At 40.9% G+C, this 117,948-nt stretch overlaps 3 protein-coding genes and 2 long non-coding RNA genes across 12 annotated transcripts; 3 read left to right on the forward strand and 2 right to left on the reverse strand.

The window, feature by feature from the left end:
- Positions 1–28,226: 28,226 nt before the first annotated feature.
- LOC117196984 (uncharacterized) lies at positions 28,227–61,299 on the reverse strand. Of its 2 annotated transcripts, none has more exons than XR_007471275.1 (3): positions 61,136–61,299; positions 50,796–51,040; positions 28,227–28,375 (listed from the first exon to the last, which is right to left on the reverse strand). It is a non-coding gene; the product is annotated as an uncharacterized LOC117196984 (long non-coding RNA). The 2 variants fall into 2 exon arrangements; XR_004477439.2 differs by lacking the exon at positions 28,227–28,375 and adding an exon at positions 40,828–41,482.
- Positions 30,619–47,059, forward strand: SRGN (serglycin). Its single transcript, XM_004280799.4, has 3 exons — positions 30,619–30,772; positions 39,596–39,743; positions 46,154–47,059. Exons 1-3 carry the CDS (start codon positions 30,697–30,699, stop codon positions 46,383–46,385), a joined length of 456 nt encoding a protein of 151 aa, XP_004280847.1. The 5' UTR covers positions 30,619–30,696; the 3' UTR covers positions 46,386–47,059.
- On the reverse strand, positions 32,632–38,935 carry LOC117196985 (uncharacterized). Its single transcript, XR_004477440.2, has 2 exons — positions 38,420–38,935; positions 32,632–33,272 (listed from the first exon to the last, which is right to left on the reverse strand). It is a non-coding gene; the product is annotated as an uncharacterized LOC117196985 (long non-coding RNA).
- Positions 61,300–61,427: 128 nt separating the features above from the next.
- On the forward strand, positions 61,428–87,258 carry VPS26A (VPS26 retromer complex component A). Of its 3 annotated transcripts, XM_033407602.2 has the most exons (10): positions 61,449–61,587; positions 63,744–64,237; positions 66,166–66,315; positions 72,950–73,025; positions 74,136–74,292; positions 74,930–75,094; positions 76,737–76,843; positions 80,286–80,354; positions 82,316–82,458; positions 85,477–87,258. In XM_033407602.2, the coding sequence occupies exons 3-10, from the start codon at positions 66,238–66,240 to the stop codon at positions 85,588–85,590; spliced, it is 909 nt and encodes a 302-aa protein (XP_033263493.1). In that variant the 5' UTR covers positions 61,449–61,587; positions 63,744–64,237; positions 66,166–66,237; the 3' UTR covers positions 85,591–87,258. The 3 variants fall into 3 exon arrangements, with proteins under 3 accessions (XP_004280845.1, XP_033263493.1, XP_004280844.2); XM_004280797.3 differs by lacking the exon at positions 63,744–64,237 and having other exon boundaries at positions 61,428–61,587; XM_004280796.4 differs by lacking the exons at positions 61,449–61,587; positions 63,744–64,237 and adding an exon at positions 61,595–61,938.
- Positions 87,259–91,362: 4,104 nt separating this feature from the next.
- SUPV3L1 (Suv3 like RNA helicase) lies at positions 91,363–115,627 on the forward strand. 5 transcript variants are annotated; one of them, XM_004280795.4, is made up of 15 exons: positions 91,366–91,711; positions 97,270–97,347; positions 97,738–97,845; positions 99,201–99,315; positions 100,467–100,635; positions 102,619–102,730; positions 104,771–104,848; positions 106,287–106,378; positions 107,569–107,749; positions 108,521–108,614; positions 109,355–109,574; positions 111,241–111,321; positions 111,678–111,854; positions 114,345–114,493; positions 115,151–115,627. In XM_004280795.4, exons 1-15 carry the CDS (start codon positions 91,438–91,440, stop codon positions 115,584–115,586), a joined length of 2,364 nt encoding a protein of 787 aa, XP_004280843.2. In that variant the 5' UTR covers positions 91,366–91,437; the 3' UTR covers positions 115,587–115,627. The 5 variants fall into 5 exon arrangements, with proteins under 5 accessions (XP_049553246.1, XP_049553245.1, XP_004280843.2 ...); XM_049697288.1 differs by lacking the exons at positions 114,345–114,493; positions 115,151–115,627 and having other exon boundaries at positions 91,365–91,711; positions 111,754–111,854; XM_049697287.1 differs by lacking the exons at positions 91,366–91,711; positions 97,270–97,347; positions 99,201–99,315; positions 100,467–100,635.
- Positions 115,628–117,948: the final 2,321 nt, after the last annotated feature.

The following is a 117,948-nucleotide window of genomic DNA, read 5'->3' on the forward strand; positions in this document are numbered from 1 at the left end:
TGCATTGTTGGTGGGAATGTAAATTGATACAGCCACTATGGAGAACAGTATGGAGGTTCCTTAAAAAACTAAAAATAGAACTACCATACGATCCAGCAATCCCACTACTGGGCATATACCCTGAGAAAACCATAATTCAAAAAGAGTCATGGGGCTTCCCTGGTGGCGCAAGTGGTTGAGAGTCCGCCTGCCGATGCAGGGGACACAGGTTCATGCCCCAGTCTGGGAAGATCCCACATGCCGCGGACCGGCTGCGCCGTGAGCCATGGACGCTGAACCTGCGCGTCTGGAGCCTGTGCTCCACAATGGGAGAGGCCACAACAGTGAGAGGCCCGCGTACCACAAAAAAAAAAAAAAAAAAAAAAAAAAAAAGAGTCATGTACCACAATGTTCATTGCAGCTCTATTTACAATAGCCAGGACATGGAAGCAACCTAAGTGTCCATCGACAGATGAATGGATAAAGAAGATGTGGCACATATATACAATGGAATATTACTCAGCCATAAAAAGAAACGAAATTGAGTTATTTGTAGTGAGGTGGATGGACCTAGAGACTGTCATACAGAGTGAAGTAAGTCAGAAAGAGAAAGACAAATACCGTATGCTAACACATATATAGAATCTAAAAAAAAAAAAAAAAAAGGTCATGATGAACCTAGAGGCAAGACAGGAATAAAGACACAGACCTACTAGACAATGCACCTGAGGATATGGGGAGGGGGAAGGGTAAGCTGGGACAAAGTGAGAGAGTGGCATGTACATATATATATACACTACCAAACGTAAAATAGATAGCTAGTGGGAAGCAGCCGCATAGCAGAGGGAGATCAGCTCGGTGCTTTGTGACCACCTAGAGGGGTGGGATAGGGAGGGTGGGAGGGAGGGAGATGGAAGAGGGAAGAGATATGGGAATATACGTATATGTATAACTGATTCACTTTGTTATAAAGCAGAAACTAACACACCATTGTAAAGAAATTATACTCCAATAAAGATGTTTTTAAAAAAAATGAACATATATATATGTACAACTGAGTCACTTTGCTGTACAGAAAAAATTAACACAACATTGTAAATCAACTATACTTCAATAAAACTTTTAAAAATTAAGAAAAAAGGGCTTCCCTGGTGGCACAGTGGTTGAGAGTCTGCCTGCCGATGCAGGGGACACGGGTTCGTGACCCGGTCTGGGAAGATCCCACATGCCACGGAGTGGCTAGGCCCATGAGCCATGGCCGCTGAGCCTGTGTGTCCGGCACCTGTGCTCCGCAACGGGAGAGGCCACAACAGTGAGAGGCCCGCATACTGCAAAAAAAAGGGCAGAACAGAGTACTTAGCGCATGGAAGGCACTGGTCTAGACTCTAGGGACACAGTGATGAATGTGACAGTCTTTGCCCCATGGAACCCACTTTCTAGTGATGGAGACAAACAATCAATACATCCATACAAGGACTTCCCTGGTGACACAGTGGTTAAGAATCCGCCTGCCAATGCAGGGGCCATGGGTTTGATCCCTGGTCCAGGAAGATCCCACATGTCGCAGAGCAACTAGGCCCGTGTGCCACAACTACTGAGCCTGTGCTCTAGAGCCCGCGAGCCACAACTACCTAAGCCCACGCGCCTAGAGCCCGTGCTCTGCAACAAGAGAAGCCACCACAATGAGAATCCCGCGCACCGCAACGAAGAGTAGCCCCCACTCGCCACAACTAGAGAAAGCCCGCGCGCAGCAATGAAGACACAAAGGAGCCAAAAAGAAATAAATTAATTTAAAAAAACACATCAGTACACAATATCATGTCAGGTTGTGGTAAGCAGGATAGAGGGATAGAGAATAACAGGGTGATAGAGGTGCTGGGCTATTTCTGATAGGATGGGATGGGCAGGGAAGACCACTCTGAGGCGACATTTGAGAGAAGAACTGAGGTGACAGTGAGTCACAGAAGTACCTAGGGGCAGAGATTCAGGGCAGAGAAGAGAGCAAGTGCAGATTCCCTGAAACAGGACTGTGTTTGATGAGTTCAAGGAACACAGGGCGAGCACAGGTGATGTGGGTTGCCCACGAAGGTGCCAGGGCCAGGATGGAGCAGTGAGAAGGCCTGGGCTGGGGGCAGGGCATCTGGACCCTCCGTCCAGAGCTGCTGGACTTGGTTGGGGCTGGCAGTGGGGAGGGGCCTTCCAAGTCCTCTGGCTCAAGTGTTTCACTTCCTCCAGCCCCACTTCCCCCATTGTTTGGCTGGGGTGGAGGTTGGTTATCCCTGGCTCTCACTGAATCAGTGCAATGCCATTGTCATATTGTTTTCTCCAGACAATAAAAACGGAATTGGGTCTTGTCTTTGCTACTTGCTCTTGAAGCTCAAGGTCCTAAAACCCTTTCTTCTATTTCTTCCTTGCTTCCCCCAGGGATTGGCCTGAGACTTTTCACTCTGTGTCTCCATGGTTTGAGGCTGGCTTCTGCTTTTCTCTGGAAGGAGGCAAGTAGCCCCCAGGCTCCTGAACAGGTGGGCTCTCCACCTGCCTCACTCCTCCACCTCCTTTGAATCTTCACTCAGATGCCATCTTCTCAGGTGAGCCCCTTGAATTATTAAGAAGTGTGCATCCCACTGCAAACTGCCTGCCCTCTTCGCTTTGTTCATTTCCCCTATAGCACACTGTGCAATTTCCCTGAGCGTGCTGTGTCACTTAGTGCCTCCCCGGACTCCCCACTCCCATCCTGCTAAACTGTAAACTCCATGAGGGCAAAGATGAGTACATTTTCTTCACTGATATAGACCAAGCACCTGGTAGAGTGCCTGGCACGTGGTAGGTATTAAAATATTTTGGATTGAAATGAATAAACAAGTGAATGTGCTGTGGAAAAGAATCTTAAATGGCTGAATTAGTAGAGCCCAGAATAATTACTGCCTTGTACATTCCCCTACAAGGGAAATGAGATGCAGAGAATAGGAAGGAATTCTTTAGGATACTTCCAGAGTGTGCCAGGCTTGGCGCCAGAAGCAGAGAGGCGGCGGGGAGTAGAGCTGAATGCAGAGCCTGCCCTCAGGGGTTCACATTCTAATTGGGGTGGGTAGGTCCCCTCCTTGCACAACTCCAGGGAGCACAATTTTCATAGAACACGATATAAGTGGTACCCCTGGCGTTCTTTCAAGATAGTTTCCTGGGGGTGAGGTAGGTGGGAGAGGCTGGGGATGGACCATGTTATAGGGCTCACAAGAAAGAGGGGACACAATTGTGCAGGATGTGACAGCTCAGAGGGAGGGCCCAGCCCAAGAGCATCACCAGTCCAAGGCCAGGAGGAGCACGGGTCAAGGATGGCCTCTATGGTGTTCTCTGTGCCCAGCATAAGGCCTAGCCAGGGCCAGCACCCAGTAGCTGAAGGCTTGATGAGTGGGCAGTGATGTCCAGGCTCCTGTCTTGCTCTTGTGCCTGGCCCCCTAACCCAGTGGGGCTCACTCCCCTTGATTCTGCATGTAGTAGAAACAATAACTTGATCTCTTGTCCTGTGTGGCCTTCCAGCAAAATCACACCATTCGTGGTCAGGGCTATCTGACCTGCCCTTGGGTTGGGCGCCCTGGCTCATCACCCCATGTCCCATCTCTTGGCAAAAGTGCCCCTTCACCCCCCTTGGCAGCCCTGGAGGAGGCCCGCCTGTTGATGCCGGGCTGAGGCTGTCCTTTCTGCTGCATCAGCCCACTGGGGAGGGGGCAACCCAGACAGCGAGGAAACGAGAAGAGCTTGGACTGGAAGAGAGCAATTGTTCCCTGAGCCTTGGCTAGTGCGTGTGGACCACTGGCTCCTTGCTGCCTTCTCACCACTCCTTCTTACACCTATTGTTAGTGTAATAATCAGCCAGAGGGAGGAAAGGGGAGACCCACTGAGTCATAGCCCTTCTTCAATTCAGCAGATGCAGGGCATCCAAGCCTGAGCCATAGTCCCTGCCCTCAGGAGCTCCGAGTCTGGCAAGGGAACCAGAGCAAAGAATTCAGAGTAGGAAGAGATTAAATCCTTATAAGGTTTGGAGGCAAAGGCTGGTATAGGTGTGTAGAACAAATCAGAAAAACTAAGTTAATTTTAAATGGTGCTGCAGGGCTGTTGGTGGGTTGCTCAGTGGGACCAAGGCTGTTTAGTGGAAATGAGAAGTAGAGGCGCAGGCAAGAGCTGGAAAGAGGAGTCTGGGCCCACTTCCTGGGCTGCTCAGCTCATGCTGAGAAGACACCATTTCCAGGCAGCCTGTGTGGCTGCGGCCTACTTTCCATTCAGATTACAGCGACCTCGAACGTTCCAGGTCACCATGGTTCGGTTCTTGTTAAAATCCTGAACATTTTCTCTGCTTGAGGAGGAAGGTCTTGGATAAGAAGGGGCTGGAGTGTTAGCTGCCCAGCTCACACAGTGTCCCTGGGGCCCATCCCCCGCCCCATGGACATGCACACTGTGGATGGCATGCACACTGTGGATGGCATGCACACTGTGGATGGCATGCACTCTGGTGACCAGTCGGTGAGAGGTGGCAGTTTCACCATGTGGGAACTTGACTTCTTGGCTCCACAGTCAAAAACAAGGCATTGTGAAACCACAAGAATAGTAGTTGTTGGTGGCAGGCAGTCTGGAGGGGGGTCAGAGAGCTCGGGGCAGATGTCTGAGCTGGGAGTGGGAGGTCCCTGAGATAAGAGCCTGCATAAAACCCTGTCAAATGGCATGGCCAGGAAATGGCCCCCATGGGGCCCAGAGTCAGAGAACAGGGCCCTCAGACATGACCTGCCTCCTCAGGGGATCAGGGAATTATTTTAGCCCCTGGTGAAAGTTACAGACACTTCTCTGCAGGAGAATGCATGTGCACCATGTAAATCTGCACAGCATTCAGAGGTTCTCAACCAAAGGGTGGAAACCCCATGTTTGCAAGAGAAAGACATAAAGCCAGAGGTGTGGAATGAATTCCCCACGACCCATTGCACGGCTGGTGGCAGAACCAGGACCCCAGGTCTGACGCCCTTTCCCCTCCCTACACTGTCTCCTTTGGAGGGGAACTGGGATGGATAGCAGGCCACACTTCTGGTTCCACACCACACCCAGGAGACTACTTGGTAGAAATACACACAGGATGTCACAGGCACCAAAGGTGGCAGAGGCCTCTAGTTCTCCCAGTTCTCACTCTCCTTCCGAATACTTGATTTCACTGCAAAACGCCAACAGGTTTTCTCCCTGAGGCATAACCTGGGGATGTTATAAAGAGTCTTCTAGCCTCTTCTGTAGTCAATACCTTCCTCTCAAGCATAGAAAGTTTTCAGAATTTTAACAAGAACCAAACAACGGTGACCCCACAGTGTCCTCTTTGCTGAAAACTGGGAGGAAAGTGGGCCAAAGCCTTCGCTCCAGGGCTGCCTGGAAGTGGTGTCTTCTCAGCATGAGCTGAGCAGTGCAGGACAGATTCCCCTCCCCACACACCCTCCTCGGCAATGGTGGAGGGGCTGCTGGTGACAAAAGGAACCTGTAGAGGACCGCCCACAATCTCTCAACTGCCTCTACCTACAAACAAGGACGAAAGGGTAGGGAATGTGCTTCTAGGGAGCTAATCCCTCCCAGAGTTGGGGCTGATCCCCAAAGGGCTCAAGAGTGATTCAGGCTACAGGTATCTGAGGCTGGGGTTCGAGAGGGCTATGCCCAGATGTCCTGGATTTTCTGAGTCAGTGTTCATTTCAGATTTGCTATTTCCTTTCAGCTGCTGTGTCCTGGTTATTGATTCAGAAAACACGTCATTATAAAGGGGCTAGGGCAAAGTCCTGGGATGTCTGCCATGGGCAGGGCTCAGTGGTGTCCATTGGAGTGCGTGGATTCGACAGTTCTGCCCCCAGCATTCACTCTCTGGGTCTGATTGCTTTCTGATTAATTTCAGTTCAGCGTGGACCAGTTCATTCCTCTTCTCTGTTTTCTCTCTTCCTTCTCTCTCTTTTCTTCTGTGTTGCCTAATTTTAGCCACGATCAAAGGGAAGTCACCTCCCTCTTCCTGCCTCCAACCATCAATTTTTTATTTTATGGTCAAATTTGACCAATTTGGGGCAAAATATAGACTGATTAGTGAAGAATCTATCTTACAGAATATTTGAAAAGGGGACTCTAGATAAGAATGATCTATAATTGGCATGTCCCTTGACTAGTCTGGAGTCTTAAGAGAGTTTATTCTCTTTAGCTTTTCTTAAATCATTAAGAACCCCCCCAATCCTGGATCTCATTTGCATAATTTATTTGCTCTCTCTCAGGAGTTTACCAAGGGAAAGTAGATTTCAGATCCACCCCTGCCAAAATGAGTGAGATTTCTCTGAGTTCTGAATTTTATTTGGGGACTCCTTCTGTACAAAATTCTCCTGGTTTGTAAGTGCCTTTGAATACAAAACCGACATGAAGGAGAAGCTGCCACGACCCCTTTTCAACACCCCAGGAAGCTCAGGTACCATGATGAGACTTGCAGAGATGATAAGCCTCCCCACATAGCTGCTGCTTCTCGGAATTGCCACAGAAAAAAATTGGAAAGTCACTTAAAAAAAAAAAAAAAAAATATATATATATATATATATATATACACACACACATACACATGACTTTTATTTTTGGATTCTTGCTCATTGCAATAGAAACATTCTGTGAGCACTTTTTTTTTTTTTTTTTTTTTGTGGTACGCGGGCCTCTCATTGTTGCGGCCCCTCCCGCTGCGGAGCACAGGCTCCGGACGCGCAGGCCCAGCGGCCATGGCTCACGGGCCCAGCCACTCCGCGGCACGTGGGATCTTCCCAGACCGGGGCACGAACCCCTGTCCCCTGCATCGGCAGGCGGACTCTCAACCACTGCGCCACGAGGCAAGCCCTGTGAGCACTTCTGATACAAATAAGCAGCTCATCCTTAATGAAGCCCACATGAAGAAAAGACACTTTTCAAAGGCAAACATATTATTCCTCGTGTGCTTCTGAAGATTAACTATGAAAAAAAAAGATTAAATATGGGACATGCACTGCTGGTGTGTGGTCCCCTTTGCAGGGCACCATCGAGTTGGAGGAATTTTTAATGTCCTCTGTCATAACTCTTAGGTAATGTGTTAAAGTCAATCCAGGAAACTTCCTGGGAACAGAGCACAGTTTAGGAGTTTTAGTATTTTTCGGACGGGTGGGCTTATGATGAGGCATGGCAGTTTGGGAATTACACAATTTCTGCTCACATGCATTTCTTAATAGTTCACTGAATACAGTTAAATGAATACTTTTTGTTCCTGTTGTTGCTTCATAAAAAGAGCAAAAGAAGCATCTATGAGGTTAGGAGAGGAAAAAAGCCCAAACAGCAAATTCTGTTCCACTCAACCCAACGTATGTGATAGTGATCAGAGGACATCTGTGAGAACTCATTTTCCTTTTGACCTTGTGTACTTCCTGTACTCCGCTACCTCAGCTGGGTGTGCTGCCCCTGCTAGGCTCCAGCTCCTCTGCAGTACTGCCATGATGAGATTGGTGGCAAGCATGGGCTATGGGTGTCTTCCTGGCACAAGTAAGGCACTTCTGCAGCTCACTACAGATCCACCATGGCTCTGAGAGGCCGCTGCCCCACCAGCATTTCACAGATGAGAATAGGAGGCTCGGCCACCTGCCCAGGGCAGGCGGCTCTTGGTGGAGGAGAAGAGCTTAGGACCCAGGTCTGTCTGGTTCCAGAGCTTGTGCTCCTGCAGCCCTACCACCCACTCAGTGACTCGGCCTCCATTTGTTTTTCTCACCAAAATTTTTTTAGCAGTACGGAAGTGAGAATGTCTGGCTTCAAGATGCCCACAATCTGGTTAAGGAGAAAAGATGGATAAAAAGCATTTCCTTCTCTGTACTATGAGGAACCTGGCCTTCAGGGATTCTAACTGGGGCACCAAACCAGATGAGCTGAACTGCAGGCCGCCCCTGGAACAGAGCACTGTGGGAATTCTACTTCATTCTGGCCAGAGCTGTGTGTACAGGGCAGTGGTAGGGAAATGCAGTGGGAAACAGAGCAAGTTGGAGGAACTAGAATTTGTACTCCTGAATGATGGGCAAAGTATACAGTATAATAGCAACCTCAACAGTATTTATTTAGTATTTAGTATTTATTTGAGCTTTACTAGGGCCAGGTTTTAAGTGCTTTATAGATTTTGATGCATTGAATCCACCTTACACCCCTCAGAGTAGGTACTATTACTCTGTCCATTTTCCATATGAGAAACGGAGGCATAGTGGGTAGGGAACTTGCTCAAGTCCCCCAGCTGGTATGTGGGGAGCAGGGATTTGAATCTGGGATGGCTGGCTCCAAGCCTAAGCTCTTCCTCACTACTCAAAGAACAGGCTAAGATAAGGCATACCCTCTCATAGACTTCACCATTACGCTTGCCCAAACTGTAATTACTTGCTGTTTTCCCCACTAGACTATATCTCTGAGAAAGCAAGGATGAGGTCTATCTTTCTCTGGGAGGTAATTTCAGTGCATAAGCTAGTGACTAGCACATAGAATGAGACTCAAAAGTTTTGAAGAATGGATGAAATGCTTTGGAAAGAGGATTCCTTTTCATGAGCAACCCTCACGCATCCCCTGGGTCCACCATTCAATGCTGGGGAGTACGAGCAAATCACCTCACTTCCTCCCCACCTCAGCTTCCTCATCAGCAAAGTGAGGATGATGACAAAGGTGAAACTTGAGAAGACAGTCTGGCAGTTCCTCAAGGAGCTCAACACATAGTTACCATATGACAGCAATTCTACTCCTGGTATATACCCAAGAGAATCGAAAATACAGTTTATGTCCACACGAAAATTTGTACATGAATATTCATAGCAGCATTACCATAATAGCCAAAAAGTAGGAACAACTCAAATGTCCAACATCAGATGAATGGATAAATGAGGTATATGCATCCATACAATGGAATATCATTCGGCTATTAAAGGGAAAGAGGTACTGATACATGTTACAACATGGGTAAACTTCAAAAAGTGATTCTAAGAAGCCAGTCACAGAAGGCCACATACTGTTTGATTCCACTTATATGAAAATGTCCAGAATAGACAAATCCACAGAGGCAGAAAGTAGATTAGTGGTTGACAGGGGCTGGGTGGAAGGAGGGATGGAGAGTGACTGCTAATCGGTGTAGGGTTTCTTTTTGGACTGATGCAAATGTTCTGGAATCAGATAGTGGTGATGATACTAAAAAACGACTGAATTTTAAAGGGTGAATATTATGGTATGTGAATTATATCTCAAAAAAATAATGGAAGTGAAAACAATATACTAAGCTCTGCATAAATTTAGGTGGGCTATTTTTTACGTTTAGTAGGAACTTGGAAGTCTGAGCATAACTCTCAAAATTTAAGTTTCTGTTTGTTTGTTTTTTTGTTTTTGCGTTTGATCTAATTCAGGTGTTGATATTAAATCGAAAGGCAAGAAGGAGACAGGAAAGATGCAGGTTTTAGACTGGGTTCCGCAGGCCTAATATGGGGGGGATGGTGAAAAGAACACTTGGGCTGGGGACCGGCCGGCTCTAGACTTGCTCAGCCTAACATTCCAGAACTCTCACTGCCCTTTGCCACCATCTCCTCTGCCACGCTTTTACAAGCCACCGTCATCTTGTGTCTGAGCTACTGCAGTTGCCTCTTAATTGCTTCAGTCACTCCAGAAATATTTACTGAACACCTACTAGTTTTGTTTTTTTGTTTGTTTTGTCCACACTGAGCGGCTTGTGGGATCTTAGGATCTTAGTTCCCTGACCAGGGATTGAACCTGGGCCCTTGGCAGTGAAAGTGGAGTCCTAACCACTGCACCACCAGGGAATTCCCCTGAACACCTACTAGTGTTGGCACTGTTCAGGTACTGGGGATCAGCAGTGAACAAAACATACAAAAATCCCTGCCCTAAAGCAGCTGACATTTCAGCAGAGACAGACAATAAACAAATATGCAAATTATTTGATGTGTTAGAAGATGGTAAGTACTCTGGAGATAAATAAAGCAAGGATGGAGATGGGGAGTGGTGGGCTGAGGAGTTACAACTTTAAATTTGGAGGTGGGGAAGGCCTCATTGAGAAGATACCATTTGAGCCAAGATTGACAAAGAGGGAGTGAGCCATGTGGCTTTCTGGGGGAAAAGCGCCTAGGCAGAGGGAACAGCCAGTGTGAAGGACTCAGGTAAGAGTAGTCTGGAGTGGTCCTGTTTCTAGAAAAGCAAGGAGGCCAGCAGTGTGGTTGGGGGAAGGGAAGGAAGCAATGAAGTCAAAGAGGTAAGGGGAAGGGGAGCCACTAGGGTCTGAAAGGCAACCATTCTTTCCTTTCTGCAAAACCTTCCAGTGGCTTCTAGCTCCTACTCTATAAGCATCTCAGACCCCAGCGCCCCCTCACTGCTTTGCCAAGTTCTTTCCCACCTCAAGATCTTTCCCTTGCTGTTCCCTCTGCCTGGAAAGCCCTTCCCCCCATCTTCTCCTGGCTGGCTTGTTCTTATCATTCAGGTCTAATCTCAAACATCGCTTTTTCTGTGGACCCCATGCAAAGTACCCCCTCCCCCTTTACCCCATTACTGGTTTTATTCTCTTCTTGCTTTCTGATGACCTAAAATGATCTTGCTTGCTTTACATGTGAGTGGTCTGGCTGCTCCTCCAAAAAGGACACACATGAGGTCAGGAACCTCCTCTGCCCCTGAACAGTACCTTGGTATCCCTGGAGACTCCCTCAATAATTATTTATTGAATGGGTGAGAGATTCAATGACTTCATCCTCCTGGGAATTTCGTTGATTAAAGGCGTGGCTTCTGGGTGTCATCATAGCCCCTAAGTTTTCCTAAGGGGCTTGTTACTGTCCTGTCCAGACAGCCTTTGTCCTAGGGGAAGACTGACTGTACCTTGGGCTGGGGCCATCATTCTTTCCTTCTGTCTCTCTTAAGAACAGTGCTTTGTGTCTTCCACCTTCTATTCATTCTCAAGTACTTCCAAAGTCACGCATGCTTTCCTCCTCCTAATCTTATTTTAGCTGGCCCAGTCTCTAAGAACTTGGGGGGCTTCTGAAATCACTGATCTCTGAGATTTGGTAGGGTCTCAGGGACCACCAAGCCAAGGGAGTCTAGAGAATTCATGTTACAGATGGGGAAACTGAGGCCTACAGTGGGGAAAGAATATGTCCAGGAGAATTGGTGGAAGAGCTCAGGTAGAAAACAACAGACTAGGAGGTCTAACTCTGTGGATTCATTAAACCCCCTAAAATTATGTAAATAATTTAATGGTTACAGTCATTTTTCTGAAAAGAGTGTTCATCGATTGTCTTAAGGGGTTGCTGTAGTGGCCTTAGGAGTTAAGAACACTTTGAAGAGCATGGACTCCTTCGAGAAAATTATAACTGGACTCCTTGGGCTGTCATGTTACCATTCCCCTAAGTATATAGCAGTGCCAGCTCAGAGTCGACGCTCCAGAACTATCTATTGAATTAGTGAATAAATGAGTGAATGGATAAGGAGTGAATAGATTAATGGATTGACAAGTGAAACCACCTTCTCCATTGCTCTTTTTACCAAGTCGCAAATGCAAGAAGTTAACCTGAGCCCCCAAAGGACTGAAGACCTAGGATCCCTGTCCCTCTAGGATGGTCTCCAGGCTGGCTGCATGTCTGTGCTTTCTGGGGTGGGCAGACCTTGAGAAGCAATCTCTGACCCTCCGTTGGACCGGAAGGTCAGCTGACCTGAAGATGGTCCTATTGTATGCAGAAGACTCAAGCTCTCCATGTCTGACTTTGCCGGGGATCTAGAAACACAACCTCTTGCTCAGCTCCAGCCCTTGGCGCTGCAGCTTGGGCAGGGACAAAGACAGAGACAGGAGCCAGAGAGAGGTGAGTGGCTCCAGGTCCAAACTTTCCTGCCTTTTCTGGGCATGGACTAGTGATTCTACTGGGAGTGGCTGGGTTTGAGACATTAAGGTTCATTAAAAGAAAATCACCATGCAGATCTTTGTGTTTTAGACCTCAGTCACATTGGCCAAGAAATACCTGGACCAAGGGTCTGAGATCAACTGAGAAGGGAAGAGTTGGACCCCCAGGCTGGAAAGGCTGAGAGGTGGAGAGTGCTTGGGGGGCTGGGGGCTGCTGACTTGGAGATTTTACTGTCGCTGCCCTGATTCTGAGGACAGCTTGGCAATGACTTTCATCGGGAGCTCTGAGACCTTCCTGCGGCTGCTGTTCTGAGACCAAGAGCAGCTATTGGGAAAAAGCACCAGTCTTGGAGTCTGGAGGCTTGGACCTGAGCTTAGCTATTAGAAGATGAAAAAGTCTGGTCTCTGGAGATAGATCTGGGTTTAAACTCTGGCTGTCTCTTTGCCTGGTGTATGACAGGCAAGTTGCTTCATTTTCTGAGCCTCAGTTTCCTCATCTATAAGAGGAGGACGCTGGTCCACTTTGATCCCCACCACCCTGTAAGCTCCTTCCCCAGTATGTGGGGACATGCTCAGGAAGAGGGAACTTCCCATGGTCCGTTGTATTGCTCTAAGGCAACCAGGTGCCCTCGACTGCTCCTGGATCAGGCAGGGCCCTTTCCCTTTGTTTAATGTTGAGGCTCCTGCCTTGCGAGGGGCCTAGGAAAGTGACAAGCTTACTTTGAGGAACCTCCCTTCCTCCTCGTTCCTCATTTTCTTCCCCTTTCCCAGTTGACCCCCACAGCATCATCATCATTATTATTTTTGGCCACGCTGCACGGCTTGCAGGATCTTAGTTCCCCCACCAGGGATCAAACCCGTGCCCCCTGCAGTGGAAGGGCCGTGTCCTAACCACTGGACCATCAGAGAATTCTCCCCACAGCACTATTTTGAGGACACTATTTACCAAATGTTTTTAGACATGGATGGTGAGGAGTTCTGTGCCCGTCACTCTTTTAATGGCTTCTCCAGGCTCCTTGGTGACCCCAGGGAACAAAGGTAACAATTCAGGGGTACAGGGTAAGCTGGTGGCACAGCAGGAAACAGCTCTACTTCTCATGCCTGGATTCTATAAATACAGCTGGGGATTGATGATTGAGCAAATTAGCGATTACCGGGCAGCCACAGCACTCCCTTCTCACGTACAATCCCGAGGCTGGGTGCAGGCCTAGAGTGAGGGGGGTTACAGTAGAGATGGAATGATACCAGAGGACGTTTCTCATACCCCACTTATTTCAGAGAAAGCTTTCTGGGTATTTTAAAGCTCCCAGATGATCACAATGTACGGCAAAGTGTGAGAACGAGGAGGCTAGAGTGAGGGAGCTAACGAACCCACCTGATTGACATAAACAACAGGGAAAATAGAAAGGCGGCGAATGGGGACAACAGTGGATCAAGGAGCCGAGGAACCTGGCCCTAATCCCGCTTCTCCTCTGGGATGCTGCAGCCTTGGCCGACGCACAGCCCCCCTCCCCGAGGGGCTCAGCTCCTGACTGGCATGAGGAGGGGCCTGGTCACAAACCTTGGTTAACATCAGAATCACTGGGGAGTTTATGAAAAAGAATACAGGCTCCTAGGGCCTAATTTAGGAGGTCTGAGCCTGGTTCTGGAATCGGGTTTATTTTTCCCCCCAAATTCCTTAGGTGATTCCAGTGTACAGCCAAGTTTGGGAACCACTGGCTTTAGCTAGCGTGCACCAGAATCACTGGAAGGTGTTTCTGAAATACCAATTGTTGGGTCCACCCCCAGAGTTTCTGATTCTGTAGATTTGGACTAGGGTCCCGGAATTCACATTTCTAACAGCTTCCCAGTTGATGCTGATTTTGCTGGTCTGAACCACACCTAGCCCACACCAGACAAGGAGAGTCAACCTTGGCTGGACACTAGAACCACCCTGGAGCTCTTACAACTCTCAATGCAGAGGCTGCACCAATTAAATCCATCTCTGGGTTGGTACCAGGCATCGGGATTTTCCTTCCAACATTGCATTATGAAAATATTCAAATATATGGTAAAATTGAAAGAATTCTACAGTGAACAGCCATATACTTAACACCTAGACTCCGCCATGGCCATCTGACTCTGCTTCCTTCATCACACAGCTACCCATCTACCCATTCCCCAAACACGAGGGTTTCTTAAAGCTCCAGTTACCCAATTTCAGCTGAGTTTGAGAACCAGGTGCTAGTTATTTCTGGGCTCTTCCTCTGTAAGTCTCTCTCTGGCTATGCTCTGCAGAATCTCTGCCAAGAAAATAGATATTTAGCACCTACCGAGTACAATTAGGGATCTCTTTTCCTTGAGCTGAGACTGCTGGGAGATTTCTTTTTCTGAAATGTTTTAAAGCCAGAGAAATCCAGGCCAAGGAACCTAGTGTACTTAGTGTGTGGCCCTCTATTGGCGGGGAGGGTCCTGCTGTTGTCCCATCACCAGGACCTCACTGGATCTGGATATGACTTGCCTTGGATCCCCTATCTAGTAAAGACTGGGAGGGGATGAAGCTTCCAGAGAGGGCTCCTTTGTCACTGATTCCAGGGTACTGACCAAGCTGTCACTGTGAGATCTATGCCTGCCCCCAAGCTCAAGGCTTTGTAGGGGCAAGTAAACTTTCACAATACGTGTAAGTGCTCTGCCAAATCCCCCAAGATTTCCCAAGTGCTGGAGATAGCCTTTGAGGCCAGCCCTGGAGGGGAAAACAGTTTCTGCTGTGCGGAAGAAGCTTCTAGAAGGGCAGTATCTGACCAGTAACCATTCCTCCTCCCACACCACTGGCCACACAGCTGATCCTGTGGGACCTCAGAGTCTAGAGGAAGAGGGCAAACCCACAAGCACATAAACTTGCCCCAGGCTGCCTGAGGCCTGGAGTTTCCAGCTGGGCTGTGTACCTTTGGGTTTTCTTCTATATCCATTTCTGGCAGCTGGGTTAGGGTGGGGGACCAGATCCTGGGGTTTTATGGGAGAGACAGTCTTGGTGGGGTAGAGTAAGTGAACGTGTGTTCTTTTTATTTCCAGAAGAACAGTGCAGGGATTCCCTGGAGGTCCTAGTGGTTAGGACTCCGCGCTTCCACTGCAGGGGGCCCGGTTTTGATCCCTGGTCGGGGAACTAAGATCCATCAAGCCGCACAGCGTGGCCAAAAAAATAAAAAAAAACCCAAAAAACCCAAAACAGTGGAAGAGTCAATTAACAAGGAAATCCAAGCCATGGTTCTTCTAGGGCTCCTTTCCTCCCCACTCTGTTTGGAGTGAGAAGTAGAGAGGAGACAGGTCCAGAGAGAGGCCAACCCATGCAGTAGCTCCGTCATGCTGGCCACAGGCCTGAACTCTCTCTCCCGTGGGTGGGCTAGAAGTCTGGAGTTTCCTGGCTGGTCAGTAGGGTTAGGGAATTCATTCTGAAATAAAGGTGGGTTTTCCCTCACTTGTCAATGAAATCAGAAGACTTGCTATTTAGAAATACAACTTTGGGGCTTCCCTGGTGGCGCAGTCGTTGGGAGTCCGCCTGCCGATGCAGGGGACGCGGGCTCGTGCCCCGGTGTGGGAGGATCCCACATGCCGCGGAGCGGCTGGGCCCGTGAACCATGGCCGCTGAGCCTGCGCGTCCGGAGCCTGTGCTCCGCAATGGGAGAGGCCGCAGCAGTGAGAGGCCCGCGTACCGCAAAAAAAAAAAAAAAAAAAGAAATACAACTTTGTGTGGAGGTAGTTTCAGCTTGGCTAGTGACTGAAACTTGGGAGCTGGGACTTCCTCAAACACTTGACTTCAGTCATTTTGAAAACGTAAAATTCTTTTGGGACCGTCAGACATGAGTCCCTTTTGCTGGGGCTTTTTAGCATGATTGCATTTTGCTGAAATGGTTTGTTGGTGTTCCTTGGGACTTTATGGGCCAATGAGCTCTGGGAGGACTGTGGCTGGTGGCCCCTGGGCCCCGATGCTCTCAGCACAGGACCTGGGTGGAAGAGGTGCTCCACAGGCAGTGCTGAGTCCATGAACACTGCACTGTTTTCCACAAATCCAAGAAGAAAAAAAAAGTGGAAGTCCAACAATAGGGGAATAGTTTGTAATTCTGGCACAGGAAGCAGGATAGAACAGTATGTAGCTTTTTGAAAGGGATAATTATGAAAACTAGGCAGGAATATATAAGAATATAAATGGTGGAAAAATATTATCTGGTAATTCTGTTGTGATTGCCTCTGCTCTAAAACATGATGTGTATGTTATGGTTAGGAACTGAAAGGAAAGACAAATGGAAATAGTTGTGCTAAGACAGTGAGATTATGCACAGTGACTATTCAAGGTTTTTCTTAAATTTTAACTGTTGCATCATTATTATACTATAAAAACCAAACCTCTGTGGGAGTGTTCTATGGTAGGCATAACCAGGACTTGGGAGGCCAAAGTCCTTTGCTTGTCCTGGCTAGATGGAACTCCTGCAGGAAGGGTCTGTGTTGTTCATGCCTCACCCTCATGGCCCCGCATCTCACACACAGTAGGTGCTTGATAAATACTTGCTGAACTAGTGGCTCAGTGGGCAGCTTATTCTGAAGGTTTGGGTCTTTTTTGAAGGTATCCAGAGGTATTTTTTTGGTTATGCCGGGTCTTAGTTGCAGCACGCAGGCTCCTTAGTTGCAACATGTGGGCTCCTTAGTTGGGGCAGGCGAGCTCCTTAGTTGCAGCATGCGAACTCTTAGTTGCAGCATGCATATGAGACCTAGTTCCCTGACCAGGGATCGAACCCGGGCCCACCTGCATTGGGAGCGTGGAGTCTTAACCACTGCACCACCGGGGAAGTCCCACCCAGAGGTATTTTGATTGGAGGAGAAAAAGACCTGGGGAAAGAATCACATCTGATCCATACACCACCAATCAAAGGAAGTTTAAGTACTGTAACCTCTTGTTTAGATTGCATGTAAGTTGGTTCTTTTCAGTTAAAATGGTTTAGTAAGCAAATAACCAACTAATTTAATTTTCTTAAACTTTAAGCTTTTTTGTGTATGAATAAAATCACAAAAAGGAGGGAAAAACCCCTTGTCCACATGGGAGCTCATTCTGGGTTCAGAGAACAGCAAGGTGAAAAAGGCCAGCCCTCAGGGAGGAGCGGCTGCCTGACCTCTCCTTTCCACCCAGAACTCGGAATTGAGAACTGCAGGTTGACCTCCCTCTTGCTCTGAGTGTGGGCCTCTGTGAAGTTGGGAGGTGGGCATTTGCTGCCATTTTCCCTTCCTGAGTCCTGGTGCATATAGGTCCACGACTCTGCCAGCCTCGTTGGGGCCGTCATGTCAGCACGTGGGGGAGGACTTGGCCTGGGGACAAGGAACTAGTAGGGTGTTTTTAATTTGGCTTGGCATTTGCTAACTGGTAAAGGTCCTGCCTCTGAATAATCCCTCACTAACCACCCTTGGCTGAAATACAACCACTAATTCATTCTTGAGGGTCGGGTTTTGAGGGCTTCTGCTCAGGCACAGGTCTGGAAATGGAGCCTCTCTGAGCCATTTCTCCAATGGAAAAAGTATGACTAGGTGGCTCAACAGTGGGGGAAATTAACCACTGAATCCAGTTGGCGGATATTAGGAGCTATTCATGATGTGACCCCAGCAAGGGAGGCCCAGAGAAATTCTATCTTTTCCAGAGAGTCTATCTGGACTACTAATTTTTTAAAAAATAAATTTATTTATTTATTTTTGGCTGCATTGGGTCTTCGGTGTTGCACATGGGCTTTCTCTAGTTGCGGCGAGCCGGGACAAGTGGGGCTACTCTCCGTTGTGGTAGGTGGGCTTCTCACTGTGATGGCTTCTCTTGTTGCAGAGCACGGGCTCTGGGTGGCACTCAGGCTTCCAACGTGTGGGCTTCAGTAGTTGTGGCACACAGGCTCAGTAGCTGTGGCTCGCAGGCTTTAGAGCACAGGCTCAGTTGTTGTGGCGCACGGGCTTAGTTGCTCCGTGGCATGTGGGATCTGCCCGGACCAGGGCTCGAACCCATGTCCCCTGCCTTGGCAGGCAGATTCTTAACCACTGCACCACCAGGGAAGTCCAATATTTTCTTTTTAAATATTTATTTATTTATTTATTTTGGCTGTGCCAGGTCTTAGTTGCGGCATGCTGGATCTTCATTGCGGCACGTGGGATCTTTAGTTGGGACATGCGAACTCTTAGTTGTGGCACGTGAACTCTTAGTTGCGGCATGCATGTGGGATCTAGTTCCCTCACCAGGGATCAAACCCGGGCCCCCTGCATTGGGAGTGTGGAGTCTTACCCACTGGACCACCAGGGAAGTTCCGTGGACTACTAATATTAATTAATATATCCAGCCAGTTGGTTACTCAACTAGCAAGACCCTCAAAGAATGGAACACAGCACAGTAAATGACTCACTTCTTACCCATTGTTTTCCAAGCAGTGTACTAAACCCTCTACACGTGACAATCTCAATCTTCCCAACAACCCTGTGAGGTGGTTAATATTACTACTCTATAGGAAAAAAAACCAAGGCTCAGAGATGTGATTTGCCCAGTATCATGCAGCTAAATATAGTAATGCTAATTAGCAGCTAACAACCATTGAGCACTTACTACTAGAGGGCTTCCTTCTTCAACTCACTTAATCCTCATAATGTCCTTGTGAAGGAGGTAGTAATCCCCCATTTTTAACAAGTGCAGAAGCTGGAGTTCAGGAAGGTTAAAGGCTCCCCAAGGCATTCAGCTAGCAGATGTCAGAGCAGGGATGTGAACACAGGCAGCTCGGCTCAGCCGTGCTCTGAACCCCCATGCTGTGTACAGTTAAGTGTTGGATTCAGCTGTGTCTGGTCCACAAAAATATCCTGAGAGCCTGCTCTGTGCCACGCACATATGGCTACCCATATCAGACCCAGTCCCTGCCCTCACCAGCTTCCATGCTGGTGTCATTGCACCCAGATGGTGTGAAGACAGGCCAGAGTGGGGAAAGGGTTGGGACAGCCAGGAGTAGGGCATCCAGAGGACACTGGGCCCAGGCAGAGGGGGGCCCTGCCTCCCGTCTCCCCCTGCTTGCAGAAGGCAATCAGGGGTGACCCTAGCCTCATCCTGTGTGGCTGCCCTGAGATAATAATTATCCTTTTTGGGGGACTGAAGCAAGAGGTTCAGGACCTGCTTATCTCCAGGACTTGGACCTCTGTGGGGTCTTGCCTCACACGTCCATCGTTAGTTTTTCCCTATCTCTGCTTCACGTACACACTGCAGAACAGGAGGTGCTGCAGATGGATCCTATCAGAGAAAGCTCCTTCTAATGAGATTTTGAGGCCAGGATTACGAGGCCTTAAACTGCAGTTTCTGAGAGGGAGAAATTGTGCTTGACTAGGTGATTCTGCCTTGGGAAGGTCTGGAGGGGTGTGACGTGATGTGATTTGTATTGTAACAAGCTGGCTCTGGCCACTGGGTGGTAACAGGATAGCGGGGCCTGTGTCTGGACTCTCTCTCCTCTAAGGTCAGCCCTCTGGGAACCCAACTCAGCCTGGGCTCTGGAAGCCTGCCCTGGATTGGAGGGGTCCCCTCCGTTCTACACCTCTGGACCTCAGCCCCAGCTGATCAAATTCTGTCCTCAGCTTCCTCACCAGAACAATCCTCAGTGGACTGTGACAGAATTAAATGCGTTGATATATGTAAAAAGTGCTGAGAGCAATGCCTGCTCATCTTTCACATGTGAGTGATGGTTACTGTAATTACACGTGGCCTGTGACTAGATATGGACAGAAGCCTCAGTCCATCCCAGCTCCCTCCCCTTTACCAGCCAGCCTTGAGCCTCAAGTCTCATCTGTGGGGTGGGGCTGGTCAGGCCAACCTGGCAGAGTTGTGTGAAGATCAGATCTCACACCCACACCCTGCCTGGCACGAGTAGGCCCCACCTCACACAAGATTTTAAAAAATGGGTTTAAGATTTCTCAGGAAGGTTTTGCTCCTGCTGTTTTTCCTTCCGGAGTTCCCAATTGTCCACCCCTCTCACTGCCACCAACCCCCAAGCTTCCCATCCTCTAGTTCCCAGACCTAGTGTGTCTCCTTGTAGCTTCTGTCTCCACTAAGATTCCCCGCTGTTCCCTATTCCAGTTCTCCACCTCTACCTTTAAGGACTACTACTTCACTCACCACACCCGTATGGTAAGAACGCCTGCTTACTGGGCACTGGCTGGGTGCCTGCCTGGCTTTGTTCTTTATTGCCAGGTGCCAGGTCTTCACATGAATTCAAATGTGCTTGTCTGATCCTTGGTGTTCCTTGGAGGTTGGTGCTATTATCACCCCATTTAAAACGTAGAAAAATTGAGGCACAAGTGACTTAACAACTTGCCTGGATCACAGCTAGGATGTGTCAGGTTTAAACCCAAGCAGTCTCAGTCTAAGCCCCAGCTCCCAACCACTCCATTTTCTTGCCACTGTATGACCCTAATGTTTAGAATCCAGAAGAACTGGGAAAAGGAGCATCATTTTTGTCCTGTGAATGTCAGAGTTTTATTTGTTTGCTTTTTTTTTTTTTTTTTGCGATACGCTGGCCTCTCACTGTTGTGGCCTCTCCCGTTGCGGAGCACAGGCGCCGGACACGCAGGCTCGGCGGCCATGGCTCACGGGCCCAGCCGCTCCGCGGCATGTGGGATCCTCCCGGACGGGGGCACGAACCCGTGTCTCCTGCATCGGCAGGCAGACTCTCAACCACTGCACCACCAGGGAAGCCCTGTTTGCTTTTTTTTTTTAATCAAAATTTCTTTCACTCCAGAGTTGGACGTCTCAAATTTCCCCTGGTTATATTCTGCTGGTGTTTCATCTCCTGAGGAGGAGGGTATTCTCTAAATCTCATTGAACACTCTTATACTCAGAAATTGGCATATTTTCTCTTGCTCTGTCACCTGTAGAGATGGAAAACTGCTGATCAGCATGTTCTTTCTCATGCTTGAAAATAGTCTTATGATGTCTCAAAATCTCTCTGAGCAAGAGGGACCTGGCCCCTTTTCCAATGGGCTGGTTTCCTGTCCCCGGCCCTGAGAAAAGTGTTCAGAGTTTACAGCCTCTCCTTCCACTGGTTACGTGCTGAGGGTCACACCTAGGGTGCACATGGGGTCCTCAGAATTTTGTTTTAGCTTACTTTGTTATTTCCATATTCCAGAACATTCAGACAGGAAATAAACGTGGAAAGAAGTAGTGGAAAGAAGTTATCCCTAAGACCTACTCTCCTGACATTTTTGTACAGATTAGAATTTACTTTGAACCCAAGGGCCTGCCTGTGTGCCGGGCACAGCCCTCACCCTGCGGTTCTTACCGTCTGAGCTGGTGAGCATCAGGAACGGTTTTGAACACTTTCCATTTCACCCAGTATTTGCTGAGCATCTGCTGTGACCAGGGGTTCTTGTGCACACTTGGGGTACATCAGCGAACAAAGATCCCTGTCCCCGTGGAGCTTACATTCTAGTGGAGAAGGCAATTAGTTGATAAATGCTATAGAAAAAAGAAAAGGAAGGGGGCTGGGGTGCAGGGTGTGGGTGAGGAGGCTGCAGTACTGTATTAGATGGGAATCAGGGCCTCCTAAGAAGGTCAGATATGAGTCAAGACTTGAAAAAGGGATTTATCCATGAGGGTATCTGGGAATCCAACATTTCAGGCAGTGGAAATAGCTAAAGCCTCAAAGAAAAAATCTAACACAAACATCAGGAAGGGCCCAACTGAAAGATAAGGAATCTGAGAAAAGGCCAAGGGGAGGGAGGAAGGAGGCCATGCATGCCTATGCTAATTGCACTGTGGCTGCCCCACTGGGTGGGATGATTTACCTGACCCAGGGGACCAGGCTCTGCCCAAACCTCTGGGCCAAGGGAAGTTAGCCTTGATCCAGGCTCTTTCACAACTAGGCCATGGCCTTGAGTAAATCGCATACTCCCTGGGCCTCAGTGGCCACATCTGTCAAAGAAGACAGGCAACATCTAGCGGCTCCCTGGTTTCCTGCTCACCAATCTCCTGAGTGCACTTTATAGTAATAATAGTAATAACAATAATAGTTACAATAATAATAAAGTTACAAGATGGCAGTTGCAGCATTTTTCCGGGGTGAATAAGAGAATTATTCTTATTTTTGAGACTTTTTAAAATCAAAAGCAAAACCATCTAACTTCTGTGGTTTCTGAGGAAAAGAAAGGCAAGAGTATGGCCTTTGGTCAGGAAAAAAAATGAGGTGAAAGAGGCAAAAGGCTTCCTCTCACCAGCATTTAACGGTCATCCCTTTGTGGGAAATGGGCTCTGAGGCCCTCTGGGCTGCTCCCTGAGAATATTTCCTTAGCTGAGCTTCAGAACATCCGCAAGCAGCCAACCGTCAGTTTGGGAAGGTTTGGAAAGTATTATGTAAGGTGAAAAAACGGTCTTTGACAAATTAAAAAAAGATAAAACCTGGCAAAGTTTCCTAGCCTTTAGGCTGCAAGGTCTAGAAATGCAAAATTGTGTTCTCACAATTTACTGAGTTGCTAAGAGGGGTTTGAGAACACCGTATTTCCAGACACTTGGTTTTACCCAAACTCCAGGATTCAGGGCCCAGTGTGTAGGGGCTTTCCCTACCCATGACAGACAGGAGTGTTTGGTTTTTTAGTGCTAGGACAGAGTCGGGGTGGAGCTGCTGGGGAAATAGCACTAACAAGGAAAATTCCCCCCAGAAAGTACAGCCGGAGAGCTTATATGAGGGGTCACATAACCGGTACAAGTCAGGGTCTGAAGTCTGATGGCCAAAAGTCAAATCCCGCCTGCATTTATACCTCTCTGTGTCTCAGTTTCATCATCTATATAATAGGTGTAAAAATGATGCCTACTGCACAGGGCAATTATGATGATCAAGTGAATTAACACGATGAAGTCTTTAGAATTATACATATGTCCTAAAGAAAAAGCCAACAGTGGGTGCTTTTTCTTTGGGTTACATAGGTTCTTCCTAACCAACGTCTGAGTGATTTTCATCGAGAACTCCTATTTAGGGACATTTTTGGTGCAAGCACACTGTAGGTCATGCAGCTCTCTCTCTCTCTTTTGTTTTTTTAAATTTTTTTACAGAAATATTTTATTTTTTTTATTGAATATAGTTGATTTACAATGTTGTGTTAATTACTGCTGTACATTAAAGTGATTCAGATATATATATATATATATATATATATGTATATATATATACACACACTCTATTTTAAAAATATTCTTTTCCGTTATGGTTTATCATAGTATATTGAATATAGGTTTCTGTGCCTCTCTTCTTTCTAACCAATATTTTTCTTAATCTTAAAAGGGCCTCCATTTTCAAGGCCAGCACTGTCTAATAGAAATATAATGCAAGCCACAAATGCAGGCCACCATATATGATTTCAAGTTTTCTGGTAGCCCCATTTAAAAAAGTGAATGAAACAGGTGAAATTAATTTTAATAATACATTTTAACCTAATATATCTAATATTATTTCAACATATAATATAGAAATTATTAATGAGATTTTATATTCTTTTTTCTTAACTATATCTTTGAAATCCAATGTATATTTTACAAATACAGCACATCTCAATTCAGACTAGTCACATTTCAAACACTTAATAGCCACATGTGGCTACCATGATGGACAGTACAGTTCTAAATGACAGGAGGATGGTTCTTGGCAGTGAGCTTGGATGGGCTAGTCATTCTGGGCCCTGACTCTCTTCCAGTCACCACTATGATAACCAGAAAGGCCTCTGGGAGGGGTGGTCTTCTGGTCATATGGAACAAGGAGGTTCTTGATGCAAGCCCTAAAAGCCCAACAGTGTGGTTTGAACTGAGATCTATTGAGCAAGCTCTTGCTTGCCCCTAACGGTCTTTTCCTCCCACCCCACTAACCCCATCTTCCACCTCCACCGGTCTTGAGGATTAAAATTTAAAATAAGTTTATTAATGGTTATCATCCTCTATTAAGATGCAAATGTTGGGATAATACCTTCATTGAGTATCACTTGAGACTAAAGTAGTTGAGATAGAGATGAGGATGGGAAGTAGAATGTCTTTTTGGGTTCTGTTTGGAAGCTCTGGCAAGTAGCATCATAGGAAAGCCAGCAATGATAGGAAAGCCTTGCAGAACTAATTCTGCAGGGTCTTGGCCTTTAATGAGCTCTTCCATCATGAGTCACTTAGCTCTAATGGGAACCTCATTAACCAAAGGCAGCAGCTATGAGAGTGAGAGCAGAAACCAGCATTCTGAGCACCTTGGGTTGATATTTTTCTAGGTGAATGAATCCGAATATAAAAACGACATCAGGAGTCCCTTAACATAGGAATTTTGCAAACTTGTTCTGCTCATCCATTCCTAGCAGCCCAGAAGAAGGAGAGACCACTCCTTCTCCCCATGGGGAAATGCTCTTTGATTCCATTCAAGGAGATTTCAGTTTTGTCTTTAAAGTAGGATGTGCCTTGGGAAAGGCTGGCTTGATTTCTCTCTTCATCTCTCCCTCTCCCCATTCTTTTGTTTTAGGGTGAATTTGCACATCTTTCCTCCAATCCATTATTATAAGTTTGTTTGAAGGTGGTCTCATTCTCCTATTTCCAAGTTCTTGGAAAGAGTGAAAGGGACCTCACTTCCACCCCCATTAGCCAGTAGTATTATTATCTCTGTGGATATTCTAAAGTCTGAAAAGAAACTCTATTCTTTTTTCATCTGTGATGAGATTGGACTATCTACGTAACCCACAAATGTCCTTTCCCTTCAGCTTTCCTGACTGCTACTTTTCCCCAACATATAGTATTCCCAGCTACGTTGTCTTGAGGAAAATTACTTTTATCAGGCAGTTCCTGAGTGCTGATCACTGACCCAACTTCTTTAGTCTCATTGTGTCCCAACGGAGGTTATCCAAATAATGCTCTCCATTAAAAGTTTTTTTTTAAGTTAACTTTTATCAAGAATCAAAATATTTTTATTGGCACTTCCCTGGTGGCGCAGTGGTTAAGAATCTGCCTGTCAATGCAGGGGACACAGGTTCGATCCCTTGTCTGGGAAGATCCCACTTGCCGCGGAGGAGCTAAGCCTGTGTGCCACAGCTACTGAGCCTGTACTCTAGACCCCGTGAGCCACAACTACTGAGCCTGCGTGCCTAGAGCCCGTGCTCTGCAACAAGAGAAGCCACTGCAATGAGAAGCCCGCACACTACAGTGAAGAGCAGCCTCCGCTTGCCGCAACTAGAGAAAGCCCGTGCACAGCAACGAAGACCCAATGCAGCCAAAGATAACTAACTAACTAACTAAATAATATATATTTTTATTGTTTTTTCCTTGATTACTAATATGATACATAATTGTATTCTACAAAATTTGGCATTGTCTTGAAATGATAAAGGAGAAACATTTGTCATCCTACTGTCTAGAAAGCACCACTGTTAACTTTTTGGAAAGCAACAGTTATTTGAGCTCATCATATTCTATACCAGTCAAAACTATATCCTTGGAATAATCTAGGTGTGAAGATAAGACTAGCACATACAACAAAATAGAAGTATTCAATACAGATTTCATTCATTTATCCATTCATTCATTGCCTTATGGGAATGTACAGAAACATGCTAACCTCATCTAGAAGTTTAGTCCATTTGGAGATGTCATCAAATAAAAGTCATCAAATGTAGAGTATATCATTGATGTCAGAAGAGCAACTGATTCCAGCAGTGGATTCTATCTCTTTGGATGGAGAGTAGGCAGTATCTTTTCATTCTTTAGTGGGGGTTAAAAGTTAAGATTCCCAAAAAAAAAAAAAAAAAGTTAAGATTCCCATGAGAAAAATGTTCACTACTTCAATGTAATAACTGTGACCAAATGGTGAAGCTTCTAAAAAGCATTTAACTAAGAGATTTTGTTCATTTTTCATGTTTGTTACCGAGGGCCACCTCCCACCCCACCCCACTCCCGACCCCAGCCAAAAAAAAAGGAACCTAGAGTCTGGCAAAAAATAAGAACCAACTAAAGTGTAGTAACTTAATTGGTAAATGTGGTCCGCCTCAGAAGATTGAAATCAATAGGCCGTTGAAGATCTGGTTGATGTTCTGTGGTTACAAATTAAGGGGCAAGAACTTCTCTCTTCCTTAGTAACCAATAACCTTAAATATAATTGTAGGTAAGTGAGTGGAATTTCGGTATGTGTGCGTTTTGGGGAGTAGGAGTGAAGTTGGTTGTGAAGCCTAGGAAATACCGAGTTTGGGAACTTGGATCGTTTGCTAGTCTGCAGAGGGAGCTCAGAGTCTTCGGGTGGTGAATTGATGGGTGGGTTATAGAATTGGCTGGAATCAACAACAAAGTTAGTTCTGGGGACCCTCATGGGGCCAGGTAGTGCCACAGGGTAAGGTGTAAAATAAAAGCTGTAAGAGGAGATGAACGGGATCCCAGTGTGCAAGCAAGAGGTATGTGCTACCTGAATTACCAAAGGCAGGACATGGCAGTGCTAATCTCTGGATGGAAGGTGGTAAGGGATTTGTACTTTCCTTTAAGTCCTCTTTTGCCATCCCTCAACTACCCACTTTTCCATAGTAAACATTTATTAATTTTTAATACAAAATATAATTTAATAAATATATGAAAAATAATTTAGAATAGTATTGATAGATAGAATCTTAGGAAATAGATAAGACTTCAGAAGTCAAATAAGGAAACTCCTTTCCTGATTTATTTTCAGATAATCTTATTCCCCCTAATCATGTGTCTGCTCCCATTCCCTCATGTCTGAAATGTTTCTTAAGAGATTTGTTTCCAGTATTTTTGATCCCTGTGAAAATATTCCCAAGAAAAGTAACACATCCCCCTGTTCCCAGTTATTTATATCAATAATATTCAGCAAGTTCCATTGCAACTTTTGGTTCTTCAAAGCCCTATAATTTTGGAATTGGAATGTCATATTCTACTAGACTGTAGTTAGTATTTGAGAAGTTCTTTTATGCCTCTTTTTAAAAATAGAATTTATTTTTTAGAGCAGTTTTACGTTCACAGCAAAGTTGAGCAGAAGGTACAGAGATTTCCTACATACCCACTGCCCCTTGTTTTTCTTCTTGTCAAATTGTAGATCCAAACTATGGGAGGAGGGGTGTCCTTCCCCTCCCCTATCTCCAGTCCAAGACTAAAACACTCAAGTTCCCAAACTTTTTTTTAATAAATTTATTTATTTTATTATTTTATTTAATTTATTTATTGTTTCTGCCTGCGTTGGGTCTTTGTTGCTGCGTGTGGGCTTTCTCTAGTTGCAGCAAGCAGGGGCTACTCTTCCTTGTGGTGCGCAGGCTCCTCATTGCGGTGCTTCTCTCGTTGCGGAGCACGGGCTCTAGGCGCACGGGCTTCAGTAGCTGTGGCACGTGGGCTCAGTAGTTGTGGCTCGCGGGCTTTAGAGCACAGGCTCAGTAGTTGTGGCCCATGGGCTTAGTTGCTCCGCGGCATGTGGGATCTTCCCAGACCAGGGCTCGAACCCGTGTCCCCTGCATTGGCAGGCGATTCTCAACCACTGCACCACCAGGGAAGCCCCAAGTTCCCAAACTTTTATGTACTTGGCAACACCTGGAGCAGCTTCTGGAGTAGGACTGTGGAAACCTTCAACAAGGGGCACCTGCTCCTGGGAAACTGGATTTGCGGCTACAGTGATGAGAAGGGTAGATCAAGGAAAAGAGCTGCTGGGGATGTCTGTGAGCCTGTGCCCTCTCCCAGGGCACTCATCCTATGGGTACCCATCCACTGATACTTGGTGAGAGGTCTAAGAACACAGTGGTAGCTGTTCTCATTGTACCAAAAGCATCAAGATACTTTTATGTCTTAGATACTGTCTTCCCATGCACTGAAGGGAGGGGTGGTAGGAATGAGAGTAGAACCGAAAGAATGGGAAACTCAAAGGATGACTGAGATCCAAGAATAAAGAAGTGGGTTTTTAAAGAAAAGAATTTTTTTTTTCCTGGACTTTCCTTAAAAGTCCTCTTTTAAGTCAGGAGATGTTTTCTTATTTATATGGACTCCAAATAAGATAAACATACCTTTTTAAAAGGTTGATTTTTTAAAGTGTCTTATTATGGAAATTCCAAAAAATATATTAAGGTAGGGAGGCTAGTATAATGAGCCCCCACTTTTCCCATTGTTCAGCTTCAGCAATCAGCAGCCCACTGCTATACCTCTCTCATAGCCCCCTCCTCAAACTGCATTATTCTGAAGCAAATTCCAGTCATTTTATCATTCTAAACAGGAATATTTCAGTACATACCTCTAAAGACCAAAAAGACTAAAAGGAAGACTTCTGATGATTACAAACCTTAATCTTGTTTCTTCCTCATTCTTCCTCTGTCACTGGACTTTGAACTACGAAACCTGAGTTCTAGACCTGGTTTTGCCACTCACCAGCTGTGGGACCAGCTGCAAGTCCTGTAACCTTTCTGGACTTCTTCTTTTCCCACCTGAGTGGGTGAGGTAGATGATTTCTAAGGTCTCTTCCAGTTCTAGAAATAAAAAAATCATTGGAAAATTCATTCTTTTAGCCTCCAGAGACATGATATAGATTTGGTACAGGATCTATTTCCTGTTTGTTTGGGGTTTTTTGTGCAATGCCCAGTTCAGAGTTAAGACCTTCTCAGTGAGCAGCCAAGAAAGCCTCAGAGGCTGCTGAGTGGCAGAATCTTTAACTGGGAGCTTTAAAAAAGAACTGAGCCTTGGAGCCATCCCTTGGAGTAGTTTTGTGCTGCCCTCAGTATCTCCTCTGACAACCTCAATTTGTCTTAAAAACTGTTCTGCTGACTAGTGATTCTGGGAAGGTTCAAGTGCTCCAAACAGATCCCCTGTTTCCAAAGGCCACCCTGAGACCAATAGCAGGTGAAAGGCAACGTTTACATTGCTTTGGGGCAGGGGGGTAGTTACACTTTTAGGCAACAAGGAACTGATTTCTGTCCTGTTCCAGGATGACCGTTAAGGCTTAAGGATACCCATTTTACAGGCAAATCAACCGAGTGTGAAGTAAAGTAGGTGCATTTAAGGTTGCCTGGTGAATGAAGGACTAAGTCTAGAATGGAATTTGTCTTTTAAAAATACTGAAAACTTGTTGTAGAGAGGCTGAGGTTTAGGGATACATCCTGCTCCTCCACAGTTTGAAGAGGACTAGGGAAATGAAGCTGGAGGAAGACTGTTTGGAAAAAGAAACTTGGTTGTCAGTGTAGCGGAAGCAGAGTAAATGCTTATGAATGTTGCAAATGTTTTTTAAAAAATCACCACGACCAGAGAATTAAAAAAATAAAGTACTCAAATGGGAAGAGCCTCCAAAATTACCATTTTAAAGCACAAACTCTAATCAGATCTGAGACGTTGCAGCAGCCTTGTTGAAGCTATTGACAGGGATTATTGTTTTGGTGCCAGGGTTTTAAATTGGGGGATAGGATTAAAAGGGACCAAAGATGAGGGTTGTTATTTCAAGCTGAAACCAATATTCCATGGTGGGGAACTCACTGGGTTTGTGAGTTTGGGAGTTGGTTACTGCACTTGGAGGAGTCCCCGGACACACGTCCAGCTGGTTCTGAGGAGGGTCAAAATGTGCATTCTTTGTAGCCTTTGTGGACTTGTACCACAGCTACTCAGCGATTAGATCCTGAGGCCCGTCCTTAGCAGGAAATGGTAAAGGAATCAGCAGGAAGGCTAGAACAAGGGAAGGGAAACTCCTCCCTCCTGTCAAAGGACAGGCCAGAGTGAGGATGAAAATGGAAAGTGGGCATTGTAGGGTTAGACGTGTTGAAATGGAGAGAGGTTGAATCTTGACTGGAAGTAAGGGAAAAGTACATGCCCCAAGGACAAGGGCGTGTGATAAACTGTGTTTATTATGTGACTTTAATAAGGAGCCTCTACCTCGTGTTCCTCGGGCCTCAGTCAGCACACAATCCCCAGGACATGGGGAAAATGCTGTTCCTTTACTTTGTTGTTTTGTATTTTCTGAGGTCCAGCAGCCCACTGACAGGACAACCTCCCCTTGTTTTTGATTTCCGGCTTATTCAAGGCCAGAAGACCAAAAGTCAAGTTGAAAAGTTTTACCAGGAGAAAAACATGAAAGTATTTCTTATGAAATCATAAGAAATACTCGGTGTGAAGGAGCAGAGGACTGCAAAATCATTTTTCTGTTTTACCCAGTTCTTTGTAACCGAAAATCCTCACTAGATTCTTGAGGCAGAGGGAAAGCTGGTGAGCCAGTGGGAGAAACTGAGTCCAATAAGAAGAAACTGCTCATTTGAAATCTGACAACACTTTCTTGTAGATTAAAACTCAGTTTTGAAGTTTCACTTCTTGAGCTTGGCTCAGTGAGTTATGCTACTCCTGATGAAAAAGAAAATTAAGAATATTTTATGTTGAAGGGCATCAGTGATGAAAAGGCAGCATGGCAGCATCTAGCTCCCTTATCTCATCAACTGTGCAGCGGGCTCTTAATGTTAGCAATCTCGTGTTTAGATTGTTACCTGAAGAAAGAAAAAACAAAGTGTCCTGAATGCTGATTCTACTCAGCAAGTGGCAAACAACAAAACTTTTGAAAAAGCAGACCTGGGGAGAGTCCACTGCAGTTTCATAATGGGTATGAATAGTTATTTTTCTGCCTTTTTTTTTTTTTTCTAAATCTTTCTGGGGTTTGAGGTGGATTTCTTTCTATTTGTTCAGGAAACTGTGACGTGTGTTCTGGGCAGGGTTTGAGGTTTTGGAACCTTTTCTAAAAGGGACAGAGAGCACCCTGCTACACTTCCCTGTCGTGAGGTTGGCGTGCAGACGGTGGAGCTGAAGCAAGTTGGTCATCATGCAGGTGCTCCTCCAGTGCAGTAGGCTTGCCCTGGCTCTCGCCTTCATCCTGATTTTGGGTTCTTCAGTTCAAGGTAAGACCCAGGAATCTTGTCCCCCTATAATCTTCCTTGTAAGTCCTGGGGTCCACACACATGTTTATATTTGCTTTAGGTATGGAATGTATTATACTGTGGGAAAGGAGGCCAAAAAAAGAAAAAAAAAAAAAGGATTTGGGGTAGCTGAACTCCTTGGTGTGAGATTGGTTAAGTTTGGTACCAAAAAAAGTTAAACTCTGAGGGAGGTGTGGCCTTATAAGTTCTTAAAATGATTGAAATGTACTATTTTATTGTCAGATGAAAATGGTTTATAAATTTTTCAACGCTTAAGAAAGGAATATAGAAAATGACCTACCCCTAAGTGTCTACATCAATCCCAAGTTTTAACATAATATGGTAGTGTCATAATTATTGTGACACTGGGAAATACTATTTTTAAAATCAGAGTAAATTTGCGTGTATTTTTTCTCCTTTTTAAAACTTGGTTCTTAGTGAAAATTCAATTATGTTTAGACATAGTTAATGAAAACCATCTCAGATTTTAAAGAGGGGCCAAAGAATTTTAGTAATTGTTTTGTTGCTCAGAGAAACATCACATTGGGAAATTTCTTATTAGGTCTATCATTTAGGGTTGTTTAGTCAGAATGAAACAACTTAAAACCTTTAATGACTAAGAAAATGAAAACAATCAGTTTGTAGGAAAAATACAATTTCTTCTCCTTTGGTAAATAAGCGATCATGTCTGAATAAGGCAGAAAGTCATGGCCTGATAAGTAGTTGGGAGAATTTATAGTAGAAAAACTAGAGTTCCTCCAAACGGTAAAGGAAATATTGAGTCATGGTGATTGCACATATCCTGGATTTGTTTCTTCGAAGTTACTTCTAGTTGTCTTGTTTTTACTTCTGGTGGAAATGAAATTGTACACATGATCTCAGATACATTCATTACATATTGGAAATTTATAAAATCACTTTCTTCTTGTTATGCAATTATTGAAGAAAAAACCAGCAAATACTGTTGCTGAAATTTTCCATTCGTCTATTTATTTTTTAAGGTATAAAACATTGTTGAATGTAAGGAACAGGCTTTACTTGGATCTTTTAGGGAAAACCTTCAGCTTGACGAAATAATTCCCTCATGTGCTCTGACAAGATCCAAGCACTCAGGTCCATGTTTGTAGCACAGACTTGAGTGACCTGTTGGTGCTGGGTCTACCCTGACCAGAGCTCTGTGAGTCTTTACATCTTCAAAATTTCCCAGAAATGTCACATTCCCCACTAAGGTTCTACAGGGAAAACTAAAATGAAAACAAAAGCATTCTTTATGTAATAGGTATTCTTCAGAATGTAGTGAAGAAACTATTATAACATTTTATAAAGTACTAGTATTTATGTCATCACCAGGTAGGTTTAGCTCTTTGTTGGGAAAGGAACCAAAAAAGAGAGAATGAATGGACTGAAAAACTAGGGAGTTTCCAAAGGAGAAGTGCAGTTGGTATTGGAATCAAGGGTTAGTGTTCACATCTGAATAAGAAGGGAAATAGATGTCCACCCACAGCTGCGTGTGTGAGTGACATCAGCTCAAGGCTGCAGAGAGGTCACTATTTCATCATACTTCTATGTGATGCCAGATATGATTCTGTAGCATTCTTTCCCCACTTAAAAAATTTTTTTTTCTTAACCCATTGATTTGACTGAACTGATCAACTGCACTAGGCTTTTGGCTTGTTTTTACTGAAACAAAACATCTTAGGTTATTGTATTAGTTTGCTAAGGCTGCCATAACAAAGTACCACAGACTGGGTGGCTTAAACAACAGGAATTTATTTCCTCACAGTTCTGGAGGCTAGAAGTTCAAGATCAAGGTGTCAGCAGGGTTAGTTTCATTCTGAAGCTTCTCTCCTCAGCGTGTAGATGGCCGTCTTGTCTCTGTCTTTACATGGTTCTTTGTGTGTGTCTATGTCCCCATCTCCTCTTCTTGTAAGGAAACCAGTCATACTGGATTAGGGCTCATCTGCATGACCTCATTATGTCTTAATTATCTCTTTCAAGGCTCTGTCTCCAAATACAGTCCCATTCTGAGGTACTGGGGGTTAGAACTTCAACACATTGAATTGGAGGGACACAATTCAGCCCATGTCAGTGACTATAAGTGAAGCTGAAGTAAAGACATGCTGTAAAAGTATGTCTACCAAGTGCAAAGAGATGGAAGTTTGGCAATGTGTGGGAGACCCTGGAGAGGACAGATGGCTAATCAATTTAATGTAGAGCTCCAGGGGATTATTGATGGGGCCTTACTCATCAACTGATGAGGTGACTCTTACTCTTTTATTGCCTCTCTTTTTAAAAGATGCCCATAAAGAGGGAAAATGGAAAATCCATGAGCAGGTGTGGCCAAGGGGGTCATTGCCAGACTATGTTTCCACTCTACACTGCCTCTGAGATCACGATAATGATATTGATTCCACCTATGTGCGCTGCTGTTTGATTGTAAAGTGATTCACATCCATTCTCGGGTAAAGGATCATCACATTCCCTAGGAGGAGGAATTAACACCAATTTATAGAGGGGAAAATTGGATCTTACATTCATCATTTCATTTGCTCTTTACATCAACCTCTTGCAAAAAATTTATGAGACTTGCCCAAGGCCCATTACAACTAATTAATGGCAGAGCTAGTCATCTGATTTGAAGTTCAGAGTTAACTTTCTACTGCAATTTAGCTGTATTCTAGGTGGATTAGAGATTTTCTTTATTTAAAACAACCTTGCTTTGACTCTAGCCCTTGCTACAAAAACCACTGAGTTGAGGGACAGAGAAGGAGAAATTGAAAGTAAACTTGGAACTTTTTATAGCTTGTCAAACCATGCAAGGGTGGGGGAACTTTATTCATCTTGTGGAATTCATTGGCCTGTAGGAAGCAGCTCCAGCTTAGATGGTGACTTCTGTTTGAATGCCACCAAACAATGAACGAGATGGTCTCCCTCCCCCCCTCCCCACAACATGGCAGTTTCCACTTAAATTTTTCTAGCACATTTGTAGCAAGTCTTCATTAAGAATAGGAAATTAGTAAATTGAGATGATGTTGGAGAAAAATTGATATTACAATACGATATTACTGGGGTAAGTTATTTGCTCTGGTAATGTTTACTTATAGAAAGTATTTGCTAAAGCAAGACTAGTGACTCTGTGTGTATGTGTGAAAGAAATAGGGGCAAAGACAGAGACAGAGAGAGACAAAGACAGACCGAGAAAGGGCGGGGGTAGGCAGTGAGGGAAGTGATTGTAAATAAAAAACATTCTTCTCCCTTGAATCCACCACAAAATTAACCAGGAGATCTGTAAGTGGGGCCTCTTAGGAAGATAATTTTTCTGTCCATGAGCATATTCCCTTTTATTTTTTAAATTACGGTAATCTTAAGATTTCTCTCAAGCAAGATAGAATCAAGATACTCCCACACATCGGGGGCTGGAACTGTTGAATTTTCACATTCTGCCAACACCCTTGAATAAATATGTCAGGAACTTGGTATCTGTAACCGTGTTCTTTATTTTAAAGCAGATTTAAAATCCCCAGTGTGTTGATCATTTTATAATATATAGCAATACAGGACCACTATGTTATGCACCTGAAACTAACATAGTATATTAGGTCAACTATACTTAAAAAAGAAAAACCACCTCGGGACTTCCCTGGTGGTCCAGCGGTTAAGAATCCGCCTTCCAATGCAGAGGAGGTGGGTTCAATCCCTGGTGGGGGAACTAAGATCCCACATGCCGTGGAGCAACTAAGCCCACACACTCTGGAGCCTGCCCACCACAACTAGAGAGAAGCCCGTGTGCTGCAATGAAAGATCCTGTGTGCCGCAGCTAAGTCCCGACACAGCCAAAAATAAAAAAATAAATATTAAGAAAACACCTAATATGATTTTATTTACATGAAACATCCAACTTGCTTAAAAATATAGAGATAAAAAGTAGATTGATTAGTGGTTACTTAGGGATGAGAAGCATGAGATACAGGAGCTGGCTAGCTAAAGGATAGGGGATTTCTCTGTGATGATAAAATTGTTCTAAATTTGTGGTGATAGTTGCACATACCTATGAATATGCTAAAAACCACTGAATTTTACATTTTAGAAGAGTGATTGTGTGCTATGTTACATACATACCAATAAAACTTTTTTTAATTAAAATAAAATCACCAGTCCCAAACTAGATAAACATTTCTGTGGGGGAGGTGGACTTCTATCTTTGATTTCTTTATCAATTTTGGAATAGCTTTACTGAGATAGATTTCATATACCATACAATTCACCCATTTAAAGTGTACATCGATGGTTTTTTAGTATATTCACAGATACGTGCAACCATCACCATAGTCTATTTTAGAACATTTTCGTCACCCCAAAAAAGAAACCCCTCTTTATAAATTTTAAAAGCTGAGATTCTAAACTCTAGAGGAAATTTGTATTTTAGAAGTTTTCTAATTTACCAGAGTTGTGTTTCTTACACCAGTGAAAAGATGAGATCTTTTACTGAGATGCTTCCTCATTAAACTATTAGTTTTACTTTTCTGTTTAACTTCCTATCTATGCAAGCACTTACTTGGTTTGATATTCAGCCATCCACGACAGTAGAGAAGAATGTCTAGACCTGCTCTGTCTGAAATGGTAGCCACGGGCTTCTTGTGGCTACTAAGCACTTGAAATGTGTGAAATGTGGCGAGTCCAAAATGAGGTATTGTGTAAGTGCAAAATACACACCAGATTTGAAATCTTAGGATGAAAAAAAGTGTAAAATATCCATTAATAACTTATATTGATTATGTTGTGACAATATTTGAATATATATAAGTAAAATATTTTCAAATTAATGTCACCTCTTTTTTACTTTTTAAAATATGGCTGTTGTAACATCCATACGTGTACGGATGGTTTCTCTTGTTTCTATTGGACCGCGCTGGTCTAGACGGCATGGGGTGTGAAGACATTGCCCTCTGCTGGAGCAGATGTTGAATTTTTACCTGACTCACAATGATGACGCTTCTAAGTAACAATTCAGTAGATGCCAAGCTTAAGCTTCTTCAGGAAAGAATCAGAGGAGAAGGAGCTAAAATGTATTAAATACCTACCCTGTGCAAAGGCTTGTGCTAGATGTTTCAGATACTTTTATCCTGTTTAAACAGGAACTCTTTGGGATTCTATTATGGGATAATGTGGTGGAACAGAAGTTTAAATTTGGTCTCTCTACAAGCTGTTCACTATCAGAGATAGGTCAATAGGTCATTCTCATTCTCCTCCTCAGCAGAGAAACTAGCATTTAAAGAACTCTGACGGGACTTTCCTGGTGGTCCACCGGTTAAGACTCCGTGCTCCCAATGCAGGGGGCCCGGGATCGATCCCTGGTTGGGGAACTAGATCTCCTATGCCTGTGTCAACTAAGAGTTCACATGCCGCAACTAAGAAGTCTGCATGCTGCAACAAAGATCCCGCATGGCACAATGAAGATCCTGCGTGCTGCAACCAAGACCCAGTGCAGCCAAAATAAACAAATAAATGTTAAAAAAGAAAAGAAAAGAAAAGGGAGAGATTAATTTAAATAAATAAAGAGCTCTGGGCTTCCCTGGTGGCGCAGTGGTTGAGAGTCCGCCTGCCGATGCAGGGGACGCGGGTTCGTGCCCCGGTCCGGGAAGATCCCACATGCCGCAGAGCAGCTGGGCCTGTGAGCCATGGCCGCTGAGCCTGCGCGTCCGGAGCCTGTGCTCCGCAATGGGAGAGGCCACAACAGTGAGAGGCCCGCGTACCGCAAAAAAAAAAAAAAAAAAAAAAAAAGAGCTCTGACCATGGTGCTAGGTACTATTCTACGAGCCTAATATTTATATCTCATTATTAGAGCTACTACTGTCCCCATTTTATGGATGAGGAAATTGAGGTACAGGGAGGTTAAGGTTACACAGCTAGTAAGGGGGAGACATTGTGATGTCAACTTGACATCACAAGTTGATGTCAAGCCTTACCTCCAGCCTCCAAGCAGTGACAAAGCTAACCCATTCTGGATGAGTAGCGTCCCGGACCAGAAACTGTAAGCTATATTCAGGAACTATGGGGAAGATTGTGATAGAATAGTAGTTCTAAAAGAAAGAATGAATGAAAGTAAGACAGACAGAAAGAAAGAAGGAAAACAATGGGAGAACATTTACTTTCTACATTAGAGTCTTTGTTTTGTTTATATTTTTAAAAGAATATTGTTTATTACAGCAATTTAGAAAACAAAGTGAGAAAAAAATCACCAGAGTCTACCACTATAGTTATTTCTGTGTATTTCCTCCCATTCCTCACCCCCCCCGATATCTATTTATGTAGTTGCATTAACAACTATTATGCATAGAGTGGTATTCTGCTTTTTAAAAAATATTTTATTTATTTATTTTTGGCTGTATCAGGTTTTAGTTGCAGCACACAGGATCTTTCGTGTGGCACACGGACTCCTCTCTAGTGGTAGCGCAAAGGCTCCAGCACATGCGGGCTCAGTAGTTGTGGCGCAAGGGCTCTCTAGTTATGGCTTGTGGGCTCATAGTTGCGGCACACGGGCTTAGTTGCCCTGCAGCTCATGGGATCTTAGTTCCCTGACCAGGGATAGAACTTGAGTCCCCTGCATTGGAAGTCCCCTGGACCACGAGGGAAGTCCCCTCTGCTTTTTTTAAACTCATTTTTGAACATAGATTTTCCTATGATGCTATATAGTCTTTTCCATAACTACTGCTTTTTTCCCATTTGTTTAATAGTCTCTCATATGAATGCCTCATAATTAATCTGAGTATTTTCTCTTGTTTTGATTATTTAGTTATTTCCTGTTTCCCTATTTTAAATAATACTAAGGTGAACAGCATCATGAATTCTTTATATATTTTCTCTCTTTCTCTCCATATATATGTATATAATGTATATCTTAATGATGTTATTAATAACTTAGCAATGCTGTATTTATAAAATTAATCAGAAATATTAGCTAGGACAAAGTTGAGTGTAAACAGACATAATAGAGTTTCATGAGGAAAGAGGACATTTTGCAAAAGTTCTGTGGTTCTGCAATCTTTTAAGAACAAAGTCCTTGGCCATCCCATTAAGATGTAAAGTGAATTTGACCTCAGTAGAGGCTTCACTTTTCAACCTCTGATAGTTGAGAATAGGACACAACTTGTGCATACTCTCCTAGAAATACAGATACCCAGAGGGAAAAAAAGCAAAACTCCAGAACTTATGGTCTTTGGGAGGGCTGGGTAATGAGATTAGGAGTAAATTTTTTTGTATGTTGGTTTGCTACATTTTTCAAAATTTTCTATAATGAACATACGTTCCTTTTCTAAGATAAATGTTATTAAAAATTGCAACAAAAGCAGTCTAGATGTAAGGAATATCTAAATAAACTCTCCATTTCTAGGAGAGAGTACTATAAAAGGTAGAGAGCCCTCTAGAACCTGATTTAAAGTCAGGAAACCATTGACAAGTTGCTGTATGTATCCATTTACATAAAATTCTAGAAAATGCAAACTAATTTATAATGACAGTAAGTAGATTGATGGTTGAGGGGGGCTGGGGGGAGTCAGGAGGAGGGAGGGAGAAGGGCAGGATCACAAAGGGGCACAAGGAAACTCTGGGGGATGTTGAATATGTTCATACCCTTGATTGTGGTGATGGTTCCATTGTGTATCCATTTGTCGAAACAAATTGTGCACTTTAAATATGCACAGCTTATTGAATGTCAAGTCCAGCTTAAGAAAGCTGTCAAAAAATAAAAATAATTTTGAATAGATAATACATACATATGGCTCAAAAATCTAATGATTCAAAAGGATATGCAGTGAAAAGTCAATCCTCTTCCTTCCACTGTCTTCCAGCCACCAATTCCCTCCACAAAGATGATCAGTTTGCTGTGTATCTTTTCAGAGATGTTCTGTGCATATAGTGTGAAAAAACACAAACACACACAAATGGTAACAAACAATTCATAGTGTTCTTTACTTTTTTTAACTTAATAATATACCTTGGAGGGAATTCCCTGGCGGTCCAGTAGTTAGGACTCCAGGCTTTCACTGCCGAGGGATTTTTGAAATCTCTGACTAGATGTGAGGGCAAAGAAAGAGGCCAAGTTTTTAACCTACTTTTCATTCCCAAGAATACCCAAGAATTTCTTTTCAATACCCAAGAATGGCCCTAAAGAACTAGGGCTCTGTAGTATCTCGGGTACCAATTGGTACATGCCTTAACCTTTCTGAGCATGATTCGACTCATCTCTACCAGAACAGGCAGGATTCAGGGTCAGATACAGGTTTGAATCCTGGGTCCTTTACTTAGTACCTGTGCAGCCTCAGTTTTCCTTTGTATAAACTGGAAATAATAGTACAAAGATAATGATAGTTAATATTTTCAAGTGTTTACTGTGTACCTGGCACTATGTTAAGATCTTTACATGCATTTTCTCATTTAATTTTTGTGACCAGCTTATGAAAAAGAGACACTCTTAGTACCTCAGTTTTCTGGTGGGGGCTTGGGGAAGTTAAGGTTTCACAGCTCACCAGTAGCAGAGCTGAGACTTCACTCCAGGCAGCTAATTGCCAAAGCCTGTTCTAACCTTAAACTCTAGGCTACTTTAGAGGGGTGTTGTGAGAAGGACAAATGGTGTGCATAAAGGGCTAGCAAATAGTCGGTGCTCCTGTGATATTAATGATCATAAAACCTGTCCACACCTTACCTACCAAATTTAGAATCTATTTAATTAAAAATTTCTTAGGGACAGAGTGATTAGAAGCTGTGTAAGAGACATTTATTGACCACGTGGGTTCCATGTTTGGGCAGGTTCTCCTGTGCGGAAAGCCAGATACCAGTGGGTACGCTGCAATCCTGACAGCAATTCTGCAAACTGCATTGATGAAAAGGGACCAGAGTTCGATCTACTTCCAGGTGAATACAACAGAATCCTACCTCCAAGGACTGACCCTTTTTCGTAAGTGGACTTTCTTGATTTTACTTTCACTATCCGCTGCTGAGATCTTGGCATGGAGGTGGGAGGGTTGCCAAGAGTGTTTTTCTTCAGGCTCTTGCTTCCATGGTTAGGTTCCATGGTTAGGTTTTCACTGCACAGTACAGGGTAAAACTGTACTGTCTTTACTGGTATATGAGATGCACAAGAATACATGATTCACCTACCTTTTTAAGAATTTTATTTATTTTTTAAAATTTATTTATTTTTGGCTGAGTTGGGTCTTTGTTGCTGCACACGGGCTTTCTCTAGTTGCTGAGAGCAGGGGCTACTCTTCGTTGCGGTGCACGGGCTTCTCATTGTGGTGGTTACTTTTGTTGCGGAGCATGGGCTCTAGGCATGCGGGCTGAGTAGTTGTGGAGCGCGGGCTTCGCTGCTCTGCGGCATGTGGGATCTTTCCAGACCAGAGATAGAACCTGTGTCTCCTGCACTGGCAGGCAGATTCTTAACCACTGCGCCACCAGGGAGGTCCCTATTCACCTACACTTTTGCAAGGTCTTTTTCTTGTGGCAGAAACAAAAATTGAATACTTTTCACCAATAGGTATTGAAAATGATTGAACATTATTTTATTAATGTAAATAGAGCATGTTGTATATTTATATTAAAATCCAATAGGAGTCTATCACCTGAATGGATAAACAAAATGTGGTACATCCCTTAAGTAGAATATTATTTGGTCATAAGAAAGAAGGAGTTATTGATAAATGCTACAACATGGATGAATCCTGAAAACATTATGCAAAGTGAAGGAAACCAGACACAAAAAGCCACATATTGTATGATTCCATTTATGTGAAATGTCCAGAATAGGCAAATCCATAGAGACAGAAATAGAGTAGTGGTTGCCAGGGGCTGTGAGGGAGGGAGGAATAAAGAGTGACTGCTATTAGGTACAAGATTTTTGAGGGGTGACAAAAATGTTCCATTTAGATAGTAGTGATAAAAAAAAAAGAAGAAATTAGGGAAAGGAAGAATAAGTGACCACGACTCATAAAAAAGAAAGTCAAAACTCTTCTTTTTTTTAAATTAAATTAAATTAATTTACGTTTTATACAGCAGGTTCTTATTATCTATTTTATACATATTAGTGTATAAATGTCAACTGCAATCTCCCAATTCATCCCCCACCCCACTTCCTCCCTTGGTGTCCATACATCCAAAACTCTTCTTGATCAAATAAAACCTGCCTTATACTTGCAAAAAAGATCCAATAGGAATTCATAAGTAACAAAAATTGAATTGTATTAAAACCCATTATTTCAATGAATATCAAAATTATATGTAGCAAAGATACATTATGAAAAGAATTATCATAAAAGTTTTAATCTTCAGGCTTAAATAGAAAATCACTCCCCTGAAAGCCACGTAAATCATCATGCCCAAGCCACGTAAGTCTGTCATCACTTTGGGGATCCTGGTAACCCCCTTCATCACTGAAATTATATCACCACCATCCTCAAAATGCAACTCTGCAACCCTGCGCTTTTAGGTCCACGGCATAAAGCTTGAACGTGATATTACAGCATCCTCCATTATTTTAAGTCACAGATTTCAACAGTGATTCATTTAAATCTAAGATATTAGAGGAACAACACAAGTCCTCCAAAACAAATATTTACACTATTTCTTCCCTCCTCAAATCTGTATGATCTTCCACACTCTTTGACATAAATTGTAGCAATATTTTTTTGGATCCGTGTCCTAAGGCAAAGGAAACAAAAGCAAAAATAAACAAATGGGACCTAATTAAACTTAAAAGCTTTTGCACAGCAAGGGAAACCATCGACAAACAAAAGGACAACCTACTGAATGGGAGAAAATATTTGCAAGTGATATGACTAATAAGGGGTTAATATCTAAAGTATATAAACAGCTCATACAACTCAACATCAAAAAAACAAACATCCCAATTAAAAACTGGGTAGAAGATCTGAATAGACATTTTTCCAAAGAACACATCCAGTTAGACAACAGGCACATGAAAAGATGCTCAACATCGCTAATCACCAGAGAAATGCAAATTAAAACCACAATGAATGTCACCTCCCACCTGTCAGAATGGCTGTCATCAAAAAGATCACAAATAATAAATTGCTGGCGAGGATGTAGAGAAAAGGGGACCCTTGTACCTTGTTAATGGGAATGTATATTGGTGCAACCACTGTACAAAACAGTGTGGAGGTTCCTCAGAAAACTAAAAATAGAGTTACCACATGATCCTGCAACTGTACTCCTGGGTATATATCCAAAGAAAATGAAAACACTAATTTGAAAAGATATATGTACCCCAATGTTCATAGCAGCATTATTTATAATAGCCAAGATATGGAAGCAATCTAAGTGTCCATCAGTAGATGAATGGATAAAGAAGATGTGATACACACACACACACACATTGGAATACTACTCAGCCATAAAAAAGAACGAAATTTTGCCATTTGCAGCAACATGGATGGACTTGGAGGGTATTATGCTTAGTGAAATAAGTCAGACAGAGAAAGACAAATACTGTATGATATCACTTATACGTGGAATCTAAAAAATAAAACAAACTTGTGAATATAACAAAAAAGAAACAGACACACAGATATAGAGAACAAACCAGTGGTTACCAGTGGGGAGAAGGAAGGGGGAGGGGCAAGCTAGGGGCAGGGGATTAAGAGGTACAAACTACTGTGAATAAAATAAATAATCGGGCTTTCCTGGTGGCTCAGTGGTTCAGAATCCGCCTGCCAATGCAGGGGACACGGGTTCAAGCCCTGGTCCGGGAAGATCCCACATGCTGCAGAGCAACTAAGCCCGTGTGCCACAACTACTGAGCCTGTGCACCTAGAGCCCGTGCTCTGCAACAAGAGAAGCCACCGCAATGAGAAGCCCGCGCACCGCAACGAAGAGTAGCCGCGGCTCGCGCCAACTACAGAAAGTCCGCGCACAGCAAGGAAGACCCATCGCAGCCAAAAATAAATAAATAAAAATAAATAAATAATCTACATGGATGTATTGTACAACACAGGGAATATAGCCAATATTTTATAATAACTATAAATGGAGTATAACCTTTAAAATTGTGAATCACTGTTGTACACCTGAAATGTATATAATATTGTAAATCAACTCTACCTCAACTAAAAATAATAAATAAAAAAAAATCTCTAGGATCTTCCCTTTCCTCAGCCAGCAACTTTCCTTCTTGCTCTGACACTCCTGTTAATATGGATGCACAGCCCCTGCTTCTGTGACGGTCTTGGACACTCTTGCTTTCAGATCCATTTCTTCTCCTTCCATCTCCCTGCTCTGCGTTGGGTGAGGGTGGTGAGGGCTGATCCCTATGGTCTGCATTTCTCAGGCTCCCAGATCTGTGGCTGAGTTTGGCCAGTGGGATGCCTGAAAGGGAGACTGGTCAGCATGGGCGGCAAGAAGAGACAAGGATGTTTCTTCTCATTCCTGCCTTGGGTGGCACCTCTGGCAGGGCTGTGTCTCATCCATGGCTTCAGCTTCCACCACATGCTCTTGGTCCCTGGGCTCAGGTAGTACCACCTCCTCCACTGTCCCTCTAGCCCAGGGAGGGAAATATTTTCTTGCTGTTCCTCATCTCTGGGTTTCCTTATTATTCCCTATTTGGCTTTGCTTCTCTTCCATCTCATGTGTTAGCAATTCCCTGTCTTAAATATTTAGGTAAGTTTCTTGACTGTACTATGACTGTGGCAGCTTCTAAGGCCACCCCTCCTTGTGCTGGGCATCCTATCCCCATGCACCTTCTCCAGGACTTTAATTCTGCAGTTAACCCTCTGAACCCAGCATCTTCTTCTCATCAGTATGCAGACATTCTCTAGTATCTCCTACATTTAGGTAAAATCCCCTCTTTGACTCTGCATCCTTTCCAGCTGTTGCCCCATTCTCTGCTCCTCTTCATAGTAACACTTCCTGATAGGGTTGCTGATGCTTACTATCTCCTCAACCCCTTCTGGTTCTACCTTCACCCAGAGAGCTTGGTAGAAGCACTTACTTTTTTTTTGTGGTACATGGGCCTCTCACTGCTGTGGCCTCTCCCGTTGTGGAGCACAGGTTCCGGACGCGCAGGCTCAGAGGCCATGGCTCACGGGCCCAGCTGCTCCGCGGCATGTGGGATCCTCCCGGACCGGGGCACGAAACCGTGTCCCCTGCATCGGCAGGCGGACTCTCAACCACTGCGCCACCAGGGAAGCCTACTTTTTTTTTTTTTTAATTTAAGTTCTTTTTTTTTTTAATTGAACCTGGGCCCTCGGCAGTGAAAGCGTGGAGTCCTAACCACTGGACTGCCAGGGAATTCCCAATTTAAGTTCTTTTTTATTTTCCTCCACACTGGTAAAAGTTCCAAGGGAGCTTAAAGTTTTTTAAACATTTTAACTATTCCTCTTTCCCACCCCCGACTTCTGAATTTACAAAGCAAAGGAGAGCAGGAGTCCCAATTTTTAATGGTTCCCCATCTCCTCATGTTATTTGACCCAAAAACTATATACAAGTTTGTAGCAGTCATAGTTATTGTACATGTTTAGGAGGGAGGGAGGCAAGAAGGGTTAGGGGGGTCTTCCCTAGTGGCGCAGTGGTTGAGAGTCCGTCTGCCGATGCAGGGGACATGGGTTCGTGCCCTGATCCGGGAAGATCCCACATGCCGTGGAGCGGCTGGGCCCGTGAGCCATGGCCGCTGAACCTGCGCGTCCGGAGCCTGTGTTCTGCAACGGGAGAGGCCACAACAGTGAGAGGCCCGCGTACCGCAAAAAAAAAAAAAAAAAAAAAAAGGGATAGGGAGAATGGTGATCCAAAAGAATAAAAACAGCAACCAAATAGGTCACAATTACTTCCTGTTGACACATCTGCTGGTTACTTCTCTATGTTTAGCTAACTTGACTTCTCTCTCTCTTTTTTTTCCTGCGCCACATGCCTTGTGGGATCTTAGTTCCGGGCTAAGGATTGAGCCTGCGCCCTCGGCACTGAAGTGCAGAGTCCTAACCACTGAACCGCCAGGGAATTCCCACTTGACTTGTCAGTTGTTTTCAAAAACAGTTGACCATCCTTCCTCTGAAATACTTTTTTCTCTGGGCTTCCATGGCCCCACCTTGTCTTGGGTTTCCTTCTACTTCCCTGGCTGTTCTTTCTCCTTTGATTAATATTTAATATGTTGGGGTGGCCCTAGCTCTGTCGTGGGCTGCTTTTGTATCTGCATGCCTTTTTTGGGTGACTTCATCCTGTTCCATGGCTTTAAATACTATATGTGTGTGTGTGTGTGTGTGTGTGTGTGTGTGTGTGAGAGAGAGAGAGAGAGAGAGAGAGAGAGAGAGAGAGAGGGAAAGGGAGAGGGAGAGGGAGAGGGAGAGGAAGAGGGAGAAACTACCAAATCTGTTTCCAGCTCTGATTCCTTTTCCTAACCAGCTGACCAACTATCCAGCAGGTCACCCTCTATTACATTATTCCACTTTGTTTCTCTGCATAACATTTAGCCCCACCTAATATTTTCCTGATTTGCTTATTCACTTTTTATTGTCTGTCTCCCCGCCAAAGTTATAAACCTCTGAGCAGGGACCTCATCTGTCAGTCCCCATTCTATCCCAGGCCCTCAGAACAGGGATCAGATATTCAATATTTATCGAATGTAGGCATGAAGGAAACTCTAATCTGTTGTATGGCCTGTGGTTTATTATTTTCATGTAGAAAATGACCCATAGGCTGTGAAACTCAACTTTTGTCTCTGATGCTTTGTTGCCTTATTCTGCCACTGATGGGTGGCATCATTGCTCTGGTCCTTTGGTGCTGAGTGGATTTCAAACTACCCCACTGAACCCAGTTGAATGAATGCACTTATTTGCGGGGAGGAGATTGAATGTTAACATGCTCGCAAATATAATGCTTGACTTGTTGCAAAGAATTTCTTAAGCGTGAGCTTTGTTGAAGCCCTGTGAAGTTATTAGAGATTTTGCAGAATTTTTAAAATAGGAAAAATATATATCTAGTCTAATTTACTTGTGTGTCCTTTCTTCAGTGGGAGAAAGTGTAAAAATGGGATCTTTTCTGTAAAAAATAAATGACCCGTTAAGTATATTCTAAATATAGGATTGTTATGTTAGTGATAAGAAAATTAGCATTTTTATATGCATCTGCAATGAGTAGATGTGAAGCTGATAAAGGCAACGAGTTAGATACAGTAAGTATTGTAAATATGTGGAAAGGTCTGACTTATTTTTTGTTTTAAAACATTAAATAACTGGGAAACTTTTAACTTAAAATTTGAGCAACGGAGTGGCTACATTTACTTTCATATCTTAAAAAATTTATTATGATTATCTTTTCATGTCTCAAACTTTAATGTTTCTTTTCCACTTTTCTGTCATGCTTCAGAATGATGAAATCCAGGAACTTGAATGATGTCTTCCCTCTTTCTGAGGACTTTTCAGGATCAGGCTCTGGAAGTGGCTCTGGAAGTGGCTTCCTACGTGAAATCGAACAGGAATACCAACCACTAGAAGAAAACGATGCTTTTTATTACAACTTTAGGTCTCTGGAGAGAAATTTGCCCTCAGACAACCAGGACTTGGGTCAGAATGGACCAGAAGAGGATTTTACTATATAAAAGAGAGGGTTTCCCAGCTTGACACCAGGCAATGTATTTGTGTACCATGGTTAAATGATTAATTTGAGGACAAAAAGCTTTATAGAAAATTTAAAACATCTGAAAAGGAAGTTTAAGTTTTATTATCTTTTTTTTCTCATGAATTCTTAAAGCCTCCTTTTTCTATCCTAATGTCCTGGAAAATACCTGCATTTGTTTTGTATTGTATTCAACAACATCACTATGAAGTTAACTAGACTCCACATATGTATAAAATTGCTTTAAAGAATAAATTATACTGTTCTTAAAACATTTAGTTTGAGAAACAAATTGACAGGCATTATTTCATATCTAAATCTTCAGGAAGCTGACTCTGATTATGAAATCTAGATATGCCTCTTTTTTTGTGAAAAAACACAGATGAAACATACAGTGAATTGGGTATTTGACATGTTTGGGTTTGACATGTTTTACAGTGTGAAGTTAACTGCTTTAATAGTACCACTGGAGGTGTTTGCAGAGCTAGTGGACAGCGTTTGCTTAGAAGTGTGATTGCTGTCACAATTAGAAACTTAACACCCAGATTAAAGCACAATTGTGCTCTCAATACCTCATACTGCTTTACTTTTTTTCCTGGATATCTACGTATTTTCAAACATTACTCTATTAAAGCAGAAGTATAATCAAAGGGTCAAGCTGTCTGGGCTCTCTTGTTCATGAAGTAATTATTTGTTCAAATGTTTCTAGATTCTCATCAACAAAATATCTGTAAAGTTATTTTACAGTGAGACCAAATTTTGTAACTGGAATCAAATCCTGTTAACTAGCAGATGAAGAAAACAATCATGCTACAGAGAGGGTTACTCTTGTCCAAACAATTCCTCTTCTTTAGGGCTATACTATACTCATCTCTGTTCCCCTTAATTCTGGAAAGCCTGTCAGCATCATTGTCATGGATCCTGTTCTGTACCATGTAGATCCCCTCTTCAGAACTGAGGACTTATTCAAATTAACCTCTGTGGAAGAGAGACACCTTGTTCAAGGGCACACCTCTTCCCATGGCAGCCTGCACCCAATGCCTGGTTGATGTGAGCATATGAGTGCCAGACCCCTCCCCTGAACTTGGAACAATTCAGCAGGGCAATCACAGATTCAGAGCTCCCTGAGGAGTCATCTGAGGCTTTGTTGGGACTGTTTTGCAGCTCAGTTTCTTCCTTTACTTAGTCTTGCTTCCTTCCATTCCCCCCTGAGAGAGCTCCCTTAGGAACTTTCTGCACACTAGTTTTCATCTCAGAGTTTGCTCTATGGGGAATCCAACCTGTGAAAGTTGGTGCCAGGATGGGTAGAAAGCAGATGCTAAAATGGGATTTTGGAGCTGGATCACCTACTGTCTGGCTGGCAATGAGGACCCCGTCACTGGCTGTAGATGCAGAACAACCACAAAAGAGCACTGCAATCGTTCAAACTTTCACTGATGATGAACTGGGATGGTGTACCAGTGGAAGGAAGTGCACCAGGGTGCAGTATATGAGGCATCTGAGAAATATGGGGAAGTAGTAATTATAGAGACAATGACACTGGATGGCTCTTGCTGGAGGCAATTAATGAAACACCAAGGATGATTAATTAAAGACTAAATGTGAAAACTAATGGACCTCCTCAGCAGCATATTAAGAAACTCTCTTCTGCAGTGGAAGGGCAGGAAAAGCTGAGGCTCAGGCCCAGGATATAATCAGAAGAATAGCAGAGTTCAAGAATGTTAAGTTGCCAAGTTAGCCAAGTCTGTTATACAACATCAGGGCCCTGACTGGGAAAATACTGGACCCTCAGAAATGAAGACCTCTGAGTAGAAATGTATCTGGGTTGATAGATTCAGAATTCAAATCCCCAGACTTCCTCAAACCCTCTGAATCTATAGAAGAGGCCCACTCCTTAAGAATTAATGCTTTCCTCTGGCTTGAAGATGATTAAGAAGCCTCTGACCTTTAAGACCACATGCACACTCCCTCTAGGTCTGCCTTGCCACCCCACCTAGCCACCAGATCCATAACTAAAGTTACAATATAAACCAACAGGAAAGTGTTGGGGCTGCTAAGGAGGAAAGGTGAAGGTTTCTGCAGAGCTTAGCTGACATGCACCTCAGAAGCCTAGAAAGTGTCTATGTGCCTTAACTCTAAGAGTGCTAGATCAAGGGATGGAGGAAAAACAAAGTTGGATAAGGAAGTGTTTATCAATATGGAAGTGTTAGGGGAACCACTGACCAAAACAACCTGCCCTGGCCAGGCATGAGAGTAACCACTTGCATGAGTTATCTTACAACAGGAGGTCCTGGTAAGGAAGGACCTTACCACTGACAAGCTACCACTGACTGGAAGAATTCGGGAAAGGCCAAAGGAGAGAGGTGACGCCAGTCCATATGTCCCAGTATCCTTCTTGCTGGAACCCATCTTGGCTGAGCAATGTGCGCACCACCATGAAGGACCCTGAGTCAGAATGATTGGCCAGAGACAACCTGGAAACTAACCCCATTACCCCTGAGACTATGGGCCGCGTGGCAGAGCAGTTCTCCTGGGTTCCCTTACCCAGCTGCTCTCTGCCTGGGTGCCCCTTCCCAATAAAGTCTCTTGCTTTGTCAGCACGTGTATCTCCTCAGACAATTCACTTCTGAGTGTTAGACAAGAGCCCACTCTCGGGACCTGGAAGGGGTTCCCATTCCTGCAACAGAAGTACTCTTCTGGGATAAAGGTTTTATCACCCTGGCAAGAACTCCGGGAGAAGGTGTTGACATGCTTCTAGAATGGCTCTTAGAAGCTTGGAAAAAGTGACAGCTCCTCTTAAGTAGAAATGCTAGAACTACCATGGCAGGCAGTGGAAAAGGGGTCAAAAAGTTTAAGGAAGTTAGCATGCTAGAATGGACAGTTTGTGTAAGCCCTAAAAACCTACCAAATGACTTTGTTCCGAAGGAAGGCCAAAGCAATGAAGAATATGCTGGTAAGAGGGGCAGCATCTCTGAGCTATCAGTGGTAGCTCTCCTCTAAAGGGCAGAGGTGATGGTAGAATGTTGTTACAGAATTGGGTTCACAAATAGCAATGGGAATGATGGGGTGGGGGAAATCCCAAAATAATAGAGGACAGGTGGAGGTGTTCAGCCATCAGACGCCAGGTGGTACAATTATCATAATGAGGAAGGTCAGAGTGGAATGCAGGGCAAAGTTATAGAGTGGCATCTTCAGAGGTAAGATAGTTGGTAACAGTTCTGCACCCAATTCCATTGTGTGTTGGAGGGGTGGGGTTGGCAGGGTAGAGGTGAGGAATTTCCCCACACCAACCAGAAAGTTTCTGACATCAGCTGGGTGTCCTACAATTCAATTCAATTCTGACACTATCTACCTGGAGCTAGCATCAGATTCTACAGGTTAAAGGCTCAGTGCCACAAGGCTTCCCTCCACTTCAGATGCCAATCGCAAACCTAGGTTGTTACCTGTGCTTCTGATCGACTGGCTGTACACTGGAGCTTCCAATGACCACCTCTTCAGGTTCAGTTAATTTGCTAGAGCAATTCTCAGAACTCAGAGAAACATTTCACTTACCTGATCACCAATTTATTATAAAAGGGTGTAAATCCAGCTAGATGAAGCGATACACAAGGTGAGGTCCTGAACAAAGGAGTCTCTGTCCTCTTGGAGTTTGGGGCCTGGCATGGTGGCACATGGAAGCTTCTGGTTCCCCAACCTAGAAGCTCTCTGAACCCTGTCCTTTGTGGGTTTTTTGAAGTCTTCATTACATAGGTATGATTGATTAAATCATTGGCCACTGGTAATTGAACTTAATCTCTAGCCCCTCTCCCATCTCCCTTGCCTGGAGGTCAGGGGTGGGACTGAAGGTTGCAACCCTTTAATCAAACAGTTGGCTCCAGTATCCTTACCTGAGCCAGTTTTCAGACCTGGAACCCACTGACTAAAAGAGAGGTTAGGTGCTCTGGAATAAGACCCTGTGACACCATGGCAAGTATATACAGCACTGATTCCTCTAATGTTTACCCAAAGGGACTGATGGCCATTAACTCAGGTACTATAACCTGGGGAAAGGAGAGTATTCAGACATCTCAAAGACAATCAGTTACAGGGTCTAATTAACTTTGATACATGGAGATCCAAAGCATCATCATGGCCTCCCTGTTAGTGGGGCATTAGGTGATCAGGTATTAAGTGGAATCTTGACCCAGCTCACAGTGGTCATTTTTCCAGTCCCTAAATGTGTAATTAGAATGGACATAATTGGTAGCACAACACCACATTGATTTCTTGACCTGTGTGATAGGAGCTATTGCAATGGGGAAGACCAGGTGGAGACTTCTAAAGCTACCCACCCCCATCTGTCAACAAATCAAAAACATTTCATCCTGGGGGGAATGTCAGAGATTAGTAGTACCTTTAAAAACCTGAAGAATGCAGGGATACTAGTCCCCAGTGTATCTCCATTTAATTGACCAGTCTGGATCTTGCAAAAACCAGATGGATTCTGGGGGGTGACAGTAGAGTATCACAAATTCAACGAAGTAGTAGTTGTACTTGCAGCAGCTATGCCAGATATAGTACTTTTGCTGGAGCAGAGTTACACAGCTTCAGGTATGTGGTAGGCAGGCATTAAGCTGGAAAATGCTTTCATTTCCATCCCTATCAAAAAGGAGAGAAAAAAATAAAAATAAAAATAAAAAAAAGGAGAATCAGAAACAGGTTATGTTCTCTTGGAATGGATAACAGTATATATTTAGTCTATTCTCAGGGCTATGTTAAATCTTCTGCCCTCTGCCATAATATAATCTGGAGACACTTGGACTAACTGGACATCTCACAGAATATCACAGTGGTCCACTGTATCGATGGATCATGAGCCTGCATCCAGACCCCCATGTCATGTGCCACTGATGAACTGACATCTCTCCCTCAGCTCAAAACTATGGCCATATGGTGGGGGTAGAGAGTGTTCTTTATGACTGACAAAGCAGGAATAAGATCAAGCTGGGTTCATAGGTGAATTGGCCTCTTATATAGGTTCAAGTCAAAAATGGATGGCAGGTGCACTGAAGTGCCAATTAGGGGTAGCCTTGAAAATAGCTGTGAGAGGAAATCCAATGAGCAGAGCTTCAGGTGGCGAACCTGGTCATTTACCCTGTGTAGAAAGAGAAGGAGCCCAAGGTTAGGATATACACAGTTCCATGGGTAGTGGTAAATGTTTTGGTAAGTTGATAAGGGGCCTAAAATAGAAAATATCGCAAGATTGGGGAGTAAGATGTCTGGGGTAAAGGCACATGAATGGACCAATGAGAGAAGATGCAAAGTGTGAAAATCTTTGGGTCAAACGCCAATGCCAATCAGAAAGCATCCAGTACAGAAGAGGCACTAACAACCAGGTAGATTAAATGACCGGCAGGTATTAGTCAGCCTCTGTCACGGGCTACCCTAATGAGAGCACAATGAACTAATGGAGGAGTAGCCATAATGGCAGAGAGGGAGACTATGCATGGGTTCCCACTGGCCAAGACTACTTTAGCTACTGATGTTGCCAAATGTCCCATATGCTAGCAACAGAGCTCACTGCTGTGCCACTGATATGGCACCATTCTTCAAGGAGACTTTGGTGGCAGGTTGACTATATTAGGCCCCTTCCATTCTGGATGGGCCAGAGATTTGTTCTAACAGGAATAGACATGTATTCTAGGTATGTATTTGTCTTTCCTACCCACGGGGCCTCCAGCAACATCAATATCTAAGGGCTTACAGAATATTTGATCCACCAACATAACTTCGTATATAACATTGCATCAGACCAAAGGACCCACTTTATAGCAAGGAGATTCAGCAGTGGCACGTGACGATGGGATCCACTGTTGACCCTAGATGCCACCAACATGATAGAATGATAGAAGGGTCTATCGAAGGCACAGCTGAGGTACAAGCTTGGATATGATATACCGAGGTTGGCACACCAACTGCCAGGATGCAGTATACATGCTAAATCAGTAAATTCTATATTGTACTGTGCCCTTAACACGTGGAGAATATATGGGTCCAGGTACCAATGAGTGGAAGTAGGCTAGGACACACTTAACATCAAGACTACTTGGGGAATTTGTGCTTCCTATCCCTACAATTGTGTTCTGCAGATTTAGATGTTATGGTACCCTTGGGGAAATGTTTCCACCAGGGGACACAGTAAGAATCCTATTGAACTTTAAGCTACGGTTCTCATCATTCAGGCACTTTAAGCCCTTTGTGCCAAGGGATGAACAGTCAATAAGAAATAATCATCTAGGTGGGGGAAATGGACCTGATCATCAGGAGGAGAGGGCTGTTGCTACACAATGGGGACAGGGAGGACTATCTTTGAAATCCAGGTGACCTACTGAGGCTTCTCTTAGTACTTCCTTACCCAGTTTTGATGGTAAATGGATAAAGTTAGCAGTTAGGCCCGAGAAGTGCATGGTAACCGGGGACTCAGATCCTCATGGTTGAAGATCTGGGTCAATCCTCCAACTAAGCCATCTAGACCAGTAGTGGTGTTAGCTACGGATGAGAGAAAACTACATTGATAACAAAGGAGGAATTTGATGAGTTTTGATTATATCTTGCTACCAGTTGCAGCAGAAGCAGCTGCAGTTCATTCCACTGACCCTAAGTTTTCCCTAAGAACTCTCCAGTGTCCTGAAAAAGCTGCTTCCAGAATGTATATGAAGCAAATGGATCTAAGAGGCACAATGGTGGACTGTTATGGATGCTGTGCTGTACTGTGTTGCCCAGATTCCCCCTTTAGAACTGGAGGACTTATTCCTCCAGCTACTGGGAAGGTTGGCTGATAGCTACAACTTAGATGAAGAAGCCACATCATCTAAGGTCATGCTCCTTTCCCAGGACAGCTCACAGCCAAAGACTCATGTATGTGGGGGTATAAAGGTTCAGACCTCATGCTCCACTTGGGACAACTCTGAAGGGACAACTGCTTCAGAACTCTCTATGGTGTCACACGAAGACACCATATTGTGATTCCATTGCAGCTCGGTTTATTCCTGTCTAATCCTGCTTCCTTCCAATCCTCCACAGGCATTGATCCGAAGGACACTCCCTGATAAATTTCCTCTATGGGTTTGTGTCTCATAGGACACAACTCATAGGAATTATCTTTATAGCATTTTACTTCTGGTGATAGTTGTTAAGTTATACCCTAATCTTTCCATTAATAAATCTATCTGTGATTATTTAACAGGAACTTTGCGAGTTTTTATGCCCAGTAGAACATTACTGTCATGAGACCTATCTTTTGGGTACCCAAAAATACATAGCAGAAAAACTAAGGCATGGTTTAGAAAAATATACATACTATCTTGCATTTTCTAGTTAAGTGATAAGTTTTACACATTTGAAGAAGGGGTAGATAGTCTAGGCTGATTTTTATCAAAAAATGACACTTTTTTTTACTAAGAAAGATCTTAAACTTGCCACAAAGAAAATGTAGAATATTTCTATTTTTAGAGAGGTAATTAGACTAATTTTAAAAAGTACGAGCTTTAGAATTTCAAAGTCCTGGCTTAAATACCAATTTCACTCTTTATTAGCTTTGTAACTTAAGGCAAGTTACTTAATTTTGCTAACACTGTCTATGGAGGGCAATGTTGTGAAGGGGTTAATTGTGTGGTCTCTGAAGCCAGATCACCTGGGTTCAAAGCTGTCACTTACTAACTAGGTAACATCAGATGAGTTAACTCATTTAACCTCTCTGTACCTCAGTTTCCTCCTCTTTAAAATGAAGATGACGATAGTGACTACCTTATAGGTTTGTTGAGATTAAATAAATTAATGTATGTAAAGTGCTTAGAACAATGTCATTGAGTGATGAATAAACTTACAAGCTGTTATCGTTATCTGTACTATAGGTTAACAATATTTGCCCATAGTGTTGTGGTAAAGATTAAATGAGGCAATACGTGTGATACGATTAGCTCAAAGCCCCTAAAAAATTGTAATCATGAACATGTGTTATAGCTACTTCATAAGATTGTTTTAAAGATTCCTGGCATGGCCAGGTACTGTGCTAGGCATTGAAGATACAAAGGGGAACAAAGACATACCAGACAGCCTTTGTGCTTGAGCTTAGAGCCTTAACAGGGATCAAGTGAGAGTGAATGTAATATGTTGGTCTTGCCTGGCACAAAGGAAGGTAGATAAATAGAAGTAAATATTCTTAGGCACATAGGGGAAATAGTATATAACCCATGTTCTTTCTCACTCTTACTCTTTTACCTTTTGGGTTCTATTTATCAATCAATCATTTGTCATAATTATAGAGTTTGAGGGAAGGGAAGGGGTTGGGCTTCTTTCAATTTGTACTTTTTGTACCTCTCTAACTCACAGTCACTTTTTCTCATATTATACAATCAACAAAAACCTACTAAGGACCAAGACACCAGGAATAAACAGTTAAGACTACTCACGATGTGGGGGGGGGGGAACAAATAAATAACTGTAATACATTACATTATAGATTTTTTTTCCAATTTACAATAGTTATAAACAAAATGCTAAGGCAGCAAAGAGAAAGGGATGATTGATTTTGCAGAAGTTTTTGTCTCCATTCCCTCAGCACATAGTCTGTTTTACCACTCAAATCACTGCTTAAAATATTAATACGATTGATCTTTCAGAATTCTGTTTGTCTTCTTAGGTTTATACTAAACCAGGGTTTCTCAGCCTTGTCATTATTGACATTTTGGACAGGATATTTCTTTGTTGTAAGGGGCTGTCCTGTGCATTGTAGGATGCTTAGCAGCATTTCTGATCTTAGTAGCACTCACCCAGACTTGACAATCAAAAGTGTCTCCAGACATTGCCAAATGCCCATTGCCCCTCTGAGAACCACTGCACTAAATCAATGATTATTTGTGGACTACAGTCTTATTAGTTATGTTCTCACCTTATAATGGAATAGTAATTATTTATCATTTATCATTGGTACATAGGAACTAGAGACTTTACTATCATGATCATTCAGCCACTTAATATGTGATTTGATATAAAGGAAATTACATCAGTGATTTATGCACAAATCTACATTTTTAGATGTTTATATGTTGATTACTGGATGTTTTGTTTCTTTATCTTCACAAGGACAACATGATATTAAAATGGGACTGTCAGAGAATAAGAAAGAGCTCTTGGAAATCAAAAATATAATAGCATCTAATGGTTATCTATTGCTGTGTGATAAATTACCTCAAAACTTAGTGGCTTAAAACAAGAATAAACATGTTTTATTTCAAATAGAGTTGCCATATGATCCAGCAATCCCATTCCTGGGCTTATATCCAGAAAAAACTATAATTCCAAAAGATACATGCACCCCTATGTTCATAGCAGCACTATTCACAATAGCCAAGACATGGAAATAACCTAAATGTCCATCGACAGAGGAATGGATAAAAAAGATGTGGTATATATATAAATGGAATATTACTCAGCCATTAAAAAAAGAATGAAATAATGCCATTTGCAGCAACATGGGTGGACCTAGAGATTATCATACTAAGTAAGTCAGACAGAGAAAGACAAATATCATATATCACTTATATATCAAATTTAAAATATGACACAAATGAACTTATCTATGAAACAGAAAGAGACTCACAGATATAGAGAACAGACTTGTGGTTGTCAAGGTGGGGGGTAGGGGAGGGATGGACTGGGAGTTTGGGATTAGCAGATGCAAATTATTATGTATAGAATGGATAAACAACAAGGTCCTACTGTATAGCACAGGGAACTATATTTAATATCCTGTAATAAACCATAATGGGAAAAAATATGAAAAGAATATACATATATGCATAACTAAATCACTTTGCTGTACAGCAGAAATGAACACAACTTGTAAACTAACTATACTGCAATAAAATAAATTTTAAAAAATAACATGTATTATTTCATAGTTTCTATGGGTCAGAAATTTGGAAGTGGATTACCTAGGTGGTTGCGGGGGGGGGGGGGGTCCCTCATAAGATTGCAGTTAGAATGTTAGCTGGGGCTGCAGTCATCTGAAGACTTGACTGGGGTGGGAGGGTCACCTTTCTAAGATGGCTCAAACACCTGGCTGGCAAGTTAGTGTTGGCTGTTTACAGGAGGCCTCAGCTCATTATGTGGGCCTCTCCATTGGATTACATGACATGGCTGCTGACTTCTCTCAGAGTAATTGATCCAGAAAAGAGCAAGTCAGAAGCAAGCTTATAAGTCATACATCATCACTTTCACCTTACTCTGTTGGTCATACAGACCAACCTTGATAGAATTTGAGAAGGGAATACACAGAGATATGGATCGTTGGAGAGCATCTTAGAAGCTGTTTACCATAACACAGTAATAAAAAAAGTTCTAAGAGCTGTAACATAAAATCAGGGAAAATCACCTAGAAAGGAGAACCAAAAGACAAGTAGATGGAAAATAGGAAAGAAAAAGTAAGAAAATGACAAAATCAATCAGGAAGCCCCAATATGACTAATAGAAGACTCAGGAAAAGAGGAGAGAAAAGAGAAGGGAGGACATTATCAAAGAAATTTAACAAGGTTGTAAGTTATAAAGTCAACATAGAAAGGCAATCTCTCTCTCTCTCTCTCTCTCTCTCTCTCACACACACACACACACACACACACTCAAGCATTGAACAATTGGAAAATGAAATTTTAAAATTCCATTTACAATATTATTAAAAATATAAATGCTTAGGAATAAATTTAACAAAAGATGTGTAAGCTTTCTACACTGAAAATTACAAAGCATTGCTGACAGAAATTTAAAAAGACCTTAATAAATAGAGAAATATACCATGTTCATGGATTGCAAAGCTCAGTATTGTTAAGATGTCAATTTTCCTCAAATAGAGCTCAATCAATTCCAATGAAGATCACAGCAGCTTAAAAAAAAGTGGATTAACAATTCAAAAATTTATATGGAAACACAAAAATCTTAGAACCAAAACATTCTTGAAAAAGAATTAATTTGGAGTAACTACACTTCCTTACTTTCAAGGCTTACTATAAATCTACAGTAATCATGACAATGTGGTTTGTATAAAGATAGACAAACAGATCAATGAGACAGAATTAAAAGTCCAGAAATAAATCCATAATTATATAGTCAATAGATTTTTGACAAAGGCACCAAAGCAATTTAATGGGGAAAGGAAATTATTTTCAACAAATGGTGCTGGAACCATGTGGACAAAAATAAGCCCTCAAATCTTACCTCACATTATTTGCAAAATTTAAATCAAGATGAATCACATGCCTAAATGTAAAAGCCAAAATTCTCAGGTCATCCAAAAACATTATTAAGAGAATAAATAGTGAAGCTACACACTGGGAAAAATATTTGCAATTAATATATGATACAGGACTTGTATCCAAAATATTAATAAACTCAATAATAAGACAAACATCCTAATGAAAAATGGAAAAGTATTTCCACTTTTTCCTGTTTATTGAAGTACAATTGACTTACAGTATTAGTTTCACGTAAAGAACATAGTGATTTCTTATTTTTATATATTTTATCTATACATTATAATGCTGACCTGAGCATCAGCAATAATAGAGATAAACTTTAAAACATGTATAAAGATGTTGTCCCACGTACACAAAAAAGCACATTTAACCATAGTGAAGGGCTAATCCACAGATCACTGTTTTCACAGCAATTTCTGCTTTATAAACTTTAGGATTTTTTTGTTTTCCTTCCTTCTACTTTCTTAGAGTTTAATTTGCTTTGTGTGTGGGGGGTAACAAAACACATAAAATATACCATTTTAACAATTTTTAAGTATACAGCTCAGCAGTGTTAACTATTTTCACAGTGCTGTAAAACAGACCTCCAGAACGTTTTCATCTTGCAATCTGAAACTCTGTTTCAGCAACTCCCCTTTCTTCTCCCCTCAAATCTCTAGTAACCGGCATCCTATTTTCTGTTTTATGAATTTGACTACTTTACATAACTCATATAAGTAGAATCATACAGTATTTGTCTTTTTGTGACTGGTTTATTTCTCTTTTTTTGGCTCCGCCATGAGGCATGCAGGATCTTTTTTCCCTGACCAGGTATCAAACTCGTGCCCCCTGGAGTGGAAGTGTGGAGTCCTAACCTCTGGGCCACCAAGGAAGTCCTGTGACTGGTTTATTTCACTTAGCATAATGTCCTCAAGTTTCATCTATGTTGTAGCATATGACAGGATTTTCCTCCTTTTAAAGATTAAAATTCATCTGTCCGTGAACATTTGTGTTGCTTCTATCTCTTGACTATTATGAATGAACAGGAACGTTCATATGTGCTGTGAACGTGAGTATGCAAATACCTCTTTGAGACCCTACTCTCAATTCTTTTGGATATTCACCCAGAACTGGGATTGCTATATCATGTGGTAGTCCCATTCTCACTTTTTTTTTTTTTTTTGCAGTACGCGGGCCTCTCACTGTTGTGGCCTCTCCTGTTGCGGAGCACAGGCTCCGGATGCACAGGCTCAGTGGCCGTGGCTCACAGGCCCAGCCGCTCCGCGGCATGTGGGATCTTCCCGGACCAGGGCACAAACCTGTGTCCCCTGCATCGGCAGGCGGACTCTCAACCACTGCGCCACCAGGGAAGCCCCCATTCTCACTTTTTTGAAGAACCTCCATACTGCTTTCCACAGGGGCTGTACCATTTTGCAATCTCATCAACGGTGCATAAGGGTTCTGATTTCTCCACATCTTCACCTACACTTGTTATTTTCTTTTTTCCAAATATTAACCATCCTAATGAGTGTGAGTCGACATCTTGTGGTTTTGACGTGCAGTTCTCTGATGATTAGTGATGCTGAGTATCTTTCCATATGCTTGTTGGACTGTTTAATTAGTTTGATTTTTTTGTTACTGAGTTGTAAGAGTTCTTTAGATATTCTGGGTATCTTATCACATATATGATTTGCAAATATTTTCTCCATTCCATAGGCTGCCTTTTCACTCTGCTGTGTCCTTTGATGCACAAAAGTTTTTTTTATTTTTTATTTTTGGCCGCACAGTGGGGCATGTGGGACTCTTAGTTCCCTGTGCCCCCTGCAATGGAAGTTTTTAAGTTTGATGTAGCCCCATTTGTCTATCTTTGCTTTTGTTGCCTGTGCTTTTGGTGTCATAAACAAGAAATCATTACCAAGACCAATGACCTGAAGATTTTCCCCTATGTTTTCTTCTAGGAGTTTTATAGTTTTAGGTCTGATGTTTAAGTCTTTAATGCATTTTGAGTTAATTTTTGTATATGGTATAAGATAATGGTCCAAATTCATTCTTTTGCACATAGATACCCAGTTTTCCCAAAACGATTTGTTGAAGAGGCTGTCCTTTCCCCATTGAGTCATCATTGCACCTTTGTCAAAGATCATTTGACCATATATGTGAGCGCTTTTTATTTTTTAAATAGACTTTATTTTTCAGAGCAGTTTTAGGTTCATAACAAGTACAGAATTCCCATGTATCCCCTGCTCCCCTCCACATGCTAAATATGCTTTTAACTTCTCGAGGCGAACAGATTGCAGATTTTAAACCTTTCTTCTTTTCAAATACATGCATTTAATGCTACAGATCTCCCTCTAAACACTGCTCACTGCATCCCATTAATTCTACTATGTTGTATTTTCATTATCCTTTAGTTCAAACTATATAAAAATTCCCACTGAAATATTCTTTGACATAGAGGTTTAGAATTATGTTGCTCACCTTCCAAACATTTGTGGATTTTCTGGCTTTTTGTTATTTCTAGTTCAATTCTAATGTGGTTAGAGACCAAACTCTAATTTCAAGCCTTTTAAATTTGAGACTCGCTTTAAGACCTTGCCTCACAAACTTGATGCTGTTTTGTTATGATGGGAAAACCGGTAGGTTCAGACTCTTTTTTTCTTCTTTGGTTATGTATAGTCTACTGCGGTGGCTCAACGCTAAGTTTTGAGATCTTAAAACAGTATTCCTAACACACCACTGTAAAGCAATTATACTCCAATAAAGGTGTTAAAAAAAAAGAAAAAAAAAAACAGTATTCCATTCAGGGGCCCGTCCTCTTAGGCTTACACCACAGTGATTAGGCTGCGGTTAAAGACAGAGTACTTTTTTTTTTTTTTTTTGCGGTACGCGGGCCTCTCACCGTTGTGGCCTCTCCCGTCGCGGAGCACAGGCTCCGCACGCGCAGGCTCAGCGGCCATGGCTCACGGGCCCAGCCGCTCTGTGGCATGTGGGATCTTCCCGGACCGAGGCACGAACCGTGTCCCCTGCATCGGCAGGCGGACTCTCAACCACTACGCCACCAGGGAAGCCCAAGACAGAGTATTTCTGAGCAGCATCATTGCGCTTTTCAGGAACGCCTTCCACCCCTCACGGAATGGCAGGGCGGTACAAGTGATTTCTCAGTCCTCCACAGCTAAGGGGTGGATAGTTCAGGAACTATCTGTGTACTTTACGAGGCAACGGATACAGTACCCTTTTTTTTTTTTGGTCTCCTCATAGGTGACAAAGCTTCTGAGTTCTCAAATCTCAGAAGCTGAGGGAAAGAAAGGAAGTTGGGTAGAGTTCGAGAATGGTGGCAGAATGCCTCATCCCCGAATTGAGAGAGCACGTCTCTTGCGAGGCCTAACGAATCAGGGCCTCGGGTACCAGCGGCCCTTCAACTCCTCGGCCTAGTAACCCACCCGCAGAGATGGCCTCCCGCACGAACCTTTTCTTTCCTCCTTTCTTCTTTCCCAGCTGCTCAAACTTCCACTAGAAGTGGAACTGGGTGTGGCAAAAAGCCCGTCAGCGAACCGCCGGTCAGCGAACCGCCCCTCACGTGACAGACAAGAGGGCGCGGAGGACCTGGGGAACTACGTCCGCCCTGGCCCCACCCACTTGACGCCACTCAGTGACCCCACCCCTCCGCCGTGGGGTGGAGCACGAGGCCCCGCCTCCAAACGGCCTCTCCTCGGAGCGCCAGGCTGACCAGTGGGGCGGGGCGAGAGGCCCGGAGGGGGCCAGTGCTGGGCGAAGGGGAGGAAGGGAAGGGAGGGGTCACGTGCGGCGAGCTGCCCGAAGTCACGTGACGAAGACGCTGGGCGGAGGGAGCCGGGGCTGGGAGTTCTCCTGAGGGAAGAGGAGTGAAGTGTGGGGCACGCGGCGGCGGCGATGACAATGGTGAGTGCGCGGCGGCCAGCGCGCTCGCTTGCAGCCCTCGCCCCGGAGCGCGCGGCGGGACGGCCAACGGCGGGCCAGATGTCGCGGGAGGGGCTGCGGGGAGCGGCTGGAGGGGGCAGGCGGGCAGGGCGGGGGGGCCGGGTTAGGCCTGTTTGGCCGCCGCGGGGTCGGAGACTATTGGGCTGCGCCGCCCTTTCCCGGTCTCGGCGATGCCCGAGCACCTGCGGGTGGCGGCGCGTTCTCCTGGCCATGTCGGAGCCTCTGCCCGAGTTCCTCGATCGGCTGTGGGGGCCCTGGCTGGGTACTCGGACCCCGCCTCTGCGGGGGCCCGCCTCCCCCTCCCCTTCCAAGGTAGCCAGCCCCTCTGCTCCTCCCGGGAAGCCTCGCTTCCTTTCAGGTGGGGTGACCCAAGAATCCCCCAGTTCCGGACTCGGGGGGACTTGGTCACTCTCTTCCAGTGTTGATCGGGAGCTTGATAAACTCCGTGATTTTTTTAGCCTGCATACGGTGATATTCTGCGATTTCCTGACCCCAGTTCAGCCTTGATGTTGACAGTTATAGAATGGGAGAGAAAAAGAGAAGGACGTTGGAGGGGAGGACGTTTTTAATGCAAAAGGCAGTAGTTTCTTGCGCGCTGTTTTAAGCGTTAGGTCTCGTTTCCCTCACCAAGCCATTCTGGAAACTTACCGCTTTGGGATGTTGAAATGACCTAGGGAGCAGAGGAGGGAGGGAAATCTGAGTACTCTCACCACAGTTAGTGGGAAGCACCAGCGTAGGCGCGATGGCGTTTAGCTTTGTGTGTGTTGGCGATCTTCTCTAGATTTGATCTCACTTGGCTCATTTTATGGTAGTATTCATTTACTCGGTTCACTTAGCAAGCTTATGTTGAGCGCCTACTGTGTGCTCTCCTTAATAGTACCTGCTTTCCCAAAGCTCACCCGGTTCCGTAAACTGCTTGAGACTTTTGGCTTATAGACCAAGCTAGGTTTATTTAAAAAAAAAAAAAAAGTTACTTTGAATAAATACATTTAAAGTCAGAAATCGAGTTGTTTTAATTTATAAAAGAGAGGACAGACATGTTCATTCTTAAACTTGGAACCTTTTCCTCTTTCTTTTAAACAAATAATTACAATACTTAGGTGCTCCCAGGGGCCCTGAGCAAGACTGAAACAGCCCTTGCTCTCTTGTAGCTTGCAATCCAGAGGGAGATAAACATTTATTTGTGTAATTATTTGTTTAACGTGGAAACAAATAATTACAGTTGTGATAAGAAGGAAGTATTGGGGGACCTTGCCTTGTCAGGGAGTTAAAGAAGGCTTCTTTAGTTGAATATAATTTGCAAAGAAAACTTAAAAGGCCCTCCTATCTTTTGCTTACATTTAAAATTATTACTTTTAATGAGCTTTTGAATTATGTTCAAGAGCAATTTTTATTTTCAAGTTACTCTTGAAACAAACACAATTGTAAAGCTTTATAACACTGAAATGGGCACAAGTGTAATAATATATGTATGAAAATTTGCTGTTTCATTGTTCGTGTATGCCCTAAGTGAATAAATTTTGAGAGCCTCTTTTCTGCCTCACCTTGAGTTGCATTTCTTTACAGCCACTGGATGTAGTGAAATTTCTTCAGTGAGGGCTAAAAAGTTTGTATTTTAACATATACACGTGTAATTTTGCTAGATGGTAATGCTCAGTGTTAGGTTTACAAATTACGTGAAAAATCTTAAATTAAGCTAAATTCAGTGATATGTAGTTTACGCTACGATTGGAAAACTGTGAGAACAATTGCTCTAATATTTAAGTAGTCATATATATTGCCCTCTAGTTATTTAAAGGCCACCTAAGAGTTTGAACCTGTATATTGTCTAGTATTGCTGCTGAAAATCCCCTATTTTGAATGCTCACTTGAAGATATCTTTTCTAAAAGAACTTGGTAGTCTTTCTCGTAAATGATTTCAAAACTGCCTTCTGTAATTTCAGCAGAAGTATATGTTAATATATCCTAACCCTCTTTACAGCTTTTATTCCTTTTCCTTCTTCTGGTCTTCACCATTCTGACCATTTTTTTCCTCTTTATATATCAGAAGTATTATAATTTGATTGTGAATAATTTTAAGAAGATTTTAATTTTGTGACTTTTTGTTTGAAATACAGAAGATGCACATCTTGAAATAAAAACTTCATTTATTTATTTGGCCACACCATGCGGCTTGTGGAATCTTAGACCAGAGATTGAACCCACGCCCTCAGCAGTGACAGCGCAGAGCCCTAACCACTGGACCGCCAGGGAAATCCCTTCCGTTTTTTTTTTTAGAAATAAAAACTCTAGAAGACTTTGGGTAGAGAATCTTTCTTTCAACTCCTTCTAGAAGGAAAACAAGACAAACTTTTTTCTCAGATATTTTTCTCTCTGTTATCTACATGCACAATTTTCTGGAGGCTTTTACCAAGACTAGTTCATTTTTGATGTGTCCTGGTGTAAAAAACTGGATGTTAACCCAGTGCTAAATTCTCATGGCCTCATTAACTTAACCGTGTTAAAGTGCTGTAGTTTATCATCAACCTTTTGTTTTTCTGCATATGCTACACTAGGCTTTTTTTATTCCTTCTGATCTCTCCCAATCTTAGTGTTTTGATTGTGTTGAAAAGTAAGTCCATTTTTAATTTTTAGTTATGAAATACTTCATGCATACAGAAAATAATAGAGGATAACACATAATTTTTACATATTTTTAATGCCTAAGACTTACATTTTTACATAGTGTCAAAATAAAACTTATTGTTTACAATTACTAATTGTTGTTAATTGTGAAGTTTTATGTGACTTTTAAGTCTGTTTTATACCATTTTAATTAGTGGCAATTTTGATTTTATTTTATTTTTGATTATTTGATCTTTTAATATCAACTTTCAAATCCCAGTTCAGCTGTATGTGTTAAGTATATGTATGTGGGGAAAGTTACCATAATATTTCCTTTCATTTGTAAAACAATTTTTATAGTTTTCACATCTCATTTTCCTGCAACCAGCTCTAAGAATATTAAGGGGGAATGAGAAAATTAAATTTTATTTTCCTGCCTCTATTTTATAACCCGAATTTTGGACTGTCATGTTCTACCCTTTCATAATTGCTCCTCCCACAGCAGGCTCCCCCCCCACCCAGCTTTGCTGGCTCAGTGCTTTGCACATACTTGATAAATAGTAACTGAATTTCAGCTGCTATACATTCTCATATTTGTAACTCTTACGAGAATGTATACCATTTTGAGCAAGTTTTGAATTTAAAACTTGGGGTATGAAAGCTAACTAGGAAGGGACAGTGCACATGCCCTATCATTGATGTTTTTTATTCTAAGTTCATAATAGTTTTCTAATTAAAATTGTTTGTCATTTATAATATTGCCAGGAAAGATTAAAACATCTTGCCAAAAGGAAAATTTGCTGGTTATGTCTTTGGAGTATGTCATAAGTACTAATCTGGCAATTCTTTGAGTTGATTTCATGAAATTATAATCCTTTTGTTAATAAAGGATTAATAAAAATAAAGAAGTGGGAATTCCCTGGCCGTCCAGTGGTTAGGACTCTGAGCGTTCACTGCTGAGGGCCTGAGTTCTATAACTAAGATCCCACAAGCTGCGTGGCACTGCCAAAAAACAAAGAAGCAAGCTCAGAATTTAGGAAAACACTATCTCCTTTGATCATAGTATCATCCTATGACCCACATAGCCTTAGCAGGATCATTAGCTTGTTTGCTGTCCTCCTGAGGACAGAACTGAGCCTTAATGCAAGTTCCTTGCTCTAGATTTTGCTACTGCACCAATACTAACTTCCTGCGGGAGGGCTGGTCTTACCAAACATGCCTAGTTTTAGCTCACTTCTTTTGGGTATTCACAAAATTTGCAGAAATTTAATTAGTCTCCTCCATTAGAGCCAGTTTTATTCCAAGGGCTTACACAGTGTAACACATGCTGTTCAGACCTATATAGCAGTAGATTTTACCATAACTAGTACATTGTAATAACTCATGAGTAATTGGGATTGTATGAGTTTAATTATAGCAGTATAATGAAAGAACCTCATAGATGTATTACTAAAGGTAACCTTTCAAATCCAGATGTTAGGATTAATTTTTTAGCCCCGCGGCATGCATGCAGAACTTCCCCAACCAGGGATTGAACCTGTATCCCCTGTAGTGGAAGCGGGGAGTCTTAACCACTGGACCACTGGGGTAGTCCTTTTAGATCTTTGGTATATGTTACTATTTGATTATTTATAGTGGTTACCTATGGAAATGATTGAAATTATAGCGTGTTTAAATTTGTTTTCTTTTTTGTCTTTTAATTTTATTGTGGTAGAAAACATATAACAAATATATCCTCAGCAAAATTTTAAGCATACAGTACAGCATTAACTGTATGCATATTGTATGAAATTTTAGTTTTGATGTAGTATTTGATATAAGTTGTTATTTCCTTGTGAATTCATAGATTAACTGTAGGTTATAGGTAATTAAATTTGAATTTACAAATGTAGTGACTGACAAAACGTAATTATGAACATTTTCCTTTTATTTCAGAGTTTTCTTGGAGGATTTTTTGGTCCCATTTGTGAGATCGATGTTGTCCTTAATGATGGGGAAACCAGGAAAATGGCAGAAATGAAAACTGAGGATGGCAAAGTAGAAAAACACTATCTTTTCTATGATGGAGAATCTGTTTCAGGGAAGGTAAATATTTTGTTTGGAGAATTACCTAGTTGTAGCGTATTAGAATTAGTCATGAGAATGGCTTGTGCTGTATCTAAATTTGAATGATTTTATTAGAGATGGAAAATTTTTTTCAGAAGGTCAGTTAAATCCTTGATTCAATAGAACATTTACAGGAAAGATTCTTAAACTGGAAGGGTTACAGGGGCAGAGTCTAAATTAAACTGTGTGGAAAATTTTGTATGTTTGTGACTATGTGCATCTGTTTAACTTCAGACACTTTCTACAGTGGGGCTGTGATCCCCTCAAAGTTTGTTTCTCCTTTAACATAAAGTTGAGTTGTGGAGATTGGGGATAATTCTCTAGTATACCTTTCTAAAAGTTTCTTTCTCATTCTTTATAGCTTATCTGTCTGTACTACTGTCATTGTGTCTGTTGATCTCATTTCTTGATACTCTGTAGAGGACTTAAGTACATTTGGAACGTGTCCATGCATGGCCAGATACATTTATGATACCTTCTGTGGTTTAACTTTTTCCTCCTTTTCCTTACCAAGTGATGTATAAGATTATTCTTATACCTTATGGAACATGATTAGTACTCATTAGTTTGTGATACTGAAGAATGGTAATATCCTAGATAAAATCAAGTCATAAAACATTTGAAATAATTTTTCAATTATTTTCAATATTTTTGAAATATTAAGAGTTTCTCTCCCCTGCTTGTTAAGGTGATACATACACATGGTAGATAGTTTGGGAAATAAAATAATTATCTATATTCCCATCATATGGAAATAATTCACTGTTAAAATTTGAATGTGTTTCCTCCTAGTCTCTCTGCATTAGTTAATGTATGTATAATATATTAAGCATAACTTTTCCCTATTATTGGATATTTAAATAGTTTCTACTGTATTTTTCAGACTGCTTGTAGTATATCACTGTATCTTTAGTAATACAGGCATGTTTTTAGTAATAAAACTTTAGTACATAAGTTTTTCTCCAAATTTCTGTAGGATAAGATTACTTCCTTAGAATGAATTCCTGGAAGTGAGTTGCTGGACCAAAAGACATGAATATTTGAAGGGTATCAATACATATTAACCTGGAGAATTTGCATCAAATCACATGTTCATTTAATGCCTTGTTTCACTCAGGGTAGTACTGAATATGGTCACTTTTAATCTTTGCTATTTCTATAGGCAAAAATGATATTCTTTGATAGCATTTCTTTGGTTACTAGATAGGTTGAACTTAGGTTTATTAGCTATTTTACTGCATCGTCTATTCTGGTCCTTTGCCAGTTTACTTACTGATGTCTTAGTGTTATATTTGAAATAAATTTTTTGCTTTTCTACTTTACTCTCCCTTTAAAATGATGGGGAGAAAGAGAAGAGGCCTGGAAGAGAGCAGACAAAATCATTAAAAGGATGGAACATGTCAAAAGAGTAAAGGAAATAGTGTTGGTTCTGTAAGAAACTGCCAAACTATTTTCCAAAGTAGCACTACCATTTTCAGCAATGAATGAGAGTTCCTGTTGTACCACATTCTAGCTAGCATTTGATGATGTCAGTGTTCTAGATTTTGCCCATTCTAATAGTTTTGTAGTGGTATCTCATTGTTTTAATTTGCAGTTCCCTAATAATATGATGTTGAACATCTTTTCATATGTTTATCTTCAAATATATATCTTTTTTGGTGAAGTGCTTGTTCAAATCTTTTGCCTAATTTTCATTCGGGTTGTTTGTTTTCTTCTTATTGAGTTTTAAGAGTCGGAAACAGCCCTTTTTGGAAAACAGCCCTTTCTCAGATGTGGCTTCTGCAAATATTTTCTCCCAGTTTATGGCTTGTCGTCTTAGCTTCTCATTTTCTCGCTACATGTGTAAATTTCCATTTCCCTGACATCTAATGAGGTTGAGTGACTGTTCATACATTTATTGGCTATTTGATGTCCTTTGTGAAATGCCTATTCAAGGCTTTGGGTTTTGGTAGGGAGTTTTTTGGGCTCATTTTTATACTCAGTTGACTTTTTTTCTTATTGATGTGTAGGATTTTTTTTTTTTGGTATGTTCTTGATATGTGCTTCTCAATATAGAGTCCTTTGCATATGTATTATAAATATCTTTCTGGCTGGATTTTTCACTATCTTAATGGTATCGTTGGATGAACAGGAGTTCTTAATTTTAATACTCTACAAATGTTAGTGCTTTTTGTAACCTGTTTAAGATATCTTTGCCTACCGTATGGGCATGAAGATGTTCTCCTGTTTTTCCTATAATTTAAAACAATTTTACATTTCACATTTAGATCTTCAGTTTTTTGGAATTGATTTTGTCTTTGTGATATAGGAGTCAAGGCTACTTGTTTGTTTGTTTGTTTTTTCCCCACATGGATATCTTATTAACCCAGGACATTTATTGAAAAAGCCATCCTTTCCCCCACTACACTGCAGCATCACCTTTGTCATCAGCCAGAGGTTGTATGAGTCTGTTTCAACATCTCTGTTCTGTTCCATTGGTTTATTTGTGACATATACTTTCATTTTTTATTTTTTTCATTTTTTTTAAAGATAGCTTTATTGAGTTGTAATTCACATACCATAAAATTCACCCTACTAAAGTGTACAGTTCAGAGGTTTTTACTATATTTGCAGAGTTGTGCAACTGTCACCACTATCTAATTCCATAATGTTTTTATCACCCCAGAAGAAACACCATACCATTAGCAGTAACTCCCTTGGTGCCATAAACTGAATGTTTGTGTCCTTATAAGATTCATGTGTTGAAACCTAATCCCCAGTGTGATATATTGGGGGGGTGGGGCTGGGGGGGGTTGGGAGATGATTAGGTCATGAGGGCAGAGCCCTCATGAATGGGATTAGTGTCCTCAGAGAAATCCCATGTGCACCTTCTGACATGTGAGGACATAGTGAAAAGACAGCCGTCTGTGAACCAGAAAGCAAGCCCTCCCCGGACACCAAATCTCCTGGCGCTTTGATCTTGAACTTCACAGCCTCCAGAAGTGTAAGCAATAAATTTATGTTGTTTTTAAGCCACCTAGTCTATGGTATTTTGTCATAGCAGCCCGAATGGACTAAGACACCTGGCATCCACTAATCTATAAATGTGCTTTCTTTCTCTGTGGATTTGCCTATTCTGGACATTTCATATAAATGGAATCATAAAATATGTGGCCTTTTGTGTTTGGCTGCTTTTACTCAGCGTGATGTCTTCAAGGTTTATTCCTTTTTAAAAAAATTTTGGTAAAAAATATATATAATAAAAAAAAAACAAACAAAACAAAACAAAAAAATATATATATATAAAATAAAATTTACCATATTAACCATTTTTATGTGTCTAATTCAGTGGCATTAATCACATTCACAGTGTTGTGTAATCATCACCATTATTTTTTTTTATAAATTTATTTTATTTATTTATTTTTGGCTGTATTGGGTCTTCGTTGCTGTGCTCGGGCTCTCTCTAGTTGTGGAGCAGGGCCTCCTTTTCGATGCAGTGCATGGCCTTCTCATTGCAGCGGCTTCTCTTGTGGCAGAGCAAGGGCTCTAGGGCGCATGGGCTTCAGTAGTTGTAGCACTTCAGTAGTTGTAGCACGTGGGCTCAGTAGTTGTGGCTCCCGGACTCTAGAGCGCAGGCTCAGTAGTTGTGGCACACGGGCTTAGTTGCTCCGCGGCACGTGGGATCTTCCTGGACCAGGGCTCATACCCGTGTCCCCTGCATTGGCAGGTGGATTCTCAACCACTGTGCCACCAGGGAAGCCCCCATCACCACTATTTTAAAAATTTGTTCATCACCCCAAACAGAAACTTTGTACCCATCAAGCAATAACTACTCTTTTCCCTTTTCTCCCAGTCCATGGATACCTCTAGCCTACTTTTTTTAAAAAAATAAGTTTATTTATTTATTTATTTTTGGCTGCGTTGGGTCTTCATTGCTGCTCACAGGCTTTCTGTAGTTGCGGCGAGGGGGGGCTACTCTCTGTTGCTGTGCGTGGGCTTCTCATTGTGGTGGCTTCTTTTTTTTTTTTTTTTGTGGTGGCTTCTCTTGTGGTGCACGGGCTCTAGGTGCATGGACTTCAGTAGTTGTGGCATGCAGGCTCAGTAGATGTGGCTCACGGGCTCTAGAGTGCAGGCTCAGTAGTTGTGGCACACGGGGTTGCTGCGTGCATGTGGGATCTTCCTGGACCAGGGCTCAAACTGGTGTCTCCTGCATTGGCAGGCGGATTCTTAACCACTGCTCCACCAGGGAAGTAAGTCCCTCTAGTCTACTTTTTTTCCTATAAATTTGCCTGTTCTAAAAAAAAAAAAAAAAAATCTAAATTTGCCTGTTCTGGGCCTGTTTTATTTCATATAAGTGGTCATATAAGATTTGTCTTTTTGTGTCTGCCTCATTTCATGTAGCATAATGTTTTCAAGGTTCATTCATGTTGCAGCATGTATCAAAACACCATTCTTTTCTATAGCGGAATAATATTTCAGTATATATCTGTGTAGTATATGGATGTACCACACTTCATCCATTCATCAGTTGAGGACATTTCAGTTGAGGATATTTGGGTTTCTATTTGTTGACTGTTATGAATATTGCTGTACATTTGTGTGTTAAGTTTTTGTGTGACTGTGTGTTTTCATTTCTCTGGTGTGTATACTTAGGAATGGAATTGCTGGGTCATACGTTAACTCTATGTTTAACTTTTAAGGGAACTGCCAGGCTTTTCCAATGCAGCTGCACCATTTTATATTCTCTTCAGCAATGTATGAGGGTTCCAGTTTCTTCACATTCTTGGCAATACTTATTATTGTCTGTATTTTTATTGCCATCTTAGTGGGTGAGAAGTGGTCATAATGGTTTTGATATGCATTTCCCCTAATGATGAATAATATTGAGCATCTTTTCATGTGCTTATTGCTGTTTGTATAACTCTTTTGGAGAAAAGTCTGTATATATCCTCTGACCATTTTTAATCGGGTTATTTGTCTTTTGATTGTTGAGTTGTAAGAGTTCTTTATATACTCTAGATACAAGTCTTTTGTCAGTTATGTTTTGCAAATATTTTCTCTATTTCTGTGAGTTGTCTTTTCACTTTCTTGGTGGTGTCTTGAAGTACTAAAATTTTCTATTTGATGATGTCCAGTTTATCTTTTTTAAAATTTCATTTCTCATGCTTTTGGTGTCATCTGAGAAACAGTTGCCTATCCAAGATAATGAAGATTTACACCTATGTTTTCTTCTAAGAGTTTTGTAACTGTAGCTCTTACATTTAGGTCTTTTATCCATTTTGAGTTAATATTTGTATATGGTGCAAGGTAGGGATCCAATTTCATTTTTTTGTATGTTGAGATTGAGTTGTTCCAGCATTATTTGTTGAAAAGAATATTCTTTCCCCATTGAATTGTCTTGGGACTCCTGAAGCATATACTTTTTAAAGTTAAATTTAATTGCCGTCTGTCAAAAAAAGCTACAGAGAAGGAAACAAAATTACCCATAAGCATACATTCCAGAAGTAACTCCTGTTAAGAGTTTTTTCTGTAGTTTAAAAAATATAATTGGCATTATACTTGTATACAGTTTGACCATGCTTCCTTCATGTGACATACCATGCACATCTTCCCACATCATTAAATATTCTTTGACCTTATTATTTTTATACTTTAATTATACTCCATCATATGATGTACTACAATTTGTTTAATTATTTACTTGTTTTTCTGTGATATTAATTTGGAAGGCAAGTAACTAACTCATCCTGGTCACAGATATATGGAAGATATAGAAGCATGAATATTTTAATTATGTAGTTTACAGACAGAAGTAACTGAACTTCGGTTTTTATTGGTCCTTAATTTCTGTTGTCTTTTGAAAACACTATTTGGAAGAAAAGCTTTTAAGAGTCATGCTACCCATATTTTTTATAGTAAAGAATAAATCCGGAAGTATGCTTTTTGGTATGTTAGCTAATCCTTAAATGTTTTGAGTTTTGTTTTTAATATGTACGTACTTTATAGATATTTTGTCAAATTAAAATGTTTAAAATTAAGGTTTCCATTTGGCACATATGAATTTAGGGATTTTAGATTATATATTTAATTTGAAAAGTACGTAAGATAATCATACTCAAAATTTAAATCTTTAGACATTCTGTTTTTAGGATGAGTAGCAGACTCAGGGCAATAAGCATTGCTTTTAAGATCAGGAATTATAACAATATATTGTTGGTTATAAAAGGCTGAAAGTGATCTTTAAGATCAGTTCTTGGAATTAGTAATAACCTTACATTAAAATGCTGTTGTAGAATTTTTTAACTATTTGACCTGAAAACATATTTGAATAGTTGAAAGTTTTCCCTTTTATTGAGTCTTTATAGTTCTCCAGCTGTAAAGAAGGATTCCTTACTAACAAAGAAGATGCTTTAAGTGTACGTATAAGTAAGAGGTTCATTACTGATTGTATATGAGTAGGTTTTACCTTCTCTGGCGCTATAAGGTCTAGGTAGGATCTAGGTATGTGGTGGTGTCTCAGACTTCAGAAATGAATACCTGAAATATTTATACATTGTATTCATCTGGAAGCAATCTGCTAGTAGGCCCGCAAAGGATTGTTAACATCTCTTACAATTTCATGTTTTGGCAGGTAAACATAGCCTTTAAGCAATCTGGAAAGAGGCTAGAGCACCAAGGAATTAGAATTGAATTTGTAGGTCAAATTGGTGAGTTTTAAAATAGTATTACTTTTTTTTTCTTTGATAACTGAGTTTGAAGAGAGTTTGATTTGGCACTTTGCTTTATGGAAAGAAGGAATTGATTTTGCGTAATAAAAGAGGATTTATTTTATAAACATTAAATCATGTTTCTTTTAATTGTATTAAATGATATTTGACTAATCCTGCCTTTATTTGTGATTAAACTTAATTACTAAAAGTGAAAGGATTTATGTAAGCTACCAGCCTTGAAAAATAATTCAAGTAAATTAGTTTACTCACTGAAATTTCCATCTGCCTACATTTTTCACCAGGTTTATTCACAATTAGCAGTGTCACCTTCATCCTTCTTTCTAATTACCCATGCCATTTGTCTTCCTAACTTAGTGTGTACCTGTAGCCAGACTCACTTGTCAATAGAAAATTCCATGTGAAAAGGAAAAGTGTAATTTCTTTTTGACTTAGATCAACTTGTGTATGTTTCCATTTGTGTATTTCAGAGACATTCTTGATTTAGTAGGAGTTAAACTGTATAAATCTTTTGGTACTGCAGATTCGGAAAAGAGAAAAGAAAATAGGTCCTAGCTTTCTAAGTTTTACTGTACATTTTTAAAGTATCAAAATTGGAATGGGTGGATATTTATTTACATGTTTATTTTGGATGAGATTATATTTAAGGGGCAAATTATAGTAATTAACTGATAGTTGATTTTAGTCTTTTGCGTATTATAGTTTTATCAAGGTAATATATTTGCCTAACTAAAGCAAAACAAGACAATACATTTTTTGCCTAGAAGGGAGGAAGTTCAAATAATTGCTGGTAATATGTCTGTTAAAACAGCTTCATACTGGGCAAACCCTAAATGCATTAAAGGAATGAATTCATTTTTTTATAATTGAAATTTTCATTTTGCTATGCTGCTTGAATTTTTTTATGCCTAAGGGGAGCATAATAGTGAGAAAGATAATGGAATTCAGATCATAGCTCTAGTATTTAAAGTGGAGACAAATCCAACTAATTCTTTTTGTAAAAATCATTTGCTTTGGAAGTAGAAGTTTGAGTTTTAATGAGATGGGTATTAAATATAATTGGTCTTTTTGCTTTTTAAAATTTCTTAGAACTTTTCAATGACAAGAGTAATACTCACGAATTTGTAAACCTAGTGAAAGAACTAGCCTTACCTGGAGAACTGACTCAGAGCAGAAGTTATGATTTTGAATTTATGCAAGTTGAAAAGCCATATGAATCTTACATCGGTGCCAATGTCCGTTTAAGGTATGAACGTGTATCAGAAACTGTAGACAGAATCAAAACCAGAAAGTAATGACTACTATTGAATGTCTTATTAGAACTTCTAATTATAATTTTGGACTGGAAGGCTTAAGATTTTTTAAATTCTGTCAAATTTTTTTTTTTTTTCTGGCTAATGCTCATCTGATGTAGTAAGAGCCTTCTGTAGTTTTAGAGAATCCTATTATGAGAAGTTTTAGTCATACACTTCCCTGTATGAATCGTTCTTAGGTACTTCATTTGTCCTGTAAATGGAATTACTCTCTAAATCCATTAGTTTCCCAATGAATCTCATTTAGTGTATGGTTAAGAAGTGATCTAGAAAAAAAGAAAAAACAAACAAAAAGCAGTGATCTAGAGAGATGTCCTCAAGTAGGCTTGATGATGGTGCTTCAAATTGATCTAAAAAGTATGTACACTATTCTTAAAATTGAACTTTGTATTTTTTCTATGGTGGGGGCATTTATTTAAAAATTAAAACTTCTTCATGAAGTAAATGGAGTAAATTGATCCCTAAGGAGTTCCAGCAAGGAGAAAGCAGAGTTGCAGTTAATGTTTGCTTATTTAAAACACTGAGATATATCACAGGAGATTTAACTTGTCCTCTCCATTAATTTTGTAGGTATTTCCTTAAAGTGACGATAGTAAGAAGACTGACAGACTTGGTAAAAGAATATGATCTTATTGTTCACCAGCTTGCTACCTATCCTGATGTCAACAATTCTATTAAGATGGAAGTGGGCATTGAAGATTGTCTACACATAGAATTTGAATATAATAAATCAAAGTAAGTACCTTTCACAAACAGATAACATAAATGTTCAGGGAAAATTAAGAAATAAACCTTTTATGTCTTTGTAAATTGGTCAAGGTAAGGATAGACTCAACATTAATCTGTTGTTAACAGACCAACAGAATCTCTGAGCTGAAAGAAACTTTAGGAATTTAGTTTTGTTTCTGACTCAGCGCAGATGTCTTTATTATTCTATTCCTGGTAATTGACCATTTTTTATAGAGGATCTCACCATCTCAGAAGGCATCTAATCCTATGTCTCAAAAAATTTATCTTCTTGTCTTGAGATCATTTTAGCTGGTCATCTCTTTAAAAATAAGCAAAAATGCTCTTTTTCTGACTACATGAGCAATACATTTTTATTATTAAAAAAATTGACAATGTAGAAAAGTCGAAGTAAAAATACCACATATTTTCACCATTACTACTTAACCACTATTAAATCCTCATGTATATCTTTCCATGGGTGGGGGTATATATGTTTATATATGTTGTGCATTTTCAGAAATGGGCTCTTATTTTATTTATTAATGCCTTTTAAAGCTTTATTATGGAAAATTTCAAACATATACCAAAGTATATATCTAACAATATTAATAATTTCTTAACCTCGTCACATATTTAGTCAGTGTTCACTTTTCCCTAATTTACTCATAAATGTTTTGTCGCCATATGGTTTGTTCAAATCAGTATCCAAACAAGACTTGCTCAAATCCAGTGGATCCAAACACACTACGTTTGTTTTTTTATTCTTAAATCTCTTTTAATTTATAGGTTTTCTCTTTTATTTATTTATTTTTCACTAAAGTTTATTGTTGAAGAAATGGATGTTCATTCTTTTGTCCCCTTCCTGTGCACTCTTCTATTACATCATTTTTATTACTTGTCATGTCTCAGTTTATATCACTGAAATTGTGATACACATGTGTTCAGGGTCTTAAATTATATTGTTGATAAAATTATTAGATAGTTTAGGACCTAAAACTTGTCACTGGAAGCCTCCTTTCAGACTAACATAATTGCATTAATCAACTCTTGGGATATTATTTTGAGATCAAACCTGGGAGAAGTTTAAAAAAAAAAACCCTCTGGGAATTACAGGAATTCCTAGGTTTGCTACCATATTATTTCAAGGTCCCTGGAAAAGTCTTTGATTAGTAGGTATTACAGCAACAAACTCAATTTATGGAGTCTCTCTTTGTGGCCAGGTGATTTGTTAGCTGCACTATTCTAGCACTTGGAGTAATACTGACACTAAACCCATGTGTAGAGTTTTTAATGTTCAAAACATCTTCATACACCAAATAAAAATTTTCAGGCATAAAAATCTTAATTTTCCATGCTTAAGTTCTTTGGAAACTAAGTTAACCTCTACGTAGGGACCAACAATTAATCAGGCTAATTCTTCCCTCTGAGGTGTATCGATGGTCAAGTAAACTTTGCTTCCTTATTTTTATAGTAAAATGATGAGTACTTTTTTCAAAAAAGAACATTAAACACATGAATGGTCAGAATGGTATTCTTAAATAGTAATTATCCTCCAGATATCTAATAAAGCCTTTCAGGACATATTTCACTCTTTTTGTTTGTTTTGTAAACTGATATTTAGTAAGTGACAAATACTCTTTCCCCAAAGGTATCATTTAAAGGATGTGATTGTTGGAAAAATTTACTTCTTATTAGTAAGAATAAAAATCCAACATATGGAGTTACAACTGATCAAAAAAGAGATCACGGGAATTGGTAAGTTGAAGAGTATTTGAACTGAAATTCATTTTAGTTGAAATTTTGAAATCTTAAAATATTGTTTAAACTTAAAATAAATATCCACCTTGGAGACTAACTTTGATACTTAATATTGCTGGCAGTGAGTTACTCATTTATGTTTTTAAAAAAATTAATTTTTGAATACATAATAAATTCACATGGTTCAAAAATAAAGTGTGAACGATTATACAGTAAAAAGTGTCCTGTTTATGTACTCCAGCTACTCATAGGTGATATGTTTGTAAGTTTTAAAATCCTTTAAGTATTTATCCATATACCTGCAAGTGCCTCTACATTACACCCTCCCCCTTTTTTTAGTTAAGTGGTTATATACAATACATACTTTAGAGTTCTTTACATATCAATGTGTGGAACACTTCCTCATCTTTCTTACAGTATTCCATTCAATGGGTGTACTAGCTATTGGTGGACATAACAGGTTGTTTCTAGTCTTTTGCTATTATAAACAATGCTTTAGTTAATAATATCATTTCACATATGTGTTGGTTTGTGTGCAAGATAAAATCTTAGAAGTGGAATTGCTGTTTCCAAGGGTATATTCATTTGTAATTTCAATTCATATCAGTTTCTCCTCTTTATGGACTGTACCAGTTTGCATTACTACCAGCAATGAATGTAGGAGGGTGCCTCTTTCTCCCTGTATTCTCATAAGCATGATGTTATAAAACTTTTAGCTGATCTCATGGGTAGGGGGAAAAGTTTAATTCATTTTTCTCATCTGAGTGAGGGTGAGCATCTTTTCATGTGTATAAAAGCCATTTGTATTTCTTTTCTGTAAACCACCTATCCATATCCTTTGCCCCATCTCTATTGGATTATTAGTCTTTTCCTTTTGATGTGTAGAAACTCTTTATATATTAGGAAAATCAATCCCTTTTTTTTCTGTTTTTTTTTCTTTTTTGGCTGCATTGGGTCTTCGCTGCTGCGTGCAGGCTTTCTCTAGTTGCCGCGAGCGGGGGATACTCTTCATTGTGGTGCACAGGCTTTTCATTGTGGTGGCTTCTCTTGTTGCGGAGCATGGGCTCTAGGCACATGGGCTTCAGTAGTTGCAGCATGTGGGCTCAGTAGTTGTGGCTCGCGGGCTCTAGGGCGCAGGCTCAGTAGTTGTGGTGCACGGGGTTAGTTGCTCCATGGCATGTGGGATCTTCCTGGACCAGGGATCGAACCCATGTCCTCTGCATTGACAGGCGGATTCTCAACCACTGCACCACCAGGGAAGTCCCCCTCTTTCTGTATTAAGAACAGCAAAATTTCCCCAGTTTGTCTTGCTTATGGTGGTTTTTGCCATCTAGAAGTTCTTGATGTTTATGTAAGTCAGATTTATCAGTTTTTACTCTTATGGATTCTGGGTTTTATACCACAGTTAGAAAGGCCTTTTTTACACTGAGGTTCTAAAAATTTTCTGTGCTTGATTCTACTAAAGTAATACACTATAGTTTAGGAATTTTAATTAATTTAAATTAAATTAATTAATTAAACTTTTAATTCATTTGGAATTTGTCCTGATGTAAGAGATCAGCTATGGATCCAACTTTACTTTTCTCCAGATAGCTGACCAGTTGCCCCCAAATCTTCTATTGGTTCATAACTGCTTTTTTTTTTTTTTTTTTTTTTTTTTGTGGTACACGGGCCTCTCACTGTTGTGGCCTCTCCCGTTGTGGAGCACAGGCTCCGGACGCGCAGGCTCAGCGGCCATGGCTCACGGGCCCAGCTGCTCCGCGGCATGTGGGATCTTCCCGGACTGGGTCACGAACCCGTGTCCCCTGCATCGGCAGGTGGACTCTCAACCACTGCACCACCAGGGAAGCCCCATAACTGCTTTTTAATTTTAATTATTATTATTTTTTTGGCCACGCCATGTGGCTTGTGGGATCTTAGTTCTCTGACCAGGGATCAAACCTGTGCCCCCTGCAGTGGAAGTGCGAAGTCCTAAGCACTGGACCATCAGGGAATTCCCTGATTTTAATTAATATTTAGATTTAGTTTGTTCCCTTTAACTTTGCTGGTTTTCTGCTAAAAAGAATTTTAGGCAACACTTTTTAAGAATTTATAATTGGTAGTCATGATTTTAAATATCTGTAATTTCTTAATCTCCATTTTTCACCTGCTAATAAAAGTTAAAGTGATTAGGGACTTCCCTGGTGGCACAGTGGTTAAGAATCCTCCTGCCAACGCTCAGATGTGGGTTAGAGCTCTGGTCCTGGAAGATTCCACATGCCTCAGAGCCACTAAGCCCGTGCGCCACGACTACTGAGCCTGCATGCCACAACTACTGAAGCCTGCGCGCCTAGAGCCCGCACTCCCCAACAAGAGAAGCCACAGCAATGAGAAGCTTGCGCACCTCAATGAAGAGTAGCCCCCACTCGCCGCAATTAGAGAAGGCCCGTGCACAGCAACGAAGACCCAAGGCAGCCAAAAATAAAATTAATTAATTAATTAAAAAAAAAGAAAAACTGTCTATGGTTTAGAGAATAAAAAGACAAGCCACAGACTGGGAAAAAAATATTTTAAAAAAGTTAAAGTGATTTAAAGATATTAAAACCAAACTTCAGGTTCCCATTTGTTGTTTAAAAAGAAATTGTTTATTTAAACATTTTTTTCTAGTTATAAAAATTATATTCAGTTCTGGGAAATTTTAAATAAAAAATAATTTGTACTCATAATCCAGAACAGACCTTAGCCTTTGCATATTGTATATTTTACAACATTGGGATCATTACTGTGTTTTAGTGTACCTTTTAAACTTATCTCATTGACTGTTTAAAAGAACTGTATGTATGTCAGGTATTCACTTTGATGTTTTGTCTTTGTTAAAGTTAACAAGAGAAAACATTTTGGGTGTTGCAGAGAAAACTAGCATGTCAGTGCACTGCTATGCATTGATAGTTTCTATTTTAGCAGATATTAGAAATGATAGAAGGAAGTCTGTGAAGATTATTTCTGAACTGTATACAGTTGACCCTTGAATAACATGAGGTTTGAACTGCATGGGTCTACTTATAGCAGATTTTTTTCAGTAGTAAATATTACACTACTACATGATCTGCAGTTGGTTGAATCCACAGATAGGGAGGACCCGTGGATAGGGAGGAGTGGAGGATACCGAGAACGGACTATAAATTATACACACGTTTTCCTGTGTGTACGGTCAAGCGCCCCAGCCCCTGCAGTTTTTCAAGAGTCTACTGAATTACCTTTGGGAGGAAGGGAGTACAATCTTCAGTTGGGTGGTAAGTAAGTGTAGATCAAGAAATAGAAAAGAATGATCAACATTTTCACAAAAGGGGAAAGTAAATTAGTACTAAAATAATGTAGTCAGAATATAGGAAGAAGGTATAAGTCTGGAGATCATATTCTAGCAGTATTTAAATTAATATCATTTACATTATTGCACTAGGACCCAGTACCACAACAGAAACAGAAACAATCGCTAAATATGAAATAATGGATGGTGCACCAGTAAAAGGTAATACACTTTTCATTTACTTTTAAGTTACAGGTAGTGCAGATAGCACTGTTCATGGCAGATTAGTTTGAAAGTATTTATTCAGTGTGAATATATCTGTGAATTCTTAAAATGATTCTTACAATGATTTTTAAGATTATCTTTGTATAAATGCTGAGAAGACTATAGTAGTACTTTCTAGTTTGAAATAAGGTTTAATTTTTTACTCAGTTTAAATTTAGAATTTAGAAGAGACATTTATGGATATCTCTTCCCTAGTTCTGAATTTATAATATTTTAATTACCTTTTGTTACAGTAGTTTCTCTCTGTAAATCTTTTTTACTCATGCTGAACATAAGGTGCAGTATAATTGAGTATTCATTGTGGGATTTTGGAGTTCTTATATAGCCCTCAAGAAAATAAGCAGTTCCCTTAGTAGATAATTTTCAGTGTCTAAGACAATGAAGCCAGTATTTATCATTTTAAATTTATGTCTTTGGGTTTTTCTTACTCTGTTAGTAATTACTTCAAAGAGTAGTTACCATTTACTGAGTACCAACTATAGATGAGGCATTGTATTCTCAGGCGCTGTCAAGTTCCCTACCACACTTTGAGTTAGGTAGTGGTAACCCTTATTTTATACATGAAACTGAGATGTAGAGGTAAAAAACTTGTTAAAGGTGATATACTGTAGGGGAGGCAGAACTTTCCTTCTACCCGTCTTAGATTTTCAGCTGGAATTCTTTAACAAAAAGATCAATAAGAGAAAAACAGTTGATTAATGCCTGCAGTACACATCACCCAGGAGAAACCTCAACAAAAAAGTAACTCAAAGCTGTGACTTAGAATTTCAGCCTATATAGCATCTTCAAAAGAACAATAAATTTGGAGAGAAATGACTGGGCAAAGGAAAGCAGTTTAGGCTTCCCAGGGTGGCAAACTACGGGCAGGTAAATATGTGGGAGAAAACCAATGGAGTAGGCTTGTTTGCAGATTCCTCTGGTGCCATCCCCGGCCTGAAAAAAGGCTGTCTTCAGTAAAAGGAGAATTTATATCCTGCCTTTAGGCAGAACAGGGGATTCTTTTCTGATTTTACTGCTGCTTAATTGCCTTCAGCTCAAAATAATCTGTATGTCAAAGAGGAATATTTTTCGGTGACATATTCTGGTTTCCTTCAATAGCTAGTCATTGCACAGTTGGAGTTTGAGTCCAGGGGTTTCTGACTCCAGGACTCTTGTGTGTGTACTCTTGTGTTATGCAACATAACTTTGTAAAATTCCAGCAGCCACAAATTTTTATGTAAAGTGATGGGTTGTACATCTTTAAGGAAATAGATATACATAAGAAAACTATTACATAAAAAGGATTCAAAGCAGAATATGCAAATAATTATTCTTAGAAAAAGAGAAGCCATGAGAATCTGAATAGCAATCTTTTTGCTATTGCTTCATTGCTAATGAAGGAATGTCATCATTCTGAACATGTTTGTTGCTTTGGGTGAATTAGTAATAAGTATTCAAGAATTTATACACATGATTAGAAATTATGGTACAGATGAAACAGATGGTTAAGTGACTTGGCTGGAGTTGGGATTCAAATCCAGGCATTTTGGCTCTAGAGCAGTGGTTCTCATCTAGGGGCAATTTTGGTCCCCCCTCCCCAGGGAACATTTGACAATGCCTGGAGACATTTTTGGTTATCATATTTGGGGACTGCTACTGGCATCTTGTGGGTAGAGGCCAGGAATGCTGCTGAACTTGATACAGTGCATAGGACCTTATCCATGACAAAGAATTATCGGGCCTAAAATGTCAATAGTGTCAAGGCTGAGAAACCCTTGTCTAAAGCTTTTGTTATGCTGCTGTCTTGTGAGGAACTGAAGCATTAATGTCTTCTCTATGATGCTTAGTTTTAGGTGTTATGTAACTATTGATATATTTAATCATCCTTTAGAATTAAATGGAAATTGCTTTTCTTTCAGGTGAATCAATTCCAATAAGACTGTTTTTAGCAGGCTATGACCCAACTCCAACAATGAGAGATGTGAACAAAAAATTTTCAGTAAGGTACTTTTTGAATCTAGTCCTTGTTGATGAGGAAGACAGGAGGTACTTCAAGCAGCAGGTATGGTGCCACCCAGATGTTATTTTGTTCTGTGGCAATTCCAAAAACACCTGGAAAGCAGCCACTTTTCTAAGCTTTACTGTACTGAGCAAGTGGGGGTTTCTAAGTAAGTGAAAACACTGACAGTATGTTATAGAAGTAAGCATGAATGGAACTATGTTGTAATCCATCTCTTCCCGGTCATTCTGCAGGACTCCAGAATGGGCTATAATTTGGCAGGGCTTTTGTTTTGTTTTGTTTTGTTTTTTTAAATTTAATTTTGTGGCATGCGGCATCTTAGTTCCCCTGCCAAGGATCGAACCCGCGGCCCCTGCAGTGGAAGTGACGAGTCTTAACCATTGGACCACCAGGGAGGTCCCTGGCAAGGCTTTTATTTTTCTCTTGAAACCTTTGTTTTTTATAAAAACAATACCTGCTATTTGTTTTAAAAAAAAAATCAGGCAATAAAAAACAATGAAGTAAAAGGTCAACAAAAATTCCACCACCATTGTGATTAGTTTTCTAGACAAATTTGTTTATGTGCTTTTAGATCATTATTATGCATATTGATCTTTTTTTGCAGATCTTTTTTTTTTTTTTTTTTTTTTTTTTTTTTGCGGTACGCGGGCCCCTCACTGTTGTGGCCTCTCCCGTTGCGGAGCACAGGCTCCGGACGCGCAGGCTCAGCGACCATGGCTCACAGGCCCAGCCGCTCCGCGGCACGTGGGATCTTCCCGGACCGGGGGCACGAACCCGTGTCCCCTGCATCGGCAGGCGGACTCTTCAACCACTGTGCCACCAGGGAAACCCTGCATATTGATCTTTAATTTGTTTTTTCAGTCAATAGTATCTTGAATAGCTTTCCTTTATCAACAAAGATTTCCTTTATCACTTTTAATGACTGCATCAACTTGATGGATTTGCGGGTTTCCATTTTTCCATAATTAAACAATCTTCTTATAAATGTTTTTGAGATGACCCAAATCTAATACTTTTTTTTTAAATCTATGGCTGCGTTGGGTCTTTGTTGCTGTGTGCGGACTTTCTCTAGTTGTGGCAAGCAGGGGCTACTCTTCATTGTGGTGCACGGGCTTCTCATTGCAGTGGCTTCTCTTCTTGCGGAGCACAGGCTTTAGGCGTGTGGACACCAGGCGTGTTGCGGCTCGTGGGCTCTAGAGCACAGGCTCAGTAGTTGTGGTTCACGGGCTTTAGTTGCTCCACGGCATGTGGTATCTTCCCGGACCAAGGATTAAACCCATGTCCCCTGCATTGGCAGGTGTATTCTTAACCACTGTGCCACCAGGGAAGTCCCTAATACTTTCCTTTTTTTTTGTTTTGTTTTTGCGGTACGCGGGACTCTCACGGTTGTGGCCTCTCCCGTTGCGGAGCACAGGCTCCGGACGCGCAGGCTCAGCGGCCATGGCTCACGGGCCCAGCTGCTCTGTGGCATGTGGGATCTTCCCGGACCGGGGCACGAACCCGCATCTCCTGCATCGGCAGGCGGACTCTCTACCACTGCGCCACCAGGGAAGCCCCCTAATACTTTTTTTTTTGCTCTGTACGCGGGCCTCTCACTGTGTGGCCTCTCCCGTTGTGGAGCACAGGCTCCGGACGCACAGGCTCAGCGGCCATGGCTCACGGGCCCAGCTGCTCTGTGGCATGTGGGATCTTCCCGGACCGGGGCACGAACCCGCGTCCCCTGCATCGGCAGGCGGACTCTCAACCACTGCGCCACCAGGGAAGCCCGCCCCTAATACTTTTTAAATATAAGATGTTTATCATAAAACTTGTTCTCATTTTAAAATCAATTAAAAGCCTTTGGTGAATTTTGAATAAAAGATAGTGATTAGAATGGTCTTTTGTATTCGGAATCAGATTAATATTTGAATGTCAGTTGAGTGTTCAAAACTAAATTAGAAATTATTCTGGAAAAAAAAAAGGAAATTATTCTGTGTTGAGTACTGTGATGAATACAAAAGCTACCTTTTTAAACATGGTTTGTCCTCAAGGCCCTCACATTGCGGATATGTGGAAAGAGAGAGTGTATAATTAACAGAAAACTTAAGTAATAGTTTGACAGTAATTGGGAAGAGAGAAAAGTTACTCTGCTAATGCTGCCATAATGCTGTATAATTAAACATAGGTGATTTATAATTTCAAATTAGATTATATGAAATTTACAATTTCCAAATCAATTACATATTGTGGCCCTATTGAGTAAGTATATGCTTCCCACGGGCATTCATTTGGATGTTTAAATTCTGCTATGTTGGTTAAAAAACAAACAGCCTGCCATGACTTTATGAAGCAAGTAATTTTAAGAATTTAGAAGAGAAGAGATCTCAGGATGTATTGGTTAGGGTAAGACTTAGATAGGCAGAGGAAGAGGGATTTGAAGAATATCAAGGGGAAGATGGAGGGAAAGTTTAATTTGAAGTGCGTTAGACGCAGAGAGTAACCCAGTTTGGCTGGTGGGGTACTGGGGTCTAGGTAGGGAAGAGAGTGATGTTGATAAATTGGATAAAGGTTATGGAGGGCTTGAATGCCGGGTTGGAGATTTATCCTGGAGGAACTGAGAACTATTGGAAGAGTCATCCAGGCAATGTTTTAGACTAATCTGGAAGTGATAGGAAGGATAGCTTAGAAAGGGGTATCAGGCAAGGGAGGGAGAGCCCATCTACCAGGAAGCTATTTTAGTATCTAAGGTTGAAGTGACAAGGGCTTGAATTTGGATAAGGGCAGTGGAACAACAAACAAAAGGTAGATTTTAGGAATTCTTTAAAGCAGTAATAGCTAGGACTTTGTGCCAGATTGGATTCATGGTGGTGGCATGCATGGGTGCTGGTGGGAGCAGAGTTGCCAGAAGGGGAGGCCCAAGATTAGAATTGGAAGAAGGTGAGTCAATAAGGAAAGAGGAGGGCTTTTGTAGGGAAGAAGTTAGTTTTGTTATGGTTAAAATTGAAGTGGCATTATTTCTATGGTGAAAATATAAGGAATAATATGAGGACATTAATTTGTTGTCTTGCGTTTGTCTTCTAGGAGATAATTTTGTGGAGAAAAGCTCCTGAAAAACTGAGGAAACAGAGAACAAACTTTCACCAGCGATTTGAATCGCCAGAATCGCAGGCATCTGCTGAGCAGCCTGAAATGTGAACTGAATAGGAGGAAAAAAAAGAAAAAAACTCCTATATCTGTTGAGATTGAAGTTCGGCAGGTTAAAGATGGTCGCAGTGTGTAGGGCGGGGAAAAGGCCAAAACCCCATTTATGATAGTCTTCCTTTATCTTACAGTGCTGAGTTTATTTTATGACATAACTAAATGTTCTTCATGTATATACATTTAAAAAGTGCTTTCTTTGAAACACTGGAACTTTCTTAAACTGCGGTGTTGTTGTTTTTTTAACCACACACTTTCATTTAATGATAAGCACTCAGCTGTACATCAGCATAAACATTAAAGATTTTCATGTGAGTAGGTTGGTATTTGTAATTTTGCTTTCTTTCTGCATAATGTTGATTACAAATTCTTTTATTCTCCTTTTTCATGCTAATGATTACCTCTTATTCTCTACACGCAAAAAATTAAACATTTTGTGTTCAAATAAAATTAGAAAAACCTGAGTGGCCCTTAATCCTGCAAAGATTTAAAACATGGCATCTCAATATTTTTGAAAACTACATTTTTGTTTTTCCATACGTGTTTGAGAAATGCATATGAGTGTTTCGCTGTAGGTGCCTCTGAGTCTACCATTTCATGGCTTCCTGAATTTTGTTCTCTTTGAAGTCTTCTGTGGTGTGAATATTAAATTTTTTTCCATAAGAGATTATGTGGCATGTCATTGCAGCTTTTTTTGGGGGGGGGGGTACCATATTAAGTAACCATTTTGCTACTACTATCAGATAGGTACCACGGTATGTTTTCTGCAATGTGGAGTTGACTCTGTGTTGGCATTTTAGTTTGTTAAAACTATATAATTTTTCCATAAATACTTTGAAAAAATTTTTTTTGATTTAAGGAATCTTTTTAGCACATATATGCAAATATAATTTTCTTACAAATATTCTCTTCCCTTTTCAGGGGAAAATTTGAGGATGGGGGACTCAGGAGAACTGGTGAAGTATGTAGTTACCCAAATCTCGACAATTTCATGTTTGTTAAATTGGAAAGTTGACTAGTTCAAACTCAAATTTAAACCAGTTCATCCACTCTGTTTAAATTTTTTTAATATTAAATTCAAGTATTGTTCAAAGCCTCTGAAAAAGAAGGTTGTAGTCATCTCTTTTTATGCTATGCATGGGGTCTGATCGCAAATACACTAAATGTGGGGTGTAGGAACTAAAATGAAGCCTGTTGTGTGAAACTACTTTCACTTACGGTTCATTGGTTTTTGTACCAATATTTTTTTATACACTTCAGTGCAAGTCTTGTCAGTTAACCTTACTTTATGGGTAAGCTAAGTAACCCAAATTACATTTCTTTAAGCCTGTTTTACTACTATGGCACTTTGAAAAATGGTCAGTAACCAACTTCTTAACTGGCAAAAGGTTCCAGGTACCATGTGCTGGAGCATCTATTTTAAATGTGGATATCTGTGAATGGTAATGTTTTCCTTCATGTAAGTGCCTGTTCAGAGTTTCAAAATTTTAAAATGCCAAATATTTTCATGGTCACTTGCATGTAGTAATCTGGAAAATATTCAAAGAAAAATTGAAAAACAATTGTATTTAACCAGCCTCAAATTGTGCAACCATGATGTATAATAAAGAATTTGAAACATACTGAGCTTGCTATGTGAATGATTAAAATATTTATATTCTCAAATCTCTTCTCATTGTCATATTTATCTTTGGGGGCAGGATTGCTCAGTAGTTTAGGAAGCTATAATTGTGATGATTAGAAGGTTTTAAAAATATTCAATTTCAAATATATACTGCTTTTAATTAGGTGGCTTAAAACACAGTCATAAATAGGACACTTATTCACTTGGAACTTTGTTGCATAACCGATTTAAAAAATAAAAATTTGAACTCAGTATTTGGTGAACTGTAAAAAGTTGGCCAGTTAATTAGAAATGAACTGAAAAAGAAATTTGTGTCTTTAATAAAGAGTACAGTATCTAATCCAGTGGTTCTCAACCCTGGCTGCACATTCAAATCACTTTAGGAGTTTTTAAAAATAATCATGCCAGGTCCTATCCAGGCCAATAAAATCAGAATTTCAGGGGCCCGGACAGCAGCATTTAAAAACTACCCCAGATTGGGGCTTCCCTGGTGGCGCAATAGTTAAGAATCTGCCTGCCAATGCAGGGGACACAGGTTCAAGCCCTGGTCTGGGAAGATCCCACGTGCTGCAGAGCAACTAAGCCCACGTGCCACAACTACTGAGCCCACGTGCCACAACTACTGAAGACAGAGTGCCTAGAGCCTGTGCTCCGCCACAAGAGAAGCCACTGAAATGAGAAGCCCCGCACCGCAACAAGGAGTGGCCCCTGCTCGCTGCAACTAGAGAAGGCCCATGCACAGCAACAAAGATCCAAAGCAGCCAAAAATAAATTATTTAAAAAATAAAAACTACCCAGGATTGAGAACCACTGTTCAAACCATTTAATTAGTTATTTCTCTCGCTGGTGAAGAGAGAAATAGCTAATTTCATTGTTTTGAATTGTTGGGGAGGAAAAACTTTACCCACTTTTGTGTTTGAGAGCCTACTAATTAAACTGACAGATTAGCGAAAGAAAAGACAGTTGTAGTCGAGTTAGAAGAAGTTCACAAAAGTGTGACTTAAAGGGGTGGTTAGAATTTGGGGCTTATATATCATCTTGCTAGGGGAAAGGGGGTGAAGTATGCTTATAAATGACTTAGAGGAAGTTGTGGGGAGAAAGCACTAATGGGAAAGCCAATGATTTTTAGGAAAGATAAAACGATCCTTAGGAAAATAGATGGTAGATATGATAGTTCTGTAACGAAAGTCTGTTTAGGTGTCGATTTCTCGCTGTCTCTGGTGATGAGTTAATCTTCCCTGGTTGCTCCCTGTGAGGGGATTTATGGCAATGGAGTTCTTTGGGGAGGCTCTGCTATTAGGCAGACAGGATTTCAGGAACTCCAGTGCCTTCTACTAAAAATTTTATGCCCCAGTGGCATATTCTGGACCCCTTCAATGTGGATCAAGTAGTTGGAATACTCAATTCTAATTACCATGTGAGTCAGTAAATTAAATTGTTCCTTTTATATTCAGCTGGATCTGTTGAACACATACACAGGCACTCTCCAGGGGGTTTATACTAGCCTGGATTGAAATGTAACACATTTTACAGTTTCAAATCAAAGATACAGTGAGGAAAATGTGCACTCTCAAATATGACAGATCCCTTTTTAGGCTTGGGATCTTCTATGAGCATAATTCTTATGTCACTCCCCTATTTAAAATCTTTCAGTGACTCGATTCCAGGAAAAGCTTAAATTCCCTATTACAAAACACCTTAAGCTCCAGCTATGCCAGACTCCTTGGAGAAGGCGTGCCCTTGTGCTGGCACTTCACTTAAGTTCTTGTAAGACTCTCCGGGCCACTCTTGTCTGATACCATCTCCACCTCTAAGTCAAAGACATGTCCCTTTGTTGTGCTTCCAAGTCATGCTGTGCACACCTCCAGGACTGTTTACCACACTTCTAGAAGACTTTTTAATTGTATGGACTTAATAAGCCTCTTGAGGGCTCAGCCTGTTTTGTTTTGGTATACTTTGTGCTTATCACATAATACATTCAATATCTGAATAAATGGATGAAGCTTATTTTCCTAGTGCTTATAAAATTAAAGGTGTCCTCCTTTAGAAAAAAAATGTGTCTAAATGTAATAAAATTACGGATAAGAACTGTTATGCAACTTAGTATTGGAATAAAGGAAATAGACTAGGCTCTCTAGGAGTCTTATCAGGCTGGGGAGAGAAAGCAAGACAGCAGAGCAGGACCATGTGGACACTATCTACAAGTTCTACAAATGCATTTGATAGTTGCTCCCTCCCTAGGTCTGGGGAAACTGGACCAGATAATCTCTAAGACCCCTTTCCTGCTCTATTACTCCATGATTCTAAGGGATAAACAATTTGTTATCCAGATCATGATAACCTTACATTAGAAAAATACTCTAGAAATGTCAAATTACAGAATCTGTAGGCAAGATGTGAGGGAGAGAAATCTACTAGAATGTGCTTTTGAGAAAACTTATAAACCAGGTTTTGTTAATAGCAAAGGCAAAGAACTTAGTTTATTCCCCACCGCCAAGGATATCTTTACTTCTCCCACTTCCTTTCCCTGTCCCCCATTTATTTCTCTATTTATGCATTCATTCAGCATTTTCCTGAGTATTTCCTTAGTGCTATTTTATTGCCCTACCCTGAAGGAACTATAACCCAGAGCAGTGGTTCTCAAAGTGTGGTTCCGCAGACCAGCGGGGTCAACATCACCTGGAAATATGTTATAAATTCGTACTTTTGGGCCCCACCCCAGACCCTATGAATCAGAAACTCCAGGATTAGGGCCCCAACAATTTTAACAAACTTGCCAGATGTTTCTGATGCACCCTGAAGTTTGAGTACTACTACTCTATAAACACAATTATGATACAGTTTTAGTGGTTTGATAGCAGTTGTACTAGGCACCCAATGTGTTCAGAGGTATGTAGGTGAGAAACGATGACATAACAACTGGCCTGTAGTTCTGGCATGAATAGTTCTTTGAACTCTCATTAGCCTAAGAATAATAAACATTTTCATTACTTAACGTTAACCGTTAGTATGACCAAAACCAGATCAAAAACTCTTTGAGGGCAAAGGGCCGTCTACTTGAATCCCTGATGTTTAAAAAGTATTCGGTGACGGGCTTCCCTGGTGGCGCGGTGGTAGAGAGTCCGCCTGCCGATGCAGGGGACATGGGTTCGTGCCCCGGTCCGGGATGCAGCGGAGCGGCTGGGCTCATGAACCATGGCCGCTGAGCCTGCGCATCCGGAGCCTGTGCTTCGCAGCGGGCGGGGCCACAACAGTGAGAAGCCCGCGTACAGCAAAAAAAAAAAAAAAAAAAAGTATTCGGTGAATCAAAGGCACAATAGCAAATTGTTACTGAAATCTTATTTGACATGCAATATTACAAATCATATGCCGTGCTCCTTCAAGTTGCAAGACCTTAATGTTTTAAGTATAATAAGAGATACGGAAAATCCAACGGCATATCTTGAATTTAAGATGTTGCAACCTCAAATGAAACAGTATCCAACTAATGCAAAAGAAATTAACCTTTGCCCCGAGTGCAGGGTACATATTTTTGCTACGCGGCTGTGACATACCAGCTGCTAGGATGATGTATACAAACTGCTCATATTAAAGTATAAGTACCTACACACGTCATACAAGGGGTGTACCTAAGAACTTGTGGAACAAAATTCCTTAACAACCGTCCTGAAGGGCAGATCAAGTTATGTTCTCTAACGCCTTCCATCAGGAAACGAAAGTTAATAATCTAAGGAACTTTTGGGAAATGCTCTTCAAAGCTTCGAGTCCGCAAGCCACGGTGGCGCCACAACCTAGAGAGTTGCGTCTCTCACCAGTCGCACCCACAAGGCTTGGCCGCACTGCCCACGTGCTTCCGAACACTTACCCGCAGGGCCAGCTTGCGTCATGTGACACACCTCGCAGGTCCCGCCTCTCATCTGTGACATCCCCAAAGGTGCCAGATTATTTTTTTAAAGAAAGCTGGCTCCAATCTCCAATAAAAAAGAGAGAGAGAACAAGGACTTGCAAGCACTTATCTTCTGTGATTTTCGCTTCTAAGCTTTTCCTCCCCTTTAAGAGCAATCTTCCGGCACTACTTTTTCCTTATTGATCGGGCGTCTTCCTGGGCAGCTCCGCTGTTCTGGGTCTTTGCGGGCTATAGGCACTGGCGCTGTGCGTCACTGCCCGCCGCCGTGTCCGCAGGCTGCTCCAGCCAGCCTCCTCTCGAGTCTGCGGTCTCAATGTCCTTCCCCCGGTGTGCCCTGTTGTGGGCTCGGCTTCCCCCGGGGCGCCAGCCTGGACCCCGGGCAGCCATCTGCTCTGCCCTTCGCGCCCAAACTGGGCCCTTTCCTGGGACTCTGGGGCGCGTTCCTGCCGTTGCCTGCGCCTCTTCCTCTGCCTCAGGAGGCTCCAAATCTCCGAACACGTCCTTGTTCGTGCCGCTGACTGTGAAACCGCAGGGCCGCAGCGCTGACGGCGATGTCGGGGCCGAGCTAACCCGCCCTCTGGACAAGAGTGAGTGCAGGAGCTGGCGAGGGCGGCGCGGGTGGTGTTGCAGGGCCCGCGAAGAAGCTTACCCCCGCCCCCCCCCGCCCTTCCCCTGGAGACCCGAGGTCCCCTCGAGCATTGTCATCGTGCCTGTCACTGTCTGCCTCCCTTACTGGCGTGTGAGCCCTTCAAGGCTTGGGACTGTGTCTTATTGATCCTTTGATGTGCTGCTCCAGAAGTGGCCTTCTCCCTTTCACTGTTGTCCTGTGAATGGTTTAAGCCCTCTTGTGATGGGACGATTCACCTTTTTCGAGTCGTTAGGTGGACGACTGATTTCTAGCGTACTCTTTCTCCTCCCCCGCTACCCAGAACTATTGCTCCGAGAAGGGACAAGGGAGTGGGGCATTGAAAAGCCAGAGGAAGATTTATTTCAGGAGTTTTTGTCATTGACTGGGTACCTAGGCAAACCAGACACTGTGTTAGGCTGTATGGTGGTTACCAAGAGGAACCAGACTCACATCCAGATCTCTTCCGCTCCAGAAACTTACAGTCTCGTGGGGAGGAAAGACATATGAATGGACAGCTGTAGTACAAGGTAGAACGTAAGGGTGTGCTCACCGAAAGTGGTAGGCTCCCTGGTCATCCGGGGCTCCAGAGGGAAAGGAATCGCTTAGCATCAGCAAGTGGTAAGATCTAATCCTATTGCTCCCTTGCAAAACATTGTTTAATGTTTTTCCATTGTTCCCAGTTTAAAAGGGTCCTCAATCCCTGCCTGATCTGGCGTGGGTACCTGTTGGAGAAGCGTTGTTGTGAGCCACTCTCCTTGTTTCAGTCAAACTGATGAAATGTGCACTTGTGCCCCAGGGCTTTTACACATGCTACTCCCTCTGCCTAGAATACACCTGTAATTCCATCTTCTTCTTTTTCTAAAAATAACAATGGCTAATACTCAGTGTTTGCTAGAGATAGGTACTGTTTTAAGCATGTGACCCATTTAATCTTTCCTGTAACTCTTATGAAGTAGACAGTCTTTACCCCTGACACTTACCTAGTCATGCAGTAGCACATACATATATATTATGTAAACATATATATTATATATATACTTTTTTCTGGTTGATTGTAACACATACATATATGTATATAAATTATATGTATATGTGTATTTTTTCTGGTTGATTGTAACACATTTAGCCCTGTGAACATGATTGACTACAAGTAGAAAGATGGTGCATATTTGTGATAGTCATTACAGCACTTAAGTGACTGGCCCGATTTACAGTTTACTTACCTTTTCTCCATTTCCCAAATGGTAAAATGAGAGTAATATTTTCTTTGCTTACATCTCTGGATTGTGAAAGTCATGATAAAGAGTTGGGCAAAGCACTTTGAAAAGTGTAAAGGGGTGAACAAATGTAAACTAGTATCACTTGTACTAAACATTTGCTATTTGAAAAATGGAATTACCCTGCAGTAGAATCTGTGATGTGTGGAAACTGGGAAAACTATCACCTGAGGAGCCCAAATAATCCATCCCAACTATATAGCATAGGTTGATGTGAGGATTTAACAAAATACTTATTTTTGGGGTATCGTATAAATAAAGGTTCTAAGCCTCTCTTTCTTTAGGCTGTTAATAGCTGGTGTAAAATTCCTTGGATGTATTTTTACTCATGATCAGCTGGTCTCACCAGATTAGTGTTTTGAAATCTTTGGGGCACTGTTATGAATTTTTAAGTGTTTGGAAGTTCTAACAATGAAGGGCAGCTACCTTTGATGGCAGAGTGGCCCTCCCCTTTCTTGGACAGCTGACTAAGCTGGAAGTTTTGGGTGGTCTCAAGTGGAGCAGTGAAGGAGGAAGGTAGCACCCAGGCACTGAGGTAAGCTAGGTGAGCCCTGGCTGACCATGGGTGATTGATGCACCCTCACATGATCTCTTTCTGATTTTTGATTGATAACTGGTATGTTTACAGGACGTGACAACAACAAATAATATTCATGGTGAATTTTATTAGCAGTTGTGACTCCTAGGGAAGGTATCAGATTAATTGAGACAGGTTGTGGTAGTTTCCTCATAGATGCTAGTAGTTCTAGATGGGTAGATGCAGATTGGAACTTGGATTCGTAGGGTTGAAGCCACTCAGCTCCATATTAGTAAAGTGAACTGGAGTCAGAGTTTTTGGGGAAGCTTGCTTGTCAAAACACCTGGATTGGTATGTTCTGGTGAATCACTCACGAAGTACAGAATTACGGTGTAATGCTAAGGGGATCAAGATTATGGAGACAGTTTCTGCATAGGGTATTAGGCAACACTTTTCTGCCCAGAGCACAGCTAGCTTCCTGGATGAGAATCATGCTGTTGGTTACAAGGGGAACCTTAAGAAAGAACAGAAGCCTAACGAAGTCATTGTAATTTGATGTAGGTGTATCAGGGATAGATACATTTGAGGGTGTAGGGAATAGTCATCTCTCACACCCATCACCTGAGAGAGATGCAGAAGGGTCAGAGGCATTTGGCCTAATGCAACTGTCTGCTGCAATAGGGACAGTTTCAGTAAATCTAGTACTATTTTTTATAATTCCCTTTGTGATGATACAAAAGGTTCATCATGAGTTCAACCACTACTAGAACAATATTTCAGTACTTCTTCATATTCAACAAGAGTGGTAATACTACTTGTAATATTAAAGGGGTGGAAACTAAATGCCACTACTAGGTGGTCTTTGGTACAGTCTCTTCAGGATTGATTCTCCCTTTCCTTTTTGGATCCTAGAGATGTTCTGATCTATTCTGATCACTTCTCCCCACCTGTGTTTCCACTGTAACTTTGGCATTTCCAATTCTGTTTTGAAGAGGTTGAGTTTTGTACCTTTCCACCTGCTTCTCCAACCCTCAAGTGATCATAGAGCTTTGATGTATTAAGTAATGGGCTTCTAGTTAAATTACTGATAAGTACAGTGGAACAAGCAAATTAAAACATTTTAACAAAATGGGTAAATCATAAGGTTTAAGCAGTCCCAACCATTAGTAGTAGCTACTTTGTTCTTCATCGAGATGTACGTGGAGTAAAGTGGATCATTTTTGTGTAAAGACTCATGTGAGGTACATTTACATTTTAGAAGAGAACCTGTTATTAAATCCCAAACTCCCATTGTAGGAAGCTGGAAGAAAGCTATTAATTGGTTAAAAGTTGTAGTACTGAGTCATTTCTACTGTGGCTGAAATCTAGAGAGTCTCCTTTAATCACCGTTAATTTAAATGAGAAGTAACTGTGATCCCCAAATCAGGTCATTCTGTTAAGAACAATGAGACAGGGACTTCCCTGGTGGCACAGTTGTTAAGAACCTGCCTGCCAGTGCAGGGGACACGGGTTCAAGCCCTGGTCCGGAAAGATCCCACATGCTGTGGAGCAGCTAAGCCTGTGTGCCACGACTACTGAGCCTGTGCTCTAGAGCCCGCGAGCTACAACTGCTGAGCCCGTGTGCCACAACTACTGAAGCTTGTGCACCTAGAGCCCATGCTCTGTAACAAGAGAAGCCACCACAATGAGAAGCCCACACACCGCAATGAAGAGTAGCCCTCGCTCACCACAACTAGAGAAAGCCCGCACACAACACTGAAGACCCAACGCAGCCATAAGTGAATGAATGAATGAATGAATGAATGATTTTTAAAAAGAACAATGAGACAGTTAAAGCTTAATTTTTATGAAAAACAAAACTATGTTTCCATATACTTCTGTAGTAGATTAAATTTTTTTCCGTGCTATTTCCATTGTGTTAATGTTTTTGCAGTTATCTTTTAAATTTTAGATAAAAGAAAGTATTGATACAGAGAAGCTTCACTTTTAGTATGTGGGTACTATTCATTTTTTAAAACAGCTGTACAGTATGATTTATATATCATAAAGTTTATCCATTTAAAGTGTGTAATTAAATGGTGTATTTGCAGGGTTGTGAAACTATCACCATAATCTAATTTTAGAACATTTTCATGACCCCAAAAGAAATCCCATACCCAGAAACAGTGACTCCCCATTCCCCTAGCCCCCACTCCCCTCTGCCCAGCCCGTGGCAACCACTAATCCACATTCCCTTTCTGTTTGGACCTTTCATATAAATAGTATACAATACGTGGGCCTTCCTGACTAGTTTCTTTCACTTAGCATGAGAAACCTCATATTTCTGAAGCATTTTAAATTGAGTGAAGTATCATAATTCTTGCATAACACTGGAGTGTTAGTTACAGAAAATGGATTAATTCTAATAAATGTGATGTCTTCAGTTTGTATTGAGTTTATAGGTCAGCAGAATTTCCCCAAGCAATTGCATGTGCCTTTTTTGTCGCTGATTTTTCCACTATTGTAAAGAAACTGTTGGACCCACTGGGTACAAAGTAACAGAAACCCAGAAATATCAGGATAGCTGCCTGTGATAGTAGATATATTTGTATGCATCTTACATTTAGTTGTGGGCAAACCTAATGGCTAAACCAGCGACTTTGAAATTCTCTCATTCTGCAAAACAAAGTTTTGATAGTGAGATGCTTTATTCAGGCTTAATTTCTTCAGTGAGTGTTGTGTGTGTGTTGTGGTTGGATGCAAGTGCAGTTGGTACTCTGGTGGGAGGCAAAAATACAGGCCACCTGGCCTTTCTGTGTTTCATGAGCAAAGACTGTATCAGTTTTGCCCTGCCTTCCCAGAAATGTAGAGGGTGTGGCTGGATTAGTAAAATGTTTATCTCTACAGAATAATGCAGTAGTGTTTTAACATGTGCAATGTTAATACAATCTCAGCTTGATTAAAGTATTTTCCCACGTACCGCAAAAAAAAAAAAAAAAAAAGTATTTTCACCTGTAAAATTAGGGACTCTTAGTGGCATGTTATTTCAGCAGGTATCTAATCCAGCCTCCACTATAGCACAGTAATTTCTCTGCTGTCACCCTTGAAATACAGTCATCTAAGCCTTGCTTGAGTACTTTTCAGTGACAACGAGCTGGCACTTTTGTGGGACAACCCCTTTTCCCTGTTCTCATTATTAGGAAATTCTTGTATAAATTACACTGAAATCTGTTTCCTTCACTTCCCACTGACTTTAGTTATGCCATCTAGAACAAAATATGTATAATCTGTTCTCCCTAAAATCATCTCCAAGCTAAAGATCATCCCTGGCTCCTTTAGTCATTCACACGAAAGCATAATGATCTGGCCCTCACAATATTGGTTATCTTTCTAGATACCTTTAGCTGCTCACTATTTGATGTTCAGAATGGTTGTAAGTAAACAAAACAGAACATGGTTATCTAAAAGTGGTCTGATGGAGGCTAGGGGTGATGCTAATCCTGTAGCACCTTGCTTAGTCTTCTGCAGTATTACAGGAATATTGCATTGTTTGACTTTATACTTTTTCTAGACACTATTAAACTATAAAGAGTTTGTGATCAACTAAAACCTTCAAGTTCTTGCAACACTCAGTAGACTGCTGCCTTGAGTGTTATGACTTCAGGTTTCTTTTGCTCTTTGGGTATTTCTCTATCTGGAAAACAAATGTTAAACATATGTTAAATTTTTATATCTTTCTTCCAGATGAAGTAAAGAAGATCTTAGATAAGTTTTACAAGAGAAAAGAAATTCAGAAACTGAGTGCTGATTATGGACTTGATGGTAAGGCTAATAAGATTTCCATTAGAGACATCTTATTACTGCTTAGATTACAGCTTTGTCATTGTTGTGTGGGACCTAGTGTGGCCTGGACATACGTATTAATACATAGTTGTAATCTAGAGAATGTCCCTGACTTTTGCTTCTCTGTAGGCAGGAGATCGGCAGGAGGCACCTGGGGAGCCAGACACACGGCAAGGGAGCTGTGTGTTCAGCTTTCCTTCATGTGCTACTAGAATATAAGTTTTAGCCCAGATCATAACAAACCAGCTGTACTACAAGAAAAGAAAAAGACACTTTGATGAGTTAGGTGTGACGTGTATATGTATTTTTTAAAACGAGAAATTAAATGAAAACTAAGTCCTACCTGTTTTGATTTTGTGTTTCCCACAGCTCGTCTCTTCCACCAGGCTTTCATAAGCTTTCGAAATTATATCATGCAGTCTCATTCCCTGGATGTGGACATTCACATTATTTTGAATGATATTTGCTTCAGTGCAGGCAAGTATTTAGAGACTTTTTAAAATCCTGTTGAGCATACTTTTTATTTCTTCCTATGTTTATTTCTCTAGTTAGGGTGTATTTGCTTTAGAATAAGCCCTGTTAATATCCTCTGTAAATAATTCAGTGCTTTCGTAGGAGGCCTTCTAGGTCCTTTTGCTTTTATAGTGGGTCCCTGAACTGGTTATTAAATCACCTGTATGTCTTAGGCTGGAGGAAGACTGGGGTCTTCATCTGTCATTATCTGCTCTTCACTATGTAGTAATATATAGGCTACAGTGAAATAAACTCTCACACAAGACAGAATTAATACATAACAGATTCCATCTGTTTCTGCCACTGGCTTGTTTCTCCCTCATATTAGGACAAAGCTCTTGCTATAAAAGATAAAAATGTAGGAACATCGGGCTTCCCTGGTGGCGCAGTGGCTGAGAGTCCGCCTGCCGATGCAGGGGACATGGGTTCGTGCCCCGGTCCGGGAAGATCCCACATGCCGCGGAGCGGCTGGGCCCGTAAGCCATGGCCACTGAGCCTGCGCGTCCGGAGCCTGTGCTCTGCAACGGGAGAGGCCACAACAGTGAGAGGCCTGCGTACCGCAAAAAAAAAAAAAAAAAATGTAGGAACATCATTATTTTGTTCCCATGGGCAGTTTGGCTTTGGTTATATTTTTAAGTATTTGACTATTAGACTTTTGCCCTGGGCCAGGCACTGAGGTAGAACCTGGACACAAAGCAGAATTGGACACAGCCCCACCCTCATCAGAGCCACTAAGGTGTGGAGACTTCTTGCTGAGGCGTCAGTTCACTTTCATGTTTTGTCTCTTAGTGGTCTCTGTAGTTTAAAAAATACTTGGCACCTGTATTTCTCTTCAGTAACCACAGGCCTTCTCGCTAATGTATATTCCCAGGTCCTTTGTTTTTTGTTGTTGTTTGTTTGTTTGTTTTGACCGTACCATGCCACTTGCGGATCCTAGTTCCCCAACCAGGGATCGAACCCGGGGCCCCCTTGCAATGAGGTGCCGAGTCCTAACCACTGGACTGCCAGGGAATTCCCCCAGGTTCTTTGTTTTTAACTTAACTTTCATCAATGCTGATCTTTACCTGTTTGCATAGAAGAAGTGGAACGTGGTTGTTGAAAGCCAATTTTCTGTTTTCCTGGAAAATAGAAGTGAAATGAGGAGGAAAATGTAAGACAAAGCAGGACCTCAGGAAAGGATAGAGTTCCTTGTTTTAGGGTTTTTCTTTTTATTCTGGCAATGCCCCCTTAATTTAGCTCACTAAGAGTAAAGTTCTCATTCAGTGCAGTTATGGATAGCATTTAGATTGCACATATTAATGCAGTGTTTTATTTTCCAGCTCACGTGGATGATTTATTTCCATTTTTCTTGAGACATGCAAAACAGATATTTCCTGTGTTGGAATGTAAGGATGATCTACGTAAAATCAGTGACCTAAGAATACCACCTAACTGGTTAGTTTCTTTATTTGTAGATTTGAAATTTTCAGTTTCTAATCTTGGAAAATTAGTGATCATTATGTACTTTTATTGTATGCTGGATGATAAATCATAAGTCATCTAGATTGTTTTGTTTTCTCTAGAAAAGTGGGCAGTTTTGGCAGGCAGTTAACTGGTGTCTCCCCTTGAATCCTAATCAAGTTTGGTTTAAGGTTTTATTAGGGCGGATCTAGAGTAGCCCTTTAGGGTGTCATCCTTACAATTCAGGTGTGGCCTTCCTGGTGTCTCAGCTGAATACGCTATTAATGAGCTCTCCCCACCACCACTGTGGCTGGAACTCCAGCATCTCCTAGCACTTTGCCACCTCTTTGAGACTTTCCACTCAAACTCTTAGCAAGCTGTCCTCTGTTAGGAGGACATGCTCAGCCCAGCCCTTGGCCAAGGACCCAAGGAACTCCCACACAGACTTCAAGACTCCCCCTCTATTGCACCCTTTTTTCTCTTTCACACTCTGGCTTTCAAATTCCAGCTGCTTCAGCAGCTTTGAACTTGATCTCTACTGCTCAGCTCAGTGGGACTTTTACCTTGCTTGGGTTCCACCTCCCTATGCCCTACCGGGGTACAGCAGGGCTCATCTCAGGTGTTCCTTTCTTTTGGGGCTTGTAGTCCTGCACTGCCTCCTGTCCATGTCCCCAGGCAGCTGCTGTATATATTTTGTCCAGTTTTGTACTTGTTTATGGTGAGAGGGCAAGTGCTCATGGCCAGAAGCAGAAGACTCAGTCATTTTTTTGTATATGCTGAAATTCAGACGCCTAGGAATATTTATTTATAGGGCATATGTAGAGCTGTGGAAATAATGTGGACAAATCTCTGGAGCTGTTAGCAGTTTAAACTTATTTTAGGTAACTCTTGGGGAAGGGGATTTATACAGTGGCAAGAATATCCAATAAATTAATTTGCATTTGGATTTTTCTGTCCTCTAGTTAGTAAATGCTATTCTTGGAAAGCAGTCATTTTAGTGTGGATGTGAAGCTCATCATTTAATTTTTCAAAGATGCTATCTTATGAATGTTAAGAGGATGTTTCCTTGGAATTTTTTTCATTTAATACCTTTGCCAGGATTTTGAGGTTAATGGAATTAAGCTGTTTACCTACTCATGTTTTAGGTACCCAGAAGCCAGAGTCTTACAGCGGAAGATAATATTCCATTCAGGTCCCACGAACAGTGGAAAGACTTATCATGCAATCCAGAAATACTTGTCAGCAAAATCTGGAGTATACTGTGGCCCTTTAAAATTACTGGCACATGAGATCTTCGAAAAGAGTAATGCTGCTGTTAGTATATTACCAAATATTCTCTCTTTTTCTTGTTAATTTGGGGGAGAGTAGAGTGAAGGGGGTAGGGGGGAGGGCGTATGTAGTAATTTACTGTTAACAAAAAGTGCCATCTTGCATTGCATCTAACAAGCCATCAGATGTAAGATGTACTGTTATTTTATGTAAAACTGAGAAGGAAGATGATGCTGCCGACTGAATTCTGACATGCCATCCATTGTTAAGAGGTATCCTGGTTTCAGAGATACTAAAATGTGAAAAAACGTGTGTATCAGAATGAGTGAAATACAATATTACAGAATATTTCACATATACAGAGGAATGCAGGGAATAACATTCAGATAACCTGAGTCCACTACCCAACTCCCATCAGATTCAAGAAATAAAATATTGTTGGGGAATTCCCTGGCGGTCCAGTGGTTAGGACTTGGTGCTTTCACTGCGGAGGGCCTGGGTTCAATCCCTGGTGGGGGAACTAAGATCCTGTAAGCCACGTGGCACAGCCAAAAAAAAGAAAAAGAAAATATTGATATAGATGAAACGCCCTCTGAACCCCTTCTTTGTCTCCTCAGAGTTACCCACCTACTCTGTTGTATTCAATTTACCTTTTTTTAAGATTAGACCTTTGATGCTGTCAACTAGAACTAACGATAAAGACTGAGAAAAGGACTGAATGCCCTGTGGTCTGAGGCATCATTTCAGTAAAGGGGCCATATTTTAGTTCATTGTTTTATTATGATTTTATAATGAAAGATTAACCCGTTTTGGTAGGCGATTTGCATTCTCTTTTATTATCTGAATAATTTGTGTAATTTGCATACATAATGCCTCCTTATTCATAAATACTTAAAGTATTTCCACAGAACAAAGACTTTCTTTTACATAACCTCAGGATATTCATCTAAAGTAGGACATTTAATATCGATAGAATACCATTATTTAATCCACAGTCCATATTCAAATTTTGCCAATTGTCCTATAAACACTGCCACCACTCCATTTCCCCATCCCCCCCCCACCCCAGCATTCTGTTCAGTGTCTCCCGCTGTGTTTTATTGTCATGTCCCGAGTACAATTCCTCAGTCTTTCTGTCTTTCATAACCTTTACATTTTTTTTTTACATCTTTATTGGAGTATAATTGCTTTACAATGGTGTGTTCGTTTCTGCTGTATAACAAAGTGAGTCAGCTATACATATACACATATCCCCATATCTCCTCCCTCTTGCGTCTCCCTCCCACCCTCCCTATCCCACCCCTCTAGGTGGTCACAAAGCACCGAGCTGCTCTCCCTGTGCTATGCGGCTGCTTCCCACTAGCTATCTCTTTTACGTTTGGTAGTGTATATATGTCCATGCCAAACCTTTACATTTTGAAAGACTACAGGTCAGTTGTGTTGTAAGTTGTCACTCAGTTTGGATATGTCTGATGTTTCCTCATTAGTTTCAGGCCACTGTGGAGACTAGCTGTTCCAGTTTGCCTGGACTTTCCCTGATTTAGCACCAAATGTTCTTCATCCTGGGGAACCCCTCAGTCCCGAGTGGACGGGGGTGGTTGGTAACTCAAATACACCATAGCATTGATGTTGGTCCTTCTCAAAGAAATATATTAGGAGGTCTTTATATTCTTAAATTTTATTTATAATATTCTTCTTGAACATAGAAACAATTTCATTTTAATAAACTAAAATGGTACAGAAACTACTGAAATAGTACAGAGGTAAAAAGTGAAACTGCTGCAATTTCTCATGCTTTTGTTACCTGAGAATTTAGCTGATTTGTTTCCAAGTTTACATAGGTTATATAAGAGAGTGGCTTTTACTTTCTTATTAAAATTTTTTTTAAAGGATTGGGGATATTTTGTTTCAACTATTAGACAAATAAATTTGATGTAATGGAGAGAATACTCTATTAAACATCCAAAACTTCTTTTTGCTATTGTTTTCAAGGTGGAAATAATTCCAGTTTTCTTTTTGTCATCTTAGGGTGTGCCATGTGACTTGGTAACAGGTGAAGAACGTGTGACAGTAGAGCCAGATGGGAAACAGGCTGCCCATGTTGCTTGTACTGTTGAGATGTGCAGTGTTACAACTCCTTGTATGTATACACCATTTTAAAAACTGTATGGTTTAGTATTTTTTTATTTTAAAATTCAGATGAACATATGGAATGTGTTTTTTATTGTGAAAAAAATTTTAAATTGAGACAAAGAAAAGAATAGTACAGCAAATACCCAGGACTTACCACTACTTAAAAATGCCAAACTTTCTGTTATGTTTGCTTTTGAATTTCTTTCCCTTTTTCTCATAAAAGAACTGAAATGTCACTAAGTATGAATCTTCCTTTGTGTCACTCCCCAGTTCAATTCCTCTCTCCTCTTTTGATCCAGTTGCTATCAAATATTTGGTATATACCTTTCCTTTTTTTTTTTTTTTTTTGGTATCACTGTTATGTATTGCCTATCAATATTGTGGATTGTGTGTTTTAAAACATTTACATGATTATCATATTGCATTATTATTCCACAATTTGCTTTTTATTTTACACATTTTTTAGATCTAGTCTTGTATACATATATATGTATCATGAATATATATCACATTTATTCATTTAAATTGTTATGTAGTATTCCATATTATGACTAAAATTATTCATTCCTCTATTAAAGAATATTTAGGTTGTTTAAAGTTTTTCACTATTACACATAGTACCACAGAAAACTTCTATTTAATTACTGTAGTTTTGAAAGTATTTTAAATGAAAATTACCTTTTTCCTTATTATATAGGCAATCATTTCTTCATTATAGAAAACATAAAAATAAATGCAAAGAGAAGGAAAAAAAAAAATCTCCCAATTCCACCCATCCAGAACAACAAGTATTAACCCTGTGGTGTATATTTTCTAGACTGTGTTTGTATTGTGTATGCATTATACTTATGTGTGCATCGTGAGTGTGTATATTAAATAAAATAGGGATTATATATTATGTACTATTTGGTAGCTTGCTTTTTTCATTTTAATAATCTTAACTTTCTGAGTAAATGGATAGTTTTCAAAAAAATCCATTTATTCTAAAAGTAATACATTGTAAAAATTAAAATAGCACATATAAATGAAAATTCCTTCTTCTGTGCCCTCTTTTCTAATCTTGTTTGTATACGCTCAGATATGCTAGTAATTTTTAATCCGATGGTTTTTCAGTATAAAATTAGCTTTCTTTTGTTTGCTAAATGTCGTTGTGGGCACATTAAATTTTTCCTTTTTTTAAAATATGCTCCTTGCAACTTCTTGGTATTTTGGGAAGCAAACTAAAATATAATTTATATGACTTAAAAAGAATAAAATAATATGGTTGGAAGCATTTTGGCATTAGAAAATAAAATGAGCCACTATTTTTTTTTTACCATAATAAGCTTTAAAACCCCTAAGAATAAGCAGAGCTGGAGCTCAGGGAATTACACGTTCTTCTCTGGTTCTCCTCCTGACACCCATCTGGATTCCTGAGGTGCTTCGTTTTACTGCAGGGTTATCTACTCCTTGGTCCCAGGAGCTACTTCAGTTGCTGTGTGGATGTGTTCTTATTAGGCAGATTCTCCAGGCTGCCTGAGATTGCAGAAAATAGGACAACTGAACCTGTTCAGTTTGGGAGGCAGTGCAGTAGAGACGGTCTGGGTTTGAATTTCACGGTTTTAAATCTTACACTAGGGCCAGTGACTTAACTTCTCTGGGTCTCAGTTTATTCTTCTGTAAAATGTAAATGTAGGGGAATTCCCTGGTGGTCCAGTGGTTAGGAGTCCTCACTTTCACTACCTAAGGCATGGGTTCAGTCCCTGGTTGGGGAACTAAGATCCCGCAAGCTTCACGGCGTGGCCAAAGACAATTATTTTTAATTAAAAAAAAAAAAAGATGAGATTAAAAAAAAGGAAATGTAAGTAATAATGATACTTACCTAATGGGTTTGTTGTGAGGATTAAATGAGTTGTAAAGCACTTAGAACAAGCCTGCCAGAAACGAAGCACCTAATAAGTAATGATGATGATTATGGTGGTATTGAAAGCTTGAATTTTGGTATTGTGGATTGTTTATAATACTATTGAAGTAGATTGTCTTGCTCATGATAACTTTTTATTTTAAGATGAAGTGGCCGTGATTGATGAAATTCAAATGATTAAAGATCCAGCCAGAGGATGGGCCTGGACCAGAGCACTACTAGGTTGGTGGTCTTATTGCTATAAAACCTGTGCTTTGTGACATCTGCACTGGGATTTATCTGCATTTATCTGCTTGCAGATATATGTATATATGTAGATATGTAGATATATGTATATATGTATATGTATATATGTAGATATGTAGATATATGCATATATGTATATGTATATATATATGCAGACATATCTGCATATATCCGAGTATCTGCTTATTCGGCTCTATTGCCAAATAGAGCCAGCTAGATTCTCTCTTGACACAAATCCATCAAAAAAGTCAGCTAAGTGTGAGCTTTAATTTTCTAAGTATTGTTCTAATAATGGGAAGTCCATTTCTTCTGTCATAAAATTAGCATAATCACTTAATTAAAGTGTTCAAATCTTGCCATATTTACACAACCACTGTTAACATTTTGGTGTTTCATGGCAGTCTTTTTTCTCATGTATATGGTGTTTTGTGAATATATAATTTTTATCTTGCTTTTTTTTTCAGTTCTGTTGTTTCATAGACTTTTTTTTCATACCACATATTAATGTTGCATGTTCTCCATTGAAGAACTGTACTACACAGTCGTCCTTTTGGTATTTGTGGGATGTTGGTTCCTGTACCCGCACAGATACCAAAATCTGCAGATGCTCAAATCCTTTACAGTTGGATGGCTTCTGCAGCCATGAATTCAACCAACCACGGATTGAATATGCTCAATCTGCGGTTGGTTGAATCTGCAGATGTGAAACCTGTGGATGTGGGAGACCAGTTGTAATTTGTCCCAAAGAGTTGAACATTTTTCTCTATTATTAATGATGCAGTAAAAATCTTTGTAGGCGTTAACTTTTTATTCATTTTATTACTTCTTTAGGATAGGCTCCTGGAAGCGAGGTCCATAGACATGAATGAACGTTTCTCCTGCTTGATATTGGAGTGAATTTTTGATCAGCGTGTTGTAGGGCAAGTGTTTTCAAATTTAAAAACATAGGTAAACTTTCTGTAAACAAAGAGTATACACTAAAGTCTGTAATATAAAATAGATGAAAGTGGATACACTCAGGGGTAAGGAGCTTGGAGTTTCTTCTACCTACCAGCCCCCAGCCTCTGAGGCACCTCAGTGATTCCATGGAGCCTAATTTGAAAAAAAAAGTATAGGACTAATGTTCAGTATTAACCATCAAAATGCAGGTTCTAGTACAGGCTGGCTTCATCCTCTAGTAGACTCAAAACCTTGGCCAAAGCAATTAAAAAACCCCAAGATTTATAAAAGTGATAATTTTTGCGTACTAGAAGGTTTTGTTTTGAGGTTAGAATCATAGAGACAATATGAAAACACTTGGTGAAGTTGTAAAGCAATAGGTAAGCAAACTTAAAGTATTTTTGGTATGTAGAGTATTGCATATTTAATTTTATATCTTTAAAATTTTAAGAAATGCCAATTTTGCATTTAACAGGACTCTGTGCTGAAGAAATCCATTTGTGTGGAGAATCTGCTGCTATTGACCTGGTTACCGAGCTTATGTACACAACTGGGGAAGATGTGGAGGTACTAGATTATACACTTTTTTTTTTTTTTTTTTGCTGTACACGGGCCTCTCACTGCCGTGGCCTCTCCCGTCACGGAGCACAGGCTCCGGATGCGCAGGCCCAGTGGGCCACGGCTCACGGGTCCAGCCGTTCCGCGGCATGTGGGATCCTCCCGGACCGGGTCACGAACCCACGTCCCCCGCATCGGCAGGCGGACCCCCAACCACTGCGCCACCAGGGAAGCCCCTAGATTATACACTTTGTTCTCAAGGTGGCATAGCAAATAGCCCAGAGTACCCAGGCAGTGGCTTCATAGGCCCCAGATGGTGGCAAAATCAGAACTTGAAAGATTAGCATTTCCTCGTAGTTGACTAGATCATACATAGTTGGTTGACCCTCATGAACTAAAGTTCTGACTGCATGGCTGTCACACCCTAAGTCTCCAAAAGTATAAGGAGATTCCTTATCTTTTCTTGACAAAACCTTTTGGAGTTTAAACAGAACTCTTTAGAATTAAATAAATCAGGAATGTTGGAAGTTGGAGGCTCCAGCAAAAGTTTGTGATTTTCAGTCTCAGATATTGGGGACTTTGATATATATCTGATTGGTAGAGATAGTTTGTACCCTTTTTCAAATTCCTAGAGTAGGAAGCCACTCCTTTCCATTTAATCCTACTTTTTGTTTTCTTTACCAGACTTCTGTAATAAAATGAAGAAATATTTTTAAATTGGTCCATTACTTTAGTTTTGTGCTCAGCTTTCAGGGAGAGATAGTGGAATGTAGTGGAAGAAATTCTGGGTTCCAGTCTTGGCTTTGCTGTTATTCACTTTGTGTTTTTAAGCAAATCACAGAAGGCTAGAACTGGAAAAATCCTCATCAGACCTGATCTTTTATTAGACTCTATTTTATTCTTTCATAAAAGGGAAATAATATTAACCTTTCTGAAATTACCACGTTGCCATAAAAATCAAATATATATGAAAGTGCTTTGAAAATTTATGAAATCCTGTGTAACATTTTGTTAATTTAGAAATACCGGTGAGAATGGATGGTAATATTTGTAATATCAAAATAAATGTTTTTCTGTATTTTCTCCTGAAAAAGTTGGAACTTATCAGTTTCTAGCTACTCTTGATTGTGAGTTTTTCACAATATTAGAAGAAGCTGAGTTAGGTATGTTATTTTACAATATCATATCGTTTATTGTAGGTTCGAACCTATAAGAGGCTTACCCCCATTTTTGTGCTGGATCACGCATTAGAATCTTTAGACAACCTTCGGCCTGGGGACTGCATTGTCTGTTTTAGCAAGAATGATATTTATTCTGTGAGTCGACAGATTGAAATTCGGGGATTGGAATCAGCTGTTATATATGGCAGTCTCCCACCTGGTAATTATTGGCTTTCATCATGACAAGATATGAAATCTCTTGTTTTTGCCATTTATGTTGCGATATGTCTAGAAAACACAGTAAAAGATATGAATTAAGTTGCTTGGTGTGTAATTTAGTATAGGTCATATAAAATAAATATTTCTCTAGTTATCTTTGTGGTGATAGAAGTATTTTAATTATTTATAGCTCTTGTTACTTGCTATTATTAGACTGTATTTTTAAATGTTGAGCTGATGATTTTCTTACAGAAATGTCATTAAAATATGAACTTGGTAATATTCTTAAAATATTACCAGAAGTATATTGATGAGTGTCCTCAGAAATGATAAGAGGATTGTGTTGCTCTTTGTGGGTATACTTAAAGGAATGGAAATAAAGGATAACTGGCTCCTTGAGAATGTAAAGAAATAAATTTGAAACAATAAGAGTTTTATCCATAAAAATGGAGAGTAGGAGGTAAGGGTTTCCAAGATTTAGTTAGTTACTTAGTTACTTAGTTAGTTAGCGGTACGCGGGCCTCTTACCACTGCGGCCTCTCCCGTTGCGGAGCACAGGCTCCGGACGCGCAGGCTGAGCGGCCACGGCTCACGGGCCCAGCCGCCCTGTGGCATGTGGGATCTTCCTGGACCGGGGCACGAACCCATGTCCCCTGCATCAGCAGGCGGACTCTCAACCACCTGTGCCTCCAGGGAAGCCCCCAAGATATATTTAGTGTGATGTAGTAAAAGATTGAGAATACTGATTTAACATGAACTGTTGCTGTTTTAGGGACCAAACTTGCTCAAGCAAGAAAGTTTAATGATCCTGGTGATCCATGCAAAATCCTGGTTGCTACAGATGCAGTTGGCATGGGACTTAATTTGTAAGTAATCTGTTTTTAATAATCATGGATATTCAGTGGGTTAGATGGAAATTAAAAAAACTTATAATTGGCATTAGAATGACCAAACACTTTGATTTAGGAGAATGGATATTATAGTATAGGTCTGAGATTTATCTTGCTCACACCTGTTGAGGGAATAAAATGAAAATATCACATAACATTTGGACTTTTGAGTGCTGCTTCCTACCACTGCTAACCTATTACATTACCTCACTTGATTTTCACTGTCTGAGTCAACAAGGGTGTGTGCCTGTTGGGTGTGCGGGGCCAGCCACTGTGTTTAGGGGTTAACAATATTAAGCCTGAATATTCCTCTCTGGGGAATGAATGCAACTGTACCTTTATGCATGAAAGAACTATTCAAAGCCATTAACAGCAGTCAGTGTTTAAAAGTAGCCTAAGAAGGCTTTATGTGGTTTATTTGTAAAAAAGTTATTTTCTAGAGCCTTACTGAGGTATAATTTACATATTATACGGTTCATGCATTTTAAATGTATAATTTGATGATGATTTTTAGTAAATGTACACAGTTGTTAAAAAATGCTATTTAAAGGGAAGAAAAAGAATTACCAACAAACCCTTTTACCTTACTTTGTAAATAGTGGGCAATATTGCAAGTAGGCCTAAACTAGAATTAGAGTGAGCATTTCTGTAATGAATCAAATGATGGACGGTTTTTCAGACAGCAGTCCATGACATCAGTTGTATTTCTGTTTCAGGAGCATAAGAAGAATTATTTTTTACTCCCTTATGAAGCCCAGTATCAATGAAAAGGGAGAAAAAGAAATAGAACCAATCACCACCTCTCAAGCCTTGCAGATTGCTGGCAGAGCTGGTAGATTCAGTTCAAAATTTAAAGAAGGAGAGGTTACAACAATGAATCGAGAAGACCTCAGTTTATTAAAGGAAATTTTGAATAGGCCTGTGGATCCTATAAAGGTAAGGTGTAACATAGTAATTGCTACTTCTCTATGGAGGACAGTCATTCCTTCCTTCACTTACTTTCCAGACTTTTGCCTCAGACACCTGGAAACAAATAAGCAAAAGAAAATTTTGTGCCATGAAAATCATGTCAAGAAAACCCTGCTTTGGACTTCCCTGGCAGTGCAGAGGTTAAGAATCCACCTGCCAATGCAGGGAACACGAGCTCGAGCCCTGGTCCGGGAAGATCCCACATGCCGCGGAGCAACTAAGCCCGTGTACCACAACTACTGAGCCTGCGCTCTAGAGCCCGTGAGCCACAACTACTGAGCCTGCGTGCCGCAACTACCGAAGCCTACGTGCCTAGAGCCCGTGCTCCGCAGCAAGAGAAGCCACCACAATGAGAAGCCCGTGCACCACAGCAAAGAGCAGCCCCCGCTCACTGCAACTAGAGAAAGCTCGTACACAGCAACAAAGAACCAACGCCGCCAAAAATAAATTAAGTAAATAAATAAAAAAATAAAGAAGAGAAAACCCTGCTTTATTGCTTTTGAGAGGCCTAATAGAGACCCCTTTGTTAGAGAATGGTATGCAAGTGAAAGATTCAGATTTTACAAATGTAGCCATAATATAACAAGTTTAGTAAACCTGATTTTCCTTTAGTTCTTCCCATAATCTAGCAGTGGGTGGGGATAGGGGCACAGTTGCTTCAGGTGGGCACACACTATATCAGCAGACTGAAAATTGTGAGAAGCTCGGAAATAGAAGAAACCTTTGTGTGGGGGGCAAAAATAGCATTAAGCTATACAACTTCGAACCAGTAAGGACAGGGTTAAATTTTGGTTAGTGTAGTTAATGAGGCAGAAGTGTACATGTTTTAAACAAACTTACAAATTAAAGTTTGCCTGGAAAATTCACTAATTAAGGCTCATCTGATTTTAGTGAACCCAGGTAAAAGGGTATATAAATGAGAGAATGCAAGGAAAAGTTCCTGGAGGAAAGCTGTGGTTGAAATCATTTCTGTAGCTTTTGTTAAGAGTGCAGCTGATAATGGATCTCCCCCACCTCCCTCCTGTGTAGCTCCTTTCTTTTTTTTTTTTTTTTTTTTGTAGCTCCTTTCTTGTGTTCATCGTCTGCCTCCCTCCCATGACTCATCTCTCTCTCCTCCTTTCCTCTTTCTTTTTCCCATTCCTTTTCTCTCTTATTTTCTTGCTTATACTTATTGTGGGCAATTCTTAACATTGTGTAAATATACAGGTAAAGAGATAGCTGACCTTCAATTTAGACATTTTCTCTTTATGTATGTATGTCAGTTTTATTGCCCTGGATAAAGTGATTGGGTTTTCCTTTTTCGTTTTTGTTCAGTGGAGAGAATTGGGACCCCGGAAACTATTTTTGGTACTCTATCAGATCATCATAGATTTTAGAAATATAACTAAAATATAAGCAAAAGATTAATTACTCAATGGCTATACTTGATTAGTTTTACTAAATCATCTCGTCAGCTTTCCCAGTTGGTAATAAATGGCAAAGTATGATGCTTTTCTCTGTTTTACTTAAATTCTTGTCCCTTAACTCGTTTGGCAGTAGCTTAACCTGAATATAGGACTTATCTTGAAATAACTTAAGAAAACTTATCCTTAAAAAAAAAAATAAACTTATGGTCGTTTTTTCTTTACTAAAGGCAGCTGGTCTTCATCCAACTGCTGAACAGATTGAAATGTTTGCCTACCATCTCCCTGACACAACGCTTTCTAATCTCATTGTAAGTAGAAACTCTTACATCGCTTTTCTAAAAAGGTCAGTATGTCAGACAGTTACTGGTTAACCTTGTGGACATGAATGGATAGTCTGTTTTTGTGAAGTTGCTGTTTATGAAGTTTATCTTGAAAGCGGAAACTTTCTCTCAAAATCTTTTGGGACTTTTGTCCTGAGGAATTTTCTGAGTATTTTAGGTCGGGAAGGCTATGGGGGAAGTCTGTTAGCTTGAGGAGGCAGTGAATTAAGCAGGCCTTTCTGGAAGTCTGTTAATGGATTAAAGTGATTGTCATTTATAGACTTGAGTACTTTATTCATGCCCAGCTAGGTAGTCCAGTAATTTAATATATTTTTTCCCCCCAGGATATTTTTGTAGACTTTTCACAAGTTGATGGGCAGTATTTTGTCTGCAATATGGATGATTTTAAATTTTCTGCAGAGTTGATCCAGCATATTCCATTAAGTCTACGAGTGAGGTATGTTTTCTGCACAGCCCCTATCAACAAGAAGCAGCCTTTTGTCTGTTCTTCATTGTTACAGGTAAGCCTTTATCTTTGTGATATTTTGAGTTGTTTCAGGTTGATGCATTTTCCCCAAACAACAGTTTGTTATTCAAAATAAAGAAATAAGAGAGTACCCTTTAATATGAGGTACTGTGTACGAACTTAAATAAAAATGGCTCTTTTTTCTTACAGATAATTTTTTGGGGGAAGGAGAAGTCTTGCTTTGTATTTGGGCTTATATGGTAGCCTTTTTGAAGAAGCTAAAACAAAAATAATTAAACAGTTTTTTCGAGGAAAGGGGTCTTTGCCTGATGATATACTTTTTCCTTATTGGTGTTGGGTAATATGTTTTGGAAGGGAGGTGGCTTTGGGGTCAGTAGTGGCCATAGTATTCCGTTTTCTTAACTATCAGGCATTGGGCCGGGGATGGCTGTCTTGTGTGAATTTGGTGCCAAGGTTCCAGCCTCTTTTCTTTTAACTCATTTGGGTAGGGATACAGATCTCTAACTTCTGAGCACAAGATTCACCCAAACAGGGGGACTAGGCAAAGGCAGTAGAAGCTGAACTTCCAGTCTCCTGCCGTGTCTTCTCACATCTCTGGGTCCTTGCTGTCCCTCTTGCTTCTGCTTGGAGCGCCCACCCCGCTAAATCCAAAGGTCTCCTCTTTGCATCTTTTCCTGATTCATTGTTGTAGTTTCACTGCCATCTTCTTAATAGTTGTTAGCTTTCTGCATACTAGCTCTGTTTTTACCAAATCTAGTTATAAGCTTATGTTTTAAATTACTTTAAAATTACACAAATAATACATAAGTACTTTTTTTGTGTGAGCAAAATTAAAACATTAGAGAAGGTTAAATTGGGCTACCACCTTCAGTCTCAGTCCTCTGGCATAACTGCTATTATCAGCATTGTGTATCCTTGCAGACCTTTTCCGTTACATTTGCCTACATACCTGTATGAGTAGAAATTCTAGTTTTTGTTGGGTGGGTGTGCTTTCCCGTAAATGTTACAATGAATTAGTCTGTAGCTTGCCTTTTTCTTTTTTCCTTAATGTGTCTCAGAGGTGTTCCGTGTCCAGCTATTTACTGTGTCCAGCTATTACCAGCGCTCTGTTTCTTAGAGCTGGTGTTTGTGAGAGAGCTAACTAGCATAAGGTTGAAGTTTATGGAACAAAGTCTTAAACTTAAGAAACTGGCCTGGATGGAGCTGGAGCCCATGGCCCTGACCCCATTTACACCATCCTTCAAGCAGCTACCCTAATAAAGCGGAAGCATATTACTAAGGAGTAAGGAGTCTGGAGCAGTACAGGTCAATAGTTGTTATGTGTTGTGTTTACAGATTGAAATGTGAAATCTAGAGATATTTCTTTTTTCTTGATCTCCATTATTACTGAAGTATAAAGGAGCTCAATCCCACTGATGGTCTCTGATGCCCCTTAGGAAGTTGTTTTGAAACTGTGTTCCATGGCTCCTGCATGGGCCTCTCTCCCTCCCTGTCTCTGAGCAGCTCCATGCTTAGCTGTTTTACATATGGGCTTCCATTAGTTGTTTGTGGCCAAAAATATTAAAGCCACTGCCTTTATAAGAGAACTTTTTGGCATGTCCTGCTTATTAGTAAGTTAGCGTGGTCACATTTACATTCTTCATGGCTGTCCTACTTGGCATTTATTAAACCTAGAAGAATGCACCAGACTGAAATTAATAAAATTGTGACATTATTTAACCACAATTATTTGAAAACTGCCCTGCCTCTCTAAAGTACTGACCTTGCTTAGGTTAAGTATTTAGAGATAATTTTCCCTAATTAGGAAATGAACCATTTGAAATCACCTTATCCTTGAAGCTAAAGATTTTAAACTTCTGCTTGATAGTTCTTGCATGGTTTTATTTCTGTCTCCTATAGTATATTGTGATGCATAATAATGCCTAGCATTGTCTGGGAGGCGGCATATTCTCCAAGAGTGTTGTGTGGTTCAAGAAGGAGGTATGATGGTCTTATGGTAATGAGGAAGCTGAAGCACAGTGGTGACTTGGCCAAAACTATATAACTAGTAAAGAGGTAGTCTCTTTACTAGTTTGATTGACTCATGACCAACCTTGCACGAAGCCACCTCAAAGAGTTTCTTTATAATAAGTGAGGATATTAAAAAATACAAGCTCACATTTGAAGCTATAGGACTGTTGCATGAAGGAATGAGAGTCTTTGGGTACTGTCTGCCTAGAACTTAGAACATTAATTGTTCTTAAAAGTTAATAGACAGTCCCTGGAAAGCTAGTTCATGTATATATTGTTGCCCTGGTTTTGGAAAAAAGAAGGAAATCATGTCTTTTTTTTTAAAAAGTACCTTTATAAGATATTAAATGTTCTCTAAAATACAGAAAAGTATAAAGAAGGAGAGAAACCAGCCTGCCTATTGAGATATAGCCACAGTTAACATTTTGTTGTGCTGTTTTTTTTTTTTTTTCTGGTCACAGACTGAAGTGAATTCTGATTGTTTTACCAAATTCGTTTCTTCTGTTTCTCTCAGTTTGCCAGGCAGTATAGCAGGAATGAGCCCCTGACCTTCTCATGGTTACGACGATATATTAAATGGCCGTTACTTCCACCTAAGAATATTAAAGACCTCATGGATCTTGAAGCTGTCCATGATGTCTTGGATCTTTACCTGTGGCTAAGGTACCAATTTTTTCCTGTATGCACTCTCAGTTTTTAAGTAATAGGGTGAATCAAAGGTTTTATGATGGTCTTTTGCACTTTCAAATTAGGGACATATTTGCAGGGTGCTCTATTTTATGTTTATTGTCCATTAAGGCAGTTGAGCCTGGTTTATACCTATTCCAAAAATGACTTAAGGAGTTCTTACGATTCTAGTTAAGATAGGTAGGTGAGAAAGTCCCCTAGATCCTTGTGACGCAAATGGTGATCCCTGGACCAAAAGCATTGTTATCAACTGGGAACTTGTTAAAAATAGAGAATATCAGACCCACCCAAGGCTTAATCAAATTCTGCATTGTAACAGGATCCTGAGGTGACTCATGTATACATTGTGATGTGAGAGGTACTGCTGTAGATCAGTGATTATCAAAGGTGGGGCATGTCCCACTAGGGGAGCATATTGGAATCATTTAAGATATGAGCAAGGACCGACTCTCATAACAACATCTTCCTTAGGTGTGTTGGCTGAAATAAAGGTTGAGCAAAGGCACTGGACACAGTTTTGCAAAAGCAGAATATTTGGAATGAGTCAGTGTTAAGATGTAGTTACTTCATTGAGATTAGTCCAGTGACTGTGGTAAGAGCTGTTCCTATAATGTAATATGTCTTTTTTTCCAGCTACCGGTTTATAGATATGTTTCCAGATGCCAGCCTTGTTCGAGATCTCCAGAAACAATTAGATGGCATTATCCAAGATGGTGTACATAGCATCACCAAACTGATTAAAATTTCAGAGGCACATAAACTGCTGAATTTGCAGAACTCATCAGCAGAAAGCCAGTCCCGTTTGTCAGGAATAGTAAAGAGCCGAACTAGAAGGAATCATGGCACCAAAGCTTTAGGGAGTAAAGCTGCTGAACCACTTGGCTCTGGTGCAGGAGAGAAATCCCTTGCTTCCAGATTGGTGCAGCAAGGACTCCTCACTGCAGACATGCTGAAACAACTAGAAAGAGAGTGGATGACACAACAAACTGAGCATGGCAAAGGAAGAACAGAATCTGGGACTTCCTTAAAAGGGACAAGAAGAAAGAAGAAGGAACCCGATTCAGATTAGTTTTATTTTTATTTTTGCAAATAAAAATCTATTTTAAAATCCTTTTTTTCCTCATATGCATTTACTGCCTGCTATGGTACTGTGGCTATCTTTTACTGGTCTTTTTTTTTTTTTTTTTTCTAAGAAAAATTAACTGTTAAGGATAACTAAACTGCTGTTTGTTTTGTGTCTTAGAGGATTTATTTAAAGATTTATTTAATGGCCATTTGTAGTATAGCACTAAGACAATGCACTATAAGGAACTCTGCGTGGGAATAAAATCAGTTTGGTGAATTGTTTTGACTAGTTTCCTATACCTTTGCTGAGGATGTCACAGGTAGAATTCTTTGACAGAGGTTGCTGTCTGTTGTACCCACGTACCAGAGGCTGTTCTAGGTGCTGGAAATACGCAGTAAGTGAGACAGATAATGTTCCTGCCCTTGTGGAGATTATATTTTGGTATGGTGACTGACAGGAATAAGTTAAATAAATAATGTCAGCTCTGAGAGGGCAAATATTGTTGTCTGTGTAATTCACTGCCATATCTATGGTGCCTGGAATATAGTAGAAGCGCAAATGAATGTGAAATTAATAGATGTGATTTCAGAGATAAATGCTAGAAAGAACTAGAATAAGGGAAGAGAGTGGTAGTGGTTGGTGGGCTATTTTACATAGAGTGAGTGGTCTTCCCGTGTCCAAAGGCCAGTCTGATGCATAGTGGCCTTTACTTGTCCAATAAAGATTTTAAGCCTTGGTTAGAGATATAGCTAAAAGGAGCTTAAGGACATAGTCTTTGGAGTTGGATAGATCTTGGTTTAGCTTCTCTCATCACTACCAGTTCAGTAATCTTACCTTCTCTATGACTTGGTCTCCACATCTGAAAAAGATGGACAATAACACCTACTTAGTGTTGTTTGGGAGGTTAAATGTGATGAGGTGCCATATAGCACAGGACTTGGTATACAGGAAGTGTTTTATAAATGAACCTGAAGGTTTGGGTTCATTCTGGGCTGTGAATTGAGCTCTTAGGTCATTCGAAGAACTAAACTAATTTCTTGAGCAACTGCTAAATCGAGGCTGACTTCAGACTAGGGATTAAACTGATTTGGTTGTAGTTGGGTCAAGGAGTAGCCAAGTTTACAGTTAGTCATCTCTCTGACTTTTTCTTCAGTAGTTCAGAGTTCAGATGATATTTAATTGATAGCAGTCTTTATTCTTCTAACCTTTGCCTTCATAAAGATAAAGGCTGAACAGGCAGCACTGACTGTATATCTCCCTTACTTGTGGATAATCAATAGTGAAATGCCTGGAACGGCATATTTCTTTTGATATTTTGCGTTTGATCAACTTTAACTTCTAGGACTTGCTTTCCACTGTGAATTAACGTCATGGCAGACATAGTCTATTCTTGCCCAGATGGTCTCAAGAAATACCCATGAACTGAACTGGATAATGGGTTTGGTCTCGTATTTACGTGGTGAGATACGTCAATTAAGAGGGTTATTTTTTTTTTCATAAATTTATTTTATTTTTGGCTGCATCGGGTCTTCATTGCTGCTCGCAGGCTTTCTCTAGTTGGCGGCGAGCGGGGGCTACTCTTCGTTGCAGTGCGCGGGCTTCTCACTGCAGTGGCTTTCTTGTTGCGGAGCACGGGCTCTAGGAGCGCGGGCTTCAGTAGTTGTGGCGCACGGGCTTAGTTGCTCCACGGCATGTGGGACCTTCCCAGACCAGGGCTCGAACCCATGTCCCCTGCATTGGCAGGCAGATTCTTAACCACTGTGCCACCAGGGGAAGCCCTTGGAGGGTTATTAATTCTCTCACTTTCTCCAGTTTAGAAGCTAGAATTGGTAAGTCAGAGAGGACACTTAGGCAAGACACTTGCAGGTTAAATGTTAGTGAAGCCTCAGATAAGAGGAGTGGAGGTGGGGTGCTGTCAGAGAAGGGCTGCTTGAACATTGAGCTACAGAGTGTTTATAAATACTAGTGATAGTTTACTTTTCACCTTTCCCGTGTTTGTGGGGGAGGGAGAGCTCTGTGGTTAGGCAGAAGAAGAGATTAAAAGAAAGATGAAATCAGGTGAAACAAAACAGGAAAAATATAATTGGAATGGCCCTGAATAACTCTGCAGTGTGTTTAAAATTGTCACTGTGAAATCAGGTCTTCCTTCTCTGCTACAAGTTTGACATGTCACTTATCTTTCTTTGTGGGCTTATGGGGCAAGCTAAGTTCACGGCATACATTTCACTAAGGTCATGTTTTCAATATTTCCAAAACTTCTTTTTTTTCTTGCAGTTTTCTAGCAGGTTTTGAAATACTTGCCTGAAAACCCTCCTTGGACTATTGTGGATTCAGCCGAACATCAGCATTGGGTATGGACTGAGGC

This window comes from Orcinus orca, chromosome 14 (assembly GCF_937001465.1).
Source record: "Orcinus orca chromosome 14, mOrcOrc1.1, whole genome shotgun sequence".
Classification (NCBI taxonomy): Eukaryota; Metazoa; Chordata; class Mammalia; order Artiodactyla; family Delphinidae; genus Orcinus; species Orcinus orca.

Excerpts from the sequence above, each read along its gene's own strand:
- SUPV3L1 (XM_004280795.4), top strand. The coding sequence starts at position 91,438 with ATGTCCTTCCCCCGGTGTGCCCTGTTGTGGGCTCGGCTTCCCCCGGGG. Across the intron at positions 97,846-99,200 it reads TGATATTTGCTTCAGTGCAG|CTCACGTGGATGATTTATTT; the intron begins GCAAGTATTTAG and ends TTTATTTTCCAG. Across the intron at positions 107,750-108,520 it reads ATATGGCAGTCTCCCACCTG|GGACCAAACTTGCTCAAGCA; the intron begins GTAATTATTGGC and ends TTGCTGTTTTAG.
- VPS26A (XM_004280796.4), top strand. The coding sequence starts at position 61,666 with ATGTCGCGGGAGGGGCTGCGGGGAGCGGCTGGAGGGGGCAGGCGGGCA. Across the intron at positions 73,026-74,135 it reads TGAATTTGTAGGTCAAATTG|AACTTTTCAATGACAAGAGT; the intron begins GTGAGTTTTAAA and ends AAAATTTCTTAG. Across the intron at positions 75,095-76,736 it reads TTTGAATATAATAAATCAAA|GTATCATTTAAAGGATGTGA; the intron begins GTAAGTACCTTT and ends CTTTCCCCAAAG.
- SRGN (XM_004280799.4), top strand. The coding sequence starts at position 30,697 with ATGCAGGTGCTCCTCCAGTGCAGTAGGCTTGCCCTGGCTCTCGCCTTC. Across the intron at positions 30,773-39,595 it reads TTTGGGTTCTTCAGTTCAAG|GTTCTCCTGTGCGGAAAGCC; the intron begins GTAAGACCCAGG and ends ATGTTTGGGCAG. Across the intron at positions 39,744-46,153 it reads CCAAGGACTGACCCTTTTTC|AATGATGAAATCCAGGAACT; the intron begins GTAAGTGGACTT and ends GTCATGCTTCAG.